The sequence below is a fragment of the Scophthalmus maximus genome, chromosome 2 (genome assembly GCF_022379125.1).
Source record: "Scophthalmus maximus strain ysfricsl-2021 chromosome 2, ASM2237912v1, whole genome shotgun sequence".
Taxonomy (NCBI): domain Eukaryota; kingdom Metazoa; phylum Chordata; class Actinopteri; order Pleuronectiformes; family Scophthalmidae; genus Scophthalmus; species Scophthalmus maximus.
The window spans coordinates 21840146-21957629 of NC_061516.1; the positions used below are offsets into that span (position 1 = coordinate 21840146).

Here is a 117484-nt window from a genome sequence, read left to right on the forward strand (position 1 = left end):
CCATGTTGAACCCAATCATCTACGTTCTGCAGACGCAAGAAATCAAACAATCCGTGACGTCTCTGCTGAGAATCAGAAAGCGATCCCAAGTGACAGTGAAGAAGGTGATGGTGAAATGACCGCCGCTGTTTGTTGTGTGCTGTGTGTTTGGGCCCCTATGTTAAATGCAGTAGAATTTGGTGGAATAAAATCAATCACGCACCAGATAAGGAGCAAACTAAATACTTAAACAACAATGCGCAAATGTTTTGACATGAATTTATTCCAAATTATAATTATTAACCTCAAAATCAAGTTACATTTTAAAAAGAACGAGTGAACTGAATGCATTTGAAGAGGAATGATTTTTTTTTTTATTAGATTAGAAGTGGGCATTCTCACACCGGGAATCGAACCTGGGTGAGAACCAGGAATCCTAACCGCTAGACCATACGGGACTTTATCTTACTGTCATCTTTGTGAACCATCTACAGGAAGTGCAGATTCCGCAGGGCTCAGCTTCTCTTTTTCTGATCCTACTCTTTGCAGGAACTGTAATATTTTCTAAGAGGAACAAAGCAAATGTATCCGGAGTAACTCTTTTACTCTCATCATCATCTTCAATCACAGTCAATTTTGGGCAATTTTTTTTTTTGCCAGTCTCAAGGTTCTGTGTGTAGCAAAGCTCCTGTCAGTGATGGACAATGACCCCCACCGCACGCAGGACACTGTCTCTGCACTGAACAGCTCCGTCAGCGACCGGCTCCTTCGCCCTACGTGTGTGAAGGAGCGGTACCGCAGGTCCTTCCTTCACACACACTGCACAACCAGCACTGCTCTCAATAGGACTCACACAAACACACACAGGACTCAACCACTGTAAAATAACTCACCGATACACTTGCAATAACTTACTGTGCAATATTTATACTTTATATTTTTTAATATTCCATGTGCAACTATATGCTACTGCTTTTAATATAGTATTGATATACCTTTGGTGATTTTTTATTTCATGTTATTGTTTTGTTAAATTTTGTACATACTAACCCTTTTTTGTGAATTTCTTATATATTCTTCTGTCCACTTTGCTGCTGTAATGCCCGAATTTCCCCATTGTGGGACGAATAAAGGTCTATCTTATCTTATCTTATCATATCTTACCTTTTTCTGTATGTAACTGCAGCATGATGCATATCACCACGCCTGTCTGGTAGGCAGCTTTGAAGATAAATCATTTTTTTTACTCTTCGTCCAAAATCATGTACCCGGTTTTCTGTCTCTCCTTCATCATCTCTATCAAATAAATAGAGAATATATATATATATATATATATATATATATATATATATATATATATATATATATATATATATATATATATATATATACTATATATATGGTATAAATGGTTATGGTATAAAATGTGCAAGAGGCAGCACATTGATAATAATACTGAGCACAGAGAAGAGAGTCAAACACAGAGGACCGGGAGTTACTGTGGTCGGTGGTGAAAGTCCTTTTCAGAGGTTGGACTTTAATTCGGTGGAATTCCTGTCTCGGTGACGGACAGGTTGCCTCGGCAGCGTGTCGAATCTCAGCTGAAAAAGAAGGAGAACCAGGACGGTAAGGTTCGCTGCAGCAGCGGACAGAAGTAGTGTACATGTGACGTGACAGGAATCCTCTGAACACACGGGCTGATCTGACGGATTTTAATTTTTTTCCCCTTAACCTGAACTTCAGATTATTCGGAACATGACAATTATGCCACAGGGGGGGCAAAGTGCATATTTACAAAGTCCAACTCATTTTCGACCTTCAAACCACTGGGGATTTGCCTTTGTACTGGGCCACAGGTGTTGAGCAGAGAGCCGGCAGGGCCCGGCCTGTCGCCTCACTGCTCATCTTGTGACACTGTCAGACCCTGATGAAGACCCAAGAGGTGGATGTGCTTGTTTACCCACGTGCTTGAGGAATGAACAACACCAACAGCCACCGCCCTTCCGCCCAGCGCTGCCAGGCGAGTTGAAAGGACCTCGTCTGATGATGAGTGGCTTGCGTAAGACGGACTGGGGGGGGGGGGGACGGACGTGGAACTTATTTGACGGGAAGGCAGCGGAGCGCTGGTCATTCGGTCGCCGCCTCTGTCAAAGGAGATAGAGCTCAGCAGCGAGAGAGAGAGAGAGAGAGAGAGGAGGAGAGAACCTCCATCCGCGCAGGGCGACACAGGAGGGGACACGTCCCTGCGTCGGTGGGCTCTCTGCGGACCGTTTGCACAATGGGCTTGTTCAACTCGGCCCTGGGGAAGAACATCACTTTTGTGCACCCTGCATATTTCATAATCAGCGGGCTCTCTGGCATCCCGAATGTAAAGCATTACTATGTCTTCCTCTTCTTTGTGTACATAGTCTCCGTGCTGGGAAACGCGGCCGTGATGGCCGTGATATGCTTGGATCACAATCTGAAAACGCCGAAGTACATCGCGGTGTTCAACCTGGCCTTCGTGGACCTGTTCGGTAACACGGCCCTGGTGCCGAAGGTCCTCGACATCTTCCTGTTCAACCACCACCACGTCCCGTTCAACGACTGCCTCACCTTCCTCTTCTTCTGCTACACCAGCCTCTGCATGCAGTCGTTCAATCTGGTCGCGCTCTCCTACGACAGACTCATCGCCATCATTTTCCCGCTGCACTATCAAGTGAGGGTGACGCACAGGTTCATGCTGTACATGATCGGCTCTTTCTGGGCCTTTGCCGTGACCGCCGTGCTCATCGCCGTCGGCCTCATCACCAGACTCTCCTTCTGCGGGTCCGTGGTGGTCAACAGCTACTTCTGTGACCACGGCCAGATATACCGGCTTTCGTGCAACGACCACTTCCCCAATTACGTCCTCAGCTGTCTGTACCCGGTTCTCATCTTCTGGCTGCCGCTCGCTTTCATCCTGTTAACTTACCTCTACATCGGCTGCACTCTGGCTAAAGTGGCCACGGTCCAACAGGGACTCAAGGCCTTCAAGACCTGCATAGGTCACCTGTCGTTGGTGGCGGTCTACTTCATCCCACTGTTAATCACGTTCACCTTGATGGAAAACATACATGCGAATGCCAGGATCATCAACCTGTCCCTGACCTCCGTCTTCCCCCCCATGCTGAACCCAATCGTCTACGTGCTGCAGACGCAAGAAATCAAGGAGTCTTTGAAACGGTTATTTAAAATCAGAGGTAAATCCAAAAGAATAACGGCAATGTGACCATTTATAGTTGGTGCTGTGCCTCTGAGTGTTTGGTTCGCTGTAGATTGAGTAATTGAGCATGACACGTTTGAAGAAGAGTAACATTATCATAACCAATGTTAACATGTGGTAGATATTTTGAATGTTTTCTTTTATTTTTTGACCTCAATAAACCCTTTTTTTTACAGATGTCGGCATAAAAAAACTCCTATGTATGAGACCAAGACTATTTCTGTGTTTGATGAAAGCTGCATCTGAGAAGCGGTTTCAAAGGAAAACAGTTTATAATGTTTTCATTGGGATGATTAAAGATGAAATCCAGATGCAATGTGTTTATCTGGATGTTTATTTTCATTTTTTTAATGAAAAATCAAAACCATAAAATGAAGATGCATTTTTTTTTATTATTTCTGTAATCAGTGATTATTTGACTTTTCCCTTCCCCCCTCTTATTTTTTAAATTACAGATGTTTTTTCTTCTTCTCTGCAGCATAAACCAGTGGATTTTCTGCATCATGAAAACATTTTCATTTTGAAATGTTTATTTTGTAATATATATATATATATATATATATATACAATAAAAGGAGAGTTTATACAGCAGTGCCGAATGCTATGAAAAGTCAGGGGATGACCCTTACAGTGGTTATATATATATATATATATATATATATATATGCTCACAGATTCTCTATTGGTCACTGACTCTTTCTCTTTATGCCACTTTTATAGTCTGTAATTTTTCTTTTAAAGTTCAAGTTGTCATTGCCATGAAAATAAAAAATATAGCTGCTCATTGTGGGATTTGTTGGGTTTTGCCTGTAATATTGTAATATTGACCTCACTATGTAAAGTACCTTGAGACAATGTATGTTGTGATTTAGCGCTATACAAATAAAATTGAATTGAATTGAACTGAATGAAATGGCCAGATATATTTGTTGTCTCCTCCTTCTCCAACTCTATACGTGAAATATGGATGTAAAAGATGCGTTACAGGTGAGAGTGTTGCCTCTGTACATTTATATATGTATATAAATATATATGTACTACATCAAAGTATAGATCGTTGCATTTGTCCCATGTAGATGTATTGACCATTTGGAAGTCTTGTCGACGGGACCTTTCATCATAAATGATCTTATTACACACTGTTTTCCTAAAGGTTAAGAATGAGTTTCTTTGCTCTGAAGACGTAACCAGCCTGAGGTCCAGTGGCATGATGATATAAGATTTGATGGACAGTTTCACACAGTGTGTCACTAAACTGTACAATGAGAGTCTCCCAAGGATTTTTCTTTGCTTGAGCAGGGTTCGTTTTTAAAGATTTTCTCTATAACAACCCTTATTAAGTCCTAAATCAGTCTTAATAGAACATTGTCATTGCTTTTAATGCTATTTTATTGCTTTACATTTTTTTTTATACCTCTTAGACACCAGACAACCTTACTATGGCTCACAGACGACTTGTCATCTATCGTCTTGTGTGGCTTGATGATGTTGTCAATACTCTTGACGTGGAGAGGCTTAGAAATAGTGGAATTGACCAGGTGAACTTATTTGATGCTGTCTGGCAACCTTTTATTAAATATTTGGAGAAATAGAATATAATGCCATATATTGATACCTGCTATGAGCGTAATTTGGGATCATCTGTTTTACTTTTGGCTGCTGTGTTTAACTGAGGGTGAGTGGTTCTTTTTATTTTATAAACAAACAAAAATGGAGACAGTTACTATGATACTGCATTTGTGCTGTAAGTTGAGCACGCTGTTGAATATAAATTATAAAAAATAAAATAAAAGTATTTATTTATTTATTTTATATACGTGTATGTATGTATGTATGTATGTATGCGCATATACATTCATACATACATACATACCATAGACTCGTCAGTGTTTGACTTTCAGCCTGACAAATGCGATGCAACCTGCATGGATTTCTGTTTTTATTAATTTATTTTTGTGTAATATTAATTTTTTTTTAAATATGAATTTTTAACGTTACTTTTCCACTGTAGCCTGACTCAGATTTCCCTCAGACAGTGATCTGCCATTAAGGTTGATTTGATTCATCCAGTCTGAAATCACGTTCGGAAAATATCAAAATATTTTGTGTAATATTAATTTTATATACAGTATATATATATATATATATCTATCTTATGTTAAGGTATTTTAAATTTTTAAAATTTTATTCCCCCCTACAAATCTTAAAATAAGAACGGTTTCTGTATTAGTTTTGTATATTTACCAACTATCCATATGTCACATTTTTTGTACCCACTATTAATTCTCATATTTATATTCTTGCTATGCGCATATTGACTCTACTCTCAGTAAAAAAATGTTCAAACACAAATGTTTTTATTATGTGTCATCTGTCTTTGTTTGTATCTGTGTGTGAAACTTTTTTATTTAATTTGCTGCCATCTTGATATCTTGTTTCACAATGGGACCTTTCTGGTAAAAGAAAGGATAAATAAAATTTTAAAAATCAGATCTTTAAAGAAAACATTTCATCGTTCCTCAGCGTATCCGAACATGCTTGATGAGTGAACCTTAATGGCAGATCACTGTCTGAGGGAAATCTGATTCAGGCTAAAGTGGAGATGTAACGTTGAAAATTCATATTACACACAAAAAAAAATCATACTACACAAAAAATAAAAATAAAAAACAGAAATCCATGCAGGTTGCATCACATTTGTCAGGCTGACAGTCAAACCCTGACGAGTCTGTGGTTCTGCGAGTGTTGCACCATCTAGTGCTTTGTGAATGTAGTCTACCGCTTCAGGATGAGGTCACGTTTCTCTTTCCTCGTCTCGTTTATCTGCAAGCCAAACAACGATCCCCCAATTTTCACAGACTTTAAATTTCAATCACACCCTTTGTTTTCAAAGAGTTCACAAAAAAAACGAAATTTTCTTAAAATAATCCTTTTGATTTCTTTTCGACATGGCTAATTCTGGCTTATCATGCAACGTGGTCCTGTTCCTCTACTCAATCTGTACGGTCAATATATATATATATCATAACTTAGTGGATTGCATCAGCGCATTGATCACAGAACCTACGAGACAGTTGCACACTGAAGTGAATCAGAGTCCGATCCATGAACACGTGACACCTTCTGCCCCGCGGGGCTGAAGAGCTCAACTATACATGTCAGTCCTCTCACAGACAGCTCCCTTCAGTGCACTGCACGCTTACTGCACGTACAGTCCAAGGTGAGTCCGTCGTGCCGCGGTTCCTGTCGAGCAGCCGCGTGCTCCTTCATTATCTGCCCTCTGACTTTCTCTCCTCGCATCTAGGGGGAAGGCGGCGTTCACCATGGGCCCAGAGGAGAAAGCCGCCGCCGCGTTCAACGGCACCTTCGTGCGCCCTGCGAACTTCTATCTCAGTGGGTTTTCCAGCGTCCCCCATGCGAAGTATTACTACGTCTTCCTGTGCTTCGTCTACGTCATCACTGTTCTGGGGAACGGCGTCCTGCTCGCCGCCATCTGCCTGGTGCGGTCTCTCCATACGCCCAAATACATGATTGTGTTCAACCTGGCCCTGACCGACCTGTGTGGCAGCACCGCGCTCGTCCCGCAGGTCCTGGACACGTTTCTGTTCGAGCGCAGATCGGTCGTGTACGAGGCCTGCTTGAGTGACATGTTCTTTGTGCTGCTCTTCTTTTCCGTGCAGTCGTGGACACTTGTCACGATGGCCTACGACCGATTCGTGGCGATCTGCTTCCCCCTGCGGTACCACAGGGTTGTGACGAAGCCGGCCGTCGCCGCACTGCTGCTGTTCCTGTGGGCTTTTTTACTGAGCTTCATCGCGACTTCTGTCGGCCTCGTCGACCGCCTCTCCTTCTGTGGCTCCGTGGCGGTGCAAAGCTTTTTCTGCGATCACGGCCCTGTGTATCGCCTGGCCTGCAATGACACGTCCATAAATAACATAATAGCGTACATTGGCTTCGTCATAGCAATCTGCCTCCCCCTGATATTGATAGTGCTCACGTACGTCTGCATTTCCGTTGCCCTGAGCAGGATTGCGTCCGCAGACGAGCGGCTCAAAGCACTGAGAACTTGTACTTCTCACCTGATCATCGTGGCCATTTTCTTCCTGCCGACTCTGGGCAACAACATAGCCGCAGTGGTCTCCTACATCCACCCCAACGCCAGGATCATCAACTCCTCTCTGGCACAAACCATACCGCAGTTGCTCAATCCCATCGTGTACTCGTTGAAGTCCGAGGAAGTGCTGGTCTCCATCAGGAAACTTTACAAGAGAAACAGGCTCGGCAACATCGCCTCGTCCAAAATCTGAGTGCGTCACAGTTGCATAATTCGGTGTTTTACTGCGGTAAAAGACAGCCTAGCCAGCAACTGCAAAATATATTAAAAGGTTAGAAAGTAAAATGGAAGAGCTTAGAAAGAGATCACTGCACAGCTCTGGAAATTGTACACGACATGTCTCATACAGAGACATGAAGTATGGTTGAATCAACTTGAATTTAGAACACACTGGTCAATAAACCATCAGATTTTTCAACAACAATCGATGATATTTTTCAAGTGCTGGTCTCAGCGAACGTTGCCGTCATTTTCTTGGGAACAGAGTTCACAATCAGAGCAACTCTGAAAACTAGAGAGGCTCAAGTTCTGTACATGCAACTGATTTGTAACTGCTTCATCTTCATGATATCAGAATGAAAGCTTGTCGACTGTGTCATGTGCATATATATATTTATATATATATATAAATATAAATATATATATGTTTGATGTATATGTGTGAGCACTTCATCTCTAACCAGGGCATCTGACAGCAGTGAGAATATACGGGATCTTACACTATCAGTTTTCTTATTGCTTGATTTTAAGACATATTTGTGCAAAACATATTTCCCAGTAGTGATAACAATCTGTAATTTTTTTTTAAAAACTACAGTAGAAGACCATGTGCTGCTGTCACAGAGTGACTGCCACTCACGGTGCAGTTTGCACTATGCACATAAACCCACTAGAGGGCAGTCACTCATCATAATACCTCTGTAATCTCTGTGTCCAGCATTGCAGTTAGATGAAAGTGTAGTGTCATAATAATCATTATCATATGAGGTTATAAGAGTACAGGAAAAATTGATGTGATAGATATTATCATATATTAACTATCTACCGTTGTACATCTTGTGACACTGTTCTCAAAAACATGTAAAATATGTAACTGTAAATATGCTTGGCTATGTGTACGGCATATAAATATATATTCCAATACCATATCAATTCAACTTTTAAAATGTTTTGATTTGACCTATACTGTACAGCAGACAGTCAAAACTCAGGAAAACGTATATTCATAGTGTTTGTTATTGTTATTGCATAGTATTTTTATTTCATCTTATTTTACTTGTTTCTTTTTCATTATTACATCTCCGCTGTGCTGTTACACTCATATGCTGCTGTGTCAAATTTGAATTTCCCCTGCGGGGCATCAATAAAAGGTACATCTTATCTCATCTTATAGGAATATGGTGATTTGTACCATGTTAAAAATATGGTAATTTCTTTTCGATTTTCCACACCTGACATCAAATTACACAAAATAAGTGTAAACAGAAAACTCTGTTAACGTTCGTCTGCTCATTTCATTTTCAGAGGGACGTGAAGACCCGTGGAACCATTTTCCTTAACAGGCTCTTCAACAATCATGCATTCAAAAGTCTAATAGCAGTGCACGTATGTAACGTGTATATGAGATATCTTTTTGCCATAAAGTAAATGGTACCACATGTATTCATCAGGGCGTAACTTTAGCGCGTCCAACGAGTGTCTACAGATTGACCACTGAGGCCGTGTGAAATTCAACTCGTGCATACTGTATGAATCATATGTTTTTCACGAGGCACAGTATAAAACTACCAAAGTGAACTTTGATTGTGGAGAGTGAACAGTGCAATATAATGACCACAGAGTTTTTATTCCATATATATTTTTTCCACGGTGAGTCAGAACAAAAATGCTGAAACTACCCATTTGCGATGCCGCGATCAGAATGTAGGTTGCTAATGAATTTAAAATCAACAAACAACCCTTGAGCTCTTCAGACGTCATCCTTATTAATCTGGAGGAAATCAATGTGTGAGAAAATATAGGGGGGCGTTGTACTTTTTTATTTGTTTTTGTGAAGCTGCGAGTCATTTGAAAGTCACTTTCCACTTGCAAACTGACCCGTGTCACATTCAAATGACAAGTTCAAACATGAACCGATTGGTGCTGCAAATTCATAATGTTAGAAGTCGCCTCAAGACTTATTTGTTTCTCTGACTCATGGCTCAGATATGATTCAGATCAGTCACTGTCAGTCGAAACAGTGTGTGGACACGTGACGTGCTGCTCCATCGGCACCGGTGTTTCCTCTTGTTTCCTATGGATGTTGGACAGTCGACCTTGTGAACGTGGCTGAAACAGAAACAGGGGAAACTGATTTGCTGCTGCCATTTATGCATGATGAGGCGAGAACATAACCTTTGAGAAGAAACAGCACACAGACGTTAAAAGTACATTTGCTGCATGAAACTTCTTTCAAGAGTTAAGAAATAAAAACGACCTGTAAAGGATTTTTTTTTTTTCATATTTTAAGTTTGGCCCTTTTTTTTTTACGGTCGGGTCATTTTATTCTGAACTAGTGGAAGTGTCTAAAAACATAGAGAAAGCTGAGGATAAAGTATTAAACTCTGGATTTCCTTGAATTTTTTTCCCCCCAGCTCTTCCCTCTACAGAAACATTCAGGGAGTCCCTTTTTCTCTCATGTGAACGACTCTCTGAGGTTCGCTCTTACGCTGCTCCCTGCCAATGTTGCTTTTTCTGACCAGTGCCAGGCCCACGTTTTTGATCTGTTTGGTTTTCAGTGAATACACAATGGGATTGACGCAGGGCGGGAGGCAGGAGGCCAGCGACAGGCTCAGCACGCGCTGGTCTGCGTCGATGAGTCGCAGATAGAAGCCTATCGTGAAAATGGTAATGAGGGGAATGTAAAATACAGCGACGAGGACGATGTGCTCAACACAAGTGCCCAAAGCTTTCGAGCGACTGTCCAGTGACTTCATCCTGAACACTGTGGCCAGGATGCTGACATAAGACAGGAGAATGAAAGCAAATGGTCCAGCAAGGAGCAACATTGTAAGAAAAGAGGCCACAGACCACTGCATCGTGTAGTCGTTACAGGCGAGTCGAAACACGGGCGCATAGTCGCAGAAATAACTGAAGACTGTGACGGACCTGCAGAAAGACAGTCGAGTCATAATAGCCGTTGCAAACGTGATGATTCCCAGAGCAATGGACCAGGTCACGCCGACAATACAAGACATGTGTTGCAGCGTGTTGATGGAGTTCTGACGCAGGGGGAAACATATTGCGATCAGCCGGTCGTAGGCAAGAATAGCAAGCGCATATGACTCCAAGGTCCCAAAAGCATAGTAGAAAAACATTTGCACCAAGCACAAGTTGAACGGAATGAAATTGTCCTTCACGAGAAACATCTTCATCATGCTGGGAATGGTGCACGAGTTGAGGATCACGTCGATCACCGCGAGGTTGACCACGGCCAGATACTTGGGAGTGTGCAGGCAACGGTTGAAGGCAATCACGTAGATCAGCAGGCAGTTGAAGAGCACCGTGACCACATAGACGAGCGCCAGGAAGACGAAGTAGACACTGACGAAGGGGAACGTCTGGAATCCGATGATGTAGAAGCCGGCAGGGTGAACGATGGCAGAGTCGTTCGACACAGTCCCAGGCGAAGACATGGTTTGAACTCCACAGCCTCCGTGTTCAACCTGACAAAGAGGGAGATCGCATCACATCACACACGTGGACCCTGCAAAGCATTTGCATCAGTTTACAATCGAACAATGTGCAGACCACACGCTCGCTAAGTTCAAACCACCGAAGCTTCACCTGAGTTCCGGTTAACATCAACACCCCCCCCCCCCCCCCACACGAGTGATGCAGCCTCCAGCAGCGGTGTGCAGAGGGCTGCACGTCTCACTCTTTGACATCAGAAGATATACTCTCCTCGTCAATCCCCAGAGAATGCCGCTTACCTGCTGAAACGGTGGACGGTCGGAGCATGTTTAATTGGATCCACAGGGAGAGGGGCTGGAGCTCGGCCTCTGATTCAACGTGATGTGCACTCGGAGCCCACATCTGATTGTGTCTGAATTGTGTTGAGTTTGATCATCTCGCCTCTCTCGATGGGTTGTTGTACAGTGTGATCCCATCAGAAGCAAAAGTTACTTGCTGTAGCGACTGTGCCGGTGACCTTTGCCCCCCTGTAATAACTGAGTTGAACGGTCTCGTGCACCCTCCGACGCACCTCCATGACCTCACCTCATGTAATGTAGAGACGCGTAACTGAGCAGCTTTGATTCCTGACTTTGCCTGAGACGCTTTTTCTTTTTTTATTCTTCAGAGAGACTTTCATGATCAAACGCATGTGGTCCGGTCCGGACCTCTCTGAAGTCAGGACGGTCCACAGGTTTCTCTCTTCTGCTCGGACACATCTAAATTGACTCTTCCAACACATTAATAAGGCACTGTCTGAAACTGTAAGTGCTCAACACACATTTTGAGAACTTGGTGTGCACATAGTGAACAGTGCAACACACTTGTCTATGCTATTGCATAATGTTCCCTGAGGATGGATGTATCATTAAACAGGCCACTGCGAGCCAAGAATAAAGAAAAAATGCTTCTAATGAGCCCAAGATATGATTCCGTCTCCAGAGAATTGTGTTTAATGACCTCGTCTGGAACAAATCAAGCTTTTTACTGTTCAAACTTCAGGCTAATTGATCTCAGTTGCACCTTTTGACAAACAAAAGCAATTAAAAACTTGAGGGGAACAGGTGGAAGTGAACTTTTGACTTTACCGACTTCCTTCGTGGAGGTCTTACAACAGCCTTCACCATTTATAAAGTCGATATATATCATGACCATGGATATTGTTAGACTACAACTTGAAGAGTAGAGTCAAATTGACAGTTCTTATTTCATTAAAAATGTTGGTTGTTATGTTCTGCTCAATAAGACGTGAGTCATACATAAATAAATGAAAGATTTCTCTAACAGTTCACTCACTTTGTGTTTCATGTTCATGGGAAAACACTGGTTTTTGCATCACAACCCACAGGCCCTCTGCAGCTGTTTAATAAGAAATGTGATACTCTAACACATTAAAATCATAGCAGTTACATCTTTAAGTTACAGATTCTTTAAAACCTGTTCTGTGATGAGTTTGCATGTTTGTCCGTGTGTTTTTTCTTTCTTTCTGGGTTCTCTGAAACCTCCCACAGTCCTAAAACGTGCAGGTTTGGTCACTTGGAGACTCGCAGGTGTGAATGTGAGCATGTTTGTCTCGGGGTGTCGGCCCTGTGATCAACTGTCCGGGGGGAAGCCCGCCTCTCGCCCAACATCAGCTAGGAGTGGCCAGGTAGGGTGGGTCTCCGGCACTGGGGTTTCAAGGGGGCCGGGTGGAGCTTCCCTATTCTGTCATGTTACTTTCTCAGTCAGCTACTTGCATCACCAAGCACACACTGTTGTACAAGAGAACCCCGAAACAAAGTGGCCAGAGCACATAGGGTGTGTGAAGTATTACTGAAGGACAAAGTGTTTCAATGTTTTTGACAGGATGATGTTTTATTCACAGTTTTATCACATTTACGATGAGTAATAATGTCAATAAGAAGTCAGATACATGGGAAAACATAACACCATATGGAAGACAGCTACAGCCAGACGTCACATAAAGGTGATTAAAGTAAGGTGTTAAATTATCATTATCTTCAGTTATTATTCTTAACCAAATACAAAGCCTCGAGTCATCGGTTTACTCACCACAGCCAAAGGTATTGGTATATATGACACAAGTGCAACTTTAATTAAATCATAATAAAAGATGATTAATAATCGTGCCGTTTGCAGCACGGTGCCCTGTTCACAGTCTTCTCTACACTGATGACCTCACTGTCAATCAGAGCATTTGGCCCCTTTCTGTTGGCATAGATTATAAGATGATAACAGTTATTGCTGTGTTTTTCGGACCCTCTCGCCTTTTAGTTGTGTGCAGACTTTTTTTTTCGGACCAGTGCCAGGGCTCTGATTTTGATCTCTTTAGTTTTCAATGAATACACAATAGGATTGACGCAGGGTGGGACGCAGGAGGCCAGCGACAGGCTCAGCACACGCTGGTCCGGGTCAATGACTCCCAGATAGAATCCAATGGTGAAAATGGTAATGATAGGAATGTAAAATACAGTGACAAGAATGACGTGTTCCACACACGTGGCCAAAGCTTTCCAACGACTGTCCAGTGACTTCATCCTGAACACTGTGGCCAGGATGCTGACATAAGACAGGAGAATGAAAGCAAAAGGTACAACAAGAATCAAAATGGTGAGAACAGAAGCTGCAGACCACTGCATCGTGTAGTCGTTACAGGCGAGTCGAAACACAGGCGCATAGTCACAGAAATAACTGAAGACTGTGACGGATTTGCAAAAAGACAGTCGAGTCATTATACCTGTTGTAAACGCTGTCACTCCCAGAGCAAAGGACCAAGTCAGGCCGACAATACAAGACATGTTTTGCAGTGTGTTGATCGAGTTTTGCCGCAGAGGGAAACAAATTGCGATCAACCGGTCATAGGCAAGAATAGCAAGTGCATATGACTCCAATGAGACAAACGTGTAATACACATACATTTGCACGAGACAAAGGTCGAATGGAACAAAGTTGTCCTTGATGAGAAATATCTTAATCATGCTGGGAATAGTGCACGAGCTCAGGATTAAATCGATCACCGCGAGGTTGACCACGGCCAGAAATTTCGGCGTGTGCAAACAACGATTAGAGGCAATCACGTAGATCACCAAACAGTTGAACAGAACCGTGACCACATAGACGAGCGCCAGGAAGATGAAGTAGACACTGACGAAGGGAATCGTCTGAAATCCGATGATGTAGAAGCCTGGAGGATGAATGATGACAGAGTCGTTTAAAACAGTCCTGGGAAAAGACATAGTTGAACTCCTCCGGCTGTGTGCAGGAGGTCAGCCTCTGTGCAAAGGCTCCTCAGTCTGGAGAACAGGCAAATGAATATTGTATGGTAGATAAAATGCTATAAACCAACGTGGATCATTTTAAACGGCACATGTAAATTGTAGGATGCAAGATATATTCTCAGAAAGCTCAAACATATGTAAGAGTAGAAAATAAAGTGTGACTGCTCCATACTGTACCTGATGCTCTGTTTTGGATTGTTTATCAGCAGCTCTATGTGATGCTGCATGTGAACGCAGCAGCAGCAGCGTGTCTGACTCGTGGACAGTAGAACATATATTTTCCCTCACTCATCTCCAGAGATAAAACTTCCTTCTCATACAGAGAGAAATTTTGCAGTGTCCAATTAATCACATTAATTTGATCCATGGAGAGACTGAACTTCTATTGTGACCAAAATAAACATCTAATTATTGTTCTGAATGACGATCTTGTGAGTTGACACATCCCATGACGCTGCTTTAAAAAACAAACAAACATGCAACTTTATGAAAATAAAGTACAAGTTGGGTGCAATGTAATAGGTCTCAACAAGGAAATGGAAATTGAATCCGTGAAACTGTGAATATTGGAGTCTTGGAGCTACAAGAGATGCAAATAAACGGCAAAGAAGATGAAGAAGTTTTGGGGTTTAGGGGCCCAACTGATGGCCGTTCATATGTCACAGTAAATCAAACCCCACAGTAACTGAGCCGACATTCATGAATACTTGCTCAACTTTGCCCCTGAGGCGAGAGAACTGTCCCGGCCCGACCTGTTGAGAATGACCTCTCTGAAATCAGGACGGTCCACAGTTTCTCTTCTGCTTGGTCACCTGAAAAATTATGATGTTTACACATCTAAATTTACTCTTCCAGCACGTTAATAAGGCATTATATAAAACTGTAAGTGCTCAACACACATTTTGAGAACTTTGTGTTCACATTGTAAACTACGGAAGAGTTTAAGGTCCAGGCATAAGGAGAAGAAAAATGAGGGGGGAAGATTTTCCTTTTTTATTAATGAGGGGGAAGATTTTTTTAAATGTAGTCGAAATGTCGAGATTAAAGTCGAAATGTCGAGATAAAAGTCGGAATGTCGAAAATAATTTTGAAAAATCGAGATTAAAATCGAAATGACGAGATTAAAATCGAAATGACGAGATTAAAGTCAAGATGTCGAAATTAAAGTTGAAATGTCGAGAATAAATTAGAAGTGTCGAGATTAAATTTGAAATGTCGAGATTAAAGTCGAAATGTCGAGATTAAAGTCAAAATGTCGAGATTAAAGTCAAAATGTCGAGATTAAAGTCAAAATGTCGAAATTAAAGTTGAAATGTCGAGAATAAATTTGAAATGTCGAGATTAAAGTCGAAATGTCGAGATTGAAGTCGAAATGTCGAGATTAAAGTCGAAATGTCGAGAATAAATTCGAAGTGTCGAGATTAAAGTTGAAATGTCGAGAATAAATTGGAATTGTCGAGATTAAAGTCGAAATGTCGAGATTAAAGTCGAAATGGCCCTAAACGAGTGTGTTGTGGTACCAGTTCAGCTTTCAGACATCCACGTTAATTTACGTTAGCAAAGCTACGCTAGCGTCGCTAACTGCGCGCCCTCTCAAAATTCATTAACGGTTGTTTGCATTTGAACGTTATCGTGTCAGGACGCACGTTGACGTTCACGTGCAAACACCCGTTGTAACCGCATCGTTTCTTTCAGATTCAACCTGTCAATAATAATATCACAACTTTACATCTTGGTTAGCAGCTAGCGTTAACTTAGCAAACTGGCTAACAAAACATCAACATCCGGTTGTTTGGTGCTGCTGAGAAATGCTTCCGGGTCACAATTTTCGACTTAATTCTCGACATTTCGACTTTCTTCTTGAAATGTTTAAAAAATGTAAAAATCTTCCCCCTTTTTTTCTTCTTCTTATGACTGGCTTTAATACTCCTCCATAGCAAACAGTGCAACACACTTGTCTATTGCATAATGTTCCCTGAGGATGGATGTATCATTAAACAGGCCACTGTGAACCAAGAATAAAAAAATGCTTCTAATGAGCCCAAGATATGATTCCATCACCAGAGAATTGTGGTTAATGACCTCGTCTGGAACAAATCAAGCTTTTTACTGCTCAAACTTCAGGCTAATTGATCTCAGTTGCACCTTTTGACAGACAAAAGCAATTAAAAACTTGAGGGGAACAGGTGGAAGTGTTTTTGTGGAGCTTTCATTAAACTCACAGTTCACTTACGTACCGAAGGCAGCCAGAGAAAGGCCGGTAGATTTGAACTTTTGACTTTACCAACTTCCTTCGTGGAGGTCTTACATTAACATTCACCATTTATAAAGTCGATAAATATCATGACCATTGATGTTGTTAGAATGCAATACGAAAAATAAAATGTCTGGGTTGTTATTGTGTGCTATAGTGTGGATTAGTGAATCTCATCTTCAATAGCATGGTCATGTTCTTTCTGAAATCTGATTCCGCCTAAATTTCTTATATCAAATGAGATATCATGCAAGGTCCTAAGCAGGCTGTCTAGCCTGCAGAGGAACTGTTTGTACTTTCTGTGAACTCTGGAAAGTCACGCAATGAAGGCTTTGAAAGTCCAAGGTGTGCGCACACAAACACACACACACACACACACTGGGGTCCCCAGTGGAGCTTCCCTATTCTGTCATGTTACTTTCTCAGTCAGCTACTTCGAGATAATTTAATTAGTTACATAACCAACCATACACTTTTGTATAAGAGAACCCTGACCAAAGTGGCCAGAGCACATAGGGTGTGTGAAGTATTAATGTAGGTGATTCTTTTGATATGATGACGTTTTATTGACAGTTTTATCACATTTACGATGAATAACAATGTCTGTGGGAAGTCCGATACATGGCAAAACATAACACCATATGGCAAACAGCTACAGCCAGACGTCACATGAAGGTGCTTAAAATAACCTGTTAAATTATCATTGTCATCAGTTATTCACATGAACCAAATACAAGGCTTTGAGTCATCAGTTGACTCACCACAGCCAAGGGGATTGGTGTATATGACACAACTTTAATTCAATCATAATAAAAGATGATTAATAATTGTACAGTAGCATTTGGCCCCTTTCTGTTGACATAGATTATAAGATGATAACAGTTATTGCTGTGTTTTTCGGACCCTCTCGCCTTTTCTGACCAGTGCCAGGGTTCTGATTTTTATCTCTTTAGTTGTTAATGAATACACAATAGGATTGACGCAGGGTGGGACGCAGGAGGCCAGCGACAGGCTCAGCACACGCTGGTCCGGGTCAATGACTCCCAGATAGAATCCAATCGTGAAAATGACGAGAAGAGGAATGTAAAATACAGCGACAAGAATGACGTGTTCCACACACGTGGCCAAAGCTTTCGAGCGATTGTCCAGTGACTTCATCCTGAACACTGTGGCCAGGATGCTGACATAAGACAGAAGAATAAAAGTAAATGGTCCAACAATAATCAAAATGGTGAGAACAGAAGCTGCAGACCACTGCATCGTGTAGTCGTTACAGGCGAGTCGAAACACAGGCGCATAGTCACAGAAATAACTGAAGACTGTGACGGATTTGCAAAAAGACAGTCGAGTCATTATACCTGTTGTAAACGCTGTCACTCCCAGAGCAAAGGACCAAGTCAGGCCGACAATACAAGACATGTTTTGCAGTGTGTTGATCGAGTTTTGCCGCAAAGGGAAACAAATTGCGATCAACCGGTCATAGGCAAGAATAGCAAGTGCATATGACTCCAATGAGACAAACGTGTAATACACATACATTTGCACGAGACAAAGGTCGAATGGAACAAAGTTGTCCTTGATGAGAAATAGCTTCATCATGCTGGGAATAGTGCACGAGTTCAGGATTAAATCGATCACCGCGAGGTTGACCACGGCCAGAAATTTCGAAGTGTGCAAACAACGATTAGAGGCAATCACGTAGATCACCAAACAGTTGAACAGAACCGTGACCACATAGACGAGCGCCAGGAAGATGAAGTAGACACTGACGAAGGGAATCGTCTGAAATCCGATGATGTAGAAGCCTGGAGGATGAATGATGACAGAGTCGTTTAAAACAGTCCTGGGAAAAGACATAGTTGAACTCCTCCGGCTGTGTGCAGGTCAGCCTCTGTGCAAAGGCTCCTCAGTCTGGAGAACAGGCAAATGAATATTGTAATGTAGATAAAATGCTATAAACCAACATGGATCATTTTGAACGGCACATGTAAATTGTAGGATGCAAGATATATTCTCAGAAAGCTCAAACATATGTAAGAGTAGAAAATAAAGTGTGTGACTGCTCCATACTGTACCTGATGCTCTGTTTAGGATTGTTTATCAGCAGCTCTATGTGATGCTGCATGTGAACGCAGCAGCAGCAGCAGCAGCAGCAGCAGCAGCGTGTCTGACTCGTGGACAGTAGAACATATATTTTCCCTCATTCATCTCCAGAGATAAAACCTCCTTCTCATGGGGGGGGGGTTTGTAGTGCCCAATTAATAACATTAATTTGATCCATGGAGAAACTCAACTTCTATCATGATCAAGATAAATATCTAGTTATTGTTCTGAATGATGATCTTGTGAGTTTTCAACAACCCATGACGCTGCTTTAAGTACAATAAAATAAAGTTGGGTGCAATGTAATAGGTCTCAACAAGGAAATGGAAATTTAAACTGTGAAACTGTGAATATTGGAGTCTTAAAAGAGATGCTAATAAACAAACAAGAAGATCCGTAGTGTTGAGTTTGTAGGCTAAGAAGAAGTTTTGGGGTTTAGGCCATTCATATATTACAGTAAATCAAACACACGGCAACTTAGCCGACAATTCATGAATAAGCACGCAGTCATTAGTATATACACTCAAGCCTGAGGTCAAGCCAGGAGTGAAAGTGTTGGTTTTCGTTGAATTTTCTTTGTCTTTGACAATTTTGTCTTAGAAATTTCCGTAGAGACGTGAGGTGACTTCAAGTCCATGTGAAGCATCGGTGAAAGTGTCTACTTGATACAACAAATGTGCACTAAATGAAAACAGATAATTTTTTATTGTTGATGTTTTCTTTATTCATTATATATTTTCTTTTTTACAGCAGTGGCCCAGATATGTAATGAACACGACATACAATTGAAAAAATTAATTATCTCGAACATGTCTTGGTCAATTGAACTACTAAAATGTCTTGTTACTTCTCAGCCAAAGTATAAACCGATTCTAAAGTCTGTGATGAACTTATGTTGAACAACACATAGTTGTTGGTCGGTTCGACACCACACACCTGAAAACAAAAGTCAAGATTTGATGCCAGTGCTTAAATTTTACTTTCAACACAAATGGTTGAATTAGGTGCAGTTTTTTTTTACCGAACACACCCCAGCCAGTGTGTGTGTGTGTGTGTATGTGTGTGTGTGTTGTTCAGGTGAGTTCAGCTGGTTGATGACTCAGTGGAAGTTGCCCGCTGCTGCTTCATCAGCTGTTCTTTCCGGGCATTTTGGAAGTTCATCATGCAGTCCTTGAAAGTCTGGACCTGGTTCTGGCACACTCGCCAGTCCTGGTGCTCGGCCATGCACTCTTGCACGGTGTAATGAAGCTCGGCGCAGCCGGTCCGGGAAATCATCTGTTCGACTGGGTCGTCCTCGTCATCTTTCCGGCTGCGGTCGTGGGGTGTAAGGGACGCCATTCTGTTTTTTCTACGCACAACGCCGATTCAGGCAGCCGTCTGAGGAAAACACAAGATGTTGTACATACACAAGTGATAATTCAGTTTTTACAACAACCACACAACCTTATAGCTGCACCTCTGCCCGGACTTTACTGTTCAGGCTTCTTATCAGTGAAATCTCCCTTCTGATCTCAGTGCTGACATGTTATGTGCCACATTGCTTTTCAGTTGTCTTTTTTTTTCAAGTTTAGCAAATACAAAGTTGATGAAAAGCTTGTTTTTGTGTTGTTGCAGCGATTGTGTTTTTTTTCTATTTCATATCTATAATCAACAAATGTTTACGGTGGCCCTGAGGGTCAAAAAACCACAATGCGTTGTCTTGTCTTCCGTCTTTAGAATCAGCCAGGGACGGTTTTATAACCGTCAGGGCCACCGTACTTTTACCCATTTAGATGCTAAGTACTCTTTATTAATTATACATATGGTATTTTTATATATTTATTCCAGTACGTCTTTTGTTGCTTCAGTGCTGTACATATAATAACACTATTAATAGTAGTGTCAGGCTGCTGTGCTCTTTCAGCTGCAGCGAACATTACTTCCGGACATTACGCAACATCATCGAAGCTACAATCAACGCAGATGTTTGTTGTATTCGTCCTCACCTGATCACTGTCTCTCTGAACGGATCCGTCCGTCGAAATGAAATTAAGTTTTCATGACCTGGACTTCCCTATACAGTCTATGGTCCTAACCCGTGCTGATACAAATGTAGCACGGGGGACACATTTGTGCAGAGGACGAGGGTGCAACCTTAAAAGGCGTCCGGTAACTACGCAAATCATTAGTTCCGCCAGCGAAAACCATTATTATGGTGACAACCGGAGTAATCAGGCGATTTGGCATTCGGTGCACACACACACACACACACACACACACACACACACACACACACACACACACACACTTTTGAGGGGAAAGCAGTATTTCTTATCTTTAGGATTTAGTTATCTTGGAAACAGAAATGGTTCTTCAGCACATTGGAGGTAATGGAACAACCGTAGAGAGCATTACTTTCATTTATTTATTTTTTTACTTTAAAGCCGGTACGTTGCATACATTTGCAAACAAAATTGTTCAGGGGTTAATTTGAACAGTCTATTGCATAATGCTCCCCAAGGATGCATTTATAATTAACAAGCCAAAGTGAGCCAAAACAAAATGAGTTAATGAGCTCAATTTGCGTGGCCATCACCAGAGAATTTTGGTTATTGACCTTGTCTTTCACAAACAAACCCTTTACTGTGTAAACTTCAGGCTAATTAATCTCAGTTGCACCTATTAGGGATAAAAAACAATTTAAATACTCAATGAGTACATTGAATGTTCGTGTGAGGCTTGTCATTTCATTCAAATTACATCTAATTTCAAAGTGTCACAGGAGAAAGGCAAGGCAATCACATTTCCTCTGGCTAATGAGATGTTTACACACAGTTTCTGCTTTGTTTTTTAATATTAGGCTCCTTACAGGCCATTAATCATTAACTTCCATTCAGGATTTAAACTCAATTTACTGCTGGTTTATGTGCATTCATTGTTAAGTCTTAAGGGACCTGTCAATCTTCACTGGGTCACATATAATTATAATAAAGGACATAAAATTATGGATTTTAATTATTTCACTTCACACTATTTTTTTTGGAGCTACTTAACTAAGTCTTCCTGTTAAAGTTAATGTTTATTACCCCAAAAGCATTTAAAAAAATATATTTATAGATTAAAAAGGGTAAGTATCACAAGGTGTCATGTACATATTTTCTCATGAGGAATACAACTGACTTCAAATGTATACAATAACGACAGCTTATGTTTCATCATGTCATGTTTTATTTAAAAGGAATACAAATATCAGCTACATTAAAAGATATTTTTTTTCCAGTCTTCTGGGAACAGATAAGAGGGTTAAGAGGCCAGAGAAATCACATGTAAAAACATCATACAATTGCGATCAAATTCAACCACGTAAAAGCTGTGTTTAACTAATTCAGCGATATATGGTTACAAATGAATTGAGACATTTGTTCAATTTGATTTGGATTTTGACTTTATTTAACTTTGCAAATGTCTGGAACTATGGTCTGATGAGTCAGACTGACCTCAGACACACACTCACACACGCAAACGCACAGTCTCGAGAGTTTCACAAGTGTTCGCACCCTCCACACATTGATATAGGATGGAAAAGGAAGTTGTTAAGGGTTTGTTTTCATCCTCCGGACCAGTGCCAGGGCTCTGCTTTTGATCGCCTTTGTTTTCAGGGAATAGATGATAGGATTGATGCAGGGGGGGAGGCAAGAGGCCAGCGACAGGCTCAGCACACGCTGATCTGGATCAATGGTTCCTATAAACAGCCCAATTAAGTAAATGCTGAATAAAGGAATATAAAATACAGCAACGAGAATGAGGTGCTCAACGCAGGTGGTGAGAGTTTTAATCCTACTGCTGATTGATTTCATTCTGAACACAGTCGCAATGATGCTGACATAGGATAAGACAATAAAAGTTAAGGGGCCCAACAGACAGGCGATTGAAGCTGAAGCCATAGACCACTGCCGTGAGTAGTCATTACAGGCGAGTCTGAACACCGGCGCATAGTCACAGAAGTAGCTGAACACTCGGAGGGATTTGCAGAAAGACAGTTGAGTCATGATTGCCGTGCTATAGGCGAGCAATGCCACGTTGTAAACCCAAGTGGCGCCTACAACACAAAACATGACCCGTCGCGTGTTTAAAATGTTCAGATGCAGGGGGAAACATATCGCCGTCAACCTGTCATAAGCGAGTACAGCGAGCGCATTCGACTCCAGAGATACAAAAACATAGTGGACGAACATTTGTAACAGGCATAGGTTGAATGGAACAAAGTTGTCCTTGAAGAGGAACGTCTTAATCATGCTCGGAATTGTGCTCGTGCTCAAGAACAAATCGATTACTGCGAGGTTGACCACAGCCAAAAACTTTGGCGTGTGTAAGTTGTGGTCAAGAGCAACGATGTACATCAGCAGAACATTGAACACCAGTGTAACCACGTAGACAAACGCCAGAAAGATGATGTAGACACTGATGTAGGGAAACGTCTCAAACCCGATGATGTAGAAGCCCGGTGGACGAACGATGGCAGAGTCATTTGAAACAGCCATGAGAAAAGACATAGTCGAAGTCCACAGGCTGCGTGCTGGAGGTCAGCAAAATCTCTCCCGTCTGAACTGGAGGAAAACAATGCATCGTTATATTGCATTCGTCTCTCCATTCACAAACCTCAAACAAACACATGCAAACGTATATAACATTCTATTTTAATATGATGAGGTCAAACAGAACAGAATACATGTTCTTTTTGAAGCACCTGGTTTCTTGACAGTCATTCTACGCAGTGTGACTCCATGTGATGCCGACACCAGGAGCGGTCCCCGACTGTCTGCATGTCTGGCCTGTGTACAGTAGAAAATATACCCCCTTTACTCATCTCCAGAGACAACATTCAACCTTCTAATTAGGAATAACAAGGATGACCAATACAGTAATGAGCATTTAAACTTTTACTAAGAATTATCCATTGAGAGTGATGCAGTGTCTTCCAAATGATCTCGCAGATAAAAAAAACCAACATCTGATGATTGTTTTTTGTGGATCTGAGCGCCTCGACTCATTATCTCACCAGCCAAACTTTCACAGTGTTAATAATGCCAAATTTAAAAGGTCATGAGGATTTTTATACAGTAATAAACCATGTAGAAGCCAATCGCTATTTAAAGTGTGAAGACATGACTGTTCAGATTTGTGACACAAACACGGTAAGCACAGCCGTCACCTGTCCACCGATCGAAGGGGTCTCATACGAGGCCCAGACACTGTCAGGGGCACCAACCCGCGGATGAAGTGTGACAGATCTAGTATACCAATCTGCATGACAGCTAACTGGTTCTTTTATTTATATTTTTGGCTCTCCTGTACACTGTAGTTTTGTTCAGTTCTGTGTTTAGGGGCCACTCTCAATAGGCTTTGCACGATTCACTGACTGTGTTGTATGGCAGGCGACACCTTGGTGACAACATGACGAGAAGGGCGGATGATAGTGTAGTGTGCTATTCTGACATCTAGTGGTATTTAACATCACATAACCTTTAACTATATCGTCATCCACACTTGAATCGTGTCACTCATAGTTTCATCTATGAGTCATGCATCATAATTTTCTTAAAAAACTGATTTTAAATTAAAACACAAAGGCCATTTTTTTTGCTCTTGTCTTTACAAGTAGTGACATTTATTTCCACCAGACAACACTGATCATTTAGATTGGTGTCTGCTTTAAAATCCATTTATTAAGCGACGTGTCAATCGACACTTGGTGCAAAAACTCCTCTTCTAAAGAAAAATAAATAATCCAAACTTTGTATAAACCTTGAAGTTTATGACGTGACTCAACAACTAAATGTAATCACATTGAAAATGGATAGTTTTCCCTGAGGAAGCTTTTATTCCCTCGATGGGACACGGCGACCCCAGACAAAAGGATTCTCTGCTGCCTCTTTTACTCCTGGGAACCTGCTAATGAACCTTGTTTGTGATGTCATTACCAAAAGGATGCTGGTTAATGACCTTGACTGTAACAAACAAACCTTTAACTGTTCAGACTTAAGCCTAATTAATCTCATCTGCAGCCATTAGGAGGTTTTTTGCACTCTTGCAATTCAAACTGGGGTGAAGTGGGACGGGGGATGTACACACTGATATTAATGAGTCATTAGTGGTTTATAGTCATCTCTTCTCCAAAGGCCACAATCTCCGCCCCCCACACACCCCACACACCCCTGATGCCCTTTCTGAAGTCACTTTTCTATAATCAGTGGGCTAAGTGTGACAAACAATGAACTTTAGGCGCCATTAAACTTCCGATTGTGTTCACAGTCACTTGCTACATGTAGGCAATGTTCTGCAGAAACATAGAAATTAAGTCATTCATCTAAGACAGGGCTGGCGACTCATACGACACCATGAAGTTTGTGCAACATCAGAAAATATAAAATGTTTCTAAACAACCAATAATATGAAAGGCTCCTTGTAGTGATGTGCTGAGGAACCAAATATACCCTCCGGTGTTATGTGTTAAAAACAGGGTGAAGATGGATATTCAGAAATGTCAATGTATTCAATGGGGATGCGGCTCAGATTGCTGATATATCACTCGTTCAATATGCAGATCAATATCGGCACCAATACTTGTCGTCAAATAACTTGGCTTCCTGTATAATGTATATGTAATGTCACGAGACATTTTAAATCAGCTCTTTTTTTGGTTGTCAATAACTCTTAATTTGCAGAACTTTCATAGACTATGAGGTTACATGAATAAGACCATGTCATAAAGGTATCTGTATGTGTATCTACGACAGATTGTACAACTAAAATCTTAATGATATGGTGACAAACAGAGTAATATGCTCTTGAAAGTCTTTTGTTCTGAAATCTTTGTTTTAATTTGACAGTGGAAAAAGGTGAATGAGAATAAATAAATAAAAAATATGTAAATGTGTAACAACTTAATATGTAACACTGTACAGTTTGTGCAGGATGCATTGGTTTTTATCCTTAACAAAGTACAAACTGTCACAGTGAGATGATGAGGATTTTTCATGTGAACTATTGAAATTATGGGTTTTGTACCCAAAAAGAATCTTAAATGTTTAAACTTAACATGAAACAACTGGGTACACATTTATGAAAACAGTAACATTAAACTTTCATGTTCGTGTTTAGTGAAATATTCTTCAAATTATATTATGTTTATGTTTTAATGTGTTGACATTCAACCGTTCCACTTCTGATGAATGGAGGAAGAGATTAATTAGACGAAAGGTTCAACAGTAGAGGATTTGTTTGTTTATGGGCAAAGTCATTAACCATCATTCCCCCGGTGATGCCACCACAACCGCGACTCATTACAGAGACTCTCAGGAGTCCTATCATGTCTTCAGAGCGCCGGGACGCCTGCAGGGGATTTCCTCTTACGTTAACTTGGACTCAAGAACAAACTAATTAGAATTTGGAGGTCGAAGGTCAATGTCTAAGGCCACTGTGTGCTGCCCAAAAGAACTCACTGATGTGACACAATTTAACGTAAATGTCCAATGATGTTTTTTTGTTATGACCGAAAGGTTATATATTATATCATGGTCATATAGATTTCCTGCCACCTCTCTGATTGGCAGAGGCACACAACTATGGGACGGTAATTCTAGTTTGATATCAAAATTAATGTGAGTTGTAAATTCCAATGGGTCACTCATGAAAGTGTCAGACTGAATATGAGTCAATTTAAGACAAGGCAGTGAATAATGACATCCTTAATGTCTTCTGGGTTCACTGCAACGTAATTGTATTGTATGCCCAATTACATGACTGACCTTGGCTAACTTATAATGAGGTGGCAGGAGCAAACTCATGAGCCCAGATTTGGCTTTGATTTATGTTGGTTGTTGGGTGACAACTGTCACCCAACATCGGTCCTAATGAAGACTCCAAATGAAGCAAGAAAGAGAAAGCTTCCTTTTTCATATGAGCAGGGAGGAGAGCTCCAACAGGAGCGTGGATAGCAAACTTCTACAGCACAGGTATTTTGTGACCCCGTTGGTTCACGTCCTTGATCGATCAAAATGTAATCATTGTCAAAATATAATGTTTCATTCAAAATCAATAACTTTTTAACAGGTTTTAGTTTTCTGATAGGATAACATTTAAACAAACCTCTTTTGTTGCTGTCTACACTCACACTGTCAACGCTGTATGGTTGCTCCTCATCTCCCTGAACTGCCTTTCTCTCATCCCGACGTTGAGTTATGATTCTCTTCACACCCAAGGCAGTGGATGTAAAACACTCACTGCAGAGAGCCGGTGTGAAATTGATATACGTGAAACTATAATTAACTTTCTCTGGGGACCTGGCAGTCAGCACACATGTCACTCCAACACACTCTTTACCATTTAACACTGACTCCTCTAAATGCAGCTACACTGACTTTATGGCGTTTACAATGTGGTGCGTGCTGCTGCTGCGCGTTAGCCATTTAAAAAAAATATAATCTAAAAAGAACAGAAGGACATGGTTTTCATCAGCAACAGAAGAAAACACAGACGAAATTATTGGTAGTTACACATGGAGTTGGTTACTCTTATGGAAAATTTGGAAATTGCCAAATGGGAATATTAAACATATACAAGATACTATAAATCCTGAACATGTATTCTCGTAAAGCTGTCCTGCTCATCAATCTCATCTTTTAAGATTGACAGCAATAGCCTAATACTGCCAGTTTTCAAGGGGGTTGAATCAGTTAAATTGGTTTAACAAAATCTCTGACTAATATATGTAGTGTCTTTTCGTCCATCTACGGAATGAGAAGGGCATATGTGTTTATCTCTTCTTTAGAATGCCAAGTTAGGGGCCTTCTGGTGACCCCTCACCTTTCCTTATGGCCCCCTTTAAATTCCTTGTCTTACTTAATATAACTTTAACCAGATGTCCTTTTTCAAGTAAACAACGGACCTATAAAGGTAACCCCCAAGAAGAGTCGGGAGGGTTGTCATTTTGGCCGGACACTCTCCAAGTTCTGCAGTGCTTGTAATCGATGCTGGTCTTTTTGTAATAAACCTTTATATACAATCAAGACGGTGTCGGCGGACTTCTCTTCAATACATCTTCACATCATCGATACTTAGTATACAACATATACATCTGCATAAATACAGGTAAAAATGTAATGTATTTATGTAATGTATAATGCAGCTTGTTCTTTCTCTTTTTATGGCTCTTGTGTGACAGAGCATGATGTTGAATGATCTGAAATAAACAAACCGGACCCTATACTTACTGGCATAATGTTTGCCTCTGCTGCAAACTCATAATTTAATCTCCCTGTTGAATTCTTTTTATACATGCTTTCTGTACAGAAAGACCTTAATTAATGTTGGCGTCAACTCAGACACAGTTGTTTTCATCAGCAGAGAATTATAAAAGAGACATATAAAGGCAATCTCAGTATTCATTACATGTGGACGTGCTGAGTATAAAAATGCCTCATACAGTATTTTCTGTATATAGTGGTAAATCATCAAGTTGCTGTTTCATACAGTTTCAGTTACAGTTTCATTTCTTTCAGGTCATGTTGATGCATAAATTTAATAAGTGAGTGGACTGTGGAGTAAAACAATTATTATAACAAGCCTCATTATTAAGTAGAATATTTCACTTGATACAACAACTACACAAGGCTGTGATGCATTGTCTTTGGTTAACATCCCGTGATTTGGTGAATGACTGAAGCCTGCTGTGTAGTAGTGCCAGATAAAGGGTGTGTACAGTGCAGAACGCCCTCACACTTACATTCCTGCGAATCGTTCAGGAAAACACTGGGCATTTTTGAGCCTTGCTGCTAAACAAATATAGATTTTTTTTTCAGCAGTACAATGGCGCAGTGAACCATTAGTGTTCTCGAACAAGGCCCGAAATCTCAAACTGATTCAGTGGCCAACAGAACAGACTCTGCTGCTGCGTGGACGTCATGTTTAGTTTTTGTCAAGATTGACAGGTTCCACTGCAGTCGACCTTTTCCAATGTTGTAAGCGCACTGCACTGGGATAAGTGAATAGATAGTGACCCGGGATTGTGTGACAACACACACCGGCCGACTTTGTGCAGCTGCCTTGAGGCCGCAATTGCCACAGGAGGGCAGTAGCTGGCATACTACCACGGAGGACGCAACAAGTTAGTGAGCATCCATGTGCACACAGTACACAGCAGCCTACAGAACGCAATGGTGGAGCTGTTTGCATCAGTTTGGCATCATTGCATGTAATGTTTTTTAACTGACACTATTTGTCAAGTCTTTGCACCATCAAACCTGCTGCATTTTCAAGTACAATACGCAAAAAATGGTGATAGTATTTCACATGTCCTGGGGCTGCACCGAGCAGAAAAAAGGTCAGCTGCTGACGGACAGGTTGTGAGAGCATCTGCTGTTTTCTCTGAGGTAACGGGCCAATGATATGACTCGGTCAGATGATCAGCAGCGCCTCTTCGGTGAAGCACAGCATGAAATATTCAAACTGCTGAGACTGTATTTTTTTTCTTCTTTTCCACAGCCAATGGAGTGAGGAGCTGCCCATCACCGGCAAAATACTGCTCACGCCCACTCACTGGCAGCTCATTGGCGGAGCTACAGTCGACGTGGTCGAGGTGTGATTAATGGGAATGAGATTTAATGTGCACTTCAAAGTCATTTGGATGAGAAATCATTATAAGGCTTCTGAATGCCTTGATGGTTCAATAATGAAAAATAACTATAAAAAAAGTGCATAAAAAAGTGAAGTGTAAATGTTTTACAATCAAAGAAAGAAAGGTGGAGAAGTTTGTCTGATATATGAAGTATAATTCTATTTAGAAACACTAATGTTGTGTACAAAGCAGATATGATAAAGTCAACACATTACTCATTAAAGGTATTTTTTAATATCAGATCTTCTAAACAAGTGAATCCTCCCAGTTTCTCATGTTCATAAATAAATGAAATGAATGTGGCTTACATATCCTAAACTAGAGAAGGGAATAGAATATTAATCATTTGAATGCCAATATTCATTCATTCATTCATCGTCTACCGCTTTATCCATTTAAGGGTCGCGGGGGGTCGCTGGAGCCAATCCCAGCTAACATTGGGCAAGAGGCGGGGTTCACCCTGGACAGGTCGCCAGCCTATCGCAGGGCCGAATGCCAATATATTTTTCCAATTTTTTCTATCATCCTTACTGATTTCAGGTTTCAGATTTTCTGTTCCCATGATGTGCTGATGAGCTTGGCACATTAATAGCCCACCTCAGTCATCAAATTATGAATTCCGTTATTGATGGAGTGATATCATCTTCTACTTCCTTCTTGTCCTTGACAGGACGGTCCAGCCAGTAAAAGCTTAATTTAAATCCCCCTTATTACACCGAATATCCATCACTGTGGGAAACAACTTGTAAAACCTGCTGCGAGGGAGGCTTTAATGAAATGACATCACCGGTAAAGTCATCGGCAAGTTTGTCTGCGATACACAAAGGAGCATCAAGCCATGGTGACGTCTACAGGAGTGGTTCCAGATGTGGGAGTCACAACTCGGCCAACTGGTCATAAGACAATCAACAGGGTAAGACAGCAGAAAGAAACATTTGTGCAATACAATATGAAATTATAACAGAAAAGTATTATGTCCAGGCATATTAAAGGAGAGGAGGAGGTTGGTTTTTTTGGGCCCATTTTGAATTTTCAAAATAAAGTTTTATTTTATTTTGCATGTCAAGGAGTTTTGCCTCCTTGTGTAGACTTGGTGAAATGGTTCACTAGAATCAATTTTAATAACAAGAAAATTATCCTTTAACATAATAATAATAATAATATTTATGTTTATTTTGGTACACTTTTCACAGACACAAGTCACAAAGTGCTTTACATTGGCAATATGCAGCTTACAGTAAAAACTAATTAATGACAGTCATCATGAGCTTGTAAAGATGGAACACACAGCCCCTTTGACTGAATTTGATGGACCAGAGAGGTCGACTTCATCTAGATATTTCAGCTTTATTCTTTGCATTCTGATTTTAAAATAAAAAAAATTGTAATTCCACTTTATTATCAATATTTTTGCCTGATTCCTGAAAGAATGAAAAGAACGCTAATCTTCCTCCTTTAAATTTTAAAACTTACATTTTTTTCTCATGAGTGGTCCCAAATAGTCTTTGATTTTTCTTCTTCTTCTTCTAATAGATTTCATAATAATTGTTTACTTTCAGCAATTTTAAAAAATATTCAAATAAAGCTGTGGGGAAAAGTCACTTTCTCAAAACCCTTCGACAAATGCAGCTGGTGATGACCTGAATCACAAGTTGACCTTCGTTTTAAGGCGTCACAATCCGGGAAGGTTGGAAGCCAAAGCTCTATGGAATATTTGACTTCTGAGCGATACGTTTTGATAACTGCCATGGTGCCTGGATTAAATCTAGTGCATCAGCGTAACCTTTTCAATCATGCCGTCAGCGACTGATTAAGGGTGTGTGTGACTTTTGTTAATAACCGAATTATCAAACCCAGAATGTGCACCTGTGCCCTGGCTGGAAAGAGCAAGATTAGAATTAACATCTAAGGAATTAATATTTGTCCAATGGTGTGAAAGAGATTAAGGTCAGACCTCCCTCTCTACTTCTTTCCCATACCACAGAATGCTGACTACACCTCTTCTAAGGACATTGACGGGCAGGTCAGTGGTCTTGATTCCTGTATAGATCCGAGACACCGGTGCAGCTTGTTAAGACAGAAGTCTCCTCTGCTGGTCAGAGGCCGATCGACCGGCCAACTGCGTTTATCCACAGTCCGGGATGAATGAGAATCCAGACCCGCGCTGCAGTCGGCCTTTTATAAAAACCCTCAGGGCCTCTGAGGTTAGAGGCCAGACAAAGGTTCACGGTGTCAGCCTTCGGTACATCGGTTCCCATGGCTTGTAACAACACTGCAGAGTAGACAGAACATGGGAATATTGACCGCAGAAGCGGAGGCGCAAGCCGGGATTTGCCACATGATTACATAATTACCCGACTGTGACTGAGGTGTGTATCTGAACTCCGTCCGCTTCAACACTTTTATGATGAGCCCGATGGATTTATCTTACTGTGCGGGAGCTTTTGGTTTATGATTTAGGTCAACAGCATGATGTTATGATACACCAAACGCATATTATTTCCCTGAGGATGCATCTATCATCAAACAGGACACGGTGACCCCAGACAAAAGATTAACTTGAGTCTTTTTCACTCCTGGGACTCTTTGCAATAAGCTCCATTTGACCAGGGAATCACTGGTTAATGACCTTTCCTGTAACAAACAAACCTTTTACTTGAAGCTTCACTGATCTCATTAGAATTTGTTCAGACTCATTAGGACCCCCCGGCCTACACTGTGGAAAGCAATGTGCAGGGGGTCCACGTCGATAGCGAGTCATTGAAAGCCGCCGTTCAAATTTGAAGTAACCATGGTGGTCGTGTGTGCGTTTCAGCAGTGCTCCGACAAGTGCTCCTCGCTGACGCCCCCTCTGCTCCTCCCCCCTTGTGGGAACCCCCGTCACGTCTTACTGTCGGTGACGGACCAGTCATCGGCAATCTCAGGTCAGATCTCAAGTGGACTCCTGTGCGGTCGACCTTTCGAGAGCTGAGGGAGAGAGCGAACAGTGACGGACACTAGACGAGCATGTTTACCCAGAATGCTTTCTGATCTCTCATTGCGTCCTCCGCATTGAAGAAAACCAAGTGATGTACAAGGGTGTGGTTTACAAATATTTGGTGGATAAAATAGTACCTGAGTTTCTTTGCTGATACAACAATTCTAATTACGATTTTTACCCCCTAATTAACATAATAATCTTTTTTATTAAGTTTCTAATTTTAAGACCAATCAGCTGTAAATTGACTTTACCTTAATGAAATACAGTTGAAAATTACCAAAGTTAACAAAGGAAATATCTTATCAAAGACAAAGTAGAACAAGAATCTTAACAGATATTTTGATGCCAACGTTCAGTCGTCAATAGAAGAGATGAACTGATAAATCGCCCACATCAGTATTTATTCTATATATATTATGTATAATACATATTATATATTTATATCAGTATTGTGCCAGATGAAGAAACCGCAGTGCAGAGATGCCAAACTATGTTTGGTCAAATTATTGGCCAATATATTGATAATTTTTCAAGATCACCAATATTAATATCAGCCTGGCTTAAAAAAAAAAACAAGTCCAATACTAGGGAAACAATTATAAGAAGAACAACAACACTATAAGTAAACCATCAGCTGAAATCTGATTGATTTGTTTTAATTATTCTCATGTGATCAAAGGAAGGTTCATCATATTTCCAGTCGTCCCTGTAGCCGCTGCTCGTGTGACGTACACCACTACACTTCGCACTGTGATACCCAGAGGAGGCGTCCAGTCCTTTTGCACCATGAAGTGTCCTCCATTGACCCTCCGTCATTCATATTAACAGCCGCTCTCTCCATCTGTCCAAAACCAATTCTGTGAACGATGATTCAGAACCTGCAGGAAATTTTCGAGATTTACCTTTCAAACGGAAAGGATGTACTTTTGACAAACAGAGAAAACGTTCTGCTCGCTGGGCGTTGTGTAAGATGTTGATATCAGGAACAAATCACTTCGTTCCGTACAGCTCCCTTTTTATAGGGGCAATTTGTTTTTTACTTCTCCATCACATGAAATGTTTTATTGTAGGGATTGTGCTCTGAAACACCGAACCCCCTTCTGCAGTTGGACACAACATAAAGTTTACTTCAAGCCGCTTCTCCCGGCGCCGACTTTGACTTTCAACTTCCCCCTGTCCACAGCAGCACCTCTCCTTTTCCTCCCTCACAATGCCAAACCATTTTCTCTTATCTCCAGACTGCAGCAGAGGCACATCCCGCGATCAATAACCAGCAATCCGCAGGCTGCAAGCTACAAAAACAGCAGACAACAAACTCGTCTCCATGAGTCACGTCATGAACTTCTTACATCCAGCATCCCAGGACGCCGACGCCTCCCGGGTCGGCCGTCAACATCCACTTACATTTGATTGTGTGCGCCTGCGCCCGTGGTGGCCTCACTGCAACACCTTGGAAACCTCACTATTCAATCGGAGGTTGATGGGCCGCGAGACCTGAGACGCTCGGACGCTCGGACGGCACACCGCGCCGCAAGGCCTCCTTCAGGGCAACGGCGGAGGCAATTTAAAGGGTGAGCTGAGGTGCAGATGCTCGCATGTGACTGAATTCTCTGGTAGCAGCAGCTGCTCGACAATAAAAGACAATCATGTCAGGGCAACTCCCCGCAGTTCGCATTTGGGACTCGGCCTTGCAGACATTCGTATGTAGAGCAAGAGGATGAGTCATCAAAGTGCATAAGGCAAGGACACTGGGTGGCCGAGCTAAAAGACCCTAATGAACTCTTTTCGCTGTACTCCCCTTTTCTTTATCTCTCTTTCGCCGCTCTTCCCTTTCGCCGGGCTCAGCTTAAACCGCCCCGGCCCCGCTTCCTTACAAAGTCACTCAGCTGAATAAAGTCATTTACCTGGACGAAGAGGATGGAGAGAGGGGAGCTGACAGAGGGAGGGAGAGAGCAGGTCCAAAAAGGACGAATGCTGCGGGAGAACAGCGCAAAGTGGAAGGGGAACAAAGAAAAGTGGGGCAGTACCAAGTGAAGAGCCTGACCGCTTTGACAGACACATTTCAGCCTTTTGGACCAACAAGAGAACGCTGCGTTGTTGCTGCGTCTTTATTTATTTCCCCGAAATCTCAAGAAAAAGCAACGAGCCAATGGCTTTGGAGAGAAATACGACACAGAGGGAAAAGGCGGGGGGGGGGGGGCTGTAGTAAAGGCTGGAGGAAATCGTTAAGATAACAGCGAATATTTAAATGTATCAACAATTAATGCTACATATTTATTAGTAGTGGCACATCAATATTGCAGTATTTGAACAAAGTCTATAAACTGTTTACTTCTGGCTCTAAGTGAGTCGATCACAACATATTTCTCATTTTTTCCAGTACCAATACACCACAACTGGGTGGTCCGGCTGTCGATTTCGTTCCTTTGTTAATGGATTTGTTTGCCGTGCATTTCTTGAAAAACCCACAAATCGGCATCCCGTAACTGTACGAGTCCATTATGTCTATAAAATACCATAAGTGTGTGATGTCAAATCGAGTCAATTCATCCCAGTTGAACGCTGCGGTCGGGTTTATCTCTTCTGCCTCGGTATAAGACATGACAGTGTATGCTACACTATCATGTGACCTGACATAAGAAGTGACTGTCATCGTTATGTAAAGTCAGCTCCTATACCCCTGACATATAGGGGATTAGTCACATTCTATCTATCTATCTGTCTATCTATCTATCTGTCTATCTATCTATTCACATATCTTTGATTGTAATGTGTTGGTGAACAGAAATGCCTATTCATAGCTCGTCTTCAGGAAGCGCTCTGTTGCTTTCTACTCATTTGATCTGACTTTGTGTCGAGCGCCAATCATCATCACACTCTTTGTCCCACAACTGTGCATCAAGTCTACAGTCTCGCACCATTTCAAATCGATTGTTCATGATCGTGTGTTTTTTTTTAATGATTTACAGGAGAAAGGAAACAGGGGAGATCACACTGATTTCCCGCTGGATAGGGGTTGTTTTTTTTACGGGCCATTCCAAACAAAGGAGTTGGCTAAAACAGTCACTCGCCTGCGATCCACTGCGTATGTGCGTTAGCCAAGAAGACGAGCACTTTACTTTGTCTTTTTTTTTCATGAAACCTCCCTAAAAATCTTGTTTTCACTTCATCTATTCCTTCAGTTGAACTCAGCTACTTAAAGGAAGTCTCTCTCTCTCTCTCGCACGCGCCCACTTATTACTTATAGTTTCCTTCCTCTGGTTTTCATGCTTGACCTTGGTTCCAAAGTCCTTGTGGTCGCAACTCAGACCCTCAGATTGACACTGACGCTCTCTGACAGTACCTCACTCGTCCCTTCGAAGCGGAGGCCGATGAGATGAGTCTCTGTACCTCTGCTGGTCGGCCCAGAGGTGATGACGCAGTGTTTTTTTTTTTACTGTAGTTCGGACTATGAGTCACAAGAGAGCAGACACACTCACTCACACCTGCTCTTCTAGCAAACGCACGTTTATTTTTTTAATGTTTTTACCAAATACAACAGGAGCCGTTCCCTCTGTGTAAAAGCCTGGCACGGTGCTGCACAAAGTCAACATTATTCCCGACAGTGATGACAAAATGCACTGACGTGAAGAACACTGCTAACTCACCATTGTGGCTTTCGACCTTTTATTTAACGTTTTTTGGTTGGTTTCCTATGTCTACGACAATCACATGCATGGTTAGATCTGGTCTATTCCTCTCTGGGCCCCCTTCTCACCGATGAAGGATCAGACATGGTCCATAAAGACAAGGTTGGTGACTTATCCCGTGAGGTTGATGATGAAACATGACAGTTTACTGCTCGCACGGACATGGCACTCCGACGGACATGTCGGCCTCCTCGCCTCCCTCCTCCAGCAGATGACAAGCCTGTAAATATACCTGGTTCTTCCCTGCAGAGCTCTCAGAGGGGAGACTATAAGACAGTTGGTAAGGGCTGCAGTTTTCGGTAATCCCACCGATTTCCTTTCCCGCTTTTCACATCAGAAACTCCATATATCTTCACTGTTTAACTGTCTCTTGATAAATACAAGATAAATAATACTAAAGAAGCCTGACAAGCTGCTGCGTAAGTTAACATGATGCATGAAAAGCGTCCATCTCTTGAGGAGACACACACACACACACATATAATATATATATATATATATATATATATATATATATATATATATATATATATATATATATATATACAATATTCACAGTAGGCTACTGCTCAGAAGTTGAAGTATTCAGTTGTGCAAGACGAACACTTTATGGTCTCTTATAGTCATTTGAATGTCTTTGGCTCTTGTGCATATCCCAGAGTGAGAGGGTTATACCACTTGCAATGGGAAATGATGAAACTGTTTTGAAATTAATAAAAAATATTGATTTTCATGATTCTGACAAGACACTGCCAGGTAATGTCCCCGATGTCCCCTTAATGATAACCAGCTCGCCCAGCTGGTCCTGCCATGGCGCGCCGGTGCGTCAAACGGCCACGTTGGCCAGTCTCGGGTCGGAGTCCTGCTCGTAGCGGTAGTGGTAGACCTCCATGTGGTCTCGACACGCCTCTCTGATGTTGTTGAGCCACCGCTTGATGCCGCCCCGGTTGAGATAGAGCACCATCAGAAACACCACCCCGATCAGGGCCAGCACCAAACCGAGGAACACGTAGGAAACCGCCTCGAGGTTCTCGGTCATGCAATCCACGTCCTCTCCCCGGAGCTTCTCCACGGGGACCCCCCTCTTGGCCTCCGGCTCGCTGCACAGGAGACGCCCAGCATCCGCGCACTGGGACGAGTTCTTCAACCAGTAGTAGAACGCCTCCAGTCCACAGTTGCACCGAAACGGGTTCGAGGACAAGTAGACGCGTATGCGCTTCAGTTGGTACAGATTGGTCACGTTTTCCCACCCGATGCTCTCTATGGAGTTGTTCACCAGCACCAACGCGTGGAGGTTATACGAGTCTAATGTCACCAGGGGTATGGATTTCAGTCGGTTTCCCGCCAGCTCCAGTCTGTGGAGGTTGCGCAAACTTTGCGCGCTGAGCGCATTCGAGAGCTGCGCCGCCGCCGAGGGCAACAAAGAGTCGTTCAGGTAAAGAGAGCGCAGCTCGGGTAATCCGTGGAAAGCCCTGGCCGAGATGGACTCCAACTGGTTGTGGCTCAGGTCCAGCAAATGCAGTCGGGGGAGCCCCAGGAAGGCGTACGGTTCGATGGCCCGAATCCCGTTGTAGGACAGCGAGAGTGTCGTCATGTCCAACTCCGTGCCGTTGCTCATGAACGCACCGCGCTGCAAAGTTGAGATGTTCCTCCCCACGAGTATCAAGGTGGCCGTCCAGTCCGGTACGTCCCCCGGCACCTCGGAGTCGCCCCCGTCGCGGCAGGTCACCGTCCCCGAGTCCCTGGCACAGGCGCAGGACGCCGGACAGGCGTCGTGCGTCCTGACGGGAGAACACAACACACACAGCGCCGCCGCGGCGTAACACACACACCACCGAGTCCAAGTGGGCCAAAGACGCGTTGAACTGTCGGCGCCGTGAAATATCCACATCTTCTTCCTCGCGTCAGCCTCAAAGCAGGTATGCGCCGGCGAGTCTTTGCATATAGAAGGCGGCCCACCACACTCCTCCTCAGGTGAGAAGCAAAGTCGAATCCAACCGCCCCCACCGGTTACTCTGAACCATCAGGGCACAGAAACGCTCCGTCCGCTGTCCTCGCTGCGCCCCGCGTCTCCGTCTGGACAAGGCGTGAGTTTCAATTTGGGATATTTACGCATGGGAGCGGCGGACAGCAGCGTGAGTGTGGCTCCGTGGAAAAGCTGCTGATGGTCCGGGCTCCCTTGGTGGTATTTTTGACGCCTGTCACTGAGAGAGAGAGAGGGGGGGGGGGGGGGGGGAGGAAGGGGGGAGAGAGAGAGAGAGAGGGGGGGGGGAGAGGGAGGAAGGGGGGAGAGAGAGAGAGGGGGGGGGGAGAGGGAGAGAGAGAGAGAGGGGGGGGAGAGAGAGAGAGAGAGAGAGGGAGGAAGGGGGGGGAAGAGAGAGAGAGGGGGGGAGAGAGAGGGGGGAGAGAGAGAGAGGGGGGGGGGAGAGAGAGAGAGAGAGGGGGGGGAGAGAGAGAGAGAGGGGGGGAGAGAGAGAGAGAGAGGGGGGGGAGAGAGAGAGAGAGGGGGGAGAGAGAGAGAGAGAGAGGGGGGGGGGAGAGAGAGAGAGAGAGAGGGGGGGAGAGAGAGAGGGGGGGGAGAGAGGGGGGAGAGAGAGGGAGGAGGGGGGGGGAGAGAGAGAGAGAGAGAGAGAGAGGGGGGGGGGGAGAGAGAGGGGGGGGAGAGAGGGGGGAGAGAGAGGGAGGAGGGGGGGGCAGCCACACAAGCTCTGTTAATTCATCCCATTTTTCAAAAAGCTATTTTCAGAGGATAATATGCGAATATACTCGAAAGTTGTCCGGCCTAAAATGATGCTTGGTGTTGTAGGGAAACCCCTCTGTCAATAGTCAAAATTGTTCACTGTTGTGTTAAATGTCGCCGTGAATCCAATTTAAGCACAAATGAGCCCATTTCTCACGACCACACATGCTGTAGGATCATTAAACTCCGCAAAGAGTTTCCTTCCCGTCATGTTTCCATTATCGCACAGCCTCAATTTACAGCATCCTATGTCTGCTGCAAATCAGCTGCTGTAATTACACTCAGGCACTGGAGCCCGGTCAATGGGGCCTTGCTCGGTTCTATCCCACTGACTCCTGTTTTCCCGAAGAAAGAACATTTTGCGTCTGGAGTGTTGCTCATGAACGCTCTCCACGTCTGCAGCATGGAGCCGGGCAAACAAATCAATAAGCTCGGATACGCGCTCGCAACTCAAGAGAGTGGCGTCGGGTTGTGGAGCTGGACAGCCACACCACACTTGGGTCACGTTGTGTCTGTTCAGAGCTCAACTGGAAACAAGGGAATGAAAAAATACAGTTCTACATTTAAATAAATCATCCTCTCGGTTTGTTGGAGGGTTTAAGTGAGAGCGCCATGGCTAAATACACTCTTTTATCTTAAGCAGAAACCGTGGCAATATTTTGACCATATTCGTCACCTACCAACATATTTCCATGTTAATCAAGTGGTTAGTCGTCACAGAGAACAGAATTTGAATCATCAGTGTGAAAGAAAGTTATTCCCTCCAAAATGATCGATGTGGTTTGTCCGTCTGTCTTTTAGCAGGCATACTCGAAAAACGTATGGAGTTGGTATGAATATTTTATTAAATAGGTCCCGGCCATTGTGAAAGGTGAAAGGTGAAAGGTTAATATTGGGAGGGATCCAGATGTGGATCCAGGGATTTTTTAATGATTCTTCACCACTGCGAGATGCAAAACTTGACATTTTTAGTCCTACCTTCACAAATACATAACATTAAAAAAATATACATATGTAGGTCAGATGGAAATGGAATTTGTGCGTGAAACAGCATATAGGTGGGGGATTGCTCAGCCTCGGTGGAGGTCTGTGCTCTCTGAATGTTCTTGTGTTTCTATGTTGAGAGGAGGGCTACACACTGGAATATGGAATTAAGGAAGGGAGGATGGCAAGAAAGACAAAAGAAGAGAATTGAACAAGTGCAACATGAACTGGGGAAGAAAACGTATCTGAAGAAGGGGACAGTGGGAAAGAAAGGTTCAGCACCACGGACAGCTCCCAATGAGAGCCGTGCAGGTCACTGTGAATGCAGAGTCAAAAAAAAAGAGGGAAGGAGATGAAAGGAAAACCAATAATTAAGTGGAAAGGAAGAAAGTCAGTTTGAGACACAGATAAAGAGAATTAGGATCCAGGGACAACACAGAAGAGCAACGCTTCCCTACAGCGTCCGCTGCTGCTACTCGTGGTGAAATGTGGTTCCATTCTTCAACGAACACATGGACCCTACAAATAACTCCCTGGCTGACCTCACCACGGGGGCCAATCAACAAACCAAGTTCAGACCGATTGATTCGGGAGTTATGTAATTGGAGTAGCTGCAGAGTCACATCGATCAGCCACAGCGTCGGTGGCTGGGACACCTGTGAATCGCCGGTGAGGCGATTTAAAAGTCCTTCTGTGGGAACAGTGAAAACCAGTCCGCCAGTTTGGAGGCTGTGGCGGATCCGTTTAAGCTGCTGTTAGTCATCGGACATCCCTCCTGACCCCTGGCCACAGTCACAATTAGCTCAACGGATCTTCTTTCTTTCTCTCTTCGCGCACGTGGGGCAACCGAGTCACAACGGCACTGGGGAGGTTTGGGAAACGTCCTCTCTGAGTCTTTATTCATCCCATTCCTTCTCGCCGAACCGGGAATACTATTTCTTTATGGACCCAGGTTGAAACTCCACAGATCGCCCCTCACAAAGTCAAAAGCGCCATGTTTTTCCCGAATGTCAGTGGTGTACGCTGTAACATTGACATTTCCCATTGCTGGAACCAAACCTTGAAAATCAGCCCCAGACCAAGAGCGAACACAGTCATCTGGACAAGAGTTCATTCATACTTCTGACACTGTTATATACAGAATATCAATTCCTCACAATTTACTCAATAGTGCTGTTTTTTGTTTTTTTTTCGAAATAGGAATGTGTTGAGCGTGGATTTGAAAACAGTCTTAATCTTCCCATCCTACTTGCAGCGAGAAAGCAAATGAGCCCTTTCCCCCCCGGACGACAAACTGTTCCCTCAAAGGACGACAGCAGTCATAGAAGATATTTAGGCCCCATTGTTTATGGAGCACTCCATCTGGAGCAGATGGACAGAAATGGCTGCGCTGGGAATATAAATACAGACACTGGGCGAGGGAGAGGACGAGAAGCGGAGACAGCGAGGCAGCGGGCCAGAAAGAGATAGAGAATGATGGAGAACAGCCGTACTTCTGGTGCTCCTGATAAGCACAACGGGCCATAATAATGTCAGCTTGTTTTGCCCGTTAAGGCATACGGGACACTCTTTTCTTCCTCGGAACAAACAAGGACATTTGCTCGCTCCTCCTCCTCCTCCTCTCCTCTCAGGACCCCCGCGCGTCTTCTCCACGGTGGTCCCGTCTTAGCAAAAATTACACACAGAGCTGATTTTTAGAGGCGGCGGCCATTCACAGGGATATTGTTATGGTGCCCTCCTCGTGGGCTTCAACTTGACACTGAACCTCGTAATTGATTTACCCAAGGCTGCCCATCCCTATCGCCTGACCACAGCGCGTGTGTGTGTGTGTGTGTTCATGTGTGTGTGTGTTTCTGAACTTGTGCGTGTGTGACGAGTTTGCCAATAACCTTGGCAGTGGAGTTTTTCCTCCAATCCTCGGGTGTCTGGTTCTTTCTGACAGCTCTGGTGCACATGCTGAATTAGCAGCGGCAAACCTTGTTTTTGTGTGCACATGTGCTGTGCAGTATGCATGCCTGATTACATGTTGTGTGTGTGTGTGTGCCGTGTGTACACATGTCCACTGTAAACTCTCCACTCCCACATGTTGGCTTCCTTCTCCATCCATTAACCTCGGTCTTGCCATGTTTTCCCAGTGGATGAAGCCACACGAGACTAACTGTTAACTGAACATGTGGCTCTTTAGCTTAGCAGCTCTCACAGCAATGGCGAAAACAACAACAACAACAACAACAACAACAACAACAACAGCACATTGCTTAACCTAGCCTATGTATCCCATAATGCCTCACATGCACAAACCTGATTCCTGTATGTACAGCATGAATGATGTTCACAGTTCAACTTATCAACATTTTTTATATAATATTTGAGGTTGTTGTTTTGCATTAAAGAGTAAAATGTTTCTCTTTCCGACTTCTCCCATATTCATGCCACATTCAGAAACACCCACTCTCAAATCATGTCCTTTGATAACAGGCTGGTCTCTCTAGGAATTATGTCAAACAGCATTTTGTTCCCCACAGTTCGCAATATTACAACCGCAGTGGTTTCTGCCCTTCCTTCTTTGACAGACTAGCAATGTTCATTTAAGTTTTTTGCATGAAAAATGAGTTACTGTTGAGGATTAACTTTGAAATGTCTTTCGTTCTCTGTCGAGACTCAAGGGCAAACAGGCATAAGTCACAAAATAACACGAGGAGCAGGTGTGGCAGTGTTCACACATGCACACAGAAACACACACGCACATTGCTGTTCTCTCCGGTGATGGGTGCTGGGGGATAATGCTGCACCGGGGCGCTCATGAGTAACTGTAATCCCATCTAAAAACTCCCTTAATCCCTCTACTCGCCCTGTGTGTGTGTAGGTATGATAGTGTCCATTACTTAAAAGCAAACTGGGTTGAGAAGTTGAAGGACTTTGTGGCAACCGTGAATAATGCCACACACACACACACACACACAAACACACACACACACACACACACACACACACACACACACACACACACAGGTTTTAGTACTATCTATCTGACCCATAGAAGAGTGTGGGAAAGTAGGCGGGTGGAGATCAGTGCTCATCTATCTCCCCTCCAGACAAAAAAGCCAGTAAAGATAGTAACACATCACAACCCCCCCCCCCCCCCCCCCCCCCCCCCCCCCCCCATCCCAGATGCAGTCTGCACCTCCATTTGTCTGGCCCACCTGTTTTCTCAATCTGCCCATCTGTCTATCCGCAGACCTGCTCCTTAAACAGTACTCTGCCTCTGGATGAATAAGAGATGAGCGAGGAGAGGGGAGGATGGAGGTGGATGAGAAGTGCAGAAGTGCAGTGGACTCCAGTCAGAGCCCCGTGGCGATCTGGGTGTAAATGGATCTCGAGGGGCCGGTGTCACCTGTCCCGGGACCATTAATTAGTCATTTAGACTTGTAACGGAGTGAGCCACAGCCAGACAGACACAACCGGCCGCACAAAGCCAAGTCACTCAGTCAGACGAGTTAGCTGTGGCTGCTGATCACTCCTCTGTGCCCCGAGTGGAAAACTATAGAGCGATCAGAGGAATCACTGGGTCCGTGTCCTCACACAACTTATGATTAAGCTTATGCAGATGCACATACTGGTGGAATATATTCTCTGTGTTCTCAGAGAGAGAGATATAAGGATTAATTTGTAGGCAAAATCATGATGATAATTTTACTTTAACAGCCTTTTATCAGTGTGTGGTACAATGGAATGCAAAAGAAATGATAGGATACTATTAAACAACAGCAGTGAAGTGAAGACGATGATTAAGTGACAGGGTCAAAAATGACATATAACATGGGATCTTTGAAAACCGGGCAAATGCACAAGTGCGTAAAATGCAAGTTGAAAGAGAATATTACAGACAACTAAATAGCTCCTCCGAGGCTAAATAAGTCCATGACTTGGTCAGTTCTTCTCCTTACATATTAAAATATTATGTCAAATAAAAAGTAATTTATTGAAGCAATATAAAAATAGGTATAATATAATATTAAATTAACCATTTTACTTGTCCGCCAAATATCCTCCGTATAATGAAAAGTTAATAATCCGTGTCAAGGTTGCAGGTGAGGAATGTTTTCAAATTTTGTAGTCGTGGTGAGGCATGAATTCATTATTTTCCACACGAAGGTAGAACACGACGTTGATAACACTATGACTCAGAAATGAATCTCTGATTTCTTTAATGGCCGTTATGTTCTTGAACTGGTGTACAATGGCCAGTCAGATTTATATACAAATGTCAAATATTATACAAATTAAAATCACATTTGATTGGAAGAAACATTTATAGACTCAGCATCCCAAACTTTGACGGACTTCCGGCTTCCTTGGGACTGGGGATACAGTATGTACAGTACTTTTTCATGTGATGTGTCACATTCACCCAGGGATAATAGTCTTCAAACTCTTCAGTTTTACAATCTGAATGTCATATGATCTGGAAATCAATAGTTTTCGGGGAGTATCGAAGATCATATTCACAGACTTTCCTTTCTAAATAGATGTGAGGCTATTTGAACTCATTGCGTACGCAGGCGATTCAAGTTACATATTCATTGGATGGGACTTTCAAACAGTGTCTTATCCAATATGTTTCTTGGAAATAAATAATGTTTTACATAGTTATAAGTGAATTTAAAACCACAGATTTTGAAATGACCAGACACAGTCAGTGGATGAGGATACTTACTCAGCTGGATATTGTGACAGATATACCCTCAGGATCTAAGGACTTGAATGCAAACTAATCTGATCAGGGAGTCATGAGTGATAAGAGGTGACAAAAAGATATTCATGACTTTCTGTATATTTTTAACCCCCAGACGTCCTTATGGTTTTACACAGTTAGTATTGACTCCTCCGGTAGCCTGCTGGATTGGTTTACGTCTCCTCCCGCTCCATACCGAACATTAAGTTTCTAACGATCACGTAACAGAGAAATGATATGGATACTTGGCCTGCAATGTCTCTATTTAGATTGGATTACAAAACGGTTGATACCTGATGTTCAGGTGACCGCTGTTTGTCCTTCTGGCGGCCACTGACTGATGGCCCCCGAGGCCCCCGTGGCAGTTCAGACACTCCCGTCCGAGGGTGAAGTGTGTCAGTTACACCTCGGAAAGTCAACCAACTGCCTGAGTCAGGGCAAGACACTGGTCTGCCGCCAGTCCAGGGAGAAGGGGTTAATCAGTCCCTGTGCTGGCCGGTCTTGTTTCAGTACCATTTGGATATATATACACCGTATATATGTTTTGGAAAATGTGATTTACTTCCAATTGTCTGTTATATAGATGAAATAAAAACAAAGATAGAAAATCTAAAATAATAGACAGTAGGAAAACTCAATAGGATACAAATTCCAACATGGATGCAATGAAATAAATTCATAAAATAAGGTAATGCCAATAAACTGAACTTAAAAGGGTTAACATGGATTGCATTCAGGGTTTGGATTTGGTTAAAGCCATGAATTTAAGTATCCAGTTTGTAGAGGTCATCAGATAATCAAGTAACAATGTTGTCGACACACTTTAAATACTAACAGAAGCCTTTCGAAATACAGTAAATAAAAAGGACGATTAAAGGACTAGAACAACATTTTTTTCAGAATAGCCATGCATGTACATCCTGATGTGTATTAGTCATTACGTTCCCAACCTCTCTCTGTAAACTTTGGCACTGGCAGGTTATTCTCGTGGTTATTCTTATCAGAGTAGTGACGCCCTGCATCCATCACCAGCTATCGTGGCAGTCAGGGGGAGCTTTCCGGTGCCGCAGCCAGGACGGCGGGACGCGGCGGAGATGGACGAGTGACCAGAGTGTGGTGCTCTCGCCTCTCCTTTGCTCAATAATTGATGTATCTGTAGCTGCTGAGAGATGTGCGATGTGAGAACTCCGGCACTGTGTGTGGTGAAAGACAGTAGTCGGGAAAAGTTGTTGGAAATTAACAGGGGTACATTAACACAAGTGCTGTGCTTCAGTTCAATGTACTTCACTTGATCATTTCCATTGTCTTGTACTTTACACTTTACTCCACTACATTTCAGAGGAATGTACTTTTACTCGAGCAATTACTCCGCCACTGCTATTTGAGGTATGTAGGTACTTTGCAGTCTAAATATCAAAAACTTATGATGAACTTAAAAAATACAGAGTATCGTCAAAACTGCGGTGGTTTCCAATATTTTTTTATGGCTTGTGATCCAGTCTTGTTGGTTGGAGACCCCTCTCGTCTTTCTTGTTATCCAGCAAGGGGTAAGAAACCCCATGAACTGATGCAGAATCATGTGGTTGAACTTTATTTCTTCTTCTTTCCTTAGTCAGCATCATCTCGCAATCTCTCAGCCTCATCTTGTGACCATTTGCAGGGTAACCTCCCCCTCCTGAGATACCAACTGTATATTAAGCAGTTCAAAACCACCTCGACCAGCAACAACACTCAAACACTTTCACGGCCTAAGTAGATTTTGCTGATGATGATACTATACTTGCAGTGGTGAGACCACTTATTAACAGGAGGACCAGCAAGCTTTATCCCCACCGGTGTCCTTGAACGGTCCTCCTGCAGCTGATCCTGCACTTTTCCTTTGCAGGGAGAAAGTTGAAAATGAAATTTCCCTGTTCAATAAAGGATCACATTGCATTACAGATGAGGGATAACTGATGAATGAGGAGCACGAACAACCACGAGGCTAAATGTCTTCATCATCCATCCACGTTTCAGCACAGTGCTGAAAATACTCGTGCCATTACGGCTGGGAACAGAGCGGAACATTTGCAGGGGAAAGGAGGTGTGGATAGATGGGCGAGGAGAAGGAGGAGGAGGAGGAGATTATCTTACATTTATTATGGTGGAGCAAATTAAACAGGGGAGGTAATTATTTTTGTCTGGAGAGAAGAGGGAGAGGGATCTATTCTTAGCCCTTACCCCTATGGCTGGTCGACAGGATCGCTCTTCAGTTTTATGTGAGCTTGCTTTACAACCCCAACCCCAAAGTCCAACTCTCCTAAACTACCGCTGCATCAAACACACACACACACACACACACACACACACACACACACACACACACACACACACACACACACACACACACACACACACACACACACACACACACACACACACACACACACACACACACACACACACACACACACACACACACACACACACACACACACACACACACACACACACTCACTCACTCACAAACAAGAAGAAAATATTGCATTGCCAATGAGCACACTTTTATGGAAGTAATGAAAGAAATGAGTTGACGGCCTTTTTTTCGTCGGTTAACATATTTCGTTCTGCAGGAGGCAGAGAGGACTGCTTACACCGCAGAATATTACCCAAGTAAATAAATAAACTTCCCCAAGGGCAATATTTTTTTATATTGAGGTTTGAAGGATGCCATCGATGTTATTGTTCCCCCGGAGCGGGATGAATGATGTCAGCAATATTCAGCTTTCTTATCTGGGAACATCATAACAAGAAGAGCAGACACCGGGATGCCTTCCTCGGTAGGGTTTGCAAATAACACGCCTCACTGTGGAAAATAATGTGATGGCAATGAAACCAAAAGGAAACAACAATTAAAATAAAAACATCATTCACGTAAATAAGATGTAATAAAATCTTGAGCATTTTGAGTTCCAGCAGCCAACCACCTCTATGATCCTGCAATGCTCTTACTCGCAATACTAAGGTGCTGCTGCAGTTGTACTGTAATACTTACTATGATCACCGACTAAGTTCATGAGTGAAAACATTGACCTGTCTAAAGGGAGAAGTCGGGGGGGGAGTCAGTCGGATTCGTCTCGAAACACCTGAACAAAATGTCAAGACGGTGAAGTAGCACGACACTGGTACGGATGCAGGTGTACTCTCCTCCCATCCCCGGAGCCAAAAGAAAAAAGGGCTAAAGATGCAAAAGATTGGAGTGCCTGTCCAACTTTAACCTTGTCCTTTTTTGAGCTGCTTAGTCATCAGCGTGTGACTGTGTTCCAACAAGGTGAACGCACCGTTTTGAGGAGAGTGATTGCCGGTGGGGCCGTTGGCCAGCTGACCCTCACATCGCTCAGCGCCGTGCGCACCTCTCATGCACGCGAGGCAAGTTTAGCAAGCCCCTCTCTGCAATGACTCCTACCCTCCAACAGATATATCGTGATGCTCATTCCACCTACAAGCCCTCTCTCTTTCTTTCTAATAATGCTTTGGACGGTGGAATTGCAGCCTGCAAGTGCAAGCGAAAAAGAAATACTAATAAATCTATTTTTCGCTCCATCCCAAATCAAGAGCAACTGAGTCTTTCTGAGCTGTTTTAAATTCATCACTGTGCTTAACATTCCGTCGTGAGTGACTATGATCTACTGCCGGCCATTTCCATAATAGTTGGTAATAACCTTGCCTGTGTAAGAGAGCGATGGGTTGGATTTTATTTTTACATGAGCGTCAGCCACATTACCGTCATCTGCGTCATGTATCAGATGTCTTCCGCTGTGGAGAGAGGGGCTGAAAGATGAAGCATGGGACGAGACTGACTCGAGGGACAAATCCACTTAAGGGGCAGATGCAGAAATCGGAGAGTTTGAGGGGGGTCGAAGCTGAAGGAGTGAGGAGTGAGGTCTTCGTGTAACCCCCGTGTTTGGGAGGACGGTGGTGAGAGGGGATAAGGTGTTCCATAAAGGTTAACTTGAGACGCTACAAAGGGGTCTAGAGGGAGAGTTCAAAGTGCAGGTTGATGGATGAGTGGTGAAAGGGAGGTCAGTGGGATCATTACTGTGTACTACGCAAAGACAATATGATCAAAGCAAACAAAAAAAGGCCACTCAAAGCTATCAAAACAACATGCGCTGTATATGGCAAAAAGCTTAAATGTGAAATTGACGGCTTGTCTGACTTGTTGGTTTAGGAATCTATGGTTGTTGGTGCTGTGTTTTTCGGTTTGACTTTTGCATCTTGTACTGGGGATTTCACGAACTGGGCATCTGCTCCTCTGTTGGTCAAGTAGAATGACTTGTCATACATGCAACATTAGACTCTTCTTGTATTGTCTGAATATCCCAGTTTGGTCTTGGAGACAATGAATGACTACTGAGTAACCTGTGGCAAACAGTACGTAGAGTTAAAATGCTGATATCAACATGAGCAACTGCAGTTAGCAATGTTTCGTATTGGAGCGGATAAAACCTGGACCTGCTGGTGGTGGCAAAAAAACAAACCAATCGACCGTCCGATCGACCAACCAACCAACAAACCAACCAATAGTTTGACCAATCGATCGACCAACCAACCAACTTTTGAAAATGTAATCAATGGAAGGGCAATATAGAATGACAGAAAAACTACCCTGCAATGTAATTTGAGATGCTAATCTGGTTCTTTTACCGCTCTAATATAAGGCTTTTCGTGGTATTTAGCAGTTTTACTACTTTCTTGTTGCTTGTTGGATATTTCACCATCACAACTGGAATCTAACTCAGTACATTTACCTAAGTATTGTTCTTTTAGTAAAATTTTGAGATAACCGTGCATTTATGAAGCATTGTACTGTTTTACTCCATTAAAAACGAGCCCGACCTCTCCCAACTGCCTCATTACCACACCTATGCGTCCATAATTAAGATCAAATTATATAATGTATTGAAATGGGCCATTCTGCATAATGAGGACTTTTACTTTTGGTACCATAAGTTAATTTTGATGACAATATTTCATATTGTGCATTAATTAATATAGTGAATTAATTAATTTAAAATTAGTGAGTATTTCTACTCTTAGATCTCTTACATAATGAAAAGCTCTGTTATGTGCCACGGACTGATGGTGTCAGCGTGTGTGTAAAATGCGTTGGAGGTGTACAGTCAGTGTGTTGGTCTTTCCCCTCACTTCACCATTCCAGCCACACCTGAAGGTCAGAGGTCACTGTCATGGTTACGGCAGTGTGTATAATTCATGCAGGAGGGGTTGTAACGTTGATGACCGGCAGCTTCCAGGCTACAAGCTGAGTCAGGAGAGCTCAGCTGCTGGTAACTTAGTCGGTGTGTGTCACAGATATTGATGCAGGCCTTGTCACAGAATACACACGCGACAGCTTTTTGTTTGCGGTCTGGACCGTTTTGATTGCATTATGTATTGTTAAAGACATCTGATAAGATCACGGCCACTGGAAGTGGCCTCAAATGGCACTGGACAGTCAAATAGGGAAACTGTGGTCTGATACTGGTGCAGCACGGAGATGTCTGCAGACCTACTCACGCTGGCTGTTTCTCTTTTCGAACCCTCCTTGTCCCTTCCCCTTACTTTGCAATCTTCTTTTACTCGTGTCTCTCTGTTTGAACATGAGCTCAAATTCTCTCTCTGCTCTCTCAGCCCCTGACGGAACAGGAAGAACAAGCAAGCAAACAAAAACAAAATAGCTCAGAGGACAAAAAATAAGGAGAGATTTCTTAAAAACAAATACAAACCTGAGCTGGTCAATGATTTACCTCTGTGGCAAAAGTGCCGATGAGAAATGTGGCCCTTTGAATTTAACTTTGATCAGGGTTCATAAGAGGAATATCAATACTGGAGCTTTATTATGTCTGGGATTACTATGACAACTATGTTATCTCGGGTTGTTAAGCTGCATTAGTGAACATCTATTGTGTGTAGTATCTCTTTTCTCTTGGTGAGCAATCTTATCTCTGGCTCCACATTCAGAGTTTTTAAGCTGCATCAGTGACGCTCCCGCTACGAGACAACATTATCGCTCATGTCATGGTAATATTTTGTTAATATACAGTTGTTCATTAGCGGAAAAACTGTACAAAAATGAACGTGCTGTGGATTTTCTAAGGGGGATTTGAGCGGGGGGGGTTGGGGGGGGGGTTGAATTACTGTATGAAGTTAGTTTGAATTAAAAAAATTAATTGTTCGCGGAGCTGCAACAGACTGTACATCGGTGCGATTCAGTCAGTCAAACCTGGAGTTTGTTTCCAGGGGTGTGTAGAGACTTGTTTGGGGGGAAAAAAACAACATATCACTGAACATGGAATGGTTTTATACTTTATACTATTTAGTTTGGACATTGTATGACATGATGTGTACGATGTGTGGAGTTCACAGTCCAAAAATATGTATTCATTTAAGTAATTTTTCAAGCAAAACTGCCAACGATTTGACAGGTGCAGGTTCTCAAATGTGTCCTACATCATAGTAAATTGAGCATTTTGGGGTTGAAAACATCCGGCTGGACAAAACAAGACCTGATTGATGTGACCTTGGGCTCTAGGATCCTGTTGTGGCCATTTTTCACCGATTTCTGATGTTTGATAGACCGACCGATTAATCAAGACAATAAACAGGAGATTAATAGATGATGAAAACAATTAACTTTGAGTGCCTTTGGTTTCCATCAACTACTTAGTTAAAGAGCAAAGTCGCATTGGAATAATCCCTGTGATAGTGCCACAGTCTTTCTACTCAGTTTGACCTCAGTTTAGTTCCAGCAGTTCTTTAATGGCTGTACAGGGTACTGCGACCCTGTCACCGTAGGAGTCTTTTGAGTTCACCGTCACACCGCTCCTCAGCAGATGTCACCAGCTGCCTACCAGTTTTTTCGGTCTTGACCTCGACCTTCTGTACGCACGTATCCCCGTCTGTCAGATTGGCTGCCCTCCAGATACTGGTGATGTGCAACTGGCAGATGACTCAGAGGCTCCAGCTGTGGTCGCCATTTTTTTATTGTCTTTGCTCAACGTGAGCTTTCCCTCATCTCTGAAAACTAATGAACCTCTGCATCAGACCCCTTATTATTTAGCTGCGCATGTGGCACACTTGCTTTCATTCCTCATCTACCAGTTACATACAAGCGTGAAGACATAAACCTGGCCACAATTCTTTAATATGCTTTTGGCACATGAAGACTTTTGAAATAAAGGTATAGAGGTCTTGGAGGACACGGGGTGAGCACAGAAGGTTCAGGAGTCACAGCTTTTCCGCCAGTCAAGCATGAAATGGAATTTGTCAGTGGATAACGGCTGCCACCTAAAGGTCAGAGGGTATACCTATACGGCACGTTTTTGTAGTAGCTGAGGGCATCTGGAGATTGTATAGATTAATTAACTTGTGGCAGTTAAAAACTACTATTTCTTCAGGCAAAAAGAGGGAAAAGTCCACAATCAGGAAAATGCATGCATGTCCTTCAGATTTATTTAGAGGAATACATTTAACCTGGAAGCACCTGGCGGAGAAGTTGCCTCGAGCGGCAAGACCATCACTGAAGCATGAAATTGAAATTATTGATGGATACATTCTGACACCAAGAGGTCAGAGAGCCACAATAACCTGCATGTACACCAGCGGCAGTTGAGCTTGGGAGGCCAACGTGTCGCTTCTTAACTGGCATGCCTACTCTCAAATGTTTGTCGGTATGAAACTAATTGTATCTATACTTTGCGTATACTGTTAACAATTAGGCCCGTTGGAATATTGAATGAAAACAAAAGGAACACTGTAAAAGTGCACAATCAGATAGTTTCAGTTTTATTTAATAACTCCTGCATGTGTTCAAGACTACCCTCGGAGACAGTCCTCCATGGCCTGCAGCTCCTGTAATTCATGGCAGCGGGGGCCACAGTGAAGACAGAGGAGTCGTCTGACCTCGGGGATGACGGAGAGGGCCGGGCCTCGGGCACCCCTGGGAGGTGGAGACGAGAAGGACACAGAGCTCTACTAATAATTTCAGCCAAGACAATGAAATAGAGGAAGTGCTTTTCATCTCATTAAATCCCATCAGAGGAAATGACTTGGACAGCTGCACCGGACGCTGAGAAACAGCATGCCCCGAAGATGGTCCTCACTGTCGGTACAACTTACTCACCCGTTGAAGTGGAGCTGAGCTAATTTGAAGAGCTGCTGACCCAGTTCGATGCTGTCGTCCCCGTACTGGGAGCCAGTTGCTGCGGCACTGCGCTCCAGATGGGATGCTGCATTCTTCCAGTCACCTAAGGAAAACCAAGCAGCAAGAGGATGGAAAAAAACCAAAACATAACTGCGCACATGAATAATGCTTCAGGTCATTTGAAAACACCAGGGTGTCTGAGATTCCTGTTATGGGTTTCTTGGCTTTAGCTGCTATATTTGAAATTTAATATGACGTTATTAAGCATTCTGGCTGATTATCCCAGCATCAAGGGGCCAGTAATTTCTGTAATCTGTTACTGTGCCTGGTTTTGGATTTGTTTTTTTTATATCTGCTGAAATCGTACACAAAGTTTGCGACAGACCACTGTCTGTCAAAAGTCCATCAGTTCAATTGTATGGTCTTCTCTACTGTTTGATGGAGCATATATAGATATCCGGTTGAAAAAATGAGTTTCAGCCATTAGTATTTTATAGTTTTTTCTTATTTTAAAGTGTCAACCCATGGTACATTTGTTGAAATGATTATACTTTCATTGAAAATAACCTTTTAGTTCAAACTGCATTATGGCTTACTTTAAAAAAAGGTTAATGTGAACATAGATATGCGTTGATCACATTTTTTCCCTCACCCATTGTAGCATATGCTCTGGCCATGGCATCAGCCAGCTCCCCTTGTAGAGGGTGCGTCTCCGCGAGGATTCGTCCAGCCTGAGTCTGAGCCTTATCCAACAGTCTCAGAGCCGCATCTGAGGGAAGGCAGAGCAGGAGAATAGATGTAACAAAGACCTTCTGAACAAATAATAATCATATATTACCGTATCTGTATAGTGCATCAGCCTTTTAAAATATGCTCATGTTCCTCACCGGGCCGCTCTCTCTCCATGAGGTCCACAGCCTTGTCCAGGTCGACCCTGATCTCCTGCAGCCCGAGGCTCACTTCAGACGGCGACACGTAATGAGAACAGGACGACTTCGGACATATAAATCCTGTTCCTTTGTCCCCACTGCTTTTCTGAAAATCGTACAGTATAATGTCATCAGTCGTAGAGTAAAAAAACAACAAAAAAACGAATGAAAATCGGCCATTGCGAAAAACCAACACGTACATTGAGTGTTCCTTTGCACTTGCAGCACAGGAGTCCAGAATTGCGTCGAGCAGCTTCACCACCCGACCGCTGCGGTCGGAACTCTGCGCCGTCCTCCTGGGTCAGGGTGCAGGCCTCACACTGACACAGGAAGTAGTACTGTTCCCGCAGGAGATGCTGCCGTTCCTGGGTCACCATCCGACTGCTGTGAGGACCTGAAGCAAAGGCGACGAGGGGTTGGTGAAAGAGGCACAACGTTTACATAGATCAAGATGAGGAGAAGATGCTGTACAATCCCCTTGATGTCAATAAAGGATAACTATGTTTCTGCCCCAAATGATTTCCAACTTAAAGTGATTTTGATCCACACGAATGTGCATAATCGGTTTCTTACCGTAGCAGTGCAGGATCTCTTGTCCTGCTTTGATCACCTTGGCTGCTCTGACAGTTACAGTGACTCCGCGAGTCATGCTGCCGTGCTCAGCTACAGCCCCGCCGAAGTCCGCGGACAGATCCGACCCGGAGGGATCAACACTAGTTCCAGTGTTGAACGCCACGCTGGTGTTCGGAGAGCAGGAGTGATTCAGGAGACTAAGAGTTGGGAATATTGCCGTGGCAATGCGGAGTTCCCTGCGGGACTGCACTCGTGAGTTTGCTGCTCCTGTCAGATGCGAGAACCAGAAAGTAAAAGGTCTTTGTGTAACTCAACAACGTTCAGTACATTTTTAACAAAAAAATGCCTGAAATTCACTGGTTCTAACCTCTCACTCATCTACGATAGTGAACATTTCGATTTTAGACCCTGAGTCGAACGACCTATTGAAACGTTATCAGCCAAATGAGTAATAAATGAACTAAGAAAATAAACGGCAGAGTAATCAGTAGTAAACTGAATTGTTCTAGCGAACCAAAGTTGCAGAAATTTTTTTATTATCATTCTCGCCAAAAAGACGTGATCATATTGCAGAGCTGGTAAAAAAAATGATTTTCATACCACTGCGAGTTTTCTTCTGACAATAATTTGTTGTGCTGTCATACGTGGAACCAAAAAAAATCCCTCCAAGTCTTTGAAGTTAATCAAAAGATTTGTCATCCATCTCTTTTCCCCCCTGATTCACTGAAACTGCATCGATGCAACACAAGTTTAAGAGAGAGGGAAAATTATTCTCAAGTTTCCCTGAATTCTTCTTGGCGACAATGCCGATGTTCGAGGGTTGAAAATACCGTATGGAATCTGTATGAGTTACCTGCGTCTTGCAGCACGGTGATTGCCTGAGCGTTGCACCTAAGCTGCAGGACGTGCCTCAGGACCGCACTTCCCATCAGCCACAGCTTCGTGCTCCAATCTCCGTCGCCTCCATCCTCGTGTGGTGACTGGCCGTTCCCAAGGTCCCAAGATGCGGGTGGAGGTCCTGCCTTGCTGAGCTTCAGGTAGACTGTTGCTACGGTAACTGCGTTCAGGAAACGCAGAGCGGGGCTGTGTCGATTCAGGTGGTGAAGCAGGTGAAACACGCTCAGGTAAGAGTCACTGTGGTGACCTGGATGGGTCTCACTAGACTCTATGCAGCCCGGCTTGTCTCTGATTGGTTCCCTGGCCATTTGGATGTTTTTTAACCCCGCCTTGAGGGTCACCCTCAGAGCGAGCTGTGACATCACACCCAGCGCCGTCAAATCTGCTCCCAGCGGACATTCCCAGCGGTGATGTTCCTCCCAGGCCTCCCGCTGACAGCCGGGTGAACAGTATCGGCTGTAACTACACCCGTCGCACGGCACAGGACACAGCGTGTCCGTCAAACACCTGTGACAGCACCTGTGCTCGGTCCCGAACTCTCCTCTCTCGGTGTCCGGCCATCCACTCTTCCCTTGCACCTCCTCCATCCCCGGTATGAGGACACAGCTGTACGGCCTGTCATGGAGGATCACCTCCCCAGCGGCTATTCCCTGCGCAGCCACCAAGTGTCGCCCTTTCTCCGTGCTGAAGCCAACAGCAGCTTGAGGACAAATCTCACTTGTGAGAGACGGTGCTGTGACTCCGTCTGGATCTTCATGATGCTTTGAGGCGGGACCCTGATGGTCGTCTTTCGCCTTTTGACCTTGAGAAACGTGTTTGAGACACTGTGTGCGACGGTCTTCTAGTTTGTGCTGAAGGTGAGAGGGGTAGCCATTTGTCAGGGCTTTGTCAATGTCATTAAGGCAATCCTGAGAAAAACAGACATACTGGATGGTGAGTCACCACGAAATCAAAGCTTGTGAGCAAAATAAAATAATGTCTGACTTTCAACAACTTGTTAAAGTCAGTGTTTTAGCAATAAAGTGATGGCTGATGAAAAAAAAAAACAAGATGGGTCACTCTAGTGTGTAACCCTACATAAGAGCTTTTGGTCAGATTTTTACCATTATTACTCATTTTTATTTGATTCGTAGGGTTTTGCATGAGACAGTTTTCTCCCAACACTTTTAATGAACTCATAATTATCTAAGGGATGTTTGGGTGAAAATTGTCAACGGCAGGAGAAGATGTTTTCTTAGCTTGTGAGGGCTGAGCTCAGAAAAAGTAGTAGTCTGGTGGTAGGTTCTAGGCAGAATCCCGTTTTCCCTAGAGCTGCTTTCAGACATGCACTGAAGTTTGGACATTCTCCTGTATGTGAGAACGAAAATGTCTGCTAAAACAGCCCATGACAGACCCAAAATGGTTTCCAATGCTTTGGGTAATAAAGTAAGAAGGGCTGCAGCAGCTTGTGTTTTAAAGGTAAAATGATGAGTTGAGAAGGTCACTGAGGCTCAGCAGGGAGTTGGAGGAATCTGAGCTTCATCCTTGAGATATTTCAACCTCAAAATGCCTGTGAACAACCTGCGTGTTTCAGATTTCTTCTATAGAGACACAACACTTCACAAAAGACTCTGGAATCTTGTGTCGGACTTGCCTCATTACAGATCATGAACAACAATTAGTGCTATTTGGTCATAAAAGCAATAAGCTTCAGTGAAATGAAATCCTGGATCCCTCAGTGATAATCCACTTGTTTCTGGAAAAAGATCACGCTGTGGAAATTAGCTCAATTATAGGATTATACGTGTCATCAGGGTGAAACTGCTCCCTGACCACATGCCTGGAGACGGATTACAGCTAAATATCTGTCCTATAATCATACTCTGGTTTTGCTCTTTATTAGGTTCACCCAGCAAAAAAAATGCACTTATGACAAAACATGTCCTGCAATAAAAATCGTCACGCAGGTCATAATGTTCAAAAGGTGATAGGTATGCATGTGTGATCGTTTGGGAGGATGCAGTTCGTGGGGGCTGTTGAAAGGTATTGTATTACACAGAGATGTTTCTCTTACTTAAATGTATAATATGATTCTCCAACATCACTATATGGGATCAGTTAATCCCTATCATTTAAGAAGGAGTTGAACATGGAGCCATCTCACCTGGTAGAGCTGCAGATGGTGGAGGGCAGCAGAGCGGTTGGCGTAACACAGAGGCAGCTGCTCCGAACTTAGGGGAGCGAAACTTACGCCCTGTCAAAATAAAAAAACAACATCTGAACCAGTTTGAACCATTTTTTTTTTACATTATCAGAAGAACTAATAACAATGTCAATACAAAACATTAAAAGTCATCAATTGCCAAGCCATCAACTGAAAACACAAATTAGACAGTTGTAAACACAAATGCGACAAGATAGAGACAAAATATATAGATCAGATGGAAAAAATCAAAAGATGGATGTTATTTTTTACGTCGACCCCAGTCCGAGAAAGATTGATATTCACTTCTTCACCTGCGAGTAGTGCAGAGCGGCTGCGGTGTAGTCTCTGGTCTTGAAGCTGCAGTTGCCCCTCTCCCTGCATTTGGCCGCCTGCTCCGTGTCCTTCTGCATGGAGTATGTTGCAGAGATTGACTGCAGAAAATCCAGATCATCCAGGCTGGAAAAAAACAGGATTATGTACAGTTAAAAAACACACAGAGGAAAAAAAACAACTTTGGTCTGTGATAAACAACTGCATTGTTCATAAAATGTCCCCAGCGACAGGATTATCAGGGAAGTTGGATCATATTGACAAATTGTAATCAGAGAATTTCTTCACATTTGACAACAGTGTAGTTATAGTTTGGACAAAGGGAAGGGAGTAATAGAAAAGTGGATGAAGTGGCTCAGCCAATTGCAGATTATTGTCCCTTATGATTGATCAAGACAGCAATATTTAAATAGTTATGTGGTCCCCACTGACACTTATCACATGTAGATGCTGTATAAATCCACTAGTGCTTGACCAGAGGAGGTTTGCTGCATCGCTACTCACGTTGTCAGAGTTAAGGCACTTTTAAAAACAGCATCTACTTCAGTCAGGGACGCGAAATGCTCCTTCGACTCGGGGTCGAGTCCGGTCCATTTCTGGGCGACGTGGTCTTGCCACTGGACGCACGGAAGATCCATCCTGAAGTGCACGGAAAGCCTCGTGAGCACCGGCGGGGCAAGTTGAGGGTTTGTTTTGGTTCCGTTTCACGCCGCTTTGAATCGGTGACAGTTTCGACCGGTTTCCGACCGTGACCTTCAAAGTAAAAGCAGCATCGTCTGAAGCCTTGGCTGTCCCAAGAGAAATCAGTATCTAAAATTGTCCCCCTTTGCATTGGGTTGTCTCCAAAGTGTATTTCATTTTTTCAATTTAATCTTTATTTCAGTTATGGGTCCAAATCATTGTCATAAACAGGGCTAATTTCTTAAATTGTGAAAGACACACAAAATATATTACATTATTTTGAAGGCGGAAAATGCCATATCCGGTGTAGTTCCCGTTTACATGTAACTTGTTGTCGTCATTACGGAAGTAACGTTTGCGTCTCTTCTCTCGCGTTACGTTCTAAACCTTCTCCTTGGTTTAAAGCACAACATTAGCCAACGTCTTCTGGATTTGGAAACAGCGTTACCCGGGTGACATGAGTGTGGCGCTCACGCGAGGGGCGATTGAAGTGAGTATGAATATTAACAAAGCTCAATTGCTATTTGTTTTCTCTTGGGTCGACGTCAACACGCTGAGAAGTTAGCAATATAGCTCTACTAGCTCGCTAGCATGCTAGCACTGTGAGCTAACGGGATTTAAAGGGACAGCTGCATCTACCGTTTAGAAATTGTCCCCAATGAAAAAGTGTCAATGTACAGGGTTTCTTTGAATATGTAGTAACTCAGTAATGAGTCAGTTTGCTTTATTCATTCAAATACTGTTGCATGTAAATGCTACCTTAAGTGGCTCGAATTGCATCTTGACATTTGGCCACTTCTGACCCATAATCTGAGCTCTCTCCTTATAAACTAATGTGTACCCACATGACTTTGCATCAGCTGCGTGGTGATGTGATGGGACAGAATGAGACCAGAGCAGGAGGCACTAAGTGGAAATGTGTTGTTGTTGTTGTTGTTGTTGTTGTCTAGGCCCTGGTCCAAGGCTCACAGGTGGACAACCCCGTACTGCAGCTTCTGGTAAGTACAGTCAGTCCACTTCCCAACAACCAGTCCAGCCATATATTTACCTTTTCTACGTTAGCATGTTTAACTCCACACCATGTTGTCACAATGGTGGGGATCGCGTGGTTAAATTGACATTGAGTACCACGACGCAGACTAAATGAAGTTGATGAGAGTTTCTGTTCTTTGGCTTCCGGTCTTTTTACGGTCACTGTCAAATAAGCAATGACAAAAAGGAAATTTAAGTATTTGTTTGCCATTGTGGTGAAAGACAATTGTATGAAAATGATCATTGTCTATATTGCCATATTCTTGCCCAGTGTACACTGGCTAGTTAATAATGAACAGTTGTTGTTTTGTCTTTTAAAATCCTCCGTTCCTTCTGTTTTTGTCAGAACATGCGTTCGATCGATTGTTCCTCGGGCCAAACCAGGTTCCGGCTTAAGATGAGCGACGGTCAACACTCTTTGTCTTGTGAGTACAGATTGTGTTGGCAGCAGACTGATTGACAAACCTGAGGTGCAGCAGCAAGGCTTACATCAACAATTGTCAAATACCGCAGTGGCAGCAGTGTCATTTTTTGTTGCGTGAGACCTACATGAATATAATTGGTCTTGATGTGTTTGTGTGCAGCCTTGCTGCTGGCCTCCCAATTAAATTATCTGGTGGAAGAGAACCTCCTGGTACCAACCTGTGTGTGCATGCTGAAGAAGACCACCACCAGCACATTGTCAGATGGCAGGTGTGTGTTTCTTCTTTGTTTCCTTTCTACCTCTGCTTCCTATTTGCTGGATATAATTCCCCCTTTTTTCTTTTACTTGTCATCCAGGCTCGTGGTGACTGTGATTGATATGGAGATATTGCAGTCGGCTGAGGAAACCGGAGGGATGATTGGAAATCCAACTCCATCTTATGCAAGAGGTATGTACCTCTTAAAAATGTGCATGCATGGAGTTAGAAACACTGAATAAAAACCTCCTGCAGGTTCCCTATGGTCATTATTCAATTTGCAGATAAGACGTCATCTTCAGAGGATTCGATCTCAAGCCCCCCAGCGTGCTCTTCGTCAGTAGCAGTACCTGGACCCTCCTATGAGGACAACATAAGTGAGTGTCATATTTAATATTGTTTATATGATTTCATGTTGCTGTATTTATGATTCTCTTGTCGCCTCGGTCATTACAAATACATCAAGTGGAAAAAAAACGTCTTTATATGCATTCGATTTTTAATTTGCTGTGATAAAGCTGTCACATGGCAAAAGTAGCTTTTCATTCACAGCAGCAGCTGTTAAAGTGAAATCTGGTTGTTGTTGTTGTTGTTGTTGTTTTATCAGCATCTTATTTTGCTGTGAACAGGCGTCAGCAGCAAGAATTCAGTGGAATCTTCTGTAGCCAACAAACGTCATGTATATTTTACTATATATATTTATAAGTTCACACTTATTGATTACTGTGTCACATTTGAGATAAATCAAGAATAAACAACAGTAGGACTTTTGCTTTCCATGTAGACAGTCGCAGAGTGTGGTGCAGTGTTTTTTTATTCTCATTATAACTACCTGTCCACTTTGTAAAAAACTTTGTAACCTTGTTAGAAGTAAAGTGCCATTTAAATTAAGTTTATTATTTATAAGTTTTGCTATGTTTTGTGTTGAGAAATCTCTTTTTATTAACGAGTAGCAGTAGATACGGTTGGCTTGTTCAGCTTTGCCCTAGTTATTTTAGATAATATGAAAAAAAACAGCAACCTCAGATCTCACCAACAGAGGGAGCCATGCACCCTTTGAAGGAAGTGTGCTGATGAATCATTTTGCCCATCTTCTCCTCAGTGTTGTTGTTCTGCAGCCATTATTTGGATCCCGTAGGATCCCTTCCTGTTAATTTGTCAATCTCATAGACCCTGCCAAACTTTAACCACTCTGACTTTTTCCATTGCTTTGATATTCATTGGACTTCTGTGTCCTTAAGGCTGTAGTCTCTGAGTGTGGGTTGAGAACTCTGTGAAACAGGATCATAATGTGTAGCATGGTTTTCAACAATTGAAGGCAGCGAGGAGCAGGAAATGCTAAATTGATGGACAACTGCGGTTCCTTCAGCTCAAGTGCCTTTTTTCTTTTCTCTCCACATCACATTGTGCACTTTCATCATATTTACTGCTCAGCTATCACAGCAGGTGGAGTCCACAAGTCACCCATTCACTTTTTAAATTTTTTTTTTTACCACTGACCAGATTTTGAGAGCGGAGTAGGACTCTCACATAATGTTTGATTTCCTGCCAAGATGACTGGTGCCATGTATCATGCCCAGAGTAGCCTGTGTTTTATTGCAGCTTCTTCATTTTTAGTTTCCCTCAGTTGTTTCATACCAGCATCTGATCATAGCATCAACAATTGATTTTGTTATGTGGCAGAAACGTACCAAGTAGCCCTCCTCCGTGGAGGATGTAGGCATGTGGGTGGATAATAAGCACTTGGTATATATTGTGTGTTTGTGCATGCGTAGGTGTGTGTCCGTATGTATGTGTTGTGACCGAGGGAGCTTGTGTGGGCCGATGGCTCATGGAGTTCACGGTTTCATGAATATTGTGTTGTGGACTGAATCCCCACGTAGCAAAGCACTGACGGAAGGAGAGAGGGAGAGAAGAAAAAGTCAACTAATTTGACTCGGCAAAGATGAGGCTCTGCATTAAGTAGTTCATCAGACTCTATCCTTATTATATCCTTTGATCCATGTTACCTAAGAGATCCCGCCAGATACAGAGAACCTGCTGCTCTGTTTAATTGTTGTGTTGATTAAATGGTCCTGCACTTCTCTGTAGAGCCAAAAGGAAATCTTATGCATAAAATCTCAATGCGTTTTCTCCCAGTGAATGCAGCTAGTAAAGTGTTTGTTGACTTTTTTTTTTATTTTTTGCAAATTGCATTTTCAGGAAGTAGATAAATGTGTGTGCATTCACAAAATTGCCAAAGGCCATGAATGAAGTGTTTCCAATTAACTGTGGGCGACGCAATGACTAGGGACACAGCTGTTGTAGTGGAGAGTCTGAGCTCCAGCATCTCTAAAGTCTGCAGCCTTTGAGCAACACACTGGATCCCTGGGCGCTTCAATTTGGCTTAATGTGGCTCCTCGCTCTTCACAATCAATTTCTTCCTCGTATCTTAGCTGCTGCCAGTAGGTTTCCCTAAGAGAGGCTGAAGATGCGACGAGTAACGGTAAATAAATGGTCAGAAGATTACATTGATACTGATCTTCTAGTCTTAACGACTACTCAAAGCGCTTTACACTCACACAAAAATTGGGTCATAAACATTTTCTGGAGTTTGCACTGCAGTTCACATATAAATATGTAATATGTAATAATAATTATAAAAAATAATACATGGCAGCAGGACAATTTCCGGAACATTCTGTGGCTTCTGGGTAGATCTTGCAGGAGGCAGGACGTGATGATAATTCTGCTGCAGAAAGCTGTGTTTTTTTTTACAGTCATCAACACGCCCACTCGCTTTCCTAGAGATTTTCCTGTGAGAGCAAGGGCTAACTTGGATATTTTTTGGAATTGTACCTGGGGGGGAGACATGCGGTGATCGAACCACCAACCTGAGAGACACCTGAAGCAGAAAATTACAGAAGAAGAAGAAGAAGAATAAATGATGAATGTTTTCTTCAATGATGAATAAAACATTCCGATTCAACACACATCAAATTATTTTTTTTATTGGAAAGACATGACAGAACATTAGAGCAGTCACAGGTGCTGTTATCGAGTGCTTCAGGAATTCTGCTGTACTGCAATGAAACAATAACATTAATATTACAATAATTCCGTCCATCCGCTTGTTTATTTCTCATGAGATCAGCTGACCAATCACTGCAACAGATTCTGACTGAAGCTGTGTTCTGTGTCTGGTTAAAAAAAAGGCCTTTCACACAAGTTCCACCTCCGATTCCTCGCTCTTGCTCCCCGTCGTCTCCATAAGATGTACTCATGGGCGGAGGAGCAGGTGTCAGCAGAGTTTGAAGAAATACCTTTAAGGGTTTTCAACATTTTAATTTTTGTCGGAGCATGTCGGCCACAAGTGACACTCGACTCCCTCCATTCGCAAAAAAAACATCAACATTTGAGTCACAATGTTAATATTCTGAAATGGCAGACAAAAGGGGAGTCAGGGGTCATGACACGGCAGCCACCGAACGGCTCTGTTACCATTTAAATATTCATCAGCAGCCGTCACTTAAAATAGACTGCCGTCAAAGCGCTTCACAGATAATATTCGAATTCCGGTGAGAACTGCACTCGCTGAAGTGCAGTTAAAAAAAATGACTTAAAAAAATATTCATTATTCATCAGTCACCATTCTCTGCAGGTTTCCTTTGTACTCGTCTTCTCATGAACACAAACACTCGCGCTACGTTTCTTCCTCACTTTCTTTATTGCTTTATTCTTGTCCAATTGTCCTGAAGTGTTTTCACCGCCAAGCAGCCTTTCGCAAACAGGGGGCTGCTGAATACGCTATTGGCATACACATTAGCAGCCCATCCTGATCTTAATCACAAAAAATGAGGATCCTTGATAAAGGTCTGTGCCCCTCACTTTGCTGTTCAACCCCCCCCCAACCTATCATCTCCCCTTCTCTTCTTCTTTCGCGGCAGACTTCCTTCCTTCTAACACTCCAACATCCAGAAAACGTGTGTATGAATATTTATGTTAATTACCTCGCCCCTGGAAATAGCTGTTCAACCTGTGATTTTCTCCAAGGAATTTGCTCAAGACACACACACACACACACACACACACACACAGACACACACACACACATACACACACAGACACACACACACACACACACACAGGATAGGAGTATGTGTCTCAGCGGAGGGGTGTCTCTCTGGAACAGCATCTTTTATCCCAGACAATTATTTCCCCAAAATGCTGTTGCCCGGGAAATCTGTGCCAAAATGAGGGATTGCATAATTATTATTATTATTGTATTTTTTTGGACAACCGCTCACTGTCCAGCCTGAATCATCGCTGATGGGGCTGATGCTCTCTCCGTTGTGGGAGGTGAGAGAAAACCTTGTGATCCTGTGGGCTTGACAAACTGTTCAAGTTTTCTAGCGTTGCCATTTGTTAAAAGCTGAGTCTTTGTTTTAGAAGCAAAAGGATTCTATTCTAAACTTTTTTTTAGAAATTGTTGTGTTGATAAATTTTTATATGACATTTTGTATTGACTCTACGTGGAAGTAAGTGCACACCTACTGTAGCAATGACAGAAATAATAGACAAAGGATTTAATCTCCCCGGGAACACACTCATAGTGTTGCATTCAGTTTTTCACCAAAGAAAAAAAAGAAGACTGCAGTTCCTTCAGCTCAAGTGGCTTTTTCATCATCACATTGTGCTCTTTTATCATAGAAACTGTCCAGCTGTCGGAACAGGAAACTTTCTTGTGTCCCAATGGCGAGTCCACGACTCAGATATGTTTTTTAAATATATGACTGAAAAGCAAAAGTACAGTAGTTATGAAATGAATGCCTCTTTGGTGGTCTTACCCAAGAGGAAAAACAACAGTTTAATTCATTGGCACAAACTGATGTGAACAGAGAATTTAGTGAATCTGTAGGGGAGCTTAAATTTCTCAGGTATTTTTGGCAGCAGCTCACATGATCAGATAACGGCACCAACAGTAATATTTTATAACACATGAAATGTATTTGTCAATGTGTTTGATGAGGCTCGTCAATGACAGATACTGTTGTTGATAACTTTGACATGGCCCTTAACAACAGCAACTGCAATCTGCAAAAGAATCCAGAAACAATGGGGGAGATAGTGACCATATTTCCTAGATTTGACTGTATGGCAGAGGCATACAGCCAACAAGGTGTTTTTTACTTTCCAAACAAATCGACAGAAATTTGGGGAAAACATGTCCATCATAATTTCCTTGAGCCTAAAGCAACATCTTCACAGTGCTTGTTTTGAAGTTCTCACTTTGGAGAGTCTAGGAAATATTTTGTATTTTTGCTCAAAAACAAATTCAAGAAAATCTGTCGACTAATAAATGTATTTACTTATCTTTCAGCACTATTACATTTCCATCTCGATAATTTTGACTTCTCCTTCTCTTTCACTTTGTTACCGAGCAGCCCATTCTCCTCCCCAAGGCTGGGGAAGAAGTTTTGGGGGAACATCACCCATGAAGATGTCACCCATGAAGATGTCACCCATGAAGATGTCACCCATGAAGGCGTCTCCCATGAAGGCGTCTCCCATGAAGGCATCACCCATGAAGGCATCACCCATGAAGGCATCACCCATGAAGGCATCACCCATGAAGATGTCACCCATGAAGATGTCACCCATGAAGATGTCACCCATGAAGGCTACCAGCTCCTCTCCAGGTTCTTCAACAAAAGTGATGCCTATTGCCGAACTCAACCCCTACCAAAGCAAGTAAGTGTGTGTATGGTATTTGTGAGAGAATTTAAAAACAACAATTTAATTTCTGTAGTAGACAGATAGGAAACACTTTACCTGACTTGCGTGTATTTCCCCCCATTCTCCAGTACGAAATATCTCTTCTATACATTTATTTATAAAAGTTATTTAACTTGCTCATTCATCACCTTAGCTATTTCCTCCCATGCTGTGCGTCTACTTCCCTGTTTCCTTCAATGTCGGAGTGGCACTTTGGGGCATGTTTGGAAATGTGTATATGTGTTTGTGCAGGCATGTGCGAGCAGTCTATGTTTTTTTTTCTATACACCATTGTGTGTGGCTGTGTGAATTTGTGCACGTGTGCATGTTGATCAGCCCATTTGCATAGAAATGAAATGAAATGGCCGATCGTGCTGTAGAGACGGACACTTAAATGGCAGGTACTGCTGGGCCTTTATGATTTGCTGCTGAGGTTTCGATTCTGCTCTTTGGGCCCAGTGGGGATTTCACCAACCTCAAGTTTTTTTTTTTCCTTCCTTCTCTCAATTTCTTCACCTCCTCCAGGGCTCCGTTTTCCTAGCTTCTTATCATTTCATTATGCGTAGGTCTCTGCCTCTGACCTTTTAAAGTTGGACCACAAAAAGACAAGAGCACAGTATAGCAAGATGTTAGTTGTCCAGATTGGAATAAAGCTACTCTGACAAATCTCCCTCTATGTTTGGACTCTGATAACGTGGCCCTGTTTGAAATTGCAAGCTGTAAAGATAACTGCGCCTGTAGGTGTTGTAATAAACTGATGACAGTTCTAACTTTGATGTTAGGGAGTACCTACAGTGAGTAAGAAAAAAAACGGATGACTTCAGCAGCTGGGGTTCATCCACATATGGTTGTGTGAGATGAAAAATTAAAAGTGTGTGTGTGTGTGGGTGTGGGTGTGGGTGTGTCTGTGTTACATACAGTAGATTATATGGAGATGTTTTTGTATGTGCATGTGGTCTTTTATGACCGTTTGCATGGCTCTCTGATCCCATTCTGCGGGTGTTAAGTAATAGCATGTAGAGCGGACTATAATTGGCTTTTGGCTGCCATAAACCTTGGTGGAGCAGTCTTATCCATACTGAGCAGGGAATGGGGTTCACTCTGGGCCAGCAGCTGCTCTCATGATAGGGGATTTAATTGCAGGCAAAGTTATGGTATGAATATCCTCCATTGCACAATTATCAACGCAGTCAAAAAGCTCACTGCTGCATAAACCGCAGAGCTTGGCTGGCTGTTGTTTAAAAAAACGGAAGGAGAGGCACATTTTAAATGCATCCAGGAGTTGGAAGATGTACAACACCTAGTTCACTCTTTGAAAAGAAAGTTGTCGGATGCTTTTTTTCTTTCTTTCATGGAACTTTTAAAAAGACTGAAAATACACGCATCCGGTTTCCTTGGGATTTGTTCTTTTGCGCAGTTGTGTTTCACGTTGCTTTCTGAAGTGAGCAGACTTGGGAGGCTCATTAACAAAAAAAAAGAGAGATTTTCAAAGCATCTCTGCAGCATTTGTTTATGTTTGTGCTGACCTTTAGACCGAAACTCTCTTAGTGAAGTTGCACATAACTATATTGGTCAAAGACAACTTTTTGACAACCATTTTTAAGAAGGATTTACTGTTATTTAGTGTTATTATGCATTAACATAAAATAAATATTTTCTTGGAAATAGAAGATGAATTCATGATTACTGTGATTTAAGGCTGCAACTAACGATTATTTTCATAATCGATTAATCTGTCGATTAATCGATGAGTTGTTTGGTCCATAAAATGTCGTTAAATTGTGAAAAATGATCGCTCATGTTCCCCAAACGCCAACATGATGTTTTGCTTTGACCACACACCAAAGATATTTGGTTTACTGTCATAGAGGAGCAAAGAAATCAGAAAATATTCACATTTTAAAAGCTGAAATCAGAGACTATTTCCTTTTTTTTTATAAAAATGATTTTTCTCTACCGATTAATCGATTATCAAAATAGTTTGCGATTAATTTAGTGATTGATTACTTATCGATTAATCGATTAACTGTTGCAGCTCTACTGTTATAAGGTTTTTCCTAGGAAAATCATCAATAGCATATTGTCTGATTAGGCATTGTTGACATATACTTTGTAAGTTGTGATTCGATATTACAGATGTCTACCATGTTCCCATCCCTAGGTGGACTATCAGAGCCCGAGTCACCAACAAGTCCAATGTCCGCACCTGGAGTAACTCCAGAGGGGACGGCAAGCTCTTCTCCTTTGAGATAGTGGATGAGAGCGTGAGTAGCGGAGCGGAGAGGCACTGAATATCTGACTGTTGCACGTCAACATATGTCACACATGGGCCTTTTTCCGTTTTATTCACGCAATGAAATGTAACTTTATGGAAATGTGCTGGTCAACAGGGAGAAATCAAGATCACGGCCTTCAACAACGAGGTGGACACGTTTTTCTCTTTAGTGGAGCAAGGCAAGGTGAGCAACACACCCACTCAGCTGTATCCATCCACACTTTAGATGATAAGAGCTTCTTAGGAAGATCACGTATTAACCTTGGCCATGTGCTGCACGTTGCCCACGGTGGCTGAATGCTCCCAAGTAAATGTTTTCTACTAACATTATTTCAAAAGGAAATTAACGGAGGCGCCCAAGTCATTAACTCAAGACAACAGCAAGACGATAGAGGATATAACAAATTCACACACTTCTTGGAGACTTACCCTCAGTCTCACACATCCATTTCGTATACATTGCACATTGTCACAAACAAGTGTATCATTTGCAAAGTATGTCTGATAAACCCCGTCTACAAAATCCTCTGATGCCTGCTGGATTTCTGGACAATGACTGAGCCAGAGGCAAGTATTAGAGGATTCTGTGGAAGGGATTTATTAAGTCATATTTTATGGAAATATGTATTTTTGGGACGATTTTGCAGTCAGGTTTTACATATGTTATTGTTTTGCTGTTTTTAAAGTGTCTTGTTATCTTCAGTGTACAGAAATGGCTGCCAGACTTGCAGGCAGCATTGTCCATGGAGTATGAATATAAAGTTTTTCCTTCAGTTTTGTGGGGGCTCAAGTGATTGATACAGAGATTATGACTTTTGAGTAAAGTAATCCTGTAAGATATCAAAGGATGGGTTTGGATTCTTTCTGTCTTGAAACAATACTCACATTTTCACCGAGAATTAATGGTCTCTGTAATAATTCCTTGTCTACTACCACATAGAGGGACTACTGTACATTGTAAGAAATGTCGGTACAAAACCCCAAATCCCTTATTCTGTGCAAAAAATAAATAAATTCTGAAGTTCAGCCAATCGGTGTCAAGTAAGCCTCATCAATTATCTTTCTTTGTCCCAGTAGTCACTGTGCTCCAGCAACGTTACTTCCAAGGATGAATCCTTCCGCTGTTGCTCAATAACAGCATGTCTTCACAGAAAGCATTACAACTGTATTTGTCAGTAATGTGTCTTTTGGAACAGACACATGTGAGTCACATGTTATTAGGCTCCAATGTGATTTTACCAGAGCTGTATTCAATGCAACTACAATCACCGTTTTCAAAAATCCTTGTGAACTGTGTCTCAGTACTGTGCCTGAACGCATCTTCTGCAGACATGTACCAGACTAAAGGTGTAATTAACTGTTGCTGCTCTGCTGACGTTCTGCTCTTGTAAGGAGACACTGTCTGGCTAAAAATAAAGTGGGACTTTTATACAGAGAAAGCCCCACTATGGAAGATACTAACTTGGGTTTGAAAATTCAAATACATCCAAAACATGCCGTGTTATTGAAGGCCTCACCTCACACAGTAGTCTAACGATGGCTCTTTTAGGAGACACTGAGGTACTTGTGGCGAGCTAGCCCTTTAGCCAGCTGCATTGAGCTAAACAGCAACGTTAACTTCTGATGTTTAAAGTTTAGTGTCTGGTAGTGGTAACTACGTTGAAATATAAATCAAAAAAAACCTGACATGATCATACATTCCTCTTCCTTCCCAGTAGTCATTTTGGTTGTGGTGGTGCTCAGCTAATTTTCTTTAATTATCTGTTTTCAGCAAGAAAATGTAACGTCAACACAAAATACATATAATTATATGTAATTATTATCAAATTATGCCAAAATAAATGTTTATTTTTTTTTCTTTTATTGGCTGCCAGTCCAACAAATTGACAAATATTCAGCAGTGGAAAAACATCACACCACAAGGGAAATGATTAGTGACCGATAACCCTCAAAACGTATATAGACATGTGAATATTTTATTGCGGTAGACTTTAAAAAACCTCTAATAAGTGCGAATAGAGACTGATCTGAATCTGAAAAGATTCTTGGAGGCAGACTTTGTTAATGGGCTCATCTTTCAACCCGGGGACCCCAGATCAAGACCCCGTGTCAGCAAGCATCTGCTTTCCTGTCCTTTTAATAAGAAATGCAGCGACCTATCAACTCAAGCTCCCAGAACATAACAGACAATGACAGTGACCTCTGACATTGCTGGAGGGCTGCAAACCAAAGAGAATTTCATCAAAAAATAGCCAGCAGTGTCCTTTAATTAATCTATATATTAAGCAATAATTCATATTTATAATACAGATCCCTTATTTATACTTATAAGAACACAGTCGATGTCATAAAATGAGGTATATAGATGCATGATGACACAGTGAGAGATATTAACATTTGTTTTCCTCTAAAAAATAGTTGCAACCAGTTAGCATCGCTCATAACATGCCCTTTGCATGTTTCCCTTAATCTATGCAATTTCAGCCAGGTGCAACACATGCTAAAGCTCTTGCCAGACGCAGTCTGGCCCACAGAGCTTAATAACTCAATTAACCCCAGCCATCATAATGCCAGTCGCGCCTACTCAGGTACCGGCGACTGGCAGTGACTCCCAACTCAGCCCCAGATCCAATTTGTGCCCTCTGCCCTCCAAAGATAAATAAAGGAATGAATCTGTCTTCCCTTCGTGATCTGAGTATTGACGAAACAATGAGTGGGCGTGGCAGGCTCTGAGAGGCCAGGTTGATTATAACATTAGTTTCATGTTCCGAGCTTTGAGTGGCGTAAATCAGAGAGAAGTAAAGGAAAGGGAGTGGACGACGGGGACAAACTTGGAGGCAGAGAGAGTGAGAGTGGATAATGGATGGAGAGCTGCAAGAGTAAATGAAGAAGTGTGACCTGCAGATTAAGTTTGAATTGTACTGTTTAGCAGACTTGCTCACGGCAGCTGCTTATTTTCTGGTGAATTAGAGAAGTGATGGGGCTGAGATGTCACCACATCTTAGTCAGACCTGAAGGTATCCCATTCCCACTAAGAGGTTTTGCTGGAACAGTAGCTTCATTGTAATAATAATTTCCTTGGCAGGATCAATAAAGTGGTCTCTCAATTCGATCGGCCACAGTTGCTTCAAAGTCACAGTAAAATGACCAGGTCTGATTGAATGATGCCAGTGCACCTCGTTCATCTGTCCCCTGTAGGTGTACTACATCTCCAAGGCAACGCTGAAGGTGGCCAACAAAAAGTACAATTCGCTGAAGAACGACTATGAGATGACGCTGCACGCTAATACATCCATTGTGCCGTGTGACGACGGTCAGGAAGTCCCCACAGTGCAGTGTGACTTTGTGCCCATTGCCCAGCTGGAAAACAGAGACAAAGACGCCGTCATTGGTAAGAGACATTCATCAGTGAGACTTGATTTGGACATTTCATACACTTTTTAACCAATAACAGAGCAACTAAACTGTGAGTGAGCAGGTAGAGCTTTCGTGCCAAGGAATTAAACAAGGTGTTGATAACAGAAAATTGAGTGCGATTCAGCCGCCACAAATTCATTTTGATTGATTGATGGCTTGTGGATAATTAGGGAGTGATTGTAACACATTCCTGAATTGCTGCTATTCACAGTACATCAGTCTTGATAATCAGATGCAAAGATTAACAACAACCCTGCGAGTGGGGCGTTTGTCCAATCAGGTGAAGGAAAGGTTATTGTGACATTCGTGAGACAAAGAGAACTGTCAACAATCTTTTGCACCACAAGTTAGCTGGATTGGACTGACATCAGTATTAAGAAACGTCTTGCCAGGACACATTAGTCCTAATGTAAGATGGTCGTATTTTATCCTTATCTTCTTTTCTATATTCTGTGATGTTTGCATATAAAAGTTTCTTGACTGGACAACATTTATCTCTTCAGCCAGATGAATGTTGGCTGTTTATGGGGGGTGGGGGGGGTTTGTCCATGAGATTTAACCATTAGTGTATTGAACGCCCCTTAAAATTGCGATATACTCTGAAGCTACCAGCTCTGCTCTGCGTGTGGGTAAGTTTCGTTCACAGAATTTTTCCCTTATGCCCCAAATCTTGTCGTTCTTCTGTCAGAAACAGAAAACAAGTTCTGCGGTGTCAGTTTAGTGGAAGGGGACTTTTAATATTAATAGAACAGCTGTCATTGACGTCATCAGAGCCGCACTGCACAGTGACGGCAATGTTCTGACATGAAGGTAGTCCCTTTCTTTCTAATGTGAGAGACAATCAGTGGGATGTGACAATTATGTAGCTATCAGATGAGAGAATATTACAGCCTACAGAATAATATACAGATGTTAGATTGTCAGGTGCAGCGGAGGACTATACTCAACAGCAACCTGCCTAAAGACCCTTAGGCAAATGTTGGGATGAGAGAATTTTCCAACAGCTACTGAACTGTTGAAGTTTGTTTGCTAATAAAATCATAATCTAAAAATGATGATGACAATAAGGTGAGCACACTGTGGATTTTTTGCAATTATTTTGTGTAAATTAACTCTTAATTTATTCAGATTAATAAGGATGTATGACTTCAGGTGAAAATAGTGTTTTTCTCTGGAGAGACTTGAACACTTCGTGCATGACTGCTATGACAGGTTTGGACCATTAGGGAATTTTCTTTCACCGAGAAAACTGGTGAAAGCCACAGATTGTCTTCATTCACTTTTACTTGCCGCTTCAGAGGAAATGTGTCCAGCACGAAGTCTGTTGCGTAACCAAAAAGTGGGCTGGTATTGTCTGGGTAGGAAATGTTAATCGTTGCCAGCATTGGAACATGCGTGTTATCGGCATGACCATCTCTCATATTAAATACCGAAGATATAAACGGCACATGCCTGTCAGTCAGGAACCAGATGTCATGGAAGAATACATTATGACAGGGTCAGAGGGAAGGTTAATTCAGGCATACGGCAAAGAGGAGAGATAAAAAAGAGGATACCGCTCATTCCACAGTTTTTAGTCGCGGTACCTGCCCTCTGTGCCTGACAGGAAAGTCTTATCTCTGCGACAGGTAAATTGGGATGTCCAATGAAAATTGGGGTTGAAATTAGGGATTCAGCAGCGTGCTCAATGTTATAAGTGATCTGATGCACAGGTACGGCAGCGGTGTCGTGGCTTGAGTTTTGGTTCAGATGGGAATATACGCTTGTTTTCCTACGAAACCCCTTGTTTTGTTCAACAACACAAGACTCAACTGTTAGTTCAAATTTGGCACAAATCTGGGAACTGGGTGCTCAAACGAGATCGCAGGTGTGACAACTGATTCAGTCCTTGACAGTTTCTGATACTTAGTGTTCAAACACATTTCAGTCTGTACCCAAAAGATAACAGGTTCTCAAACCAAGATGAACATTTGCTACACAAAAGTGAAAGGGGGGAGTAAATAACAAGGCTTAAAGGGGCAGTAAGCAATTATAAAGCAATACACGTTTTGGTGTATCAACACAAGTTTGTAATCACACATCCAGATTTGATTATTGAATTGCAGAGTAGTAGCTCTACTGCATCGGGTCAAAAAAAAACATACAGCAACTGCCGGATGGCAGCACAAGCGGGACTAGTGATTCTTTTTAGTGTTGGACATAACAGAAGAACGTAATGGTCGTAAAGAGAAAAAACATAGTCCAACCTTCTGGGGTCAGGGTGTTGTGGGATTACATTCGAGCAGTAATATTGCATGATTACATCAGCTTTGAGCAACACAAGCGGCGCACTTCACAGTCGAGGGATGCTCTGAGCGGTTTACCTGGAGCAGTTTGTTTCCGTTGGTCGCAGAGGCGCAGTGTTACATGTCCCGGGCATCATCTGTTGTCTCTCCGTTCGCACTCTCTCCACTTCCTCTCTCTCGCCGCTCCTTTGTTAAATAGGGGATTATAACATGGTAATGAGAACTGTCAGCCTGTTCCTGTGGTGATAATGGAGTTCAGAGGTGGGTGACATCGTTTCAATCATAATGGAATTAAGGAGAGCGCAGACAGAGAGCACTGGAGGAACAGGGGACGGGGAGTTTAGAAAAAGGTTAGCCGAGGTAGCAGACGGGAGACGGAGGTTCAGAGAATGACTGGATTCAAAAGTCTATATTATTATTCTGTCCAGTCATCTCATTTAATGCGTGGGCACTAGTCCTGGCGGCAGGAGATGATCGACCGAAAACTAACCAGCAAATTGTGATCATTGTTAAAGGTTCCCTGAGGAGTTTCTAAAGTAAGGAAGAAGACTGCGATCTTGAAAACCTTCATATATACAATTTATCATTTTGAATATTTAACAAAAAAGGAATGTTCTACGGAAATGCACCTTTTTTAACACTATTTTTACTGACCATTACATTTTTTTAATAAAAAAAAAGTGAAATCACACTTGTTGTACAAAAAGTTCTTTATAAATTAATTTGACCACTTGTGATTATTAGTCATGGTAGGCCACCTCTACAGTGACTGCTCCTCAGAGCAGTAATCCTGAATGAAGTGCTTAGGCTGTGAGCATGACCGGAGACATGAATGAGGAATGAGGTTGTTTTGTTGTGATCTGGAATATGGGCCAGGGTGTTAGCCAGCCTGTTATGAGTCAGTTTGCTGCGACTTGGCAACATCAGAGTGTTGTCAACTCTCTACTGGGATTGAATCTTTACATGTTGTGATATCAATTCACATGATGTAGAAAATATCCAGTAGCCACATTTTTTTTACACACTTAATACCATGGGCAGACATTTCAGTGGGCTCTCTTTACATAACCTCCTGTTTTATCACTTTTCTTATGTCTTTGTAAGAATATTTGTCTACACATGTTCATGAGCATGGAGATGAGACGATTGTGTCTGTCTGCAGATGTTATCGGTGTGTGCAAGAGTGCGGAGGATGTGTCCCGTATCACCACTAAGACCAGCAGAGAAGTCTCCAAGAGGGCCCTCCACCTAATAGACAGAACTGGCAAAGTAGTGTCAGTCACACTGTGGGGAGAGGAGGTAATGACTATAATCCTTTTCTCTCTCTCCTTGGTCTCCCTCTGCATCCAGGGATGGATATTTAATATAGAAACATGTCGAGCAGACTGTAATTAATCCTGTGTTTATGAAGGTCCATGCGTGTATGTATCCGTGTCAGTGCGCAAAACCCAACTGTGTGTGTGCTCTAGCATGCAGAGTGGTTTGATTGAGTTTCCTGGGCTGTAAAATTTGGATCGGTCAAATCATTCCCGTGACCTTCAGGAGTGTCGTGGACCACGGTCCCTGATTTGAGACGGGAGGCTAAATAACTCTCGAATGTGCATGAAATGGCACCATTCTTCCCTAAACCCATTCAATCTGAAAGAGCTAATCCCTCGTCTTTGCCAAAATCCCCCCCAAAAATGACTTTCAAATTAACTTGTAGGTTGTCCAATTATCAAAGCAAACTACACCACATTTTACTTTCCGAGCTGCAGACGAGACAATAACGCAACTGCTGTCGCTGTCTCTTGTTTTCTGTCCGTCTCTCCTCAATTACTGACTCTGACACTGTTTCCTTTTTTCTTTCCCCAGGCAGAGAAGTTTGACGGCACTGGGCAGCCTGTGGTTGCCATCAAAGGCGCTCGCTTGTCTGATTTCGGAGGCAGATCTCTCTCTGTTTTGTTCAGCTCAACACTCATGGTCAACCCAGACATACCAGAGGCCTTTAGATTGAGGGCCTGGTGAGTCACGGTCTGGTGTTCTCTCTCTCTCTCTCTCTCGCTCTCTCTGTCTCTCTCTGTCTCTCTCTCTCTCTCTCTCTCTCTCTCTCTCTCTCTCTCTTGCGCATGCACACACAAAAGACACAGAATTGGCCAGTGACAAGATGTGGCATGTGTAAACAAACAGATATATCACTTTATGAATACATACAAATAGATTTCACCCTCTTGTTGATATAATATTTACTGTGTCTGTGTGTGTAAAATAACCTTTAATAAATACTAAACACACACACACTTACACACCAACAATGATGAATAAACTGGAATGCAAAGCCCTGAAGATCACGTGTCTAGAGACTGGTGGCATGTGCCTCATCAGTCCCAGCGGGACTCTAGACAGGATGTAGACAGGAAATTTCTGGATTCTAGCTCTGAATTGGTGCCGTACGCACGCAAAAAGACGGTGCACGCCACATCAAACTGGATTCCAGTTCCTGTGGAGGGATTTTGAATTATGACTCATTCACTCATTAAGGCTGTTCCCAAGTCTACCCACTGCTGAAATCTAAATGGGCTTTTTTATTTTTTTCTGCATGTGTTCACTCTTTTTAGTCCTTAATGTCTGTTTTTTTACATTTAGGTAAATTGGTCCATGAACAACAGCATTCGCCATTTTCAATAAATGTCAAAGAATGTCTGTCATGGGGAAGATGGTGTTTCTTTTCTAACACTGAGCATAACATTGCACTTTAAAAAGACAAAGACTGCCTGTTTGACCGGAGTTCCCGTGGTGATTTTGTGGGATTGTTTTGACCAGGGGCGCTGCTAATTGAAGGAAAGCAATGAAGTCCGATGATACCTTGATTAGATTGTTCTGCTCGTCTAGAATACAGAGCAGGAGTCACACTGATGCATTAAGATTTTAAAAGGGCATATTAACAAGGCAGATAAATGAACAGATGAAGTGAGTTTTGTTCCTCTTGTCTTTCCCTCGTGTGTATGGCCTGAAATACATTTAAAGATAAAAAGGCTGATTGATGTATGAGTGCATGTAGACGACAGTCAGCATGTCAGATAAAAGAAAAGGCTGGATGCAGATGCAGTGGCTGTAAATCAGTTCGGTCAGAGATTAAGGGGAAAATTCAGACACAGCTGAAGATGGTTCCCTCAGATAGCTATAGTGTGTACAACAGCACAGTTTCCCCTTCTCAGGAAACATCTAAGTATGTTAATGTAACATATAGTTCATATAAACAAACAAAAAATTGCTTTTATAACCTCTTTTTCAAAAACGATAAAAATCAATTGGACACGTTCACATACGACTAATACAAACGGTGTGCCCTCTGTAATATAATCACCTCAGTATCCAGGGATCATTAGATGCGCTAGATACGCTCTGTTTATGTTTTCATCATGACTAACGACGCCTCCTTTCTTTATTTCCTCCTTTCTCTGTCTCCCTACACTCTAAATAATAGCTGTCATATTTACATGTAAGAACGTGCATGTAGGTTCTCGTGGACAAGAGTGTTTGAATGTACCTTTTTTCTCAAATGTGTCCAGGTACGACCAGGAAGGCTTCGCTCTCGACAGCCAATCCCTGACAGAGACGAGGTCAGTGGGCAGCGGGGCAAAGATGAACTGGAAAACACTGAGCGATGTGAAGAATGAACACATGGGACATGGAGAGAAGGTGCAGTGCACACGGGCTGACATACATGCAACACTTACATACATGTGCACATATACACCAGGGAACACACACAGACATACAGCGGGGGAATTCATCTAAAAAAGAGAGGTCAGTTTTAAATGCACCTAATTTTAAAAATGACTCAATGACGCAATCAGAGGTGAGTAGAACAGGAGGTAGAACAGGTCGTCCACTAATCAAATGGTAGATTGTTAGATCCCTGACTCCTCCAGTCCGCATACTGAACCCTACATTTCCCCCCAAAGTACCATTCTTGAATATGTAAAAAAGAATTCCATGGTTCATAAGACTCGAAAAGCACTACAGTATATAAAGTCTATCTACCATTTGAAGATCAAGTTAAGAGGTAGAAATTGCAAGCAACGAAAACATAATCGTAGGTCTTACCTCTTCATTTCACCGAAGGTGTCGCATATTCGTGCAGTACTTCTGTTTCATTAGCGCAGTCTACTGGGCTGTTTGATATTTGAGGTTTAGATTGAGTTGTCTCGTTCTCTCAAGTCACACAGAAGGGGAATATATAGTAGCTCAAATACAAGGTGCGTACCAACAAAAACAAAATCTCTGTATTTGCATTGGACTCTTCGTTAGATCCGTGAGGTGTCTTTTATGAAAACTTTGGCTGGAAACAGATTGATGTGTGAGTTAGAAAGTCCTCCTGTCCCTCATAGCTGACTACTGTTTGAAAATGAATGAAAGAAACCTCAGATTACATTGTATCAGTATAGCTACAGTCAAAACGCATTTTGGAAATCTTTGGTAATCACACATTAGAAAATCAGGTAGACTAAAATCAACTCATACCACTTAACATAGGGACATAATGATTTTTTTTCTGCGATATAGAAGATCAGACTGAAAGTTTCTTCTTTTTTTCGAATGTAAGCGTCTAGACTAAACACAAACCCCAAGTCAGTCCTTCCGTTCATGGTAAATAGATGAGCTCTAGGCTGTAACTGGTTACGACTTCATGGCTTAGACTCCTGGTCCTCTCGTTATAGCCGTGTGTGTGTGAGGGGCATAGCAATGTGAACATATTAGCAGTAATGCATGAACTGCCATGTGCGATCGCGGCAGCATGTGAGAACTCTCAAATTGAACTGGTGCCATTTCAAGAAGTGTCGTCGCACAGGATGATAATTCTTTATTAAAGCTAAAAAGTGGTGTGTGCTTTTCCTAAACTTTCTATCTAATTAATTAGGTTAATTTTTAAAATTTTTTCGAGTAGTCGCAGCCATTCCTCATTTTTAATTAGATGCCACGTGTGGGTAGCTCCTACATCAATGTCATTTCTAATAAAAAAATTCTAATTATGTGTTGGGGGTGGAGGAAGCCTATGGGGCATTAACATTACCGGAAGGGAAGTGACGAGGGCTGAGAACGTGGGAGAGTGAGAAGGTGTAGAAACGCCAGGCAGAGCCACTTATAAACGTCACGTCACTTACAAAGCTGCGTTGAAGGATGGAAGCAAACAAGGCCACAGGAAGAAGAGGAAGGGGGGAATGAAAGGAGAGACCAAGAGAGATGGACATTTAGTTAAGGATACAGATACAAACGGTTACCTGGCTGAAGTGAGGAAAGGACTTGAAGGTGAAAATGTGTAAATGATTCAAACTCAAAAAAAAATTGTTTTGTTTTAGTCCTTTCGCTTATTCTCTTTGTCTCTCCGCTTCCTTTTTCTCTCTGCCTTGCGAACCCCCGACCGCTTCTGTAATTGAACGGCTTTAAGGATGATGTCTATCACATGCTCTGAGGCTGCTTTGGCTCTAATAGTGAAACCCAAATCATTAGCTTTATACTTCGAAGCAATCTATTTTGACATTCTACCTGCTCGCCTCTGTGTGCTATATGTGTGTGTGACTGTGCAGATGTGAAGTGTACGAGCCATTTCTAATTAATGTAGCAGCGTGTCGCTCTGTGTGTGTGTTTGGGTTTTGGGACAAGCATTGAAGTTGGCATGTGCAGCCACGTCAATTATGTGAAGTAGATTTTCACTTGGTTGCCCTTCCACATACAAATTTTAATTGCATTTAGGTGCCAGGAGGTGACACAGGGATTTGCTGTGATAAGAATAAAAACCATTTTCAGAAATTGTGTGTGTGTGTGTGTGTGTGTGTGTGTGTGTGTGTGTGTGTGTGTGTGTGTGTGTGTGTGTGTGTGTGTGTGTGTGTGTGTGTGTGTGTGTGTGTGTGTGTGTGTGTGTGTGTGTGTGTGTGTGTGTGTGTGTGTGTGTGTGTGTGAAATCTTAAGGTGAGTCTGTGCACATATTTTTTTTTTTATATTTGTGTGTCTGTGAGGGTTTTTGTGTATCTGTTATTGCATGCAGCGTTAGTCATGCTGTTTTCCTTGGTTCTCCACAGTGTACTTAAGGTTAAGACTTTGCCCCAAGGCTTCTGTGTACACTCTGGAATACAGAGGGAGGAGGGGGAAAAAGCACACACACACAAGGAGAAGGAGAGATGATGGCAAATACAGGGGGAATTTATTTAGAGTGGTCTTGTTGCAATGGAAGAGCTATGGTCCAGATCCTTCTGACCTCCATCATCACATTCTCAGTAGCATCTGCCAACATCGCGAGCCCGGGAACAAGCCCTGTATGAAAGCGTCCTTTACTTTCCTCAATGTCCATGTCCACCCTCCTACCACCTTCCCCGCCCATCGCCTTCCCACCTCTCCAGGCTTGCAGCACTTCAATCTGCCCATGTCTGCGAAATGTGATGAGGCAGGCACACGTGGTAGAATCAAGGGAGTGGACTGTTGTGGAGGCTGTTGCTTACGGGAGAAATTCTCCTAATTAATAAAACCTTCTTAGCAAGTGGTTTTTTTTGGGGGGGGGGGGTCTTGCTGTGTGGCCTGGGTACTGGGAAGATGGATGGGTGGACAGATTATGAGGATGTGAGTCAGTGTTAGCTAGCGGGTTGAAAGTGTCAGAGAGCTCTAAGTCTGACTGACAGCATCTGTAGAGGTCGTGGGGACGCAGGGCGGCATCAACCATCTCACAAGGGACGCAGAGAGCACAATGGCCTTTTCACATCCAGTGCTTGTACCGAGCACTTCACAGAAAGTGTGGGCTGTATATTGAGGGAACAGCAATGCTCAGTCAGTGTGTGTGTGTCTGTGTGTATTTGGCCAGTGTCCTAAAGAGAGTCTTTGATAGACTCATTTAGGCCAACATTAGCAACGAGTCTGGCCCAGTTCTCGTGTGTAGTTGTTGTTCAGAATCCTGGCTGTAATTCTAACAACTTGTTTGAAGCCCGGTGAAACATGGACTTTTATTTACTGTGGTGTCTTACATGTGCCGTATGTTGTGCTGTATGTGTCTGTTTGTGCTTGCATCTGTTTAACGCCGCGCGTGTCTATTTGCATGCACTCGTGTACACGCACGTGCGTCTTCCCAATGAGACACAGTTCATCTGCCTTTCGCATTCCTTATATGTATATTTATGGAAATCGAAAGCTGTGCTTCTCCACAGGATGAGGGAATTTTTTTTCTCCCCCCAGAATTGGCATTTCTTTTCCTTTTTAGCTGTTGATTTTACCAGTGTGAGTTCTGCCGCCTAAGGTGCTAATATCTGTTTAAATTACTGCAACATCGCTGCATTTTAATTTGATTCTGTTTGACTGTGTACACTTTAATTTAAATTCATAACTGAAGGAAGTTTTGCCCATTGTAAATGTATTGCAAATAAGCTTGCATGTTAGACGTGTGTGTGTGTGTGTGTGTGTGTGTGTGTGTGTGTGTGTGTGTGTGTGTGTGTGTGTGTGTGTGTGTGTGTGTGTGTGTGTGTGTGTGTGTGTGTGTGTGTGTGTGTGTGTGTGTGTGTGTGTGTGTGTGTGTGTGTGTGTGTGTGTGCTAGTGTGCATGTGTACACTAGCACAATTTATGTATTTGAGAAGCAGAGAGAGATCCTTCTCAACATGCATCTATTATGCATAGAATTCTCAAACCCTCTCCGCTTTCTTTTCAAACTGTTCCAAGATTCTTTGGAAGTCAAATAGAGATCTGTAAACAGTGTGCATCTACCAGCTGGACTGGCTTTCTGGCAACAGTTTTGCTCCTGATGCCAAGTTTGATCTGAGTTTATTTTTATTTCATTCAGGGTTTCTCTTTTCGCCCTAAGAAGCTTAGTCATCGTCCTGGCTGCACCAGACGGAGCACTTCCTCATCTCGTACATGTTTCTTTGTACACGTGTGTTTGAGGCCACATGCTAGGTTTTCGGTTTAAATTCTTGTCGTCCACACTGCTCAATTTTTCAAGCGCCAAAAAAGGAGACGACTTGAATCGCTGCTGTCCTGGGATTTAGTTGAAAACTCTGGGGCTGCATTGTACTCTTGACGGGCAAAACAGAGATATTTGGAAATGATGACAGTGTCTCGGATTCGCTTCCTGATTAGTTCCTATCAGTCACTGTCAACGTTGAATGCAAAGCGTTGTCGACACTTTCTGTCAGCAACACTTCCACCTTGTTGTCGCTCCGAGACGAGAAAACCCCCTGCCCTTACTTTTCAAGATAGTTCATTTCTCGTTTGTAGTATTTTCTGTAACTAAGCAAACCAACTGCAGAGCAGACAATCTGCTTCCTGTTTACCCCAGCACACACATGCTGTGTACATGAATGGTGACATGATATGCATTGTCAGGTGAATGAGTATGGACAACCTTCTGATACGGAGCCAAAACGCTCATGTGGATGGGGATTTGTTCGGGTTTTCAAAGGAAAATGTATCAGTATGGATTTTGTTGTTGCGTTGCCGAGTTATGAAATAAAAATAAGAATAATGATAATTGAAGAAGAAGCCAAAATAACCGTCATGGCAGCTGAATGACAAAAAAGATAATTCAGCCATGTTTATAATGTTGCTGTGTTTGCCTTGTGTTTTCTTTAATGAGTCTGATGTCACGGCCTTGTCATGAACCTTTTCTGCTCATTTCCTATGCTGATGGCAGCATTATTGTTTTGTTTTTGTATTATCAACAGTGTCCGACTGTTGTTTCATAGGATACTTGAAACATGTTTTAATTTAAGGTGAAAAGGTTCAGCATTCAGTTAATTTGCAGTTGTACCCCAACAGGAAGGAGTTTGAGAAATTAGTCATCTGCGACTGTGTTGTGATTTTTTAACTCTGGCCCTTGGACCAGTGATTACTCATTGTGTTTTAATGGCCTGAGCCACCTGGCATCTTGTTCTTCTCCCAAGATGCAGCCTCCTACATAACAAACACTTTGACGAGGTGTCCTTTTCCGGTCTATTCATTATTCGCCCTTTTAATATTGCTGCGTTTTAAAAGGGTTGGGACTGTCTTTGCAATGCTTATTCGCTTTCTCCCGGCCAGCACACATTTCAAAATCACAAAATCACATCTCCTGATGATATAATGAAGTGTACTGATCCAGACAAGATGCTCTGCTGTTTCGTTTGTTTGTCTACATTGACAATAAAGACTCTTGAATCATATGCAAACGAGAAAGCTACCAGTCAAACAGGGAAAGAGATGATCACTAATTGTGAAATAAAATAAACATAGTATAATACAAATATTTTCTGTAATTAAAGGATCCTGTTTATATTTTTCTTGGATGTAACTCCATTTGCAGGTTTGGTTTCTCCTCATATAGTCTAAGCGGGTAAGCACCTGCAAATTAACTGTTGCCTCTTAGACATTCAAATTGCAGCAGTTTGATGTGATTCTGCAGCTCTATACCCATAGTAAGATTTATTTCTCTTCCATTTCTTCCTCTCCATTCAGGCGGACTATTTCACCTGTTTGGCGACGGTGCTGTACATGCGCAAGGAGAATTGTCTGTACCAGGCCTGTCCATCTGCAAACTGCAACAAGAAGGTTGTAGACCAACAGAACGGACTGTATCGCTGCGAAAAGTGTAACAGAGAGTTCCCCAACTTTAAATACAGATTCCTACTCTATGTAAGTGCAGAGTGCATACGGTGCACATCATTTATACCTGTTTGACACATACATTGATGCTGACTGTGAGAAATTGTGTATCTTTTTATCACACATACACACACTCAGACATGCGACATAAATAATCTCTTGACCCTTCATCATCGTCCCTGTCTGCCTAACTCTCAGGCCAACTTGGCAGACTTCGGGGATAACCAGTGGGTGACGTGCTTCCAGGAGACAGCTGAGGTCCTGTTAGGTCACAGCGCAGAAACACTGGGACACTTAAGAGACACAGTGAGACACACACACACACACATACCACTACACATAGTTCTGCATAATTTTGTTTGTTTGTATCTGACAAGCAAATTGCCTTCATCGTTTTTCCAATTTTTAACAGATTACTTCCTGTAATCCGTCTGTTTGTTTGTTTGTTTGTTTGTCTGTCTGTCTGTCTTCCTTCCTTCCTTCCTTCCTTCCTTCCTTCCTAAGGACGAGACGGCATTTAATGAAGTCTTCCAAAAAGCCAACTTCACAACGCACATCTTTAAAAACAGAGTCAAGCTTGAGACGTACAACGTAAGTGGCTAACAAAACTGGAGCACAATAGCATCTGATAAAATGCAATGCAATTTAGTTTCCCAGGAATAAAAGGGGTTGAATGCAATGACATGATTGCAAGCATTTAATATATATCAACCACACAGGATTCTGTTTTTGTCAGGTGCAAGCAGCACTTCCGGTTTCAGGTTTTCTAGTGAAACGGTTGCTTCCAGTGAAGTTGTATAAAGTACTCGCAGATCAGTAGCAACCTCTTGGATGAACCGGTGGCTGGCCAAGGTGATAGCGATGTGTTGTAACATGAAGTTGTTCAAGGAGCTTGCTTGGATTGACAACATCACAGTGAATACGGATGTGAAAAAGTTGAAAATTAGAACTCTGTGGTGTCAAAGTACATTGCGCCGTTGTGTTTTAATTAATTAGTCCTACGCCACCCGGGAATGTGTATCAACAAGACTCCTCATTGGGTTGGTATCTTCCGCTGAACCTCGGTCCCAAGTATGTTAAACATCAAAACAAGATGCGGAAGATGCAGTGTAATCACAACACACTGTCAGTCACACAACATGAATCCCAAATCATTTCAATTAGTGTCACAATGACAAGGGAGTTGTTGGGTAGCCAGTGTAGTCTAGCAAATAAACCAAATACAGCTGTGGATTCATTTCTCTTAATTAGGGCACTAATTAGCATCTAGCTATTGTTTGTCATAGCCTAATTAACTCAATTATTCAGAAACCAATTTGCTACAGAGGGAAGATACCAAGAGTCTTGAGAGGAATGATTGAAATGTAGGCTGAGCTCTGAATGGTCCATATCCTGACCGCAGGAAAACCTACAGGGGATGCTGTGCAGCATTCATGGGACATTCTTCATTGTATTGAAAATATTGTCAAAGCTTTTTGCAATGGAATAACTAGTCTTGGCAAAATGTTGCCATTCAGTCTCTATGCACATTTTCCGTTGAACCGGTCTCTAATTTTACATAGAGTGATAAGTATAGTGATGAAGAGTAATTTTCAAATCTGAACTAAAATGAGCTTGACTGTCTGTTTACAGCAAATGTCAGTGCACCGCTGCTGCAGACCGACTAACACGAAAAAGCCCGAAGCCCTTCTAGCAGATGCTGAAGGCTGCATTTTTCATTACAGCCCACCATACGGACACGTTGGGCAAAACAAACAGCACACTGACATGTTTTCTTAGATTACACTCTTACCAGTCGTGGAGCTCAAAAAAAACAAAAACACTTGTCTGCAGGGCTGCATTACAGGAAGAGTCATGGGGTCATTTAAAACAAATAGTTGGGAGCATGAATGTTCCTGGTAAATTGTCCTCTGAGGAACACGAGTACACAGCAAATTCGGCACAGTGTGGACATAAAGTGTGAGACGTACAGACTGACAGTCATCGCAACCCAGAGAAAACAGGAAACAGTGTTGAAGTGGCTGTTTTGAAGTCATCTACCATGTAGCGTTCTCTCATTAAAAACTAAAGTTTTTACACCCCTGGGCAAATTTCATATTTTTATAGGTTTTTTTTAAGTTAATACATGTCCTGCAGCAAAAAGACATTAACCCCAGCCTTTCTCCAAACTGTCGCTTTCCATTTTCAGAAAAAAATTAACAAAAAAAAAATGGGCCATGTGCGACACTTTGAGCAGTCTTCCCAATGTAGAAGACTCAGAACTTAATTTTACTAGTTAGGCAGTAATTGACTCGTTAAGACTTGAAAGCTAGGTCAAGAATTGTCATTAGGAAATGTCAGCTAATGACATTTCAAGAAGGCATAAAATTCTCTTCCAACCCCTCAACAAAACCATCGGCCCCTGTGAGCAGGATCTGGAAATGAAGCTAAATGATGCCTACAAAGCAGCGGAGGCTATAAAAGCAGATATCAAAGCAGATATCAAAGCACTTGCAGCTTGAAATTTCCACCGTCGGAAATGTCATTAAGAAATGGCAGTTGAGGGGGGGTGGGGGGGGTTAAGACAAGATCTTGAAAACACACACCCACACTGAAAACTCACTTCAAATATCAACAGATCAACAAATATGTAGTTCCCCACTCTAATTGCCCAATTAATTTAACTGAAATTAGTGTATTTTAAGAAATTAATTTTTCTGCCTTAGAAAATAATTGAACCCCCCCCCACAACAAAACTGCAGTGTTGAATTAATGGGTGCAGTATTCCACAATGTAGAGATGATGTGCTCTGAGTAGATACATGTTCTACACAATGTGCACAGTATTTATTTTCAGTGCTTGTTAGTCAAAGTTCACTGTTTTGATTTCAAAGCTTGTGAATCAGATGATGAGCACAGAAGGGAGCGAGTCTGTGATTCACTCATGCTCAAATGCTTCTTTTCAACTCTGCCTCATTTCTTTCCCATAGAAAAGAGTTTCATAGAAATATTACAATGTAATGAAATGTCAAATGACAAATATATTTTCTTAGTTTTAATCCTGTCCTGTCTTTTTACTTTTTTTTTTGATTTGATTAATTACCGGAAGGGAAATTAATGTTACACAAAAACAGTTTAAAGCGTTAAGGAAACAGACAAAGAATTATTTTAGACAAATAAACACTGCATAATAAGATGTATTGCATTTAGGTGACTACATTAGTTACCATACTCAAGAGGTATACATGATTAATGCATTGTCCAAATAAGTGTGCAAATATGCAGTACTGTGAAAACGCTGTAGGCAATTGGAAGTAAAGTGTAGATGCTTTCAAAAATAATGCAATGTGTAGTTTTAATTCACTTCAAACAAAGTGCAGTGAAACTAAATCACATCCATATGTGATGCTCAGTTTTTCAGGCAGACAAATGAACAAAAAGAGAGTTTGAAACGCAACTGGTGTCTGCGGAGCGGCCTCGAACGCGTATGTGAATAACTGTGCTTGTGTGTGAGTGTGTATGAGAGCAAGTGCATCCGTCAATCTGAAGTGAGCGAATTGATTTTATCTCAGGGAATACATTAGAAGAGAGCAGCCTTTTTTTCCCCCTGCCTTTCTTAACAAACAGGCTTTTGAGTGTCACACAATGACACCTAATACACTCACTTTACATCACCAACAAACCGCACTCTTGTGGCCTTGTCAGCATCACATTCAGGTCTTCTTTTTTTTGCTGCCACTCAGCATGTGAAGGTCTGAGGAAACTATTCTACGGCCGAGGGTGAACACTTCCTGTGTAGATGGTAAACATACAAATAGTCCAAGAAGCTGCCATTCAAATAATTAAAGGAGACATGTTATGCTCATATTCAGGTTCATAATTTAAATTTTGGGTTATTACTTGAGATGGTTCACATGCTCTAATGTTCAGTAAACACATCGGTTTCCTCAGACTTTCCATTCCTGGAGCTCCTCTTACCAGCCTCTCTTAAAAACTTGGTCTTAGCTGCTGTCTCTTTAAGGCCCCTCCCTCCGAATGAAGCCCAGTCTGCTCTGATTGGCCAGCTAGCCCAGGTTTTTTTTTTTTGTGATGACTTTTTAACGTTGCAAACCTTTTACATACACCAACAAAAAGTACTCTATAACACACCAGAGGAAATGGAAAACTGAAAAAAGTCTAATATGTCTAAATGTAACCATTTACCCCTTTGAGGCTGTGATCAGGGTGACGTCAGCTAGCGTGTTTACCATGCTCAGTAACTTGGTTTAGTGTGTTAGCATGCAGACATTTGGTTGAAAGCACTAGGATTTGACCTGATGGCGGGTGCTCGATGAAAATTCATTTCAATGTAAATGCAATGCATCTTGAGTAGAACGTGAATTCACCAAAGTTAATCAGACATTTCATGTCACGGTGACGCCACAGGAAATTTCGCCAAGTCACTTAAGCCATGTTGAGATATGACAACCTTACCAGGTCATCTCGGAACCATGGATGCCCTTAACAAAATTTTGGAAGTCCATGTGGCGATAAATCTGATGGATGTTGAGATATTTTGCCGGATCATCAACTGATAAAAAGTCAGTAGGATTTCATCTTCTGGGGACCATCCATGTCAGTTCTGTGTCGGGCAGGTCCAAAGTGGTGGACCTGACAGTGTCCCAATGGTGAAAAGCACCATTCACCACCTCATTATCCAAATTTCTCCACATTCTGTTCTGTGTAATTTTATTCTTCAGTGTCGTACAATTTTATTTTTCACCGTAGTGTCTCATTAATTCTCTGCAACAGCACCAGTAAGAGGTGTTTGTTAGTTGGCTATTTGCTACAAGTGAACCAATGTATTTGTCTACGTGCTCCGTAAGTGTTTCGGCACCTAGAAGTTGCGTTGTTTAATTCTTCAGGGAAGAACCCCCACTTCACCCCGCTATCTGAAACCGAGTTGGAGAATTGGGGTGAATGTCAGGCCACAGAATAATTCTTTCCTGATGTTGTGTGGTATGGAATAATAGTCTATGCACATTAAATTAACAAGCCCTCTGCCGGTATTCTGTCCTTTTGAAAACTATTAGATTCAAATGGGTTTTCACCTTTTGTCAAGTGGAGTCTTTGTCGTGACAGACAACCATATTGTTTAATTTGCCTGCTATCCGAAGGTAGATTCAAATTGAAAATACTAATACAGAAGGTGTTGAATCACAAATGAGATAATGGGAAAGTGTCAACTGTTTGATGCTTGTTAAACTGGCTGAATCGCTAATTGCTTATTGGATCGTCTCGGGATTAATCCCGCTTATAGCAAGTGCGATTAAAGTGGAAATGAGTTGTTGGCTCCACATCTTCATCAGAAACCACTGCACTACTTGATGATGTACAAAGTGAAATATGCTCTATCTGTATCCTGCTGCTTAAAGGGGCCATTATTGCTGAGTTGTGATTGAGACTGAATTGTCTAGCCTAAGCTTTTTCTTTAGAAATCTGCATGAATGTTATTGATTAACTTTGATTCAAACTGAATTCCCATGCTCCTGGATTTTTCCATGCATGTGGTAAAAAATAAGGTTTACCATTAGAGCAAGATTTGTGCATGCAAACGACAAAGCTCAAAGAAATGCTGATGGAGTCTGAGATGACGGAACACACCGGCCCACGAACTAAAATTAGCCCGCACGTGGAAATCTGCTCGTCTTAGATCGTGTTGCACAGATGTTGGCCGACTTTGGGAAATGGATAGACATTATTTTGCTATAGTGCGTTCGGAGTGGTATTGCCAATCTCACCGTATCTGTGTCAGCAGGCTTTCCCATCCCTGGTGTAATAATGAAAAACAAGACGAGGCTCTGCCCGTCTGTGGAGTCAGACCTGCTGCCTGTTATTTATTTATACTCTTTTTATCCCCATTTATTTGATCTTATTCACTTTATTGTTTTTACTTCCAATGTGCTCATGTTCTCTTTTGCCTCGTCTGGTTTAATTTCATTTTGTAAATCACTTTGTTAAGAATTCTGCTATAATAATAAAGTTAATTATCATTAAACTATTATTATTATTATTATTATTATCATGAGTTTCATCAGGTTTACCAATTTTGAAACCAGTGATCTTGTGAAAGTCATGTCGTCACCGGCCAAAAGCAGACAGACATTAGTTGACTGACGTGACTTAGATTAGGACCCATTCACTTCTTCGGTCGGTTTCGGTAAATCACTTCCTATAGAATGTGTTATTTAGAGTTGTACAATGACGCTGATCATAGTTGTAAGAAATGTGTTTTTTTTAATTTTATACTTAAAATTGCAGACTACTTTTATTCCCTTCTCAGGATGAGATTCGGGTGAAGGCAACTGTGATGGAAGTCCAACCAGTGGACCACAGGGAATACAGCAGAAGGCTCCTCAGTAACATCCGCAGATTGGCCAGCTGAACTCATCCCACGTGTCTCCGACCGACCGACCGACCTCTGGTCTGGCGTGTCCGACGTTTTGCACCAGAGAGATAAACGGCGCATCTGACAGCGGCAGCGGAGGAGAGGTTCGGTGATTCATCTGATTACATGGCAGCCACACAAAAGACTTGATATTCAGTTGTTTGCTTCCTACGACAGACCAGTTGTGCAACACTGGAAATGTGTTGGAAATTACTTTTGCCTTTTAATTTACTGACATTTTACCAAAGAAGTTTGACTTTTAGAATTAAGCAGAAGTAGTGTGTCTTCGACCTGCTGATGTTCGTTGTCCTCCGTGCGTCGTACAGATCGGCTCGCTCTCTTTCTTTCTTTCACACATCACTCATGTCTGTCTAAGTCGAGTAAGATGATCATGATCATGTCATTTTTTTTTTAATTGCGATTGTTTCGTGTTTAAAAATTAAGGTGTGGGAAAAGTGTGTTAAAGATGCATGTGTTTGTATTTGTTTTTAACGGTCTTCATCGTCTCTATTGCGTTTTAAACCGAATATGTTTATCTTGTGAAAAAGAGTTTGATTTGCTTTCTAGAAGGTGACCTTTAAAAAATATTTAAATTACTTAAAAACATTGTTTGTCTTCATCACTTGCTTTAAAATGTATCTAGATGTCTTGAAAAGTGAGGCATTGGAAAAAAGAAAGTTTAAAAAGGCTTTAAAAAGTTTCCTGCCACAGGTAGAAATTTTAGATTTAAAATGCGGTTCCATCAAATTGCCAACTGTCCTGGGACACTACACACACCGACAAACGAATCTGGGATAAAACATTGTTATCCCCACTAATAGTGTGGAACCATCATATATTTTGACTGTGAATCATCTTATGTGGACTCAAAAAATGGCCTAAAAAATTCTTAAATTCAATCAGGCTGTTCACTGCTCTCATTCAGGTCTTTTTACATTAAACTCCTTTTTCAAAATGAAGTGGCTGTATCAACTTTTCAAACTGCTTTTTGCTTGCAGTGAGAGAACATTCAGACCCTGGAAAGCAAGGACAGCGCTTTAGTGGCGTGCCTCTCTCTCGACCAAGGTGTGGCTCAAGGGCATGACACTGATTTATGTTGGCAGCGGGCCGCCTGCTCCCCTCACTCCGAGCATCATCAGCACCATCTCCTGCCTGCCGCCTGCCATGCTGTGTGAGGAGGTTTGGGAGATTAAACAAACACACACACTGATCTTTTCATCCCAGTGTCACCTTTGCCTGAGGTTTTTCCATTATCTCCTTCCTTCCTTTTTTTTTTGCAGTGTTCAAAGGTTGTAGCCTCTTTAACACAACTTGATTTAATGCATCAAAATTAGTCAAACATTTATAATTACAGTCAGCCTCTTAAAACCAATATGAAAAGTAGGCCACAGAAGGAATTATGTCTAAAATGAAAGGTTTTTCAATTCATGTCGTTGATAAACAAACCGAAATGGGCCTACATGAGGTGGAGTGACACTTACGTGTGAAGTCTGCGTTACGCCAGGTCAAAAAAACAAATCAGGACATTCATAATTTGGTAGCGGAAGCAGACGAAGTGAGTGCAACTGTTCAGCAAATCTACACCAAAGTCCATGAGATCAGAAAGTAATTTCCAAGTTAAAGCCTTGCTGGTGATTGAGACTTAAGATGGAGACACGTCAGTCTGCAGCCAGCCCCAAGGCGGCACGGGACAGTCGAGGACATTCTGAAGAGATTAAGGGAAATACATTTCTTTCTTCTTCTTCTTTTTTTTTTATATTACCCTTCGAGAACTTTTATCTGAATGTGCTAAGCAGTAGTGAACCGAATTGCCGGTAAGGTTGTCATATCTCCCTTCTGTGAATGTGGGAACCCTCAGTCGCCTGAATATACAGTTTGTCTCCATCTGCAGAAAGTGTGTGATGCAACAAGGACAGCAAATGGAAATGAGCTGAGGTTATCGCAGAGGTCGCAGTCCTGATCACATTCTATGTGTCAGCAGTCTTATCGTAAAAACGAACTGTAGTTCAGTCAAGCTCTAGGTGTGCGTGCATGTGTGAGAGAGACTTTCCAAGAGGCCAATGATACTGAGATGCCGTACATGCAATGCCTCCATTCTGTAGTGTCACACCAAAACCTTGAACCATCAGTTTTCAACCATGTAGACTGGATACACAGGCCTCCGACACCCGTATTTCAGGGATATGACTTGCGAGCTATGGCCGCGGGGGCCACAACACGATAACAGAGATCACAAAGTGATGGGTTCAAATGCGTTGGAAAAGCGAAAGGAGAGAGCTACCCTACGTTGACGTCATTAAGACGTAGCAATTGTTAGTTTTTGAAACCAATACATCCATAATTTTTTATACTATGGAATTTTGATCATTTTTGATGAGTTTTCCACCCCAGACGTGCCTCTCAATTATTTTTTTCACTGAGGCACGGTGTACATGTGGCGTTCCATAACCGCTGCTTAAAATATAAAAAAAATTCTCAGTAGCACTTTATTTCAACCGGTTATTAATTCAGAGTGCACAAGTCAACTGTTTGTCTAACCCATATCCGAACCCTCACCCTAACCCCAAAGCTTGAAAAGAGATTCAATCAGCAGCAAACGCCTCCGCATCATGACATCTCATCTGGTCGAGCTTCTGAGCCGCTGGCTTCTATAACCCAATGCATTCAGCATTTCTTTCATTGGCCGCTCTGGGAGAAAAATTAAAAAAGGATTTGTCCCTGGTGTTTATTTTAAATATTAATTTGTGTGCACAGAAAAAGCTTCGGCTATGAAAAAAAATATTCAAGCGCATCTCAGTGTGTGTACCTCTGACATCATAACTTGGTTTTCGGCCATATGAGTGCAACTCACCTATGGTCTCTTCTGATCTCACCTTTTCTTTTAAATCTGTCCATGGCTGTAATCTCTGCTGGAAAAAAAAAACCCGTCACTACTCTTCTGTCCTACTGTTACTGCAGACTTGTCTGAATTATCTGTAACCTCTTCATCCGTGGATTCAACTCCCCTGCCGGCTTTGACATTCAAAATACTGTACACCGCTCATGCATAGGATGATAATGGCTCTGTGCGTTCCCTAGAAAAGTCTGCATATTTGCATGATGGAATTAAAATTATTAAAGGGACAGCTTGGGAATTTCTCATTTGGGGTCCATATTATCTAAATATGTATGAGCAATACGGCATCAGCTGAAAGTAATCTCATCCATGGATGCTATACTGTAGATGCTATGGTGTTTCCTATTAAGCCATATATGCTCATTATGCTTGCAAAATATCTAATATGGTGCCGTTTGATTCCCATGGCAATTAATTTCTTTTGCATTGCTGCTCGGTCAACTTTCTGGGTAATAAAAGGTTAAAATATATATACGCTGGAAATAGATTGTGATCTGCGTTTCTGCGTTTCTCCCTTTCTGAGAGGGACCTGGATATTGAGTGGCAATAAGTGGCCGTGTCATGATTTCCCTCGCAACTTTTCACAATGTATCTCGTATGAATCTATTCGTGAATTCGAAGCAATCATCATTGGAAAAAGATGAGCATCTACAGCTGAAGTGTACTGAGGGTCCATGGCTGCGAGGGAAGTATAATTTAATACAGTATTAGAAAAAGGTCTTATCTGATTGGATGAAAAAACAAGTCAAGATTCCCCATGCAATGTCCTCTCCTCTGTAGGTTCATTGCTACAAATTACTTTTTTTTTTCTACATTGTAATGTCATGTACACCATTATCAAATATTGATTTGACTTATTTTACAAAGACAGAACATATATATATATACACATGTACATATACAGTATATATACACACTCTAAAGCACATTTACAAAGCACAGAGGGGGAAAAAAAGTTGAGTCCAAGTCACTGATCCTGATCCTTTGTCTGAACCAAAAGTTGAAATATGTCACACTTGTGCATAACTTTAAAAAAGGAAAAGAAAAATCTTCCACAACGTGCATCCACTGGCTGGAGGAAAGACAGTGTGTTTTCCCCGTGTGCTCGTCAGTTGGCCAACTTCGTCTCTGCTTGTCTCTCCCAACATTCCAATGGGCAGTGTTACTGCTCGTTTCCGCTCAAGATTTCCACAGCGTTGCCAAGGTCACTTCGCCCTCGCGAGCGTATTTTGAGGCTCAGATTTGTGAGGGTGTGTATGAGTTACGTGGAATAGAAGAGCTTCAGATGCTGCAGCCAAGGCATCGCGAAGAATTCTCTGGTCCTTTCCTGACTCATGCTCCCCGCAGGAGTGCAGATTTCTCTCAAACCCAACCCTTCCACTCTTTACATGAATTACACAATTCCCCTTCAACACCCCACTCTCTCCATGAATCCCCACCCCCCCCCCGTTCGTCTTTCCCTCTGCCTTCCTGTCCACCTGCTGTATGTATCTGTTTGTCTTCCATACCCTTGCCCCAGCATCATCATCATCATTTCTCTCTGAGCTCCTCATCGATTTATTTTTCTCCTACAAGCTCTCATCGTCTTTTGACTCTTCTATCCACCACCAGTACAACAAACCTTCCCCTTTGCCTTCTCTCTCTGTCTCTCTCTCTCTCTCTCCCTCTCCCTCTCTCTCTCTCTCTCTCTCTCTCTCTCTCTCTCTCTCTCTCCCTCTCCCTCTCTCCATCACAAACAGATTTGGCCTGAGGGCATTCATGTACATTTTTTTCTTCTGCTCCACTTGGACAGCCAGAGGCCATGCCTAAAACAAGGCCGGCTTGCACAGTGCCCACTGTGTGCCTGCACTTATGCATGATAACTCTCCAGAGATGGGCCATCTTTTGAAATGGCCAGCGCTACAAAGCTGCGCCCGACGCGAATCGAGGCACGTGATGGAGCGTTTATTAAGCGGCGAAATGATTTAATGCGGTAATGACATATGATGTTTTTGGCGCACATTAGCGGTCGTTCCCAGTACAGTTGGTAACTGGCAGATCAAACTTGGCATTGGCATGTTTATTGGGCATGCATACCTAATGAGTAGATGGCAAAATTAAAACTACACTCCCAGGGAGGCCATGAGTGGTGTCAGAGGGAGATGGAGCATCGCATGAAATGTTACAGTGGCAAAGAATTCACTCGAAATGAAAGCTTTTGGTGATTCTAGATTCATCGAGCATTCTTACGCATTTCCAAGAGGTCGAATGGTTTACCACACATCTTCACCACCGAAGACATACTTTACTCAAGATCCAGACCAAACAGGAAACACTATCAAAAACAAAAGAAACAGAGGAATCAAAAACGTTGGGTAAAAAAAAAGCATAAATAAGTGAAAATGAAGAGATGTTGGCATATACAGTATAGGCAGGGAAATGAATACACAAACATTGTGGAGAGTAGGTGACAAATTCAAAAAGTCACAGATTATTAAAAATGTATGCAGCGTATTCATTAGCATGTATTCAATAGTGTTCTTCCCTGCAGTCTTCAGGAAGTTGTAGATTTATTGTAAGTAGCATCAAAGCTGGTTTAATGGATGTTTGCCCATTTAAAAAAAAAATATATATATATATATATATATATATATATATATATATATATATATATATGTATGTATATATATATATATATTAATTAACTTTGCCTGCAGTTTGTGATCCATCTGTTTGCTCATATACATCACTAGGTGATACCACAGACTGCATGTTGGGCCTCAGTATACATGATGGTGTGTGGTTGGTGGAAGGCATAAGCACAATACCTGTAATGCATGTTGTGATTGCTCCTGCCACATCCACCCGGCCTCACGTAAAAGGGCTCACAGCTAATCCACAAAAAAAGAAGATATAAGCAGGTGGGAAAACAACCTGTGTGCAGCCACACTAAGCGTTACTTTTCTGGCACGAAGCATAGGCCCCACACACACACACACACACACACACACACACACACACACTGTCTTTCTTTTGATGGATGTTTCCCTCCATGATTGAAGAAAACATTCGGAGAATGGCAGGTCTACAAAGACGCTCCCAACATTTTTGGATCCAGGGGAAGTTACTTTGTAACATACTGCAGCGAACACACGGTGAATTGATGTGCAGCAGTAGGCTGCTTTAGTGTTTTGAAATTGCATAGAAGTGGACAAAAGACATTTTACAAGGCAAATTAGCACCATACAGTACTTCCCAACTGATTTAAAAGAAGTGGCTTAGGGCTGTAGTTTATAAGTATTGAAAAAAGTACTTAAGAAATAGAAATGATCAGAGTATTTTTATATCAAATATTGAGTAGCAGAAACAGTGTCTCTGATACTGGAGATGATCCAGATAATACAGAACCTATCACCACTTATATAAAGTGTAGGAAAGAATGGAAATCCATCCACGATCGCTGTAATAAGGTAGAGACAAAAATCTCAAAACCTTTGGAAAATAAATCCAAACTATGCGGCAAGAGCAAATGTTCAAGATTCATGTGTTGTTGTTGTTCTTTGAGAACTTTGTTTGTCTGTTTATTTTGGAGTAATTTGGGTGAACTGAGTGTCGTTCCTCACCTGTCCATTAGTCTCTGCACACATGATGCCGTTTCCCCCGTCGGCTCCTGTGACCTGCTGGCTGTCTCACCAGCTGCACCTCGTGTCTGTTGGCCATATATAGATACACGTAAATATGTCTGACATTTTTTCTTGCTGGCAATTCACAGACTGTCCAGACTTCTTTGTCTTCTTTTTCCTTATTTGCGTGGCCCCGTTCCAGTCCGCTCGGCTGGATTCTGCTGAAATCCTCAAATTTGATTGGAAACCTTCAAGGCGAATGGACGCGGGACAGCTGTGCAAGATGTTGATGTGATGGGATAAGTCGAAATGGAATTTATTCTTTCGGCGTGTTCATTAATTCCCCTGGCTCTACCCATCCGTCCGGTGGCTTAACGCTTCGCAGTTAGTCCGTGCGACGCCGTCCCCAAGTGCGCCCGCAGTGTCTCCCGGGTGAGCCAGTGGATAACTGTCTGACGCCCCTTATCTTCGTAACCTCTAATCTGATCACACAGAGATATGGGTGCGATAGCTCCTGCGTGTTTGTTTTGCTTATCTGCAGGATTAGACACGCCTACTGGAATGGCCCGACTTCTTCTACTTCTCCATTAGCCGGAGAGAGGAAGAGAGGTGAGGGCTTTTCACAATGAAGCCGGCACAGAGGGGGATGCTTTTAGCTCATTATGCATTCTGAAGTGAAGTTGGACTTTTGCTGATGATATGGGAAAATCTTTCCTTCTCTGCTTTCTTGCTATTTTTTTTTACATTACCAATTGATCAAATGACCATGGATTATGTAAAAATAATAACAATCTTGCAGTGCTTATCACCTGTCGGGTCTGTCCCCTGCAGCCGTACACAGCGTCCCGCTGTCTTTCAGCTTGTTTCACTCTCATGGCCTCCCGATTGGTCGTGTTCGGCCTGACTCTCATCATTGTCCTCAGCATCGTTTCCAGATGTGGCAGGCAGATGTTTTCTGAAGAAGAAAAATCCCATCACCATGGGTGTCGGAGCATTTAGAGAATCAGATGTTTCCTCTCCCAGAGTCCGACACAATCGGTAAAAGTATTGGGAAGTCAGGTGGCCTAAAAAACCTGTGCTGGTATTGTTTGTAATATCGCACAACATTGAGCAGTACCTTTGCCTTCTCATAAAGGGTGCTCACGGAGGACAGATGGTCATTTCATGAAACGCATATGTGGATAATTCTCATCGCGTCAGCGTGTGTTTTGGTAACAATCTGTTTAGGAAACGGGATTGCGTTGCCATGGAATCACAGTCGTCAGATGTGGTGATGTTTCTCTCTCTGCTGCTCGCGCCGGTTCCTCTCCATGACTCCAGCTGAGAGCTAAGTGGAGACACGGATAATTATCCAGTTTAAACCACAAACGTAATTACACCCCTATGGGAAGTTACACAGTCAGCATGCAGCACGTACTGAACGTGAGGGAGCACGGGAGGTCGGGAGGCTCGTAATTGGAGTGGATTTCTTTAACAGGTGCATCAGTTTTATTGGGAGGGTTAAATGGGAGGGGTGGAATTTTACGGTTCAAGCAGGATGAATAGAAAAAAAAGAAAGAAGAGGAATTAGAAAAAGCCAGACATACTTGATCGCGTCTGTTGAGCTTTCAGTACCGGGTATCTGACGGCGGGTAAAACAATCCTGTTTGAAGCCCATGAATCCGTCTCCCGGAAGGGACGTGGCTAATCACAGATGCGCCACGTGTCTGACGCTCAGTTATTTAACCAGATTATCTGTGCAGGAGGCAGCGAGCAGCGACGCTGCAAACCACGTTCCTCGACACACACACACACGCGACCTCGGGAGGCGGTGATCACTGGAAATCTCCCTCGTACTAAATTAGATTTTAAAGAAAAAACGGAGAACGCTTATATTAAGTGGGGGATTGGAGAGTTGAGGCTGTCGGAGTAGACTTAATGTGTAAAAGATGATATTTTCTTCCTCGTGCTTTTTTTTTCATATCAACTTGCTCAAAGGCATTATCCGCCGTGACTTGTACCCACAGGCGAGCACATACATATAAAAAAAGCCATCCGCTAATCAATCATGCCCCCGCAGTGCTACGATTCATTCGGCTCATTTCTCTTCTTTCTCTTTTTTATGGTCACGGCCCCGAGTCTCGTTTTCACACGCAAGCACGCAGGAGAGAGACGAAAAGTACAGAAATGGAAAGTGGAATAACAACTTGTTGTTGTCCCAATCAAACATCCTATCACCATTTCACAAAAAACAATGGCGCCGCTCGTGACAACCGACATAACCGACGTGTTATTAGCCTGTTATTAATCCTCGACCCAGCACAATAAAGAGAAAAAACTGACAGGCTTGTTTTATGTGACATGTCTGCTTGATTCACCGACGTCAGCTATCACGCTCTACCATGGTGGTTGCTTTTTTTCTTTTCTTTTTTTTTTTTTATCCTTTTCATCAAACTTTGCTGTGCAAACTTAGATTTTTTTTTTCTCCCCCTGGCTGATTAGATGGCAGTGAGCAGTAAAGCCTAACTCTAAACTTCAAAATGCCCATTTGGATGCTTATCAGTGACAGATTCTGCATTTCCACTTTGTGATTTTCCTGTGTGGCACACCCCAGTTAATACACACACACACACACACACACACTTCTTCACCCGACTTCATTTTTAAAAAATATACTTTTCATGTCCCTTATTAAAACAGAGATAGGTACTTCAAGAAGAGAGGGGATAACATGTCCTGCCGGTCGCGAGTTCATCCAGGGACCTGCTACTAGTGATGGTACTAGCTGTCAATCACGCTGTATCCACGCTCCGATGTATACGGTGCTTTATCGTCTATTTTGCTCTAAATGAGACGGCAATTTACTTAATCAACATTATTATGTTTTGGAGAAGACTTGGCTCTAGAGATTGAACCATGAACTCCCCAGGAAGATATTTATTGACGTTATGAATCAAGTGAGTGAGAGTCATTTTTTCGTAGACTTCTATAGAAACGGGATTCTTTTTGCAACCGGCTGAGTCGCCCTCTGCTGGTGATTCCAGAGAATACAGGCTTCAGGTACTTCCTCATTGGCCTCATTTTCCAGGCCCAGTGCCATTTTTACATCCAGTCCATGGTGACACCACGTTCCCATTGGGATGACAATTCGAAGCAGCAACAGGCAACACTGGGGTTGTTCTCTTTTAGCATATTTCAGTAAAGTATGATTATGTTTCTACCTTTCACAGGCTAAAATAAGTTTCTAATGAATTTGAGGGATTTGGCTTTAAAACAACTGTCTAGTATTCCGTAGGCCCTAATCCTGAACTCCATGTAAACGTCTGTAGCGTATTAACGAGATTACGCTCATATACTCTTCCTTCAATGCATGCTCAGTGACAGCATGTGGATTAAATGTCTCAGCGCAATGAAACAATTTGTACTGACTGGACTGAGTGCTTTTTACAAGATTATTTTTTCCCTGTAGAGACAAGAAATTATGGCGAGGACAGGGGCTGTGACAAAGGTCGTCCTGCCTGGAATCAGACTGTGGACCAGGCGCCATGAGCATCGTTCAGCTCAACCGCCACTTTGCCTCCATTAGGCTGTCTTGATGTTTTGTAAAACTGCACCATACAGTATTTTTTCTTTGCTGTTTATCACTCCTTAATAATATCCTATCAGTAGGAGAGAGAAAAATACCAGCAGCAAACTATGCCAGACTCCATCGTCTTCTTGTATCCACATGCAGCTGCGCACGAAACCCTCAGAAATGCAACATCTGCCGTGCACTCAATCAGTCGGACCTCGATCCGTTGATCTGCGCCGTTATTTGTGTAGCCACAAGCTGTGGAGCTGTGATATCCCCTCGGAGGAAAACAGATTTTCGCGAGTCACGAGATTCTCCACGCAGCATTGTCAGTGGCGCCATGCGGCAGGTATGGAACCCACGTTGTACTCCCATGGTCCATTCATCCACCGATTCATTATGTACATCCATGTCTTATCTCTCAACAGGTGGTCGGGATAAACATCTGGTGCTCTGGCTCTCTCCCCCCCCCCCCCCCTCCACCGGCCCCGACGTGAGTGTCCATTACTAAAATGCTAATCGATAATTCAATGCTTTATATGTTGCATTTAGGCAGAAAGTACCCATATTCATAGAGGCATTTTTTAGTTGTTGTTCCATAAAATGAGGCATCAAAATTCATGCTAAAAGGGCCAGATTATGGTCTGCTTCTGTAGCCGTATATATCCTTTAACAGCACCAGCCCTCTTCATCTCCTGTATTTCTTCAGATGTGGCCCCTCTTTGTAATAACGGAAGAGGGATCCTCTCCGGCCGTTTTTTCTCCTCAGCCTAATTAGAGACGCTCTCTCCTCACTTCTTTGCCTTCCCATTTATCCTGCACCTTAAGATAATGAGTTGGGCTTAATCAGGCATTCCAATTCACTTAGAAATTAATGAAATGTTGAAATCATTCACAAGGAGTTTTCATTAAAAAAAAAAAGATTTCTTGCTCCGTCTGTCTTTTTTCTCCGCTTCTTTTCTTTTCTCCGATGAAGCTGATCTCTTTTGTGTCTGTTTAAAAGTCACAGTCGATTCTTTTAGCACAAGAAGAGCCTGGACATAATTATTACTATTATTATTATTATATATTATTATAGCTTTTACTGTGAAAAAGCAAACTGAAAGATGTATGTCGTGGCAAAGAGTTGTTTCTCAGAGGAATAACACTTTTCATTACAATGGTCCTGTAGTGATGTGTTCAGGGGAACGGTGACTTATCTTTATGTTGACGTAAGACTGCAGTCGGACTTTGTTCCGATCACATTGCTGTCCTATCCTCCCATCCCCGACAATTTCTGAGCACGTGAGCAGCGGCAGAAGGAAATGCTGCACGTTGTGTGTTGCGTTCAAGAGCAGGCTCGCGCAGAGTGTAAGGTAATGATTGCTCGGCGTGGCTGCAGAATTATAGTCTAATTTATGATTCTGGTTCGCGTCCAAACGCACTGACTCAGAAGGCGACATGCTGTGAGTAGGCTGGTGACACACATCAGTGACACACCTCCGTCTGCTAAGTGTGTGAGACTCAGGGAGGTAAGAAAGAAAGAAACGCGCAGACTGTTTTATACTCTGCAGAGGTTTTGCATTACTGCTCTGAAACTGGTCCATAATTCCCTAATTCTGCATATACACACGAGACATCTGTCATCAAACTTCTTGTGAATATTAATTGGGGGGGGGGGTATCTCTATACCGATCGGTCAAATGTCAAGTTTCAACAAAAACATTGGTTCAAAAAACACATATCCCAAGATATTGCTTGAATTAATAGGGCTGGAGAGACTATCTAGAGCTTATATGGATAAAAAAAAGTCTTCCACATTATATGTCAGGAAGAAATCACATCATGCATTCGTTCAAATATGCATTTTTTCTTTTAGGTATCTCTGCATCCCATGTGTTTCCGTAGAAACCGGACCCTAATGCAGACACCAGGCCATGTGATCGGGCCTATGGTCTTGTCCTTTGCGAATACAGATGTGACGTGGTTGGAGGTGAAGGCCACTGTGTTCACGTGACCTGACGGCCATTCCGTCGCGAAGTCGATTGCTGAGGGCCGATGAAATTTGAGAAATTCTCATTTTTTACACTGCAGTTATTGTATATTGTCTCTGACTTGCCCTTTTAACTCCTCCATTATTTTCCAAGTGGAACCGCGGTCCCTGGAGACGGGGCGAGCGTCCAGTGACTGGCCCGGTGACCTGTCCTCCTCGAGCACCAGCGGCAGACGATCGGCTGACCGGCGGCAGGTTTGTTCTCACCTCGTCCAGTTCGCCCGGGCTCCGAGTCTCCTCCCTGTTGCCGACGTCCACGTCACATCATCTTCTTCCTCATCTCGTGCGCTTTCAACGCATTCACGGCACATAACTCACACGTACTGTACATGCATTTCGTTGCTGGTGCTCTCACAGCCGACTGTTCACTCTGCGATAATTTGACTTTATATAGAAGACATTTCCTTCCGTGACACTCATGTGTGGACTCGCGGCTTGATTGCAACCCTTTATTATCCAGAAGAGGAAATTCACATGCGTAATAATGCACAAGGACAAAAGAGAACGGCTGAGACAGTCGATAATCAGTACTCATCAGGGAGGCTGCGCATAATCTCCCCAATCACCATAACCACATACTGTACATCCCTTGCACACAAGGTAGAGCAGTCGCTTTGAATTAAATGTCCAACATTAAAAGACAAAAGGACTGAGACAACACGTTAAAGAAACACACGGTGATTTAAAGACACACAAATATGATTTAAAAGAGGCAAATAAAATAAGATGATCAAAATAAGCGACACCGGAATTTAACTGATTTAACAGGGGAGTTTAACATTTTTTAGATTGCAGTCACAGTGCAGTGAGGAAAACTGTCCTTTTACTTTTCATGAAATTGAATAAAATGTAGTGGCAAATTAAAAAGGTTTGAGCTTTTGAATAAACGAGCGGGGATTCGGAGAAGCCCAGGTATGTGGGGTTGGGGATTCTGCCCCGCCATGTTCGACTGAGGAGTCTGTGTTCATGATGCGTCCGCAGATGCCCCCCAAAAAATGATTTAAAATCAGTCCCTTTGACTTTTAGAGAATTGGTTTCGGTCGCTGTCCGAATCTGCTGCAGTTGTCTCCTTGACTTCTGTCTGTTTTAACAGTCGAGTCCATGAACGACAAGAGTGAGGACGAATATGTCAAATTCCCGCCGAGACAAACGTTGTTTAAATCTTAACGTGATCTTTAGGTATGAAAAGACCTTATTCCTCACGTGCAGTTAAACAGAGCCACAGTGTAGGGGATTTTCGCCTGACACTTACGTTGTGTCGCTGCCATGATATTTTAGTATTCTCACAGAAATATTATACACACGCCTGGGTTTCCATTTGCATTATACATCCTGGATTTTTGTGTGACTAAGTGATAATTTAGGGTGAAAGTGGTTCGGATGACTCCTTAGGTTGACACACCTCATAGCCAAAAGATTAATACTCATGAGATTCTTTGTAAGTGTGCGTGTGCGTGCGTGTGCGTGCGTGTGTGTGTGTGTCCACATTCAGAAGACAGAAGGGTTATGCAGGCAGAACTAGGACACACATGCAATGTAGGTTAGCGTTCATGAAGGAGCAGGATTATCTGTCTGGCACAACTCACCAGAGACAATGTGCGTCTTCATATATGTGTGTGTTTTGTGTAACCTGAAAAGAAATTCAGGCCCTGCAAGTCATTCCTACGAGAGGACGTGAGCAAAAGTTCCCCGGCCTGCGCCGCAAGTTAGTTGTCATCAGTCCATGGCTGCCCGTGCGGTCCTGGGCCACTGGGCAGCCAGACATAATGAGGACTGAAGATGGAGCCAGATGGACCCCTCCTCTTCACGCAGCCCGCTTCATCTGGACTTTATAACGCGCAGCGTTTCGCTGCGTGAAAAGAAAAACTGTCAGCTGTCTCTGTTTGACAGAAACAGAGGAATCTTCCTTTTTGAGCAGAAAATGCTGATCTGGAAACTCCGGAGGAGCAAGAGGATAATACAAAAAAAAACAATTTCATATAGGTCGGGACTCAGATCCGATCAGCATCATTTTTAATGCTGTGGTCGGGCGATTAAAAAGAGCTGTGAAAGTAAATGGCTCAACGGGCTGTGGATTGGAACAGACGTCAGGCCTTTGAGCTGAAAAACATTCGCCTCCGTCTGACGGATGTCGCGCGACCGATCACGACTTCGCCCGACGTTTTGACGGCACTGGGTGCCGAGTGAACATCTCCACGCAGGGAGGGTGTTGTGTGTGCGTGTGTGTGTTTTGCGGAGCGTGTGTTTGCAGAACAAATGGCTTAGTGTGGTGTGCAAGCATGGCCAGCTGTATTTGTCTGCTGTAACAAGCCCCAATCTGGTATCACCAGAGCACATTGTCTGAGTCACCCGAGTGTGGTTTTGCATGTGTCCATGGGTGTGTGACTTAAGCCTGGACTCGTCGTGAATTGTGGGAACTGAAAAGACAAATGTGCCGTGTTTTTTTTTTTTGGGGGGGGGGGGGGTTCCTCCCCCTCTTCCTTTAAAAAAATTTGGAACAGTCACGCAGCAGATCACATAGCACAGCGGGCCTGGGGAGAAGCTGAATGTGGTCAGAATAGAATAGATAGAATAGACGACTTCATTCATCCCGCTCGGGGAAATTCACTGGTCACAGCAGCACACACTCACACGGGGCGTCGAAAATACAACTAAAAACACAGGGACAAAACTGTTTTCAGAAACATATGTACATATAAACAGTGCAAAAAGTAGTGTGCGGTGGGTTGAAAATGATAAGTAATATTATCATTGTTATTAATAATGCGTAAATATACATGTATTTCACAGAAATATACGATACATGGAATGGTAGTGAATAAACAGTATTACATTAAAGATGTTTATTATGGACTCTGACAACTGCCGGGATGAAGGACCTGCGGTATTATTGGATGTGGTAATGTGTGTGGCCAAATACTGTATTACATCATGCCGAAGTCTTCAGACGACAAAGAGTGTTGGCGGGGACAACTATTATTAGAGGAGGAAGAAAAAGTGCTCCGCAGATGATCCCAGGCAGAGAAAAGGGAGAAAAAAATATTTCAAAATATTTCAATATAATGTTTAAAAATTCTTCCTCACAGGATCTGGCTGAACATTAAACCTTAACAATACAATGGAATTCAACATTTAAAATCAAATAATAAGAATAAAAATAAGGATATGTAATCATATAAACATCTCAGTGACAGCACCATTCTCAACATATGTTCTAATGGACCTGCATAGATCACAGGAGTCTTCAAGCTTTACAAGTTAGACGACAAAAATACATCTGTTTTCATCTTGTGATATGGATTTTTTTGTCCAGAGAAACATACTAAATGATAATTTAAAAAAAAAAAGAAAAAATCCACCTCGTCACTAACCGTGTCTGTCTGGTTTGGTTCGGAAGCGGGTGCAGGGTTCTTCTTAGAGGGTTTAATTTTTTTTATTTTTATATGTTTTGCTTATTTGCCTTTTGCCGAAACGATGAAAATACCAGTGAAACGCATAAAGAAGAGCAAAAACATCCAGCGAGGCTGAACACTCCTACACATGTTTGTATAGTGCTTATGACAGAAATCTAAAAGAAAAAATTGGAAGTGGTCTGAGAACCTTAATGATTCATTTGTCATAAAACATAGAGTTAAAGAAAATGAAAAGAAAATAATAATCTGCAGCAAAATTGTATGGATTCTTTCCAGGCCCGCGCCCCATCGCCCCCCCCCCCCATCGCCCCACCGGAAATCAGTCGTTTTTACACAATCATTCTAATGATGATGACGCGGAGAAAAAAAACACCTCCACGGCCGAGGGGACAACCCCCATTGAGAGGATGTCAAGGCAACTTTGTCGCCGCAGAACGAAGAGAAAAAGGTCTGCTAGAGCAACGGAGGGAAGAGGGGGTTCGCTTGACAAGGACGCAGGAAGTGATGGATCTCCGGAAGCTGCCGCAGAAGAAAAGAGACTGGAGGGATCCGCACAGAGGGATGAGAGGGGGGAGTGACAGGGTGACACGGACGGCTGTCGCACCCCCCTTCCGTCTCAATTGGTCTCACGGTGACGAAAGTGTCAGCGGCCAAGACGGTTGTCTGAGAGGCACAGGAGGAGGGAGACGACAGTGAGGGGGGGGGGATGCTGGGGCTGGAGGAGAGAAAGACAAACCGTGTGAGGATGAGGAAAGACTGTGAGGGCGGGAGGAAAGAGAGGAGCAGCAGCAGGAGGTATAAACCCTTCCAACGCGTGAACCGGGCATCCGGCGGGGAAGGGAGGGGGGGAGGGGGGAGCGAGGCGACAGAGCATGATCTGCCGACGGGGGCCAAGTGCCTTCGAGCGAGAGCGTCCGCAAATTCGCGGCCCCCTTCCTGTTCGTCAGCGACCGGCGGCTTGTGGACGGGGCCCCCGTCCCCGCTGCGGAACTCGGGAGACGTTGAACGGCGGAGGGGCCTCCTCCTGCCGCCGCCGCCGCCGTCTGTCGGAGCTCAGGCTGAGGCCAAGTTCTGCTCTGTCACGAGGACTCGAACGATGACCTTCGCGGTCGAACGCGCCCACTGTAAGTCGCCTTTGGACCCGAAGCGTCCGCAAAGTGAACGCAATGTAATTTTCTCTTGACCAACATGTTTTTCGCGCCCACAGAGAAATCACTTCAAAAACATATCTAAGTTGAGAAGCGTACAGATGTGCGGGAGCAGCAAACACAATATTGAGTTATTTCCTACGCCGCCGCTCCAGTTATCTACCCACAACTAAGAGCCTCTGTGCGAAAGGGACTTTTTAATAGTCGGAGAGCACAATCGAAATGACACAAAAAGAGGACCGTCGAAATGGACAAAACGAGAGTCTCCAAGACGACCACAAAGATTACAAACCACGGGATTCAAAAGGATCATGAATTGATAAAAGGATGACCCCCCGAATGCAGGATGGGCAGAGGGAGACGGAGAGTGACCATAACGACTCTCCAGCCGGCCACGGGGAGACACGAACTGTGTCTTCACATAGAAAGACAATAGTGTTTGCCTTCCAAGCTGCCGTGAAATCTCCCTCGCCGCGGGACAGAATGATGGGTTTGAAATCATCGCGTCACACCAACTCATCCCAAGTTCAAGACCGAACTTCCCACCCTGAGGATTCAGGCGCACATTCACCGACGAATCTCTTCCCCCAATTCTTCGTGACGCGCGGTACGGAGTTGGATTGATTCCAACTGTATGCCCCCGCGTTCTCCCCCTGATGCCCTCCATCCGTCCGCCTCGTGGCCTCGCACCTTCTCCCCTTGCGCCCGCCTGCTCCGCTGCCCCTCGGCCCCCCGTCGGTTCACGTCGTACCGGCCCAGTTCCGCCCTCACTTTGTGTCCGGACCGTCAGTGTTGCTTCATGCTGCTTTACACTGTATGTGCAGCATCATCGACTGGTTTCATCGCTTGATTGAAAGCCTTGACTCCTTAAAGGTTGTTCTTATCGCAGTGGAACTTTTAACCCTAATTTAATTAATAAATAGAGGGAGGGTGTTGCAATTGACAGGAAGTATTGTGTTTGTCCTGTAAAGAGACATAGTGTACACGATATTTGCTGGAGCCCGTGATTATAATGGGTTGCTTGTTTGCCTCCATCGCCGCCAACTACTCTCTGCTGGTCTACAAGTGAGCTGAAGTTCTTGTCTGTGATGCTGATGAACACAGAGGCGACCATCGCTGCAAACTATATTTACCAATGAATACCATGGCAACGTGATGTCAGCATTGTTTACGGCCAAAGGATTTACAAGACCGCTTCGATCAGCCCCGGTCTCTGGGGACACGCTGAGTAGTACTCTGACGATAACGAAATAAATACGAGTTCTTGTAGTGTAACCAGCCTCCTGACACACACACACACACACACACACACACACACACACACACACACACACACACACTTGTTCGAGGCGTCTGGGACACACGGGGCTTAGGCAGGCTCATAAAAACAGAATAAACCTTGATGGATCAGAGAATGTGCGACAGAAGTCAGATAAACAGGGGTGAGGTTATGACGAGATGGAGATGAGGACAGGAATGACAAGAAGCTCTTTTTGCTTTCATTTTATCTCCTGAGCCCTGCTCCCGTCCCACTTTTCTCTGCACCCCCCCCCCCCCACACACACACACACACACACCCTCGACGGCCTAGTCTGCCCGCCGTAATGTGAACACCGAAAATGTGCAGTCACACACACACAGAGCTCCAGGTAGAAGAAGCCACCTGCATTTAAGCCGTTGTTCTCCCTCCCCCCTCTACGTGGTCTTAATCCTCCAGATGCTCAGAATTTAATTAGCGAGGCAAACAGATCGGAAGAGCATTCCTGAGAAGATCAAACTCCCGAGCACTGCGCTCCGTTGTCCCCCTCTCAACAACACGGCGCCCAGTCGGAGCCTCACACTGCTCGTCGCGCTGCCACGCCACACACGCCAGAGTTACGAGTCGCGAGTGCAATTCTTCACATAAGAATGAAATACACAATGTTCTGAAATAATACATATCTGTGGTACTTTCTTTTGTGGAATAAATGCCGAGATAACTGTGCAGGCGTACTGGTAATAGAAGTGACAGGTTGTGCAAAGGTTTATTGACTGAGGCAGGTCTCCCAATGGTCTCGGACCGCCCTGACACTCTGCACAGACGATAATGTCGCACTGTGTCAACCTGTAGTTACGAAATATGTGACACGATAAAGTTCCTACATGCACCCAAAAACTGGGAAATTATAAAAGTAAAAAAAAGATTTGCAAGCCTGAAAACATTCTACTTGCAGTAGGCCCAGGATTCACTTTTGGCCAAATGAGATGTGCACAAAACTTCATATTAATTAATAGGGCGAGAGGTTACATGAGTGGATTTGAAACCTGGCTTAGAGGATTACAGCTGCACATCATCCGCAGCCAGACCAAAGTCATTCGTGACTTTCAGGACAGTCTCAGCGTCGTGTGCCCTGGGGCACGATTGATCCTATTGTACACCGCGCTTCCAGATGCTCATAACGCTCCGCCGCTAACCGCTGTGCCGGAGCGGCAGCGCGGGCCTGGCATTTTTAAACTTGGATCATCATTTTGTTTATTCCGCCCCCTCCTGCCGTCCGTCTCCTCCGCATTATCCAAGAATTTCTCTGTGCCCGTATCTGATGTGCAATAGTACAGCAGCAGCGTCTGCCGAGTTCAAGATAGAGTCGGTCACAGTCGTCTGATACAGTGCTGAACCTGGCACTCGAGGCTGAGAGGATTCAAATTGAATATCACTCTGTGCGTGCTGACTGCGAATCCATAATCATTCACAACATCGTGAGGAATAGAATGCAGAGCTATATGTATTCTTGTCCACGATGTGATCCATGTGACCTCTCGACTGCCCACATTCTGCTGAAGATGCTTTTTTCTTTCAAAGAAATGAAGTGTGCCTTATCGTTAAGGTTAAAAATCGAATTACACTGTACTTGACCAATGTTTACAATTATTTTCCAGGGCTAAAGGCCCGGCGGTCTACACGGTAAAACATACTGTGCTAAGAGAAGTAATAGTACTCTGCTAAAATATTGTTGAGGTCCCTCAACAAAATGTCTTTTTTTGAATTCAGTCAGTTGGATGAAAATCTGTTTCTGAGTAACCGGAATTTTTATTTTGGAGGGAAAAAAAAAAAGACCAATTAAGTCTCACAGTGAGTGAGATATCATTTCAGGAACAGTCACAGCGTGTAATTCTAAGTGTAAGTACAATTTCACTTGTATTTGATTATTTCTTTTTTTCTTTTTCTTCTCTGCAAATTTTCTAAAAAATGTTTTAGAAATTCAATTCAATGGCCGCCGGAATTTAGCCCTTGCTACAAATGCTGTGAGGCATTGCGCTGGATTGTTGCTGTGCAATTCTTCAGGTATTGTATCCGCCCCTATTAAATAAACATTAAAGTTAAGATGATTTAAAAAAATATGATGTATTGCCTAAGAATACACTACCCAACTACTCAATCTTAAATAGCCACCACATTACGATGCTGCTCGCATGCTAATATCCAATAATATGATAATGTCCATTTACTGAATATTAAGTACAAGTACAAGTATATTTTAGTGCTAATACTCTAACTTAAATGAAATGTATATATATATATATTTTTTTTTACACTGCAATTGCTACTTTCATTTAAATCAACCACACTGGATATTTATTGTAATAACAATGTGCCAACATGACAATGCATAATAGGTTGCACTGCGGGACCCGTCATCAGCTGTTCTCTGCAAAATAAAAGCTCCGACCGTTCACCACCTGTCAGCATCAAACAGCAGACAGACACTTCACTAAGTGCTGAACACAGTGGAACATTTAAAAACTCATGAGTCAGACAATTCCCTCAGGAGTCGAAAAGAAAAGACTGAAACAGAACTTAAAGAGAGTTCATTCATCACATTTATCAGGTGACCGCAAACATGACTTTTGCTAATAAACTCGTCCTGTCGGGGTTAAATCTAATACCACAAAAAAAACATAGGGATGGTAAAGCTCTGAATTGTTTCCCATGTACAGTATAATGTGAGATACATATTCCATGTTTGGATGGATTAACCAATGGGGAAAAAACAAAAAAACAATTAACCTTTAAGTCAGAGGTGTGGAACAAACAAAATTCACTCTAAAAATATTTTATAACTAATGTAATAACTTATGTAACTGTGAATATTTATATTTAAAACATTGGATTGGGGTGTAAAGAAAAACTTAAATCAATACTTAAGACCTGCGGATCCCCTGCTTATCACCTTGAAAGATGTTATGTGTTACTGTGTTCAATCTGCGAATAGCCAAAAGGAAGTGAAACATTATTGCAGTTAAGTCTCCTCAGACAATATCTTTTTATACCTCACAGTGGACCTCTGCGGTGAGCGCTCTGCTCGGTTCCGCCTGGGTAAACATTACCTTCAAGTACTGACCAGGTGAACTGCTCCACGGCTCTGAACCAGGGGGGTCCCCCCCCCCCCCAGGTAATGAGTTCAAAACAATAATGTATTTAATGGTACTTCCCCACCTGGCAGATTCCACCTAACTGGTAACAGACTCACCACCCTGTCCATGGAGGGCCTCTCATCTAGACCACCAGCATGGCACGGAGTGGGGTGTCGTCCTCGATGAAAACATCTTCTGTCACGCAGCTCGACCGTCTGGCGGGACGGGGACACTCATTAGCCACGACCGGCCTAGTCTGACGGCGACAGCCATCAGAAATCAACTGAAGCCTTCAGCCTCTCCCAGTTTATTCGAAAATACCAATTGAGTCAGTAATTTGTGCCAATTGATCCTCCTCCGACATCAACACAATTAATTGTGCGGCGGCTCAGTTCTCGGAGCGACACTCGGTGGGTAATTTAAAGCAACCGTGCCCCGCCGGCTCTTTTGTCCCGCTCTGTTGTCGCTGTGGTTTGCAAACTCAGCGGGGCGTCCCGCTCACTGATACCGTGGACATGGGTGGATTGTGAGAAAATGGGCCCCCCTGTGCACGTGCATGTGTCCCTGTCGCTGTGTGTGCCCGTGCGCCTCCTTAGGGATTATTTTTCAACCCGTTGTCCGTTTGTTCTGTGTCTCGTAACTGAGCCGTGTGACTTTCAAATAAGTAATATTAACAGCCGCCTCATACAGAGGCTTCAGCCCAGGAGCCCCCCCGACCTTTCCGGGCTCGGGCCCCTGCAGGCCTTGTCAGTAATCCACCCATAGCCCCTACTGCTCATGTAACCTTTTATAAGGAGGCTCACCTGCCAACAGTCCAATCACGAAGCTCCGCGGGGCCACTCCCTGCTGCTGTGCCTTGCTTATATCAGCAATCAACATGAAGATGGAAGCCGTGTTTCCATGTCCCGCTGTCGCCAACCTTGTCAGCCGACGTGCCGGGAATCACCGCTTCACTCTGATGGGAAGTGTCCGCCGTTCGCTTTAACACGCTTGTCACGAGCGAAATGTCGTGGGAGCTGTTCTGTGTGCCAACACTTTTTCTCCCAGAACTGTGTTACATGTGCACGTAGATCCCCACTGATACAATATCATGATGCACTGCTAGCTAATTATGGCTGCGTACACGAGGTCGTCCGTGGCGCCGCACGTCCAGCTTGCCAAGTACGTTGGAAGCCGTGGGCGAACCTTCTGCGCGCTGAACGGGTCACCCCCAAATCGACAGGTTGAAAGTTTGACCCCTTGGTATCACGTGCCAAGTTGCCTCTGAGCAAGACACTGAATCTTAATTTCTCCCATCATTTACTGCAGATTAGTGCTTTGCTTTGTGGCTTGCCTCAATGGGCGATAATAACAGAAAGTCCAATAAAAATATGTATTGAAAAGTCCTTCAAATGTCCTATAGCGCAATCGTGACAATGTGTTATTTGCATCCGTATTCGATATGGATGACTTTCCTTTATGTGTCATTTGTTTTTTGGTTGGATTGTTGTGATTTTTTTTTTCATGCGGATGATTTACAAATAGTTTCATATGGAGATATGGTGAATGTTATGGGTTGAACAGCTTCTACAACACTGGATGTCGTCGCCGCTGTTGGGCTTCCCATTGGCTCGTAAATTGTCATCTGTTGTTTTATGACAGTCAAATTATTTCTCTGTACGACTTCACGGTTGAACACAAGGTAGTTGTTTTGTCAAACAGAGAGTAATTGGTCACATTAATACTTCCCTCACAGACCTTTTTCCTCGCAGCCAAACAGCAGATTTTATTTGTGGATTTGTGACATCTCGATTTCTGCTCTTCTTCTTGACAGATCCTCACATCTCAACTGCCTCAGTGCTGTGGCCAATGCTGTTGCTGCGGCTCGGCGTCTAGCTCGTTTCCATCTGCCGATGGTCATCTACGGCTTATCGCTGTCTGAGCCAAGCGGTGCATTATTGATTTTCCGATATGTTCATCGTAAGTGAATAATTACCGACTGTGCAGTGAATGCGTCTCCGCCTGCTGCTGCACATCAGGTGAATCGGTCGATTTACATTCATCCGTATTGGTGCTCTGAATATTATATTCACCGCACTGGTTGAAGGGGATCTTTTTTTGGGGGGGGGGGGGCGGATTAGCAGCCACATGATATCACTCGCTGGGCTCCGTATCTGCCGTAATGTGGTTTCGGAGGAAGTTTATCGCCGATGTGGCTTCTCTGCTTAGGTGTAAGATTGCAGTGATGAGACCAGAGTGTTGACTATCAAATAGCAGCTCTGTACTTAGTCTGTATCCACATGAGCCTGGTCCGTGTGAGTTGTCTGAGTGTGTATAGTGCACGGTCATACACGTCCACGTCCGACATGTAAGGTGTCATGCACCAGCTTTAAAAACACTGGGTCTAACTGCTAATTTCCTACTCGTCAGACAGTTTGAAGTTACAATGACATTTTTTTGGAAATGTTGTGCGATAAATCGGCTCTTTTCTAAAGGAAATCTTCAATTTTGAAAAAGAAATATGACGGTTGACTCAGCGTTCCCCGAAAAATGAATTTACAAAATGACTTTCTCGCCTGGCAGCTCTGAAACAAGTCCAATTGGTGATGAGATATTTCAAATTTCCAGGGTCATAAATGGGTGAATTATATTAATACTTCCTGCCTTCAAGGAGCTGCTTTGAGGTCGTAGTCACTTCAAGTACTCATCTAGCCCTTCGCATACCCCTGAAGTCAGTGGAGAAAGAGGTAAGAGCGACTTAAGCATCTTAAAAAAAAAAAATTTAACAACTCACTGCCAAAAGTCAAATAATTAATAATATATAGGACCTGCTGTCTGAAATAAGTTGGGACAGCATCTTGAGGACAGGTAGAGGACTAAAAATGAGATGCTGTCTCCTCCTGGACGGTTTCAAACCGCCCAGCACAGCAGAGCACTCAGAAATAATAGATAGGACCCCATTAGTGGGTGAGTCTGGGTGGTGTTCCCAACTTTATTTTAAAGGAAAAAGCAGAAAAAAATATCCAGAAAGTCTTTCTTTTCATAATTCTCAGTGATGGTTGAATTAGTAGGACGAACTCAGAGTAAATGGCATCATATGTATATACTGTATACTGTAATCGTGGCTCAGTGTGTTAGTTCGTCCGTCGGCCAACCGTTCCAAATTCTGACCTTTTCCTTGAGCAATATCTTGACAGTTTTTTCGGATGCAAAGACATTCACGGCCTGCTGATCCCTTCCCTTCTTTTTTTTTTCTCTCGCACTCATCATCAGGACAAATGTTTTACCAATTTGAACCGATGAACTTTGGTTCATGATCAGTTCAGCTGGGCACACACTGTGCACTTTTGGAAAAGGTTGGCGGGTAAATCGTGTGCGATGGAAAACCAATGCTCGCGGTTTTTGTGCTGACGCCGTCATGAATCCGCGACCCGACTGCTCACCCTGAATGGACCCGTCGGCCCCGTCGGACCGCATAAGCCGTTGTCAATTCGAAACAAGGTTCAAACGTGCTGCCTTCACCTGCGTGTCCAAACAGCAATTTAGTAAAGTCTGTTGTTGCCCCAGCTAGACTGGACTGGCCTCCGTGTTTTTCTGTCCACACGAGGCGACACGTCACCATGTCCCGGTTGAAATGGAATAATTGATGGAGTGGATGCCGATTCAGGAAGACGGACACCGCGGATGTCTCAAGCGGGAGTACTTATTATAAGAGCTCAATGTTGAGGAGACCTCCGGTTCGCTACACAGAACAACAGTTTCCACAGTGTTCGGCGTCCCAAGAAAGTCTGCCTGCTCCCGGCCTCTGTAGTGTTTTTAGTTCAGAGTAATGCCGTCGTCTCCCCGCGACGATGACACCTCGAGAGAGACCTCAGCTGCTCAAAGATGGTCTTGTCTTGCCACAGACGAGATGACCTCGTAGCCTGAGAAGACTCGTCCTAAGAGTTTCCCAGGGAGGATGGACGGAGATTCCATGACACTGGTGTGTTTGGACATTTCACGCAGGCACAGTAGGGAAAGAAGCTGAGCTGAGTTTGCAGAGTCAACTCATGAGACTACTGTACGTCTCAAGAGCCTGAAGACTGTCGACCAAAATGTTCTACATGTCGCCAGCGCTTGATCGTGACCCCCCCTGAACACTGAAGGACGATGAAGCCGAAATCGGTTCCATCCATCGTCTACCGCTTTATCCATTTAAGGGTCGCGGGGGGGCTGGAGCCAATCCCAGCTAACATTGGGCGAGAGGCGGGGTTCACCCTGGACAGGGCGCCAGCCTATCGCAGGGCCACATACAGAGACGGACAACCATTCACAACTACGGTCAATTTAGAGTCTCCAATTGACCTTTCCCAATTCTGCATGTCTTTGGACTGTGGGAGGAAGTCGGAGAACCCGGAGAGAACCCACGCACACACGGGGAGAACATGCAAACTGTGGTGAACGGGGATTCGAACCCAGAACCTTCTTGCTGTGAGGCGAAAGTGCCAAGCACTACGCCACCGTGCAGCCTGAAATGGGTTCCGACTCTGAAAAATGAGTCACGTGTCCAAAGAATCTGGTCCAAACCGTACAGTGTGTGCCCGGCTTGACTCGCAAAAGTCCTAACATGACAACAAGTGTTCGCATGCCAACACACTCAACTAAGATAGCGACCTTGGTTAATATTACCAGCGAATCATCAGCACGTTACCGCAGTTTTGCCATCGGGAGCGTAGCAGCTCGCCGACACACCCCCGTCCCTAAGTGCAGTCGAAGTACACATTGGTGTTTTCCTCTCTCCGCCTTCGTGTGCGAGCTCCGCCCCCCTGTTCAGTCCCGGCACTGTCAGTGTGACTCCGCTCTCCGATGGGAGCCAGCGCGCGGCGGCGGCGACGATGCCCGACTACCGTCGCCTTTTTGAATGTGTTCGAATTAATCTAGACATCTGTTTCAGGGATCGCTGCATTAAAAATGAAGTCAGGAGCACAAATATTGTTCGGGAGACGACGGGGGACCGCGTGTTACCGTGTCGACACACTTCTTCAAAACATTAATCCCGGATGATGAAACATTTAATCAAGCTGCGGCAAGACTGTAAAAACCGATGGAGACACAGCAGCCACGTCCGACTCCCCGCGCGAACACACGACGGATGATGACGGCGTCGGCAGCACATTCAAATGTCATCCATCAGACTTCCCCCGCCGCCGAAAGGCTGCGAATGTCTCACACTGCGGCCGACTGTCCCCCCCCCCCCCCCCCCCCCCCCCCCCTTCTTTGTCTATTTGCAAATGAACTTTTGTTACCCTTTGAAGCGGTGACATGTGGACTTGTCAAGCGACAATCATAGGTGTGTACTGCAGAGCGAAGGGGGCGACTCTGCGCGACGGGGTTTGGACTCCGACGGAGCAAGGACGGAAGCGTCGGCGGAAGCGTCGCTCATTAGCATCCCAGCCACGGTTTTTCCATCTTCTCGTTTTTTCGTCGTTTTCCGCTTGTTTTTCTCGGAATGTCCTCCTGTGCTTCCCTTTTTCCCGTCTTGTCGCTCTCCCTCGCTCCTTTCTGCTCCTCTTCTGCCGAGTCTCGGGCTCTCCGGGGATTCGCACAGAGGAATCAATTTCGCCTGGCCTCTCCGCCTCCGGAAGGAACATGGGCGTATATAAATATTCACCCGCGGCTATTTCAGAGCCTCAGCTCAGGGACTGAACTAGTGGATGAGCTGTTCCTCTGTTTGATCATGAAGCCTGCACACATGCATCTCTCTCCCGGTCTGTCCCTCTTCTTCCTCCCTTCATCACTCATCTCCTCACTTGCTTCCTTGACCTCTTGCATCGCCGTGCTCGTCCTTCACTCCTCCTCTGTCGTCTTCATCTTGCATTTTGAATTCCTTTTTTTCCCCCCTTGTGCCTTCATCCTTTCCTTTCTCTCAAATGTTCTGCTGCCCCTCCCCCCTGCCATTTTCTCGTGAGTTATTTCCTCTCCTCCTCCTTTGTGCCTTCTCCTTCACACACTTTCTTATTCACTTCATCCTCGACTTCTGCTCATATCGGAAGCGTTTCTGAAAAATGTTCCTTCCTTCCTTTTCGTTTGTTCTCGAACTCTCTCTCTTCGCACCTCATGCTGTGTTCCATTAAACCTCGGAGCTCAGAGCTTGTAGGTCGGGTTTGGAGACGCTCCTCCTGCCTTCTGAGTCAAAAATCCAATCCAACTCTCGGGGCAACTTTCGACTCGGAGGCCTGTAACTCTGAGTCCCGATGTATAATGGGACTCAGCATTACTACCTGTCTAATGTCCTTCTTCCATTAGAAATACACTCATCCATCTATTCCCCCTTTTCCTTAATAAGATGCTCCCTGACTCCCACTCATCTTTATAGTTGCATCTTTAATCTTGCTTGTTTTTCCTCATTCTTTCCTCATTTGTTTGCTTCCTGCCACATTTCACTCGCTGACCTTTGCTCCCTCAGTCTCAGCCGTCACGCGACTGTTCTCACGCAGACGAACAGTGTCTGCGCCTTTATCTGATGTCCCTTCGTGAATAATGTGCCCATTTACCGAGAAGGCCGACGTTTCATAAAATCTCCCGGAACTGACGGGGGGCAGAAACAGAAACTCTGCGCTTTGATTTAAATGTCTGATCTTCGCCGCAAAGTAGCTGGATGAGCACGCGTGACCCGCGCTGATGCTGCAGCCACCCACAGCACACCGGCTTCCTCTCCCCCGGCTGCCGGTCTGCCGGGCGCTGACAACCACCTGGCGGGCTTCTTTCGGAGATGCCTCCGCCCGTCCGCCTTCGTTTCCCTGTG

General features: G+C 43.1%; 11 protein-coding genes across 17 annotated transcripts in view; 4 read left to right on the forward strand and 7 right to left on the reverse strand.

Annotated features, from left to right (window-relative positions):
• Positions 1-970, forward strand: part of LOC118300419 (olfactory receptor 3A1-like) — a 1829-nt gene extending 859 nt beyond the window's left edge. The window contains exon 1 of the mRNA XM_035624795.2: positions 1-970. This exon is cut by the window's left edge and continues 859 nt beyond it. Within this exon, the coding sequence (XP_035480688.2) occupies positions 1-119 (119 nt within the window). The 3' untranslated portion in view covers positions 120-970.
• A 1287-nt stretch (positions 971-2257) lies between these two features.
• On the forward strand, positions 2258-3681 carry LOC118300420 (olfactory receptor 1361-like). Its single transcript, XM_035624796.2, has one exon. The coding sequence runs from the start codon at positions 2258-2260 to the stop codon at positions 3227-3229; it is 972 nt and encodes a 323-aa protein (XP_035480689.1). The 3' UTR covers positions 3230-3681.
• Positions 3682-6179: 2498 nt separating this feature from the next.
• LOC118300417 (olfactory receptor 1M1-like) lies at positions 6180-7868 on the forward strand. The gene has a single exon (XM_047330614.1). It carries the CDS (start codon positions 6547-6549, stop codon positions 7528-7530), a length of 984 nt encoding a protein of 327 aa, XP_047186570.1. The 5' UTR covers positions 6180-6546; the 3' UTR covers positions 7531-7868.
• Positions 7869-9862: 1994 nt separating this feature from the next.
• On the reverse strand, positions 9863-11036 carry LOC118300418 (olfactory receptor 52K1-like). Its single transcript, XM_035624794.2, has one exon. It carries the CDS (start codon positions 11009-11011, stop codon positions 9992-9994), a length of 1020 nt encoding a protein of 339 aa, XP_035480687.1. The 5' UTR covers positions 11012-11036; the 3' UTR covers positions 9863-9991.
• A 1877-nt stretch (positions 11037-12913) lies between these two features.
• LOC118300421 (olfactory receptor 2AT4-like) lies at positions 12914-14478 on the reverse strand. The gene has a single exon (XM_035624798.2). It carries the CDS (start codon positions 14282-14284, stop codon positions 13319-13321), a length of 966 nt encoding a protein of 321 aa, XP_035480691.1. The 5' UTR covers positions 14285-14478; the 3' UTR covers positions 12914-13318.
• Positions 14479-17166: 2688 nt separating this feature from the next.
• Positions 17167-18460, reverse strand: LOC118300416 (olfactory receptor 2AT4-like). The gene has a single exon (XM_035624791.2). It carries the CDS (start codon positions 18435-18437, stop codon positions 17463-17465), a length of 975 nt encoding a protein of 324 aa, XP_035480684.2. The 5' UTR covers positions 18438-18460; the 3' UTR covers positions 17167-17462.
• A 919-nt stretch (positions 18461-19379) lies between these two features.
• LOC118300423 (cytochrome c oxidase assembly factor 4 homolog, mitochondrial) lies at positions 19380-20827 on the reverse strand. The gene is made up of 2 exons (XM_035624801.1): positions 20669-20827; positions 19380-20060 (listed from the first exon to the last, which is right to left on the reverse strand). The coding sequence occupies exon 2, from the start codon at positions 20019-20021 to the stop codon at positions 19767-19769; it is 255 nt and encodes an 84-aa protein (XP_035480694.1). The 5' UTR covers positions 20022-20060; positions 20669-20827; the 3' UTR covers positions 19380-19766.
• Positions 20828-22017: 1190 nt separating this feature from the next.
• LOC118300933 (olfactory receptor 2AT4) lies at positions 22018-23485 on the reverse strand. Its single transcript, XM_035625835.2, has 2 exons — positions 23410-23485; positions 22018-23269 (listed from the first exon to the last, which is right to left on the reverse strand). The coding sequence occupies exon 2, from the start codon at positions 23213-23215 to the stop codon at positions 22256-22258; it is 960 nt and encodes a 319-aa protein (XP_035481728.1). The 5' UTR covers positions 23216-23269; positions 23410-23485; the 3' UTR covers positions 22018-22255.
• Positions 23486-36563: 13078 nt separating this feature from the next.
• On the reverse strand, positions 36564-38146 carry waif2 (Wnt-activated inhibitory factor 2). Its single transcript, XM_035625821.2, has one exon. The coding sequence runs from the start codon at positions 37895-37897 to the stop codon at positions 36833-36835; it is 1065 nt and encodes a 354-aa protein (XP_035481714.2). The 5' UTR covers positions 37898-38146; the 3' UTR covers positions 36564-36832.
• A 14114-nt stretch (positions 38147-52260) lies between these two features.
• Positions 52261-58279, reverse strand: smyd4 (SET and MYND domain containing 4). Its single transcript, XM_035626924.2, has 10 exons — positions 58066-58279; positions 57543-57687; positions 57190-57279; positions 55003-55954; positions 54150-54416; positions 53777-53970; positions 53535-53682; positions 53300-53416; positions 52627-52750; positions 52261-52443 (listed from the first exon to the last, which is right to left on the reverse strand). Exons 1-10 carry the CDS (start codon positions 58197-58199, stop codon positions 52320-52322), a joined length of 2295 nt encoding a protein of 764 aa, XP_035482817.2. The 5' UTR covers positions 58200-58279; the 3' UTR covers positions 52261-52319.
• A 304-nt stretch (positions 58280-58583) lies between these two features.
• Positions 58584-102635, forward strand: LOC118300822 (replication protein A 70 kDa DNA-binding subunit). 7 transcript variants are annotated; one of them, XM_047329870.1, is made up of 21 exons: positions 58584-58732; positions 59193-59240; positions 59621-59699; positions 59859-59967; positions 60055-60146; positions 60239-60331; positions 65378-65684; positions 67870-67972; positions 68099-68167; positions 71182-71374; positions 74848-74984; positions 75540-75688; positions 77237-77366; positions 83137-83313; positions 83482-83589; positions 83788-83874; positions 89584-90867; positions 99635-100085; positions 100165-100229; positions 101595-101708; positions 101863-102635. In XM_047329870.1, exons 1-17 carry the CDS (start codon positions 58700-58702, stop codon positions 89683-89685), a joined length of 2016 nt encoding a protein of 671 aa, XP_047185826.1. In that variant the 5' UTR covers positions 58584-58699; the 3' UTR covers positions 89686-90867; positions 99635-100085; positions 100165-100229; positions 101595-101708; positions 101863-102635. The 7 variants fall into 7 exon arrangements, with proteins under 7 accessions (XP_047185826.1, XP_047185824.1, XP_047185821.1 ...); XM_047329868.1 differs by having other exon boundaries at positions 100165-101708; XM_047329865.1 differs by having other exon boundaries at positions 101595-102635.
• The last annotated feature ends 14849 nt before the right edge of the window (positions 102636-117484 follow it).

Coding starts and splice junctions, on each gene's coding strand:
- LOC118300420 (XM_035624796.2), top strand. CDS start 2,258: ATGGGCTTGTTCAACTCGGCCCTGGGGAAGAACATCACTTTTGTGCAC.
- LOC118300417 (XM_047330614.1), top strand. CDS start 6,547: ATGGGCCCAGAGGAGAAAGCCGCCGCCGCGTTCAACGGCACCTTCGTG.
- LOC118300418 (XM_035624794.2), bottom strand. CDS start 11,011: ATGTCTTCGCCTGGGACTGTGTCGAACGACTCTGCCATCGTTCACCCT.
- LOC118300421 (XM_035624798.2), bottom strand. CDS start 14,284: ATGTCTTTTCCCAGGACTGTTTTAAACGACTCTGTCATCATTCATCCT.
- LOC118300416 (XM_035624791.2), bottom strand. CDS start 18,437: ATGTCTTTTCCCAGGACTGTTTTAAACGACTCTGTCATCATTCATCCT.
- LOC118300423 (XM_035624801.1), bottom strand. CDS start 20,021: ATGGCGTCCCTTACACCCCACGACCGCAGCCGGAAAGATGACGAGGAC.
- LOC118300933 (XM_035625835.2), bottom strand. CDS start 23,215: ATGTCTTTTCTCATGGCTGTTTCAAATGACTCTGCCATCGTTCGTCCA.
- waif2 (XM_035625821.2), bottom strand. CDS start 37,897: ATGTGGATATTTCACGGCGCCGACAGTTCAACGCGTCTTTGGCCCACT.
- smyd4 (XM_035626924.2), bottom strand. CDS start 58,199: ATGGATCTTCCGTGCGTCCAGTGGCAAGACCACGTCGCCCAGAAATGG. Junction 53,971..54,149: donor AGAGATCCTGCACTGCTACG/GTAAGAAACCGA, acceptor CCTTTGCTTCAG/GTCCTCACAGCAGTCGGATG. Junction 53,683..53,776: donor AGTGCAAAGGAACACTCAAT/GTACGTGTTGGT, acceptor TACGATTTTCAG/AAAAGCAGTGGGGACAAAGG.
- LOC118300822 (XM_035625633.2), top strand. CDS start 58,700: ATGAGTGTGGCGCTCACGCGAGGGGCGATTGAA. Junction 59,968..60,054: donor AGCACATTGTCAGATGGCAG/GTGTGTGTTTCT, acceptor CTTGTCATCCAG/GCTCGTGGTGACTGTGATTG. Junction 71,375..74,847: donor AGACAAAGACGCCGTCATTG/GTAAGAGACATT, acceptor GTCTGTCTGCAG/ATGTTATCGGTGTGTGCAAG.